This window comes from Salmo salar, chromosome ssa13 (assembly GCF_905237065.1).
Source record: "Salmo salar chromosome ssa13, Ssal_v3.1, whole genome shotgun sequence".
NCBI classification, from domain to species: domain Eukaryota; kingdom Metazoa; phylum Chordata; class Actinopteri; order Salmoniformes; family Salmonidae; genus Salmo; species Salmo salar.
In genome coordinates, this window is record NC_059454.1 from 82,534,449 (window position 1) to 82,678,627 (window position 144,179).

Sequence of the window (144,179 nt, forward strand, 5' to 3'; positions counted from 1 at the left end):
GGAGGAACCCAGGGCCAACCGCACCAGCATATGGTCTCACAAGGGGTCTGAGGATCTCATCTCGGTACCTAATGGCAGTCAGGCTACCTCTGGCGAGCACATGGAGGGCTGTGCGGCCCCCCAAAGAAATGCCACCCCACACCATGACTGACCCACCGCCAAACCGGTCATGCTGGAGGATGTTCTCCAGGCAGCAGAACGTTCTCCACGGCGTCTCCAGACTCTGTCACGTCTGTCACATGTGCTCAGTGTGAACCTGCTTTCATCTGTGAAGAGCATAGGGCGCCAGTGGCGAATTTGCCAATCTTGGTGTTCTCTGGCAAATACCAAACGTCCTGCACGGTGTTGGGCTGTAAGGACAACCCCCACCTGTGGACGTCGGGCCCTCATACCACCCTCATGGAGTCTATTTCTGACCGTTTGAGCAGACACATGCACATTTGTGGCCTGCTGGAGGTCATCTTGCAGGGCTCTGGCAGTGCTTCTCCTGTTGCTCCTTGCACAAAGGCGGAGGTAGCGGTCCTGCTGCTGGGTTGTTTCCCTCCTACGGCCTCCTCCCCGTCTCCTGATGTACTGGCCTGTCTCCTGGTAGTGCCTCCATGCTCTGGACACTACGCTGACAGACACAGCAAACCTTCTTGCCACAGCTCGCATTGATGTGCCATCCTGGATGACCTGCACTACCTGAGCCACTTGTGTGGGTTGTAGACTCCGTCTCATTCTACCACTAGAGTGAAAGCACCGCCAGCATTCAAAAGTGACCAAAACATCAGCCAGGAAGCATAGGAACTGAGAAGTGGTCTGTGGTCCCCACCTGCAGAACCACTCCTTTATTGGGGGTGTCTTGCTAATTGCCTATAATTTCCACCTGTTGTCTATTCCATTTGCACAACAGCATGTGAAATGTTTTGTCAATCAGTGTTGCTTCCTAAGTGGACAGTTTGATTTCACAGAAGTGTGATTGACTTGGGAGTTACATTGTGTTTAACTGTTCCTTTTATTTTTTTGAGCAGTGTATATTTTTTATTTTAGGCCTGATTCAGTCTCCTCTGAACAGTTGATGTTGAGATGTGTCTGTTACTTGAACTCTGTGAAGCATTTATTTGGGCTGCAATCTGAGGTGCAGTTATCTCTAATAAACTTATCTTCTGCAGCTGAGGTAACTCTGGGTCTTCCTTTCCTGTGGCAGTCCTCATGGAGAGCTAGTTTCATCATAGTACTTGGTTTTTGCAACTGCGCTTGAAGTAATGATGGGCTGTCGTTCCTCTTTGCTTATTTGAGCAGTTCTTGCCATAATATGGTCTTTTACCAAATCTTCTGTATACCAACCCTACCCTGTCACAACACACCTGACTGGCTCAAATGCATTAGGGAAAGAAATTCCACAAATTAACCAAAGGCACACCTGTTAATTGACATGCGTTCCAGGTGACTACCTCATGAAGCTGGTTGAGAGAATGCCAAGCTGTCATCAAGGTGGCTACTTTGAAGAATCTTTCATCTTAAATATATTTTGATTTGTTTAACACTTTTTTGGTTACTACATGATTTCATGTGTTATTTCATAGTTGATGTCTTCACTATTATTCTACAACGTAGAAAAATCTTGCTGTTACATGATTGTACAAAACACAGGGCCCTAGATGAGCAATGGCAGACAGCAAGGGCGTGGTAGTATAGTTATCTGCGTTTCATGTGTAGAACATATTGTAATAACAATATTTTATAATGAATGAACTTGGTGTCTTGGTACTGTTTATGAAGTCATATTTTATTTTAACAATATTAAACAAAATAATCCAATAACACTCTGAAAATGTGACTTTTTTTAAATCGGTAAATCAAAAACGTACAAAATAAATTAATTGCTGTTCAAAATGAATAGGCTAATGAAAACAATATACAACAGAAGCATCACTTTAAATACATATTTTCCCCTCAGTTTTGGCTTTATAATTATAGTGTTAAACTGTTGATAAAGATCTACATGTAATACCAACAAAAATACACTATTCATTTCTGTATTGCGCTATCAACTCAGCCAAAGTGTTCTGTATTTCCATTTGACCAGGTATGTGTAGTTAACGAAAATCAACTCTTGATGCCAAACTGTTGTATAAACCTTTCCAGGCGGAATCTGCAGACCTGCTCCTATCTGTACCTGCTCCTATCTGTGACTGCATAATGAACACCCTTTTATGCCAATTAAGAACATTGTGAACAAGCAGTAATAGAAATAGATTATTCTTTACTTATTTTTTGTATTTTACCCTCCTTTCTCCCCAAATTTTGATCTTGTCGTGTCGCTGCAACTCCTCAATGGGCTCAGGAGAGGCGAAGGTGGAGGCATGCGTCCCCCGAAACATGACCCGCCTAATCGCGTTCCTTAACACCTGCCAAATTAAGCCGGAAGCCAGCCGCACCAATGTGTTGGAGGAAAAACGGTTCAACTGGCAACCAGGGTCAGTCCGCAAGCACCCGGCCCACCACAAGGAACCGCTAGAGTGCAATGAGTCCTAACCTGGACTACGCTGGGACAATTGTGCGCCATCCTATGGGACTCCCGGCCATAGCCGGTTGTGGCACAGTCCGGGAATGAACCCGGGTCTGTAGTAACACCTCTAGCACCGCGATGCAGTGCCTTGGCCTCCCTAGTGGCGCAGCAGTCTCAGAAAAGGGTAACTAACCACTAGCCTACCTGCAATAGATGATTCTTACATGATCAGCTTGTGTACATTGTCAATTAAATAATATTAACTTTGATTAGGGTGAACTTAACACAAAAAATTAGTACCATCTTATCATGTTTACAAAATATGTTTGTATGAATGTGTGTACCAAATCCATCCTGATTAGGAATCCAGGGACTGTGAGTGGAGGTGTGGCCATGTATAGGAGGGCCCTGCTTGGAGTAGAGACAGTGCCACTGCCGGGTGGGGTGTGGTGGGAGCAGGTGAGTGGGTCAGCCTGTGCTTCTTGAGCTGGCCTAGCTCCCTGAAACAGCAGCCACACTGGGCACAGCGGTAGGGCCTCTCCCCAGTGTGGATGCGCTGGTGCTTATGCAGACTGTCCAGGTGGCGGAAACGCTTCTCGCAATACCTGCAGGGATATGGCCGCTCACCCGTGTGAATGCGCTGGTGTGTCTTCAGGCAGTAGAAGCGGCGGAATCCCCGGCCACACACGTTGCAACGATGCACCTTATCCGAGCTCTCCCTTCGGACTTCAAAAGCCCCTAGAAGACCAGCGTCCCCTGCAGAGGGTGGGATAAACCCCATGAAGTTACCATCATTGTCACCATCATTATCAATGTGAGCTTGCGTCTGTGAGAGTTGTTGTGATGACTCAGGGAGGTGGGACTCCAGCATACTTGGGATCTCAGGGTCGTTTTCAATTTTAACTGTTCTTTTGACTTCATGCACCTCATCGAGCACCTGGATCAGGCCCAGGTCATTCACATTGCCTGCTGGGTGACTCTGACCCATCTCCAACTCAAAGTTGGTAATATCAGAAGTTCTGTGAGGGTCCTCTGCTGCCACTGTTCCTCCCTCCTGCTCCTGTTGAATTATTCCAGAGTCCTCTCCTCCACTTGCATGGACTTTGTACTCTGAAAGAGATAAATGATATCATGATCAGTGAGCAGGAGACTTTTCATTTGTTGAGTACATGCAAATAGGGTGATCCCACGACAGCATAGCCTGAATATATTTTTGGTATCGCAGATTGTTCTGGCAATTATCACATAGAAATTTAATTGGGAAGATGGATGATTGATATACTTTTTACATTTGTAATCATGATAAAAATAAAAAATAAATTTAAGTGGCAATTTTAGGCCCTTTTTAGACCTATACATGGACCCAATGATCCATGAACCGTACATGATACAAACAGCTTAAAGTCGTTACACTCCTAATAGAGTGCTCTAAAATATGGAGTATCGCTATATTCTAAAATACAATTTTACACATGCATTTATTCAACGTTAAAACAACTAATATTAATATTTCAAAAGTACCCTTTTGATTTGGTAAATTAGACATGGTTTTAAACAATATACAAGTATGTCAAATTTCCTGAGTGGGGACTGTTACTTTTAAAGTTCTGATCAATTTTAGGACCAACACAGTGAATGCGAAAATGGATTCAAGGGGAACTCAGTGGTCCTCTGTACCTCAGTTGGTAGAGCATGACGCTTGTAACGTCAGGATAGTGGGTTAGATTCCTGGGACCACCCACACGTAAAATGTATGCACGCATGACTGCAAGGAGCATTGGATAAAAGCATCTGCCAAATGGCATATATTATAACTCCCTCTGATGGTGATTTGCTGAATCCTACAGGAGGGCAGTGGTTGGTTAATGAACTATAATGTCAATTTCCCACTCTGGAAATGTGATGTGTTTGATGAGTATATTGTTGCAAACAATGTCTAAAAAAATAAGCTAAATCAAAAAGGGCATTTTATGTTGAATACATTTGTGATTTTTTTTCTTAAGAATATAGCCACACTCCATATTTTAGAGCACACTATTAGGAGTATAATGACACCAACATGTCAATCGTGTACGGTTCACAGATCATAGTGTCTTTCAGGAACCATGTGTCATATTTTCTCAAATTGTTTGTGAAAAGGGTAAAATGCATGTTAAACATCCTTTCTCCCAATGAAGTTGTGAGAATTGACTATAAAATCTGAGATACCCAAAATATTTTTGGGCTGAGCTGGAGTGGAACCACCCAGTATAAATGTCTATGTGTAGGGTGTAAGCCTACCTTTCTCCGCAACTCCATCATCTGTAATGTAGAATTGCCCCTCTGTATCCTCCTCAGTGTGATGAGGTGAGTTTCCAACCTCTAATTGTGGCACTTTGGATGTTCTTGAGGGATTGGTAGAAGAGACAATGGAGGAGGATGTCCGTATTCTTCTCAAGTTTTCGCTGCTCCTGGGCCATTCATGCTGCACTGTTGGTAAGCAAAGACCTACACTGGGGAGTGACTTAGAAAACGGTGATCGTGTGGATGAGGCTCGAAACGACTTGGGCCCACGGGTCGTGAGCATGTTGGAAGGACTCCCCGAAGCAGTGGGGGGAAAGAGAAAAGGAGACTCTTCCGAACCAGGACCTAAAGCACCTGATCTAGGCTGGTTGTGATTAAGAAGTAAACACTGTTTGATGTTCTTCTCGGCTGCTGTCATGTAGTACCGTGTTGCTTTGAGTTCACCCTCAGATACGTCAAGTCTCTCTCTCAAACTTTGGTTCTCACGATGAGACTCAGCAGCAGCAGTCCGAGCTGCGGCCAGTTTGATACCAACTACTCTAGCAGTTTCGTTCAAAACGGCTTCTACTGCACACCTCACTGCCTGTTCGATGGTCGATGCAAGTTCATATTTGAGGAAAGAGACACTGGTCTCCATCGTCAAACTCATGGTAGTGATTCGCTTGATGTTATGTTTCCAACAGATCGAAAAAGTTACAAAGCCTCGGGATTCAGTCCTTGTTTGGTAAGCAAGGTAGCTAACCTTTTAACTGGCCACCGTGTTAGCTAGCTAACGTTAGTTCGATAGCAAGCCGTCTAGTTAGCCTCTGGCCAGACAACATACTGACTGTTTGAAATTCTTAAGAAAATAGCTTTTAAATCAAACAAATGAACAGCTAAATGAGTCATCTTGTTTCTCGAAGAATCTCACTGAAAAACGTGCTTTATTTATTTATTTATTTATTTATTTTCGCCAACGCACCTCCCCACGTATCAGTTTTTGAGTGTCGCATAATTATGACGTCACGGTGTATTCTTCTTCTTTGGTGGGGTTTATCAGTGGTTGGCATCCAACGTTAAGGTGTATTACCGCCACCTACTGTACTGGAGTGTGGGCCAGAGACAGGGAGAAACGAAATACTATCTGCCAGCCCCGTTGTTCTTAAAAAAAAGATAACAAAATATTTAAGACTATATCTAAAGACGTTCTACTCAATATACTTTTAAAACTAATTTCCTGTATCCCCTTCTCCCTCATACTAGATCTCAGCCTCTCTTTCCCTCTGATACTGCCCACACTGTAGCAATACATGCTCCACGGTCTGTGTTTCCTGGCAATAATCACACTTTCCTGTTGGATGCTTTCCTATCACATTTAAGGTCTTATTCAACCGGCTGTGTCCCACACTTAATCTTGTAAAAAATAGCCTCCTCTCCTGTCCCTTCCTGCCATCCTCCCCGACTTTCCTCTGTACTTGAAATAAATGCCTGCCCTTAGTATCTCTATTCCACTGCTCCTGCCATCTCTGCACCATCACTGTCCATATCAGGCTTTTTGCCTCTGCCTTGCTCTTTGAAACTACTTTACTTTAGTGGCTTTATTGTCCCCATGGGGAAATTTTGTTGCAGTGTCATGTAGATGTTTAAAGTGGTGTTTAACAACATCAACATCCCCACTATTAAGTGCTTGTGCCCAAGAACACTAAGGTAACCTGCCTAAATGACTACTGACCCGTTGCACTCACATCTGTAGCCATGAAGTGCTTTGAAAGGCTGGTCATGGCTCACATCAACCCATAAACCCTGGACCCACTCCAGTTTACATACCGCACCAACAGATCCACAGATGATGCAATCTCTATTGCACTCCACACTGCCCTTTCCTACCTGGACAAAGGGGTGCGTGCTCAGTCCCCTCCTCTACTCCCTGTTCACTCATGACTGCACGGCCAGGCATGACTCCAACACCATCATTAAGTTTGCTGATGACACAACAGGGGTAGGCCTGATCACCGACAATGTTGAGACAGCCTATAGGGAGGAGGTCAGAGACCTGACCTTGTGGTGCAAGGACAACAACCTCTCCCTCAACGTGATCAAGACAAAGATGATTGTGGACTACAGGAAAAGGAGGACCGAGCTCACCCCCATTCTCATTGACGGGGCTGTAGTGGAGCAGATTGAGAGTTTCAAGTTCCTTGGTGTCCACATCACCAACAAACTAACATGGTCCAAGCACACCAAGACAGTCGTGAAGTGTGCACGACAAACCTATTCCCCCTCAGGAGACTGAAAAGATTTGGCATGCGTCCTCAGATCCTCAAAAGGTTTTATAGCTGCACCACCAAGAGCATCCTGATGGGTTGCATCACTGGCTGGTATGGTAACTGCTCGGTCTCCGACCGCAAGGCACTACAGAGGGTAGTGCGTACGGCCCAGTACATCACCAGGGCCAAGCTTCCTGCCATCCAGGACCTCCATACCAGGTAGTGTCAGAGGAAGGCCCTAAAAATTGTCAAAGACTCCAGCCACTCTAGCCATAGACTGTTCTTGCCATGCTCCCGCATGGCAAGCGGTACCGGAGCGCCAAGTCTAGGTCCAAGAGGCTTCTAAGCAACTTCTACCCCTAAACCATAACACTCCTGAAGAGCTAATCAAATGGCTACCCAGACTATTTGCATAGCCCCCCCACACGCTGCTGCTACTCTGTTATTATCTATGCATAGCCACTATAATAACTCTACCTACATGTATATAATTACCTCAATTACCTCGACACCGGTGCCACCCGCACATTGACTCTGTACCGGTACCCCCGTATATAGCCCCGCTGTTGTTATTTACTCTTGCCTTTTTAATTATTTGTTATTCTTATCTCTTACTTTTTTAGGGATTTTCTTGAAACTGCACTGTTGGTTAAGGGCTTGTAAGTAAGAATTTCACTGTAAGGTCAATATACCTGTTGTATACAGCGCATGTGACAAATTAAATTTGATTTGATTTGTCTTGCCAGTACATCAATTGCCTCGTTCCCCTCCACCCCCACATGGGATGGGTTTGTTGCACCTCATAAAGCAGGTCTTGTCTGCTATGTGAGGTAAAGGACTGGAGACTCAGCAATACTGCACATGAATCAGAGCAAATAACTACTCTGTCTGGCTTGACTTCCTCCATCCACTGCAAGGCCTCACTCCTCCCTATCTGAGATACCTACTGCAGCCCTCATCCTCCACATACAACACCCGTTCTGCCAGTCACATTCTGTTAAAGGTCCCCAAAGCACACACATCCCTGGGTCGCTTCTCTTTTAAGTTCGCTACAGCTAGCGACTGGAACGAGCTGCAAAAAACACTCAAACTGGACCGTTGTCTCTCCATCTCTTCATTCAAAGATTCAAACATGGACACTTACTGAAAATGGTGGCTGCTTCGTGTGATGTATTGTATTGTATTGTCTCTACCTTCTTATGCTTTGTGCTGTTGTCTGTGCCCAAAAATGTTTGTACCATGTTTTGTGCTGCTTCCATGTTGTGCTGCTGCCATGTTGTGTTTCTACCACGTTGTTGTCATGTTGTGTTGCTACCATGCTGTGTTTTTATGTGTTGCTGCCATGGTATGTTGTTGTCTTAGGTTTCTATTTATGTAGTGTTGTGGTGTCTCTCTTGTCGTGATGTGTTTTGTCCTATACTGCAGGATGTCTTTTGCCTTTTGGTAGGCCATCATTGTAAATAATAATTTGTTCTTAACTGACTTGCCTAGTTAAATAAAGGTTAAATAAAATAAAATAAAAGACCAACAGTATGGCCATCAGCTCCGCCGTATATACAGCCAGATGATCTGAAATACGTTTCCTGACTACCACCCCACATTCCTGCACTACAAATGCTGACGCAGTACATCCTGTCCTTGGATCTTGTGAACCATCTGTGTAAATGGCCACTTAATCCTGATACACAGTATCCAGACATCTCTTAAACAAATCAGATGGGTTAACACCCTCCCTATCTTTCTGTAGTCTCTCCAACACTTCTAGATCAACTACTAGCCATGTTGAATTTACAGGAATAGCTCCCGTTGGAATAAACTCCCTTCCATACAGTCCCATCTCCTTCACCTGGGCATTACCCACCCACCCACCCACCCAAAACTTATGTTCTGTCTTCGCTTATGTTCCCAGCATGCCTCTAAAATCCCTTTCACAGGATGAGACACCCCATGTCCCTGTAGGTTGACCCAATAATTCATTGCCAGCTGCTGTCTCCTAATCTGCAATGGCATATCCCCCATCTCCACCTGTAGTGTGTCTCATCACTAAGATGGGCCCACATAACATAGCACACCTCATCTTTCTCAGGTGAAGTTAACCCTGCCTTACCTATTGCCTTTTTCACCTCTGCCATGGTAAATGGTGCATTCAAGGAATCATTTACATTCTCTTTCCTATCCAGCACTCCAGGATGCTCATCTCTCGTTCTCTCTCTCCCCCTCTGCCACAGAGCTATTCACTTGGACAAACGCTTTGGCCATCATCTCTGCCTTCTCCACATCTGTTACTGCCACATCCTTCCCACTCATCAACAGTGGATAATTCCACTCCCTTCTGACCCCACTCATCCTTTTAATCATTAATCTCCCACAGGTGTCGTCCTTCCAATGGTGTCACAGGACCGACGCCAACATGACCTCTTTCCCTGATGGATAGTTCTCACCAGGGCCTGCTTATATTGAATCAGATGTTGGAAGTTATGTGTCCTTTTCAGTACTCCAAATGCCCTGTTCCTACTCCTCACAATATCCCCACACTCCTTCGTCTACCATGGGACTCTTTTCCTCCTCCTCCCTGAACTCATAGGTATAGCCTCAGTAGCTGCCTCCATTAACGCAGTTCTCACCCAGTTATTCATACTATCCACATACACTCGCATATCCACCCGAGCCATCACCTGCTCACTCAGCTCCTGCAACGAGTCCCACTTTGCCTACTCCATCCACTGACACCTCCTCCTCCCTCCGGCCTACTGTGCATACTATGGGGTAATGATCACTGTCGAGGTCAAAGGCAGACTCCCCCCCCAAAGTGTGTTGTATGCATTAAAATCCCCACACCACATTACCGTAATTCTATCCTGGCCCTCCACCCTCTCCAGCACCTCCAGGTCCAATATCTGACATTATAGTAGTTCACTACCACTAGCACCCCTCCTCTCGACCACACCTCCACCATCACATATTCCTGTTCAATAGCATTTGGCAACCAACTTCAAGGTGCCTTACCGCCATCAACTGGACTGGAGACTGGACCAGAGACAGTAAAGGTCTAAATCCTACCCAATATTGTCGTCTCCATAAGGAAACAAAATACGTAATTAAATACTACATCCCCTGAAGATTTACCCAACAGTTCACTTAATCCTGGCTCTTCAACCGCATTACTCCTCAAATATAATAACAATCGCTCCCTTTCCTCGCATATTTCTGGCACTGAACTAGAACAGGTTCCACTGTCTCCATCTTCTCCTCCCAGTCGGATGTTTTCCAACCAATTTCAATGTACTATTGAGCCCTGTGTGTCCCAGTCTTAGCCTTGTGATTACACTTTCCTCCCTTCTCTGTTGGCCTGAGGACATCCTGCCCCCAGCTCTTTCTGGATCTAATACAGATGTCTTCCTTTTCTCTCCCTGTGCCAAAACTCTTGCCATTTGGTTTTAACCACTGTTCTAATTAACCCCTAATCTCTGCAGCACTCTACCAATCAGGCCTTTATGGTAGAGTGGCTAGATGGAAGCCACTCCTCAGTAAAAGGCACATGACAACCCGCTGGATGTTTGCCAAAAGGCACCTGATGGACTTTTAGACTATGAGAAACAAGATTCTCTGGTCTGATGAAACCAAGATTGAACTCTTTGCCTGAATGCCAATCGTCAAGTCTGGAGGAAACCTGGCACCATCACTATGGTGAAGCATGGTGGTGGCAGTATCATGCTGTGGGGATGTTTTTCAGCGGCAGGGACTGGGAGACTAGTCAGGATCGAAGGAAAGATGAACAGAGCAAAGTACAGAGAGATCCTTGATGAAAGCCTGCTCCAGAGCTCTCAGGACCTCATACGGGGGTGAAGGTCCACCTTCCAACAGGACAATAACCCTAAGCACACAGTCAAGACATTGCAGGAGTGGCTTCGGGACAAGTCTCTGAATATCCTTGAGTGACCCAGCCAGAGCCGGGACTTGAACCCGATCAAACATCTCTGGAGAAACCTGGATATAGCTGTGCAGCGACACTCCCAATTCAACCTGACAGAGCTTGAGAGGATCTGCAGAGATGAATGGGAGAAACTCCCCAAATACAGGTGTGCCAAGCTTGTGGAGTCACAACCAAGAAGGCTCGAGCCTGTAATCATTGCCAAAGGTGCTTCAACAAAGTTCTCAGTAAAGGGTCTGAATATTTAAGTAAATGTGATATTTCAATTTATTTATTTTTATAAATAACACTGCTCACTTAACCTGGAAGCCAGCCGCACCAACGTGTCGGAGGAAACATCATACAACTGTCGACCGTGTAAGTGTGCATGCGCCCAGCCTGCCACAGGAGTTGCTAGGGCACGATGGGACAAGATAATCTCGGGCCTACCAAACTGCGATGCAGTGCTTGAAAATTAACACAATAAAGTTAAAATAACGAGGCTATATAAAGGGGGTACCGGTACCGAGTCAATATGCGGGGGTACTGGTTAGTCGAGGTAATTTGTACATGTAGGTAGGGGTAAAGTGACTATGCATAGATAATAAACAGTGAGTAGCAGCAGTGCAAAAACAAACAAATAGTCTGGTTGGCTATTTGATTAATTGGCTTGGGGGTAGAAGCCGTTTAAACCTCTTAGGGCTAGGGGGCAGTGTTCGGAAGTTCGGATGAATGATGTGCCCAAAGTAAACTGCCTGTTACTCAAGCCCAGAAGCTAGGATATGCATATAATTGGCAACATTGGATAGAAAACGCTCTGAAGTTTCTAGAATTGTAACAATAATGTCTGTGAGTATAAGAGAACTGATATCGCAGGCGAAAATCCAAGGAAAATCCATCCGGAAAATGATTTTTTGAGGTCACAGTCCATTTCAATGCCTGTCTATGGGATATACAAATAAATAGCTCCCAGATTGCAGTTCCTATGGCTTCCACTAGATGTCAACAGTCTTTAGAAAGAGTTTCAGGCTTGTTTTTTGAAAATGATTACATAGTTGTAGTTTTTCCAAGGTGTCTCTCATTAGAAATGTAGTCTTGTTGCGCGCGTGAATGAGGTGCGCGCTCTTCGTTATTTATCTTCCCTATTGAACATACTATTCTCCGTCTTAAATTGTATTGTTTATTTAGATATTAGAGTACCTGAGGATCCAAAACTTTTTGGATTTGTTTGTATGCATGTTGAAAGAGTGGATTACTGAATCAAGTGCACCAACTAAACGGACAATTTTGGCATATAAAGAAAGACTTTATCGAACAAAACGGCCATTTGTTGTGTTGCTGGGACCCTTGGGATTGCAAACAAAGGAAGATCCTTAATGGTAAGTGATTTATTTTATCTCTATTTGGGATTTTGTGACGCCTGTGCTGATTTGGAAAAGTATTTTGGTGTGGGGCGCTGTCCTCAGATAATCGCATGGTATGTTATCGCCGTAAAGCCTTTTTGAAATCTGACAATGCGGTTGGATTAACAAGAAGTTAAGCTTTTAAACGTTGTAAGACACTTGTATTTTCATGAATGTTTAATATTACAATTTTGTCATTTGAATTTGGCGCGCTCCAGCTTCACCTGATGTTGTCGATTTTGATCCCGCTAGCGGGATCCGTGCGCTAAGAGGAGCCTTTTGGACCTAGACTTGCTGTGCGGTAGCAGAGAGAACAGTCTATGAATAGGGTGACTGGAGTCTTTGACAATCTTTTGGGCCTTCCTAGTATATACAGTTGAAGTCGGAAGTTTACATAAATCTTAGCCAAATACATTTAAACTCAGTTTTTCACAATTCCTGACATTTTAATCCTAGTAAAAATTCCCTGTCTTAGGTCAGTTAGGATCACCACTTTATTTTAAGAATGTGAAATGTCAGAATAATAGTAGAGAGAATGATTTATTTCAGCTTTTATTTCTTTCATCACATTCCCAGTGGGTCAGAAGTTTATATACACTCAATTAGTATTTGGTAGCATTGCCTTTAAATTGTTTAATTTGAGTCAAACGTCTTGGGTAACCTTCCACAAGCTTCCCAGAATAAGTTGGGTGAATTTTGGCCCATTCCTCCTGACAGAGCTGCTGTAACTGAGTTAGGTTTGTAGGCCTCCTTTTCGCACACACTTTTTCAGTTCTGCCCGCAAATTTTTTATAGGATTGAGGTCAGGGCTTTGTGATGGCCACTCCAATACCTTGACTTTGTTGTCCTTAAGCCATTTTGCCACAACTTTGGAAGTATACTTGGGGTCATTGTCCATTTGGAAGACCCATTTGTGACCAAGCTTTAACTTCCTGACTGATGTCTTGAGATGTTGCTTCAATATATCCACATAATTGTTCTCCCTCATGATGCCATCTGTTTTGTGAAGTGCACCAGTCCCTCCTGCAGCAAAGCACCCCCACAACATGATGCTGCCACCCCCGTGCTTCACGGTTGGGATGGTGTTCTTCGGCTTGCAAGCCTCCCCCTTTTTCCTCCAAACATAACGATGGTCATTATGGCCAAACAGTTCTATTTTTGTTTCATCAGACCAGAGGACATTTCTACAAAAAGTATGATCTTTGTCCCCATGTGCAGTTGCAAACCGTAGTCTGGCTTTTTTACGGTGGTTTAGGAGCAGTGGCTTCTTCCTTGCTGAGCGGACTTTCAGGTTATATTGATATAGGTCTCGCTTTACTGTGGATATAGATACTTTTGTACCTGTTTCCTCCAGCATCTTCACAAGGTCCTTTGCTGTTGTTCTGGGATTGATTTGCACTTTTCGCACCAAAGTACGTTCATCTCTAGGAGACAGTACGCGTCTCCTTCCTGAGCGGTATGACGGCTGCGTGGTCCCATTGTGTTTATACCTGCGTACTATTGTTTGTACAGATGAACGTGGTACCTTCAGGCGTTTGGAAATTGCTCCCAAGGTTGAACCAGACTTGTGGAGGTCTACAATTTTTTTTTCAGAGGCTGATTTATTTTGATTTTCCCATTATGTCAAGCAAAGAGGCACCGAGTTTGAAGGTATGCCTTGAAATACATCCACAGGTACACCTCCAATTGACTCAAATTATGTCAATTAGCCGATCAGAAGCTTCTAAAGCCATGACATCATTTTCTGGAATTTTACAAGCTGTTTAAAGGCACAGTCAAATGAGTGTATGTAAACTTCTGACGCACTGAAATTGTGATACAGTGAATTATAAGTGAAATAATATGTCTGTAAACAATTGTTGGAAAAATTACTTCTGTCATGCACAACATTGATGTCCTAACCGACTTGACAAAACTATAGTTTGTTAACAAGAAATTTGTGGAGTGGTTAAAAAACGAGTTTTAACTAATCCAACCTAAGTGTATGTAAACTTCCGACTTCAACTGTAGGTCCTTGTTGGCAGTAAGCTTGGTCACAGTGATGTACTGGGCCGTACACACTACCCTCTGTAGCGCCATACCATATCACATACACATGGTTAGCAGATGTTAATGCGAGTGTAGTGAAATGCTTGTGTTTCTAGTTCCAACAGTGCTAAAATATAGTATATACATGTGATATGAGTAATGTAAGATATGTAAACATTATTAAAGTGGCATTATTTAGTGTGCATTATATAAAGTATCTAGTGATCCATTTATTAAAGTGGCCAGTGAGTGTGTCTCAATGTAGGCAGCAGCCTCTCTGAGTTAGTGATTGCTGTTTAGCAGACTGATGCAGATAGAAGCTGTTTTTCAGTCTCTCGGTCCCAGCTTTGATGCACCTGTACCGATCTCGCCTTCTGGATGGTAGCAGTGTGAACAAGCAGTGGCTCGGGTGGTTGATGTCCTTGATGATATTTTTGGCCTTCCTGTGACATCGGGTGCTGTAGGTGTCATGGAGGGCAATTAGTTTGCCCCCAGTGATGCGTTGTGCAGACCGCACCACCCTCTGGAGTGCTTTGCGGTTGAGGGCGGTGCAGTTGCCATACCAGGCTGTGATACAGCCCGACAGGATGCTCTTGATTGTGCATCTGTAAAAGTTTGTCAGGGTTTTGGGTGACAAGCCAAATTTCTTCAGCCTCCTGAGGTTGAAGAAGCTCTGTTGTGCCTTCTTCACTACACTGTCTGTGTGGATGGACCATTTCAGTTTGTCTGTGATGTGTATACCGAGGAACTTAAAACTTTCCACCATCTCCACTGCCCTCCCTTCAATGTGGATATGTGGGTGTTCACTCTGCTGTTTCCTGAAGTCCACGATCATCTCCTTTTGATATGTTGACGTTGAGTGAGAGTTTTTTTTTTTACATGACACCACACTCAGAGTGCCCTCACCTCCTCCCTGTAGGCTGTCTCGTCGTTGTTGGTAATCATGCCCACTACTGTTGTGTAGTCTGCAAACTTGATGATTTGAGTTGGAGGCGTGCATTGTCATGCAGTAGTGGGTGAACAGGGAGTACAGGAAGGGGCTGAGCATGCACCCTTGTGGGGCCCCAGTGTTGAGGGTCAGCGAAATGGAGATGTTGTTTCCTACTTTCACCACCTGGGGCGGCCCGTCAGAAAGTCCAGGACCCAATTACACAGGGCGGGGTTGAGACCCAGGGCCTCTAGCTTGATGATGAGCTTGGAGGGTACTATGGTGTTGAATGCTGAGCTTTAGTCAATTAACAGCATTCTTACGTAGGTATTCCTTTTGTCCAGATGGGATAGGGCAGTGTGCAGTGTGATGGCGATTGCATCGTCTTTGGACCTGTTGGGACGGTATACAAACTGAAGTGGGTCTAGGTTGGCCGGTAAGGGGGAGGTGATATGATCCTTGACTAGTCTCTCAAAGCACTTCATGATGACAGAAGTGAGTGCTACGGGAAAGTAGTCATTAAGTTAATTTAGTTTAGTACAGCCCGTCGATGTGAATGGGGGCGTGTTCGGCCCTCCTTTTCCTGTAGCCATGATCACCTCCTTTGTCTTGCTCTCATTGAGGTAGAGGTTGTTGTCCTGGCACCACACTGCCAGGTCTCTGACCTCCTCCCTATAGGATGTCTCATCGCTGTCAGTTATCAGGCCTACCACCATCTTGTCGTCAGCAAACTTAATGATGGTGTTGGAGTCATGCTTGGCCACGCAGTCGTGGGTGAACAGGGACTACAGGAGGGGACTAAGCACGCACCCCTAAGGGGCCCCCGTGTTGCCTACCCTTAGCACCTGGGGGCAGCCTGTCAGGAAGTCTAGGATTCAGTTGCAGATGTTCAGGGTCCTTAGCTTAGTGATGAGCTTTGTGGGCACTATGGTGTTGAACACTGAGCTGTAATCAATGAACAGCATTCTCACATACAGTAGGTCTTCCTTTTGTCCAGGTGGGAAAGGGCAATGTGGAGTGTGATTGAGATTGCGTCATCTGTGGATCTGTTGTGGCCGTATGTGAATTGGAATGGGTCCGGCATGATGGTGTTGATGTGAGCCAAGACCAGCCTTTCAAATTACTTCATGGCTACCGACGTGAATGCTACAGAGCTGCAGTCATTTAGTCAGGTTACCTTCGCTATCTTGGGCACAGGGACTATGGTGGTACTGTATGCTTGAAAAATGTACGTTTTACAGACTCTGTCAGGGTGAGGTTGAAAATATCAGTGAAGACACATTCCAGTTGGTCCATGCATGCTTTGAGTGCACATCCTGGTAATCCTTTTGGCCCCGTGGCCTTGTGAATGTTGACCTGTTTAAAGGTCTTGCTCACATCGGCTACAGAGAGCGTGATCACACAGTCATCGGGAACAGTTGGTGTTCTCATGCATGCTTCAGAGTTGCTTGCCTCGAAGCAAGCATAAAAGACATTTAGCTCACCCTGGTAGGCTTGCGTCACTGGGCAGCTCGCTGCTGGGTTTCCCTTTGTAGTCTGTAATAGTTTGCAAGCCTTGCCACATCCGACGAGCATCAGAGACGGTTTAGCATGATTCAATCTTAGTCCTGTATTGATGATTTGCCTGTTTGATGGTTCGTCTGAGGGCAAGGCAGGATTTCTTATAAGCGTCAGGATTAGTGTCCCGCTCCTTGAAAGCGGTAGCTCTAGCCTTTAGCTCAGTGTGGACATTGCCTGTAATCAATGGCTCTGGTTGGGATATGTATGTACAGTCATTGTGGGGACGACATCGTCAATGCACTTATTGATGAAGCCGGTGACTGAGGTGGTATACTCCTCAATGCCATTGGATGAATCCCGGAACATATTCCAGTCTGTGCTATCAAAACAGTCCTGTAGCGTAGCATCCGTGTCATCTGACCACTTCCGTATTGAGCGAGTCACTGGTACTTCCTGCTTTAGTTTTTGCTTGTAAGCAGGAATCAGTAGGATGGAATTTTGGTCAGATTTGCCAAATGGGGGAGCTTTGTATGCGTCTCTGTGTGTGGAGTAAGGATGGTCTAGAGTTTTTTTTCCTCTGGTTGCACATGTAACATGCTGGTAGAAATTAGGTAAAATGGATTTAAGTTTGCCTGCATTAAAGTCCATGGCCACTTGGAGCGTTCTTTTGGATGAGCATTTTGTTGTTTGCTTATGGCCTTATACATTCTTGTTGAGTGCGGTCTTAGTGCCAGCATTGGTTTGTGGTGGTAAATAGAAGGCTACGAAAAATATAGATGAAAACTCTCTTGGTAGACCATGTGTTCTGCAGCTTATTATGAGGTACTCTACCTCAGGCGAGCAATATTAGACATCGCGCACCAGCTGTTATTGACAAATAGACACATACTCCCACCCCTCGTCTTTCCTGACATAGCTGTTCTGTCCTGCCGATGCACGGAAAACCCAGCCAACTGTATATTATCCTTGTCGTTGTTCAGCCACTACTCGTGAAACAGAAGATATTACCGTTTTTAATAACCCGTTGGTAGTATAGTCTCAAATGGAGATCATCCAGTTTACTCTCCAGTGATTTCACATTGACCAATATTACGGATGGTAGAGGTGGTTTACCCACTCGCCAACGAATTCTCACAAGGCACCCCGATCTCCCACTGCTGTATATCTGTATTTTCTTCACACAAATGATGGGATTTTGGCCTGGTCTCGGAGAAGCAGTATATCCTTCCCGTCGGACTCATTAATGAAAAAATCTTTGTCCAGTTCGAGTTGAGTAATCGCTGTTCTAATATCCAGATGCTCTTTTCAGTCATAAGAGATGGTAGCAGCAACATTATGTACAAAATAAGTTACAAACAATGTGAAAAGACATACAATAGCACAGTTGGTGAGGCAGGAGAACAAAATAAACATAGGTCCTTGAAAGCTTTTCTGAACAGCTCAGTCTTTTGCTGTGCCTTAATATTATATATTAACATTTTGTATCTACTAACCTAACACCGGTAGATGCTGGCCAGTGGAATAGACTAGAGAAATGTCAACAACTTCCTATCTCAGTCTGCCGGTCATTTGTGCCAAAAATGGTTACAAGCGAAAAGGTGGTTACCCCCAACTCAGCCAGCTCACAGAAAAATCTCCCCATACTGTCTGCAATACAACATTTCCCAGTCTCCACCTCCCCACATTCCCCACACTTCCCATCTAGGTCTTTCCAGACTAAAAGTTACCCACTTCCCAATCCACAATGAATCAACCTCATCCTTTTCAACAGAACCCCATCCCTCCTTTCACTCCCCAGGTGCCTATTGACTTCTGAATATTGAAAAACTGCCACCCCCTCTCCTCTATCTCCTACTCACGTTGACACTTCTGGGTCGTCCCCTCCGCTATAATATTCCTGCATTCCATCCCCCCTAACGGGACCACCACATCTCCCTCCTCTCTCTTCAGAGCTTCCTTAGCTACTTAATCCACTGCCTCATTTCTCCCTACCCCCACATGAGCTGGAACCCACAAAAAAACAACCTTTCTTCCCCACCCTATAAAGCACCATCAACAGCTCAAATAACAAGTCTGAACGTGTTCTAGACCTCCCTTATCTAAGCCCGACCAGGGCAGTGGCAGAGTCTGAATCCAAAAGAACCCTTTTACGCCCCACTTCTTCCACACACCCCAATGCCCACACTAGTGCCAACACCTCAGCAGAAAAGACTGAAACTTCATCAGGGCCGCATCAAAGAAGGTGGATACATTAAGATGTCTTATGCAGTCTGTTTAAAGTTGGACAAAATGATCACAGTTCTGATCTGCTGTGGCTCTCCATTAGGCACCAATGTAATAGCTGCTGGGTCTGGTCTGCCAAGTTCAGTGACTGTATAGGAACCAGAAAGAATAAGGGCGTGGGATGTCGACTCTAACACCATTAAGTTTGCTGACGACAAAATGGTGGTAGGCCTGATCACCGATGACGATGAGACAGCCTATAGGGAGGAGATCAGAGACCTGGCAGTATGGTGCCACGACAACAACCTCTCCCTCAAAGTCAACAAGACAAAGGAGGTGATCATGAACTACAGGAAACAAAGGGCCAAAACATGCCCCTATTCACATCAAAAGGGCTGTAGTGGAGCAGGTCGAGAGCTTCAAGTCCCTATGTGCCCACATCACTAAGGATCTATCATGGTCCACACACACCAAGACCGTCATGAAGTGGGCACGACAACGCCTCTTCCCCTTCAGGAGTCTGAAAAGATTTGGCATGGGCCTTCAGATACTCAAAGTTCTACAGCTGCATCATTGAGAGCATCTTGACTGGGTGCATCACTACTTGGTATGGCAACTGCTTGGTATTTCATCACAAGGCACTACAGAGGCTACTGCATATGGCCCAGTACATCACTGGGGCCGAGTTACCTGCCATCCAGGACCTCTATACCAGGCGGTGTCAGAGGAAGGGCCTAAAAATTGTCAAAGACTCCAGCCACCCAATCATAGACTGTTCTCTCTGCTACCGCATGGCAAGCGGTACCGATGCAAGTCTGGAACCAACAGGACCCTAAACAAGACTGACCATCAAGCCATAAGACTTATAAATAATTTGTTAAAAAGTTAACCAAATAGCTACCCGGACTATCTGCATTGACCATTTTTACCCTATCTGTTTCGACTCATCACATAAGCTGCTGCTACTGGTTACGGTTTAATTATTTATCCTTTATTCCTAGATATGTGTGCTGTACATACAGTGCCTTTAGAAAGTATTCATACCCATTGACTTATTCCACATTTTGTTGTGTTAGGGCCTGAATTCAATATTTATTAAATTAACTTGTTTTCTCACCCATCTACACACAATACCCCACAAAACACCAGTCTCAATGTCAACAGTGAAGAGGCGACTTCGCAATTCTGGCCTTCTAGGCAGAGTTGCAAAGAAAAAGCCATATCTCAGACTGGCTAATAAAAATAAAAGATTAAGATGGGCAAAAGAACACAGACACTGGACAGAGGAACTGCCTACAAGGCCAGCATCCCGGAGTCGCCTCTTCAATGTTGACGTTGAGACTGGTGTTTTGCGGGTACTATTTCATGTAAAAGCACTTCTGAATAAACTACCTTCTTATTTGTCATTACTCATCAACATTAGAATTAGAATTCCGAAAACCAGGTCTCAAGCATGGATTACACTTGAGGCCCATGCGATTTCCACAGAGTTGGGTATGGCTGCCTTTTCCTGTTACGCTCCTTGCCTATGGAATAGCCTGCAGACTAAACTTAAACTTGAGACTCTTGTCCCTCTTGCCCATTTTAAACATTTTTTTGGAGGATTTTTATTTTTGTATTGCTTGTAACTGCTTCGGGTAATGCACGTTCTTGTGCTGTTAGGGGAATAACCTATGTGTAAATGTAATAATCTGCTGCTGTATTTTTTTGTGTTATCTGTGGTCGTTTTGTTTGTCTTGTGTAGTTTCTTAGTCATTGTACCTAAACTGTATGTGTAAACATGTATACGCAGGGCCCAGCTGTAAAATAGACCTTGGTCTCAGTCTGTGTTCCTTCTTGAAATAAAGGTATAATAATGGAGCTACCAGTTGAGGACTTGTGAAGTGTCTGTTTCTCAAACTAGTCCTCTTGCTCAGTTGTGCACCGGGGCCTCCCACTCCTCTTTCTATTCTGTTTAGAGCCAGTTTGCACTGTTCTGTGAAGGGAGTAGTACACAGCTTTATACGAGATTTTCAGTTTCTTGGCAATTTCTCACATGGAGCTGAACAAGGCTCACATGGAGCCTTCATTTCTCAGAACAAGAATAGACAGATGAGTTTCAGAAGAAAGTTCTTTGTTTCTGGCCATTTTGAGCCTGTAATTGAACCCACAAATGCTGATGCTCCAGATACTCAACTAGTCTAAAGAAGGCCAGTTTTGTTGCTTCTTTAATCAGAACAACAGTTTTCAGCTGTGCTAACATAATTCCAAAAGGGTTTTCTAATGATCAATTAGACTTTTAAAATGATAAACGTGGATTAGCTAACACAACGTGTCATTGGAACACAGGAGTGCAGGAGTGATGGTTGCTGATAATGGGCTCTGTACGCCTATGTAGATATTCCATAAAATATCTGCCGTTTCCAGCTACAGTAGTTATTTACAACATTAACATTGTCTGCACTGTATTTCTTATCAATTTGATGTTATTTTAATGGACAAAAAATGTGTTTTTCTTTCAAAAGCAAGGAAATTTCTAAGTGACCCCAAACCTTTGAACGATAGTGTATGTCTCTGATAAACTCTCATTTTAACTGTTAGTGTAATTTACTTGCCTGATATGAAGGTTAATCTTTTGCGGGATAATTCACGCCTCTACCTTATTATTCACTGGTCTAGACAATTGGGAGACAGCATTACTAAGCTACAGTGCATTCGGAAGGTATTTAGACCCCTTGACTTTTTCCACATGTTGTTACATTACAGCCTTATTCTAGAATTGATTAAATCCTCATCAATCTACACACAATACCCCATAATGACAAAGCAAAAACAGATTCATAGACATTTTTGCAAATTTTCACATTTACATAAGTATTCAGACCCTTTACTCGGTACGCTGTTGAAGTACCTTTGGCAGCGATTACAGCCTCAAGTCTTCTTGGGTATGACGCTACAAGCATGGTACACCTGTATTTGGGGAGTTTCTCCCATTCATCTCTGCAGATCCTCTCAAGCTCTGTCAGATTGGATGGGGAGCTTCGCTGCAGAGCTTTTTTTAAGGTCTCTCCAGAGATGTTTGATAGGGTTCAAGTCCGTGCTCTGGCTGGGCCACTCAAGGACTTTCAGAGACTTGTCCTGAAGCCACTCCTGCTTTCTCTTGGCTGTATGCCTAGGGTCGTTGTCCTGTTGGAAGGTGAACCTTCTCCCCAGTCTGAGGTCTTGAGCAGGTTTTCATCAAGGATCTCTCTGTACTTTGCTCCGTTCATCTTTCCTTCGATCCTGACTAGTTTCCCTGTCCTTGCCGCTGAAAAGCATCCCCACAGCATGATGCCGCAACCACCATACTTCACCGTAGGGATGGTGCCAGGTTTTCTCCAGATGTGAAGCTTGGCATTCAGGCCAAAGAGTTCCATCTTGGTTTCATCAGACCAGAGAATCTTGTTTTTCATGGTCTGAGAGTCCTTTAGGTCCCTTTTGGCAAACTTCAAGCAGGCTGTCATGTGCCTTTTACTGCGGAGTGGCTTCAGTCTGGCCACTCTACCATAAAGGCCTGATTGGTGGAGTGTTGCAGAGATGGTTGTCCTTCTGGAAACTTCTCTCATCTCCACAGAGGATCTCTGGAGCTCTGTCAGAGTGACCATCAGGTTCTTGGTCACCTCCCTGACCAAGGCCCTTCTCCCCCAATTGCTCAGTTTGTCCAGGCGGACAGCTCTCGGAAGAGTCTTGGTGGTTCCAAACTTCTTCCATTTAAGAATGATGGATGCCACTGTTTTCTTGGGGCCCTCCAATGCTGCAGAAATGTTTTGTTACTCTTCCCCAGATCTGTGCCTTGACACAATCCTGTCTCAGAGCTCTACGGACAATTCCTTCGACCTCATGGCTTGGTTTTCGCTCTCTGACATGCACTGTCAACTGTGGGACCTTATATAGACGGGTGTGTGCCTCTCCAAATCATGTCAAATCAATTCAATTTATCAACTTGTAGAAACATCTCAAGGATGTTTACATTTTTTATATACATTTGCAAAAATTTCTAAAAACCTGTTTTCACTTTTTCATTATGGGCTATTGTGTGTAGATTGAGGAAAAAAATGCATGTAATCAATTTTAGAATAAGGCTGTAATGTAACAAAATATGGAAAAAGGGAAGGGGTCTGAATACTTTCCGAATGCACTGTATATGGAATTGTTTTAAGAAGTTGATTTTGAATTTTAAGACCTCTTGAAGTATAAAATAAATATATACAATAATGATTTGATACATTTATTTGGGCCGTTACTGCTATTAGCCAAAGCAAACACATTGAATAACAGATTCTCTACATTGAACAACAGATATCCCCCCCAAAACAATCTAAAGGAAGTTTCTATCCTATATCTGATAGATATATAAAAAAAGTACATGTATGAAACCCCTTATTTTTGGCACAAAACAGTCTCCATAAACTTCCATATTTTTTTTGACTGGTACCGGGAGACCTTCAGACAAGGGTATGTGTTCGTGAGAGAGTCTCACCTTTACACAGATGGGTCATTTTAGTGTGTAGTAGCCCAAACTGTCCGGACACTACAGGCAGAAGTTGGCAGATCGACTGTACTGACTTCAGACAAGTCCCAAGAGGCTTGTGGGGGTCGTAGACTTTAGAGCTGGTATGTAAAATAGATTTTTTTAAATGCTTGATTATATGCGAAGTTCCATTTCTGAACCATAATCAGTTTTCCTGGTCAATTTCCAAATGTACTGTACTTATGTATTTTTTCTTCTTAGAATTAGTTCTCTCCTCTATAACACGGATGCCACTTCAAGCGGCCAAGAGGTTGAATACAAGTAAGTGAAGCATTATTCATGAAAAAATCCATTGGAGGATGCATTCTCTCCTGCTAAGTACTGAATGAATTTCAGAGGTGAAACAAGCCCCTTTATTGTAATCTATCTTTCAATTAGGACAAGCATCATATTCCCCAGCATCATATTCACCACAGCAGCATGTGGAGGACAGCCATGGAGGTATGTAATACATTCACTTTTCCCAGATGACTTATCCTATCTGTTCTTTTGTGCACAGTATTTAGTTTCAAACAGGGCCTACATTGAGACAGTTCAACGTGCCAAATGATGGTGGTAGACATGAAGGTAAGAACATACCGACTTAAAATATGAACAGTAACTTTTTTGCACCATGTATGAATGGGTGTGTACATTCAGAGGAGACACAAGACCCTTTATCTGTGTAATCTGTCTTTCAATTAGGAGACTGGACAGCCCCAGGATCATATTCACCACAGCAGCATGTGGATGACAGCCATGGAGGTATGTAGTACATTCACTTAGCCAAGATGAGACTATGCTTGTCTGTCCTGTTTTGCACAGTATGTAATTATATTAAAAAGTAACCTGCAATTTTCCACGAGGGTAACTTACTTTTAACCTTTTTCAATTTTGTTGAATTTTTCAGGGTAGAAATGCAAAGACTCCAGAAAGAACACAGAGCCCTTAGGGAAGAAGTTAAGGTGTTAAGGAGTGGGCAATCAGGTGAGAACATAACTTTCACATCTATTTTTGGTGTATAATTGTTTTTAGGGGTGTGACAGTGATTAAGTGCTTATTTTTTTCTATAGGTCCGGGTGGTATCGGACCAATGGGCCAGTGGGTCGGTAGGAGATTTGTCCTTGCCTGATGATTTCAATCTCCCGATGGGGGACCGGCAAGGACTGGAGCTGCTGGAAACCAGGCTGAGCCAGGACACCGAGCTCCAGGAGACACTGTGTGCTCAGAAATGTATATAGACATTGCTTTTTCCCGGGAAGGAGCAAGCGACATTCAACTTTGACCCTGTTGTTGCGACCGTTGTCTCGGATTTACATTTACTATGTTACTTCTACCCCTGAGTCCAGGTTGGAAATGCACGTTTGTGACTGCACTGGGCCATTAAGGGTAGGTTTAGTGTAGCTTAACTTCTTCCAGTGAGAAGTAATTGGTAGCTTGGTAAACTATATTTTCAGAGTAGCTTCACCAACACTGTTCCTATCCTACTCTTGCAGTCAGTGTCCTTAGGAACTGGGCTTCATATTGATGTGACCCAACAACGTATCCAAGGACTTCATGGCCATAGTAGGTGACATTCTCTTAAAATGGGAATACATTGCATTTTATGAAAATGATGGTCTCTGTTTTGTTGAATGTTCACTGCCACCCACTGTTTAAGCAAAGAACTGATCAGCCTCTCTTGCTTGCAAAAAAATGGAGAGCGAAATGCACCATTGTGTTTATCTAAAGGTTTAATCAAAGCTTTGTGGTGAAAAGATAAGAGCGGTCACCTGGTTTTGGAATTTAATCCAGTTAACAATGCTTTTTTAAGTAAAGCATATTAAATGTGGACTTTGCTCTGATTTAGGGGAGCCCCTATTGGAACAAAAACATCTGACCATTTATGCTTATGTGTAGTTAAGTAAGACATTTTTAGTGGCATGTATAATATTTGCATGCATGTGTATTTTCAATCTGTGGATGTATGGCTCCTTGTGTCCATCTCTTTGCTCAAGCCCTTGCTGTTGCTAGGCAAGCTATCCTCATTTACTACAGTCACTTATGGCCTGCAGAGGGACAGGGCAGGTGGGATATACCATTGCCTTACTTTGTGTAGGGGAAGGATGCTTGTCCCTGCCTATAATATTGCAGCCTCGCTGTTTCACTTCCTTGGATGTCCAAGCCCTATCACCCCTTTGTCTGACAGAGTGCACTGCAGCCAGATCCAGAGATGGTAGAGTCTACTGTATTCTGTTGAACTTCAAAGTACACCTTTCGACTTTTCCAATGACCTTTTGGAATACACTGACACACAGAGTGTCAACAAGAGCAAATCATGCATTCTCTTTAGATGTGTGTTGATCATTTACCTATCCACAGACTATGGCAGATCCCGACTCCCATTCAATCAAAACAAGTCACTAGATTTCTGGGGTCAGCCCCCCAAATCAGATTATGTTTGCTGAGAGTAAGCATACTTCTATCAAATTGAAATTGAGTTAGCTTTTTTGACTGATCGAGGGCCTAGGTAACCCCCCACCCTAGGGTCATTATTATAAATTATCATTAATGGTATGTTTGGTTAAACAATGGTCTGCTCTAGTCAAACCATGGGAATATATTTCTCAGGCCCATATGGCCATTTAGTACCAGCTGCTTGGTTCTGGTTTACTCCTGTCTTACAAATGCATTAAAATATAAGAATATAATTATTATGTATATATTGTGTGTGTGTTGTGTGGGTCTCTAAGTTCAATGACAGTTTAAAAATGCATTAGATATAAGAATAATGATTATGCATAATGTATTGTGTGTGTGTGTGTGTGTGTGTGTGTGTGCATGCACAGGCCTCTGACCTTTTTATCACACTGTAACCTTCACACAGTCTTTTGACAGTAAATAAAGAGCAAGGTTTAAAAAAAATCTGGACAGACAGAGGATTTAGAAATGAGCGGATTACTCACTATCATGAATATAAAACCATGGCTTGATAAAACCCCAGCTCTCACCAGTCTATGGCCTTGCTCTCTCACACTCACATCTGCTAATTATAAAATAATCCTTAGGTGTATAGCCTACATCTCCAGGGATAATACAGTGCTTCGGAGTAATTAGTCTACTATGAGGTATTAATTACACAAGTACTTTAATCAAAACGTGAAGGGGACGAAGTAAGAAATCTGCTATGAGTGATGAATTGAGGCGGATTGGAGCCACTTCAACGGTTTTGGTTTTCTAGGTGGGTGGGCTCTTGTAGTAATTTTCCTACAGTGGAAGTAGTTAACGCTATAAGTGCACACTGTACTGAGAGATATAGTCTTAGGCCTAATCAATAACTAAGACACGAAAAGGGTTTTCATAAAGGAGACAAATGCGGCCCTGTGATGTTCAAGATCTGCAGTAGATCGAGGACCATCTGAGAGTCATCCCACCCGTAGCCTATCCAGTAGACATCAGAGGGGGGTTCTAAAATGGTACAGTCTCTCCGAAATGGGTGTGGTTGAATCGTGCTTACGAGATCTAACGTTAGCAAGCGCAGACGGAGTGATTTAATCTGAAACTACGTTATTTTATTATAATACTGCAATTTAGAGCTTTGAATACAAGAACACCTCATGCGAATATGCATTAGGCCTATTGCATGTTTTTTTAATTTGTGTACCAATGGGTGGGTTTCCTGCTCCTCCGGCAAGATAGCCCAGTCGCTTTTAAAATATCATTTACATTTTTCTCTCAAGAGTTTAAGCCTCTGTGTTTGGCAGTTTATTTAATAATTCATTTTTTTGACGAGGAGGCGACGGTCATTACGAAGCGAGGGAGTGAGGGGAGAGAAGGAGGAGGGAGATATCCGCGAACTAGCAGAGGAGGAAGGAAGCGAGGATCACGAAAACCACAATCAAGAGAAAAACCTAGTCATAAAAAAAGCTATTTACTAATTTCATATGGTTCAATGCATTTTCTTTGATGCGTGGACAGATTGCAGTTGTGTTCAACCCGCTCCAACAAAGATGTTTTCGAGTTTATGAAGGTCTCGGGCGTAGAAAGGCAAACCATTCTGAAGAGGAAACGGGAACACAACAGCAGAACTCATCTTTTCAAGGGGTCCAGTCAAACGGAGATATGGTGTCTCTGTACTTCGATCTAATATTTATTTGATGTGTAGCCTACATTGGAGATTCACTGAGCAAAAATCTAGAGAAGACAAGGAGCAGAGAGGATATTGAAAATATCTGCATATTTCTGTCCCTATATTGTTTTCTTTTCTAAGGAAAAAGGGGCCAATAAACATCCCCAGCCTATTTGAAACATTAAATCCAGACTGTATTCGAGAAAGACTACCAACCTCATCGGAAACATTACCTAACAGGTAGCCATCCATTATAAAATGCTGTCAGAATTGTCATGGATGTAAGATGGCTGGATGATGTAGCCTACCAGTGATGGGCCTATTCATGACTAGGCTCATCATTTCGCTGAAATTATATTTCATCTGTATGTTTTGGTAGCCTAAATATAGACATATGGACGAATCTCCCCACTGTACCAAATGCTTTTCTATTTGCATATAGCATAACTTGCTGTACATTCTTGCGATAACCTATATTAACACAGGCAACCCCGTAAAGTGTTTGCATATTTAGCGGCTTGGAAAAATGACACGGTTGCCAGGGTGTCAGTGCCATTAACCGCGAATGCCAGAGGTTTACTGCTCGTGGAATTATGGCCTTAAATTCATCAAGTAGCCTAACAGCTACCTATATTAAGTAGCCTCCATACATTTGTGTGTACTGGGTAGGCTACTGTTGCTTGTAGTGAGGGAGTAGCCTAGCCGTCTGAGCTGCGCCCCAAGGCCGATGTAAGCAACCTATTTGTTGATGAGGGAGGGCTATTCTAGTGTCTATGCTGCAATTTGACCTTAAAGTGGATTTTACATTTTATGCAAGGAATTTATTTAGAATTCTATTATAGAAAATGATGCTGTAATGCACTCAATCCAATAACGCTAATATAATGTGCTTATTACTTTAGCACTCTTGGTTCGCTGTGAAATGTCAACCGAATAGACCAAGTAGGCTATCGTTTACTGTGCATGAACATAAGGGGTGGGGCCACACTGTATTTTGCATTATTTTCCAAATGAGAAGCAAGTCTTTGACCTATAGTTTAGGTAGCTTCTGTCTGTCAGTTGTCATGGGTAATATATTGTCTTGGAGAAAATGCTTAATAAGCTATTGTGGTGACATTGATGGCCACCTATTCAGCACAGGACACGTGCTGAGGTCCACAACCACGTATAGTCAATAAGGATAATTTACATCCAGCCCTGCCCTGTGTTTTGCATCATTTTATACATCTTTCAAAATGATTTTACTAGTGGACAAACACTTCTTGAACCAATTCTACCAGAAATGCTCCCTTAAAATGATGTTCTTGAGGGAGGGTTAGGAACTGGAACGTGTGTCCAGACAACAACGGATTGGGTTGGTGACTGCCTGGCAAGGTGGATTGCATTGCACATACTGTCCAGAAAGCATTGGGGAAAGGAGGAAACCAAAAAAGGGCCATTTGATGATGTCAGTGGGCGATGGTGGATCATCCCATCCCATGATGCCCAGTCCTCTCCTCTCCCACCCTGGTATCTGATGGTGATGCACCACCACCAAGCCCTCAGTGCTTTATTGGCTAAATGAGCAGCTGTGCCAGGAGACTGGGACCCACCAATTTCCCCTGGTCGCCTTCCATTAGTGCTGTGTGATCCATCAGGTTGGAGGTTCCCACCGGGAACAATGACCCAGTTAATTGCTCCTCTCCCTAGCCTAGTAGATGGTGATGATGTGGATGTTCCTGTTTGTTTGTGTATGTGGAGTTGGAGGCTTTTAATAACATGGCACATGTGATGTGAGTGTTAGGTAATGTTAACATTGAGGCACTGGGATTAGAGGAAATATGGAAAATGTATATTACCTGACACTGCTGTATGGGCAGTGTACCTGTCTGTGAATGCATCTTCCTTTTTAATATGCGTGTTTTACAAGTACCGGTACACCGCCACCGAAAGAGGTACAGTATCGACAGTGATGCAAATCGAATGTGCAAAGCAGAGTACAATGGCCAGAGGTATTTCATCAGTGTCGTAACGGATTTGAATAGGCCCACAAACTCATGCAAATACTAGTGGCCATTTTTGAATAGGATTTGAATGTGAAACCTCTCTCTCTCTTCGAATTCCCTGTGCATGTGATCAAAAACACATCTGTAGGGCTAATTATGTTGATATGGAAGTGTATGGTACAGCAAATATTGTTTTGGTGAATTTAAATAATACAAATAGGCCTACCATAGTATTTTCAGTCACATTCAACTGTGACGGTAACAATGGAGGTCTAGCGGGTGAAAAATGTAGTAATTTGGAAATGTTGTTTGTGATAATGCTAGTGTCAGCCGTTTTCAGTAGTGTATTTCACTAGATGATCGAGATCTTGCTGTAAAATAGTTTTCATTTGTTTTGATACTGCAGCTTGAACAATGTCATTTTGTGTCCACTAGAATCGACCATAATCGCGGCAATGTTGAATCATTAACAAGTCATTGTTAAAACATAGTAAGAGCCAGGTAATAACATAGTAATTATGCAAATATCCCACTTGCAAATTCCTTGAATGATAGCTATGCTAAATAGAGATTCAAAACTTTTTTGTTTTATTTATTCAAGTAGGTAAATTAGTTAAGAACAAATTCTTATTTACAATGACGGCCCACCCCGGCCAAACCCGCTGGGCCAATTGTGCGCTGCCCTATGGGACTCCCAATCACATCTGGTTGTGATACAGCCTGGAATCGAACCAGGGTCTGTAGTGACACCTCTAGCACTGAGATACTGTGACCGCTGTGCCACTCAGGAGCCCCCCTTTAGAACACAACACAAACACACATACATTTTGTTCAATGTGCTTGTAATGAATGATAAATGCCTGCCTGCCTGCAGTAATCCTAATCTTGTTTCTGTGCATTAAGTGGTTCATGGATATCAGAGAGAGCCCATTAAATGATGAAGCTCTCTCTCAGATTATACCAGATTACAGATTATTCTCCACAGTTAAACCAGACAAGGCTGTACTACCATAAATATACAGATTACAGAGCTTTACGTATCGTAGATGTGCTATGTTAGTAAACCGTGCACTTAAAATACTGAATTAACTATTATTTTATATGCCCAATTTACTCTGATTCTAGCTGCCGCTCTGCAGCCATGTTTGTGATGGTGTTAAACAACTAGCCTCCAGGTGAAATATGCCAAAATGATTATGATCAGATCAAACCCATTGATCAGGTTGAGACCAGCAGAGGACCACGAGACCTCTGATGTAGTTGGAGTCGATTACTCACCATGATAACACTGCAATCAAATCATGCAATCTGATACGCATGCCATGTACAAACATAGCGCATATTACATTACAAGCAGAAGATTGGTTTGTTCTGACGCAGGCACTGTCCATCATTCTAATTGGACATTTCTGCTCTTAGATGGAGTCCTAATTTTGAACTTGATATCTCAGTCTGGGCGATCTACATGAATGTTTTAAGTTTAAATTCTCATGCTGTTTTTCCATCCTTTGTTCCCACCAGGTGACTGACTGAGTGACAGAGGACTTCGACGAGGCCAGGGACCAATCCAAAATGAGCGAGCTGGAGCAGCTGCGTCAGGAGGCGGAGCAACTTAGGAACCAGATAAGAGTATGTGTGTCAGAGACTGTTACTGATCTGGGCACACATTTACAAAGAGTCCCAGAGGCTAGGCATGCTGATCTAGGATCAGTTTTGCCTTTTAGATTACAGGATATATCCTAGATCAGCAATCTTACTCTGAGACTCTTTATGATCTCAATGAAAGCAGTAAAACCATTGGGTTTAGAAGAGAAGGGGGTTGGTGGAAAAGGGAGTAGGCCTAACACACCATATTGAGAGGTGGGATATTTGCCTGGGTGAGATTGAGAGAGATTGCTAATGCTTGTCTAACCACTCTCTGTTTCTCTGTCTCTTAGGATGCCAGGAAAGCATGTGGGGACTCAACCCTGACACAGGTAAGTATCACACATACCCGCATAAAAGAGAGTATGGCTGTGTTTTGACAGCCAGCCCAATTCTCATCTTTTTTTCACTAATTTGTATTTTGCCCTATCAGATCAGCTCTGTAAAAGATCTGATGTGAAAAGATCTGATGTGCGAAAAAAGATCAGAATACAGGGCATTACATTGACACAGTAACCCTGTGATGAACTTGTCTTCTTTACATTGCTTTTCTGTGTGTTTGTGTGTCAACCAGATAACGTCAGGTCTGGATCCCGTGGGGAGGATTCAGATGCGGACGAGGCGCACTCTCCGTGGCCACCTGGCTAAGATCTATGCCATGCACTGGGGCACAGACTCTAGGTGGGTGTAACGTTATGCCAACCCATTAGGGGGCTTCTCCCTCTCTTCACACTCTCTCACTCATATACCACACATGGCAGTACAAAAGCGGTGCTTTTTTTGATGAGGTATAACACAATGGCTCTACCTTTTTGTCTCCGCAGGCTCCTGGTCAGCGCCTCTCAAGATGGAAAACTGATCATCTGGGACAGCTACACCACTAACAAGGTGAGAGCTGCACCCAAATAACAACATCTCCCCTGGTCTCACCAAGGGGCCTGGAAAGGTTGACTCACTCTCAGCAAACTAGGCAGCCTTCAGGGATTGGAAATGAAATGGGAGCTGACTGTGTGTTTTGACTCATCTCATACTTCTACTTACATCATAACCTACCAGAGTCACTTTGCCATTCAAACATTGTAAATTATATTATGCAATGGCTCCCCCTGAAAAGATCCCACAAATTCAATATAGAGGAAGCACAATGAACTACTATTCTGCTCCTCCTCTGTCTGGACGTGGACTTGGCTCTGGACTCCTGCCTGGCCCCGTTAATGATACTACTCTCTCCTTGTCCATGGCCATGCCTTTATTCTGTGACACACAGTGACCAACTCTTATCCCCCCTCCAGATGCATGCTATCCCCCTGCGCTCCTCCTGGGTGATGACCTGTGCTTATGCCCCGTCTGGTAACTACGTGGCCTGTGGAGGTCTGGACAACATCTGTTCCATCTACTGCTTGAAGACCCGCGAGGGTAACGTCAGGGTCAGCAGGGAATTACCCGGACACACAGGTGAAGAAGCATTACTACACACAAATACCTATGTGACTAAGCTTGAGTCATTTTGTGTTCATTTTTATTGAGGAATCATAGAAGTGTCTTAGCTAGGTTATGTGAGTTTATTTGAACCTCCCTGATTCTAACTTCCCCAGTGACACTACATATGGTTATGTATGCAGTTCACTTGAGTATTCCTACCTGTTCCCTGTCCCACAGGGATCCCCAGGTCCCAAACCCCTAAACAAGGAAGACTTTAATTCACATGGCTAATTAGTCACAGGGCAACACAATTATAACGAGCTGAGACATCAGCCAGAAAACCTAGTGAGTCCCTTAGCTGTGTTACAGCGCTAGCTCACCTGGGGCTTTTAAATTACTCACATTCGGGAGGACGAGTATTGTTGAAATGAAGTCTTACTCCTCGATCACACCTACAGCATCATTTCGTAAAATGGTACGCAGCATCATCTGGATATGTGTGCAACAAAAGTTCAACATTCACCTTCTGCTACCATTTCTGTCAAGTCGTCTACGCATACAGTCTGACGCATACGTTCAAGAAATCCAACGTATGCACAGCACAGAACGCACTGCAACTGCCTCTGCAACGCAGTGCTGCAAGGAAAACGCAGCGTTCCATTGGAAATGAATGTACTTCTGGTGTACCTAAATGTAATGAAGCTGTTGGTGTGATCGAGGCGTTAGTAGGAGCACCATACACCATACTAGATGTTTTTATTTGTGCTACAGGTTACCTGTCCTGTTGCCGTTTCATCGATGACAATCAAATCATCACAAGCTCAGGAGACACTACCTGGTGAGTCCTGATGGATCCGTAACCAAGGCTTATGGAGAATGCAAATATAAATATACTACATTATATTGTCTATACTGTAACTAGCTATGAGCTAGCCTAACCCTACACTCAAAATGATCTGACAGCAGTTGTTAAATCCAGTGGGTCGCTCTTCTGTTCTCTTACCCAGTGCACTGTGGGACATCGAGACAAGCCAGCAGACCACGGTGTTTTCGGGCCACAGCGGTGACGTTATGAGCCTGTCCCTGTCTCCAGACTTCCGCACCTTTGTGTCCGGAGCCTGTGACGCCTCCATTAAGCTGTGGGACATCAGGGACAGCATGTGCCGACAGACGTTCACGGGCCATGAGTCTGACATCAACGCAGTCTGTGTGAGTGTGCTGACCTGCTTTCTGGTTCATGTCATGGCATTAAGCCAGGAAACCATACTCTAAGACATGTCACCGTTCCCAAAGTCCTTCATGTTAGCTGCACTAGCTAATTCTGAATGTCTAATGTACCTAATGCTAGCTGATCTAACCCATGTCTGTCACTCCCTCTCTCTCTCTCTCTCTCCTCTACAGTTCTTTCCCAACGGCAGCGCCTTTGCCACCGGCTCCGACGACGCCACCTGCAGGCTGTTTGACCTGCGCGCCGACCAGGAGCTCAGCCTGTACTCTCACGACAACATCATCTGTGGCATCACCTCCGTGGCCTTCTCCCGCTCCGGACGGCTGCTGCTGGCCGGCTACGACGACTTCAACTGCAACATCTGGGATGCCATGAAGGGAGATCGAGCAGGTCAGTGGGGTGGTGTAGTGGGGTGGAGTAGGAGCAAGCTGCTGTCTTTTAACTGGCAGCCATTGTTGTATAGTTGTGTCTGGCAATGCATCAGACCCGAGACTGAAAACAACTGATAACTTAAAAGGGAATGTTATATCTTCTAATTACATTGAGATGTTAGACTTCAATTCACAAGCTGATCTCGGTCAAATGTAATTCAACCCTCTAAGGGATCCGTGTGTTAACAGTTCAGGGGTATTTGAAGATGGTGGATTGATGAGATAGCTAACCAGGACACCATATGATAACACTTGTTTGTTTGTCCCTCTCCGTGTCAGGAGTGTTAGCCGGCCATGACAATCGCGTGAGCTGTCTAGGTGTGACTGATGATGGCATGGCGGTGGCCACTGGGTCCTGGGACAGCTTCCTCAAGATCTGGAACTGACAAGTTACCTGAGCCATGCACACACACACACACACACACACACACACACACACACACACACACAGAAACACACATTACACACACACACACACACACACACATAGACACATACATACAGAGACACACACACACACATACCCACACGCAAACACAATATTGATCATACAAAGTATTCACATCTCACATTTTGGTACACATAGTTTGCACACTGTATTCACACTGTACGTAAAGATGTACACATACACACATACACATTGAAACATTGTACATAATATATATATATAACGCCAATTAGGTATGAGTTTACACAGACACACAAATGCCACTTGCAATTGTACATGTTACCAATCACATTGTATGCAGGAAGAGTCCACCAGAATTACAAACAAATGCCCACACTACCCACAACAGATATATATGTACACAGTACACACACAGTTATGATACATTTGTAATTGGAACTACCATAAAAGACGTGACCAAATTCAATAAAATCCTGACATATGCTAAACTAAAACACGCATTTGAAATGTCACAAATTACCAGATTTTTCAACACAAATGTGTTCACACACACACACACACACACACACACACACACACACACACACACACACACACACACACACACACACACACACACACACATACTTTAAGTGCATACACACATACATGCACACACAAACATATAAAAATATATACATGCACACACATCTACAGTACATGTTTATTTCTGAGCGAAACTCCAACCCTTGAACTAAATGGGGGAGACAATTCTGTTTTTCGTTTGTTTACTCAAGTCCCAAATATCCTTAAATCTGATTTTCTGTGCTACAGTAGGTTTGTGTGTCTCTGTAACAGGGTGAAAAAAGTCACAGTTGAAGGAATAGAGAGTGATGGGCTGGAAAAGCATGATAATAAGTGAATCCAATAACACTCAAGACACTACAGACAGGGAGATAGATAGATAGAGAGCAGAAAGAATGCCCACAGTGACACTGTTAAAGGAAAATCAAGATAAACCATCAATTCTCTCTAGTTTCTTCTGGCTCAAACAAAATGCTATCATGTAGTTACTGTTTTTATAGATATGTACACCCACATATATAAGTAAATATATGATCGTTTTGATTTTGATGTTTTTGTTGTATTAATTTTTTACGCCTATTTTATTCATGTTTTCCCTGTGTGCCTCAGATACACTTTAAGGATAATTAATAGAGAATAATGATGAAATTAAACTAAATGAAATCAATAAAATGAGAGATTCATAAGGTGAGCGAGATTATCAAGAGACAACTCTCAAATAAGCAGGGGGCAATATTCATACTTTGACTTTGTCAATATATTATGTCAACTTTATGATGGTATACATTGTACATACTATTAATAAATACACGTAGCCTCTCTTGCCAGTTTTGGCCAGTTGTGTGTACTTCTTTTTTAACATTGTAATTTGTGTTTAAAACCATGCATGCTAGTTTTCAAGGGAGATATATGGGGATCCTGTTCAGCACACAACTTGAACATAAACAGTGAATTTTACATGCTTTGATGACCCAATTTAACCTTGATGAAACCTACCTGATGTCCAGATTTGTGCTCTAATTTCGCAACATACTACTTACTATAGACTGATTAATGATATAAATAGTTACTGGTCATTTTTAGAATGGTCAGATAATGTATTCATGTTGCGTTCCGATTCTCTACCCTTTTTCCAGAAGTGTGCACCCGTTCACTCCCCCACATGGGGATTGGATTGGTGCATACCAAGACCAGAGGGAGTTCCCAACAATGGTTTATATATACACTAGATGATAACCTGTTTTGAAGCCACTGTACCTCCATCTTGGCACACCCAACCACTGTAAAACATATTTTGGAAGCTAAAGAAATGCATTTATTTAACGTCTAAATTTGTATTGACAAGTTTATTATATTAGATGCTTTAACGCATACTTATATGTGAGCTAAAGATATTAAAATGTTTTCCTTAAAGTATAATTGTTTAATGTTCTGTTACTGTCCCCACTACAACATTATTTAAATACGTAATTTTGTCCTTGAAACATTTAATTGAAATACTGTAGAATTCCTTTCATTCATTTGGACTGCTTCATCTGGAGTGCCAATATGGCCGACCAGTGGCGTCAAAGCATCTCATTCGCCAATGCATAGCATCAGCAATCCAGGGTTTATATACATCACTGGTTTCCACCATGTTCTTTAAACCAGTCTATTCCTTTTAATTCCACAAGGTGGAGTATAAATCCACACTTCAGGGAAATGGTTGAATATTGGACCGCAAGCCTGGTAAATGTGTCTGTTGGAGTGAAGTCCTGCATGATGGTGGTTGGGAACTGGAGGCCATATATACAACACATGCTTAGCCCATTCTCTCATTGGATTCATTGTTCCTCATGCTTTACACCCAATCTATGAATAAAGAAACTATTATAGACCGTTTAAGATGAGATCAATATAGCTTTATTTTTCAAACAATTCTTCATCAAGACATTTACAGACTCATGAGTTCATTCAACACAATCTTTTAAAATATTAAAGTTCATCAGTCTATTTAATACAATCTGAAGTTAACCCCTCAAAACAGAAACACTAAACAAACATGGTAAAAGACATTTCATTTCTCAAAAACAAGAGATTGAAAAAGAAAAAGTAGAAGAGATTATAGACCCATCCAAAGATATCAGCTTTTTCAGCTTTCAGACTTTCACCTGTACTGATTCCCACAACAAGCACCTATTAAAAATCACAAATCCATTCATACTTTAATCTTATTCTACAAGAACCAAGATTTCGTTGTACAGCAGGGTTTCCCAAACTCGGCCCTGGGGCCCCCCCTGGGTGCACATTTTGGTTTTTGTCCTAGCAGTACAGAGCCGATTCAAATAACCAAATCATCAAGCTTTGACTATTTGAATCAGCTGTGTAGTACTAGGGCAAAAGCCCTGTGGTACAGTATTACTATATAATATATGTGAATGGAGTGTCTGATTAGTGTGTGACTACATTGGGTGGAGCAGGTCATTGCCTCAATAGCAAGAGGCAGGTAATAAAACACTACACAGAAGCAGGAAACCCACCCAACTGTTTATCATGTATTATAATTTATCATTCATTTATTGATCCTCCTCATACTTCATCATAAAGGCAATTACTGGATAAACGCATTAATGCAAAACTAGCATCACAACTGTTAAAGTGATGTTTGTGTATTATGCTGACTGTGGATTACAAGGTATATTTTCTTGGGATTAAGACAAAAAAAAACAGATTAAGCAATATATGGATAGCTCTCAATTATGAGACACAGACAAACAGTCCATCTTACATTCAGTTTGCTAAAGGCCACGATAAACACCCTCCCACCAAAGTCACACAGACAGAGACAGCAGAGAATCCAACTTAACACTCATATTGCTTATGAAGGAGAAGTGTCAACGTTTGATATGGCAAGGACAGCCTTCGTGATATGCCTGTTTTGTGGGGCTGAAAAATTCGATTCATGTAACAAAGCCCATTTTACTGTTACAACTTTGTCGTAACACTACACTTGACTGATACTTTATATTTAGGATGGACAATAGAAATGTTGCTATACAAAAATTAGATGGCTCACTTGATGACAAATTGTTGACCCTCTCCATCCACCCACCTTTCTGTCTCAGCTGGTTACTCCTGCATCGAACAGTACATGTCCTCAATAGACTGGTCACTTCATCTCAACCAACAGTATGACTACTAGTTAGGCTGTATCAAGAGGAATCTGTAATCCACTGGAAATACATGCAGCTCAGCCATCACTCTCATGCATCTGTCACACCCACCAAAACAGTCCAAACATTCAGTCTTAACGTACACACCCACATTCATAGCCTTCCCCTCTCTACTGTAGATTAGAATACATTGTGCTTAGATTAATGAATATACCAGACAGTAAAGTACGTTATAGAAATCTGTTTTACAGATATACATTCATTTATTTAAATCTCTCAATATCATTTACATATCCTTTAATAAAATAGTCCTTTCAGAATATATTAAGTTGGTTACTTTCTCACTGCATCTCACCCAGTCCACACACACTTGACCACCAGCAAAAACCTGCTTCTTTATCTCCATGTTTCTAGCCCCTCTAACACCACATAACAAAACCCAGGTCACTGGCTTCAGTTTCATTTGAACATATGAAATACTATTAAACTATTCGCAACAAATGTGAAGTAGCATATGGCTTTTCTATGGTATTTTGGCCCCTCTCCCACTGTCTAGAGAACCATCATATCAAGAGAGATGCATTTTTATAGGCATATCATTTTCTACATTCCAAATTGGTTTGCTGCCATCAACTGCACATTCTCCCTGTGCCTATATTCTAGTCACATGAATGTGTCATACAAGCAGATTGTATGCATTGAATGAAATGAACGCTGGTTGAAATTCTCTAGAGAATGTTTCCTCCTCCACATGGTGGCAACAGATACAGTCCCTGTAACTGGTGAGTCCATTCAATGTTTAAAGAGCAGTAGTTAAACATTGCAGTTATTATTACAAAATTAAATATAATCATTGACAATGTAAAACATTAAAAGTTGTTGAAACATATTGGGACGTTCTGGTTTCTATTTAAGTGCACTTATTTGGCACAGAACACCATTCTTAACGAGGGATGCAACTATTAATTATTTTGATCCGTCTGTCAGTAACACCTCTTCTTCATGAAGTTCAGAGTTAGAAGATTGAGTGGAGGGTCATATTCACCCCCCCCCCGTTCCCTACTCCAAGGCACTGCTTAAACTGTAAACATGGCAGTTTGGCTAACTAAGATAAGAGGACTTTTTCACAGCTGCCAGAGCTACTCGTTGAGTGTGTGTAAAATGTGACATTTGCGATATCAGTCACAAATGGCACACAGATGATATTGAATGCACTAGCCTAGAGAAAAACTATTCTAAGAATTGATACTGAATTGTGATACAGGATGAATTGCTCAGATATGTGCATGCAAGCATGCTCACATAAGAGTAAAATATAGAAATTGTAACTGTACTAAAAGTGTCAATCAATTATGTTCTTTACTCCCTTATATATTTTAATATATATTTAATGTTATAATATTTACTAAATATATTTATAATATATATAATTCATTTAGCATAAACTACATAACATACCCACAGCTTAAGCATTTCCCCTGATCTCTAAAAGAATCAAAACAGATTCATGTATGTCCAGAGGACAATTGGGAACTTTGGTAGGGAAAACAATAGCAAATACACTATATTCAACAACTTGTTGCCTTACAACTAGTTTAGTAAGATGATAAATGAAAGTGCCCAATGAGTTTGAGTCCTCTGGTTCAGTATTGCAGAGACAAATATGCCACAAAACTGGGCCTGCTAAAGAATCAGTCAGTGGATTTCAACACTGGCTCAAGAATCACACAGCTATTGCTTGGAACCACACTGATCGTTCAGTATTATCCACTGCAGCCCTATCCCTACAAACCAACATCTCCGAGTACAAACATAACAAGATCCATACCAATGAACATAATATACATCGATAACAGAGGTTACAGAGAGAGTAGATCTAGCAAGAGGGAACTATTTTTCACTGGATTACAGCCGCCAGCTGAGAGCCTGAACCCCAGCACTATCCCCCAGGTAAGGATCATGGACACCTGCTGCCATTATAATATTCTAACAAGCACATCACTCGCTCACCCAATTCCTTTGTCCTCTATATTACTGTCACATCAAAAACCTTCATACTTCATCACCCCTCGACCCCCACATCGTAAGTCACCTCACTGCCTAACTCTGGTACATTTTACACATAACAAATTAATTCAACCTAAACTCCCCTTTCTGAACAAGAACTGCACTAGAACAGCATATATATTGCAATATAACGGCAATATAACAGTAGAGAGTAAAAGTAAGAATGCCAGTTAGGCTAATACCAAATACAGAAACAGTACAGATAATATCAATTGTTTGCAGCGATATTGTTTAAATTCTTGACAAGAGAAAAGTTTAATATCTTAAGTCTGTTCGATAGGCTCCTAAAATGGTAAATAGCTCCGTCCCCGATATGAAACACGGGGAGAATAAAGAAATAGAAAGCATGACACTAGAACACAGCATTTTACCAGGACCCGAATGTTACCATGTTCACATAATGGATAGTCGGTCTTCCTAGGTTTTTTAAAACCTCCTTTCAAATTTTTTTTTTTTTTAAAAACATGAAATCGAGTTTTAATCAAATACCAATTTTTCTTTTTGAATGATGAATTTAACAATTAAATCATAGGGAATCTGAAGCTTAGCATTTTGAGTGTTGCAACAATACTTCAGGGTGTGCCAGCGCAGTGTATATATCAGGTCAGTGGCCCACCCTGAATGGAGGCGTTATATACACGTCATGTATATGACTTCAATCTACCCATGTTCTCTTCCATTTAAACATGTTAGATACTAGCTATTTACAATTCAATCTTGACTTATATTGGCTGAATCTTGCTTTCTTTAAAATGTATTTCACCAGGAATTGAATGTTTTTAACATACCCCCAATAAGAAGGAACTAACCACGGTAGTTACAACTAAACACAGGCGCACCAAGTGACTGAGGTACAATAATACAGGACAAGTATATACAGTACAAAGTAGAGATATTACATTAGAAGCCTGTAGTGATGTATCATAGGTAGGTACCATTCCAGAGGGAGATCAATCAGATCAGGGGAGACAGAAGATGGCAGGTGAGATGGACTCTGTCGTGAAGATTTAGGCTGGAATGGATTTACAGTATGCTTGTGTGTTGGCGAGCGCGCGCGTGTGTGTATATATGTGTATGAGTGTTTTGTGTCTGGGACTATGTCGCTTCACCAGTTCATGATGCAGTTCCTGTTCAGGGTCATGAAGTAGACCTGGCTGCTGCCTCCGGAGCGCACCGAGGCAAAGAACACCTGAGACACACATTAACAAGACATTAGGCTTACTACTCATATTCAATGAGACCCCATGTGAACAGCTGTACATACCGGAGGCATAAACATAGATCACTTAAGTGATATTTTGAATACCAATGTGTGTGTGACCCACCTTGTCATTCCTCTCACAGAGAAACTTGAGCCTCTGGGCTCTCTTGTGCATGAAGACTCCGTCCAAATGGCCTGTCTCTACAGCACGGATCTCTATGGCCTTCTCTCCCCAGCCCATGATCTGGTTAGAGCAGATATGTGCTGCACACAGGAGAGAGAGAGAACTCAGAACATGCCAATTTCAAGAGAAAGAAGTGTGTGTGCGCCTGTGACTGCGTGCAGGTACACATGCGCCATACCAACGGAGGTGGGCATCTCGCCCCACTGCAGCACCACATCTTTGATGATGCGTCCGTAGGTGTTGACGTAGACTCCCTCGTCCTCGTAGCACAGCAGCATCTCCATGCCGTCTGAGCTGGGCAGGAACACGATGGCATGGGGCATTATCTGGATCTGGATCTGGGGACACACACCGGGGCGAAGGACTAGAATCTTGTTTTACCTAACACAGTTGATGCACTGATTCTAAGTCGCTCTGAATAAGACTGAAGTGATTAAAATATTAAATGCATGTAAATCTTGAAAGAAAGTGGTAGAATCTGTGAGGAGGTTTTCACATCGATACCTTTCGGGTCTGGGCGTCTAATCAATGAAACTTATGTTATTCATGTTTTATAGATATTTTAGGTGTGAATTAAGTCCAAAGCTTTATTTGATTTGGAAGAATTTGTCTGCGTGCGTCTTGTCCCATGAGGAACTCCTCCACTCACATGCACTGGGATGTAGATGTCATAGTTGTTCCCAGAGTCGACATCGATAGCGTGGAAGCCAGCACTGGAGCCGTAGATGACCTTCAACCTCTGTCCTTCCTCCACTGTGAGGTCAACCAACTGGGGTCTGTGGGGCAGGTCACCAAAGGACTAGAGGAGAGTGACAGAGGCAAAGAGAGAGGAGAACATGGGGTGTTTTGAATGTTGTTCTGGTCGACTGGCTGAGGGGAAATAGAACTCCTGGCATTTAGAACAATGAGGCAGGAAAGGTGAGACCTACCTTGAAGGCCATGAATTTGTGATAAGGCTTGGGAGCCCAGGCGTATACCTCCACCGCGTTCTTCATAGCTATCACCAGGAACTTGATCCTCTCATATTTCACTAGACACATACAAAGCGGGATTAGAGCCATTATGTGACGCTATAAATAAACAGTGCCAAAAAGGAAAAACCAAATGTGTAAATATACATTGTTAGAAAAACTGAATGCATTGATAATAGATACAAGGTTCAATAATGGGTCACATCACTGTTACTCCCGTCTCCTCCCTTCCTTTACTCACCCACTTTGTAGTGGACACATCCCTCCATCTCCCCTACGGTGGTCCAGCCCTGCTTCTTCTCCACCTCCGGGTCATTGTGGAGGATCTTGTTCCTCAGCCAGGCCAGGTAGTACACACGCACCTTGTTCTTCTTACCTGGGATGGACACACACACACACACACACACACACACACACACACACACACACACAGTGGATAAGGGGCTTAGTAGCAACAGGTGGAGTTTGATGCACAGGTCCTTTTCCACAGGTTTATTAACTGAAGTGAAACGTTCAGAACGTCGCAGATAGAAATGCTAAAGTTAGAATCCTGTTAGCTCTATCTGAAGGTTTTGTGACGTTGCACTCTCCTAAACAGAACCCAGGTGAGTGCAGAGCAGTACTAATCAATCACCTGATATGGTGATGAGCAGGTTGAGTCCCTCCAGGACGTCCATCTGTTGGAACCTGCGGGAGTTGATGAGGGAGTAGACCTTCCCCTGACCACTACGGTCCAGCAGCTTCAGACCGTTCTCTGTCCCCACCAGCAGGTTCACACCTGGGGACCACACACACACGCTTAGATACAAATATCCCCCTTAATGCAATCAATCAGGACGTACAATGTGTGAGAAATGTGATACTCAAGCCGGGTGGAACAAAGCGTGTTACATGTGGTCATTGAAATACATATCATTCTATGTTTCATTTGAATTCTGTGGCTCATATGATTAGAGTGTGGGCTATAGCCAAGACCAGTGTGCCGTCTGTCTCACCCCAGAGAGCAGCACAGAGGATCTCAGAGTTGAACCTCTTCTTGTACTTGCGGATCTCGGGGGTGTCGCTGTGGGGGCGTGTGTTGGTGGGGTTCACGTTCACCATGGAGCCTTTCCTCACCTCCATCTTCAGCTGCTCAAACCTGGAGCCCAGGCCTGGACACAGCAGGAGTAGAGTTTAGAGGGAGGAGAGAAACACAAGCCGTAGTTCTCTATGAATGCTAAAACTTCCTTAAGGGAATGATATTGAATCAAGCTACTGTGGGCAACTGCTGCCGTCCTGCATTGTGAGACATTTCCATGACTTAGATTTATCAACAGCAGTAAGTAAGAGATGCTGATGATTGTGAGCAGAGTACTGAAAATAGAGGGAGTAGAATAGGAAACTAGGTATGTGAAGGTATATAGGGGAACCTCATTTAACCCCTTATGATAATGACCAGTTCTATTGTCTGTACTTACTGCCCAGAGAGATGGCATCCACAGGGCCTGGTGGTTGGTACATGCCCAGGTCGACAAAGGTGGTGAAGGAGGACTTGCCACTTGATGCCTTGACTAGACCCCTGGACTGATACTGGGGGAAACAGGAAGGGAGTGAGAAATACCACTGGTAATGGGGTTTATGCCAGAGAAACATGTACATGGAGAGACAGATTGACAGTCAGAGACAGTCTGAGAGACAGTCTGAGACAGTCTGAGACAGACAGACGGTCAGACAGAGGGTCAGACAGACAGGGGTCAGACAGGTGGTCAGACAGGTGGTCAGACAGGTGGTCAGACAGACTTACATCATAGACAGAGTCTTTCCCAGGAGAGGAGTGGGAGGCGGAGTCAGTGGGGGAGTGGGAGGGCTGCACCACATCAGGCAGGTTGGTGTATCCATTGTGGCTCCGCTTCTCTGGTGTCTGCCGGGCAACGGGGACAAACCACAGTCAAACTCCAAACACAACCGCTACATAAGAGTAAGCTGACCACCCACACACCCCCTCATGTCAGTCCTATAGGTGTGTGTTTAATGCAGATTAGTCCAGTAGGCTACTTCCTGAGAGACAGATGACTCACCTTCTGCACCAGCATGGTCTGATCCCCGTAGCCTCCAGCCTGCCCCTCCTCCCCTCCCTCCCCCTCTTCCTCATGAACCACCATGGTGTTGACTGAGTCAGAGTCTGCATCCCGGGGACTAAAGAAAGACAGGAGAGGAAGTCAGGGAGGAAGACGGGAAGGAAACAGAGGAAGGTGACAGAGCAGTGTGCAGTGGAGGATATGGAGTGGACAGGAAAATAAAAAGACAAGGAATGGTCAGGCTGGCGGTAAAAGTGGACAATGGGCTTTCAATAACATTAAGTAGCGATGTCTCTAAAAAGCAGTTCCTGTTTATCTGTGTGCCTCTCCCACCCTGGTACTGACCGGTCTGTGGGGCTGTCCTCCTCCTCATTCCCCTCTCCACTCTCACTCTCCTCACTGCTCTCACTGCCTTCTGAGGATGAAGAGTAGTCGTTGGCCTTCACCGGAGGTCTGGGCTGCTCCTCAGGGCGCTCCTTAGCATACAGCCCATGGTCCTGAACACAAACAGGCACACGCAGACGACACAGACACGCAACAGACATTAGGGAAGCATAGAGCTGGGCGTTTCCTCAATAGTTAACATACTTTGCCAGCATACCAGGACTATGGCAGGCTTGTGTAACTTAACACAGCAGCCTGACATAGTGGAAGCAAAAACATATCACAGCACACACAGAGATACTAACCTCTCCTATTGCTCTCTTGTAACTCTGTGCATTGGAAGAAGCAGTGGACAAACAGGGAAGTGAGTGCAGAGGAAAGGGTGTTATCAACAGGTACAGAAAATAGGATCATAAAAAGAGAGCAACTGTTAGTGCAGGTGTCAATATCCAGTTCTAGGGATTGGGGAGTGAGTACAGATATTACAATAGTGCAGAATAGTCAGTGAAGAGAGCAATATAGATTTCTACAAGTGATAAGCTTAAAATAAGATGAGTCTGAACAGCTGAGAAGAGATAAGGGTGTATAAAGTGTTGTCTGATTATCCATCACGCAGTGTTCAGAGTGGGGGGGGGTTACAGGTGAGGGGTACTTACAGCAGGGCGACTGGGGCGGGACGAGGTGCGAGACTCCCCTGGTTTGTGCCCCTTCATGCGCCCGTCATGGCCTAGTATGGAGGAGTCCATTTTGGAGGAGCCTGAAACCAACACACTAAATATCACATCATTGTTGGGGTTTGCTTTCATTTGGTAAGAGGGATCAAGAGATGGAGAGAGAAGCAGAGTCAGCAACAGTGTGATTTACTCACTGAGTATACGGTGCCTCTCCAGAGAGCCAGTCTGGGGCAGATTGGATACAAGGTGCATGCCATCTCCTCTCTCCCAGCGGTCGTTGCGGCTGAGGTCTGGGTTGCTGTTAAGGAAGACACCAAATCAGTTATCTGGCCTCAGCAGTCAATATCATAACTGTGTCATGATCTACCATCATTCATGTGTCATGATTAGAATCAGAGTAATCTCCCCTGACAGACATTTAAAGGCAAATCTGGGAGACAGGGAGTAAAACAGTTTCTGATGGGTGTGTTGAAACACGGTGAGCTGATTATTTTGATGAATCACGATATCCCAGATGTGTTGCTTAGAGTGGGAACAGGGATTTTAGCCACAACTCTAATAAACACTGCTTACATGTGAAATATTAGTGGAAAACATCAGATACCTCCATGTTGTCAGCATGCAGCAAAACATATTAATAAACACAGGTGGACTTTCTGGAGAAGGAAGGAGGGACTGGGCTTTGGCAGAGGGAGGCACGGACTTTGTTGAGACAGATTGGAAAGTGTTTTCCTCCAGAACCTAAATCAAGTAGTGGGAAATTGTGCGTTCTTGACACCGAGATTAGACAGAGTAGCTCAAATGTGTCCGCCTGAGTTACCTGGCTCTGACTGGATGCCTGATGCCAGACGAGAGGTTGGTGTTGAGAGCTGTGGCAATGGAGGCTGTCCTCTGGGGAATCTGGGAAAGATACAGTGAAATACCACATTAACATATAGATCTATATGCCCTTTAGAGAGCTCCAGACTGCGACCATTTAGTCACATTTTGTGACCCCTCGACTTGGCTGTGCGAGTAAAAAAATTTATTCTACATGGTCGCTTCACTCAAAACGTCTAAAACCATGATTTGGTCAAACAGTAAAGCACATTATCCTTATGATTCCTGTAATTAAAGTGTCTGCCTGCCCCTGTAAACTGGGGCCTGCTGCTGTGTCGAGGGGGGAAAAAAAATGCCACGGGAGAATTCTTTCTGATTGTATAAGATTTCAAAATCCAATTGCGGGGAAAACACAGCTATCCGGTTGTCACGGTCAAAGAGGTGGTTCTCAGCTTTCTGTAGTATAATTTATATTTCTCAACTCTGAGCTCAATAGCAACTATTTTACAACCAAGATAATTCAAATCAAATTTTATTAGTCACATGCGCCGAATACAGTAGGTGTAGACCTTACAGTGAAATGCTTACTTACGAGCCCCTAACCAACAGTGCAGGTTAAAAAAAGTATGAATAAGAACAAGAGATAAAAGTAACAAGTAATTAATGAGCAGCAGTAAAAAATTTGAAAATATACATGTAGGTAGAGTTAATTAAAGTGTCTATGCATAGATCACAACAGAGAGTGGCAGTGGTGTGGAGAGGGGGGGGCAATGCAAATAGTCTGGGTAGCCATTTGACTAGATGTTCAGGAGTCTTATGGCTTGAGGTTAGAAGCTGTTTAGAAGCCTCTTGGATCTAGACTTGGTGCTCTGGTACAGCTTGCCGTGCGGTAGCAGAGATAACAGTCTATGACTTGGGTGACTGGTGTCTGACAATTTTTAGGGCCTTCCTCGGACACCGCCTGGTATAGAGGTCCTGGATGGCAGGAAGCTTGGCCCCAGTGATGTACTGGGCCGTTTGCACTACCCTCTGTAGTGGCTTGCGGTCGGAGATTGAGCAGTTGCCATACCAGGCAGTGATGCAACCAGTCACGATGCTCTCGATGGTGCAGCTGCAGAACCTTTTGAGGATCTGAGGACCCATGCCAAATCTTTTCAGTCTCCTAAGGGGGAATAGGTTTTATCATGCCCGCTTCACGACTGTCATGGTGTGCTTGGACCATGTTAGTTTGTTGGTGATGTGGACACCAAGGAACTTGAAGCTCTCAACCTGCTCCACTGCAGGCCCGTCGATGAGAATGGGGTCGTGCTCAGTCCTCTTTTTCCTGTAGTCCACCATCATCTCCTTTGTCTTGATCACGTTGATGTCCTGGCACCACACAACCAGGTCTCTGACCTCCTCCCTACAGGCTGTCTCGTTGTTGTCGGTGATCAGGCCTACCACTGTTGTGTCATTAGCAAATTTAATGATGGTGTTGGAGTCGTGCCTGGCCGTGCAGTCATGAGTGAACAGGGAGTACAGGAGGGGGCTGAGCACGCACCTCTGAGGGGCCCCTGTGTTGAGGATCAGCGTGGCGGATGTGTTGTTACCTACCCTTACCACCTCCTTAGCTTAGTAATGAGCTTTGACGGCACTATGGTGTTGAACGCTGAGCTGTAGTCAATGAATAGCATTCTCACATAGGTGTTCCTTTTGCCTCTGTGGATCTGTTGGGGCGGTATGTTAATTGGAGTGGGTCTAGGGTTTCTGGGATGATGGTGTTGATGTGAGCCATGACCAGCCTTTCAAAGCACTTCATGGCTACAGACGTGAGTGCTACGGGTCAGTAGTCATTTAGGCAGGTTACCTTAGTGTTCTTGGGCACAGGCACTATGGTGGTCTGCTTAAAACATGTTGGTATTAGACTTGGACAAGGAGAGGTTGAAAATGTCAGTTTAGACACTTGCTAGTAGGTCGGTGCATGCTCGCAGTACACGTCCTGGTAATCCGTCTGGCCCTGCGGCCTTGTGAATGTTGACCTGTTTAAAGGTCTTACATTGGCTGCGGAGAGCGTGATCACACAGTCATCCGGTACAGCTGGTGCTCTCATGCATGTTTTAGTGTTATTTGCCTCGAAGCGAGCATAGAATTAGTTTAACTCATCTGGTAGGCTCGTGTCACTGGGCAGCTCTAGGCTGTGCTTCCCTTTGTAGTCTGTAATGGGTTGCAGGCCCTGCCACATCCGACAAACGTCAGAGCCGGTGTAGTACGACTCGATCTTAGTCCTGTATTGACGCTTTGCCTGTTTGATATGGTTTTGAGATACGGAGCGCACGAGATGCGCATAGGCCACTGCGATTGCACAGGCCTTATGTTTATTGGGACATTAACGTTAGATTATTACGTGGCTACTAGCAGTGGGTATTATATTTCGAGTTAACGATCTAGCTAATGTGTTTTGAGTTTCCACTTACTCAGGCAGTGAACTAGTCCCAAATAAATTAAAATACAGATAATTCTGTAGCCCTGTTTTAACAGTAAAATATAACAATAGCTTAATTGTCAACCCAAAATGCATGACAATCACTGGATTAGGTTGCACATTAAAATATTTTGAATCACAACATGAAAAGATGACGAAACAAAGTAGTTCTTGAATACTGTCTCAGTAGTCTATTACACTTAAATAACGCACTGAGAGTGACTTTATAAGATGATCAAAAGATATATATATATTATTACGTAACGCTGTGAAAAAAATTGGTGTGACCAAATCCTGGGCTGGTGCCACCAACTGAAAAATGTAGTGGCACAAGCGCCACCAGGGAAAACGTTAGTCTGGAGCGCTGTCTTTAGTCAACATCTAAAGACTAAAACCCAGCAGGTGGTCTCTGACCTTGGGCGGCTGCTCCATCTCTGGCAGGCGGATCCAGGGGCCGCGGTCCTCCCTTGTGCGAGGCTGTGGGGCGGGGCTCTCGGAGGTGGGGTCGGAGTTCTGTCGGACCAGCTCCCTGGAGTGGACGGGGCGGGGGGTGGGGGTAGGGGATGGGTCCTGGGTGGGGAAGGCGGACATGGTCTTAGTGGGCTGGTCACACAGGGACTGGGAGCGGGGGACAGGGGCAGCGTAGGGCTTCAGCGGAACCAAGTGGGCCATCTGGAACTGCAGGGGGGCAGTGGTGAGGAAGGAGGGAGGGGAGTGTGAAGGTGGAGGAGCGGGCAGGATAGGGCAGTGAGAGCAGGCAGGGTAGAGTGGGACAGGATGGAGGATTGTGCATGTTTTAAGATGGGGAATAGAGGGATTTTTGCCATTTTATGAAATGGCAATAAAACAATATGAAAGCAATAAGAAGGGAAGAGGATGGGTCCAGGAGGAGAAGGGAGAAAAGGAAGGTAAATAAGATTGGAAATAAATAAAGTTCAAAGAAGCATTATTAGACAGGAGGTAATGCAGCTCAAGAAAGAAAGACATCGCAGTCTCCACTGTGCTAAACCAGTATTTGACCAAAATGTCTGCAATGTTGTAACAAGGGAAAACATACAAATAAAGTACACACTGACTAATACATTCCCAGATGAACACCAACACACCTTGCCCTGTCCCCCCTGAGGTTCAACCGGCCGCTGCATAGGCGGGGTCTGAGTAGCCTGGCCCCCTCCGGATTGGCTGATGGAGTCGGAGCGTGATTGGATGGCAGTGTCAGAGACAGTGGTGCAGATTTTGGGTGAGCCCTGCCTGTTGAGCTTACTGCGCTCCTCCACCTGAGACAAAGGGAGAGAAGGAAAGGGAGGCAAAGACGGGGGACAGGAGATGGTGAGAGGGAGGGAGAGAGCATATCACACAGAGATGTTGATTCAGACTAACTTTCAGGAAAAAAGATGACACCTAAGGTGATACTACATAACTGCTTGTATATGCTAGCTTGTTTACAGGGAAATAGCTAAATGTATTCCACTGGTATTACTCTATATTACTCTAGGTTATAAAACACTATGTAATGAAAGGTGTGGTCCCTAGGGTTATCTAAGGTGAAGTAAGAGCATGTTCCACTGTTCCTGTCTGTGTGGTTATTGTACCTCTCGGGCCCAGGCGGGCTTGTTGTTTGGCTCCAGGTTCTTGCTGTAGTGGTATAGGGGCTGGGGCTTCTTGTCCTGTTGCTGCTGCTGCAGGGACACCAGGTAGGCATGCTCCTGCTGCAGCTGCCTCTGCAGACGCTCAGACTGCCTCTGCTCCTCCAGCTGCTTACGTTTGTACTCCTGCACACACACCATGATATGGTCAAAGCAGACTTACTAACAACTGAGCATGGCTAGTACACAATACACAACGCTTTGACATGCCCCCAAAACAGAGACAATCCCACATACAAAGATGGGGACATCATGCAGGGTATACATAGACAAGGGCTGATTCTCCAGTTCTCTCAAGAAATGTTTTCATCAAGTAAAAAGCAACATACAGAACATGGGGTGTTTGATGCCTCTAGTGGTGAGAGGTGTGAAGTGCAAGAAGGAGGAGGAGGGTGAGCAGTATGCCCTGCAGGCAGAGGTAGGGGTAGACTAGGGCTGAGGAGAGGAGGTGACTGCAGGATAAAGGAAGGAAGAGAGTTACCATGAGCAGTGCCTGCTCCTGAAGCAGCTGCTGCTGAAGGATTTCTAACTGCCGCTGTTCTTCCTCTAACTTATTTCTTATGAACTCCTGAAGAGAGGTGGAGGAGGGGTGAAGAGGGAAAGGAAAGACAATGGAGAAGAGGATAGATATAAATAGACCACGATGTGGGGGGTGGGGGGTGATGACTGTCATACACTAGTTAGTATACAGCCCTAGTGATTTGTCATGGCTTTAAAGTTCCACATTCACACTAAAAGCTAAATGGTATTAGCTTTTTTCTATTGAATATCTACTGTTAAGAGTACAATACAGTTCCATACAGGCATCACGTCTTCTATCAGTCCTAGATGCAGGTTAGTTATCGTGAAGAAACGGGCCATGGTAGGAGAGTTAAAAGGTTGGAGAAAAGAAGACTAGGAGAGTAGATTATAAAACGTAGGTTGACTGTGATATAATGCCAGTCACTGTGTGGTAGAGGTAGAGCGGAAACGGAGCAGCAGAAACTGAGCTCTTGCACAGAAAACACACTAATTTAGATCCCGGCTGCCATGGCAACCAGCGCACGGACATTCCACAGCTAGAATGGCAGTAGGCTGCAGAGTAGGCTACACCCACACCTCTCCCCAATTGGCTGATTGTGCTCCTGTGCTTCTCGTGGTTGGTTACCTGCTCCCTCTCAGCCAGCCTCCTATCCTCCTCCCTCCTTATATCGTCAAGTCTCCGATGGGGGCCCTTTTCTTGCTGTCTCACCATCTCTCGCTCTTTTCTCTGTTGCTGAGAGGGATGACAGGAGAGAGAAATTAGTGTGGAGGCCACTTTTGCACATTAGTTGTGGTTATAATGGATGCCTTGCATAAACCTTTAGTTTTTTTCCCCCTCCACCGCGAGAGGAAATGGAAAGAAAGAGAGAGGAAATGGAGAGAGAGAGCAAAAGTAAAGAGAGCGAGACAGCGAGAGAGCAAAAGAAAAAAAGAGTGAGCGAGCGTGAAAGAGAGAAAGAGCAAGCGAGCGAGATGTTAGTTGTGAGTCACTGCCAGCCCCCGTTACCAACAGCCACTGCAGCCCTGCTGAGACCACACAGCTCCCTGATTCAAACACTCGGCCAGTTGTTCTTTTAATTGCTATCACCCTGAATAGTTTTAAGCCTTCTGAAAAGACACTACAGCCTCCCTATTAAAACAACTCCCTTAAGAGAGGATGCCTCTTAGAATTAAGACGGCACTTGCTAATGACACGTTTTACATTTAAATGCTCGTCTTCTCTTTTGTTGTTGAGAATTAATGATTAACAATCTCGAGAGAATATTGAGCTATCATTTTTACTTCTCTCCCTGACGGTAAGTTGCTTCCTGACCTTGTGATAATCAATTCCCATCTACTGCACACTGTATGCAGGTAATCCAACATTAATTGAGATTTAAATCCAGTGGAAGTATTTTAATTGGCACAGAAATTATGTGCAATTATTCATAATTATCATCATTAATAAAAACATTATTATAGATATCGTCAAACCGTTGGTGTTACCAACTTGCTAAATTAGCAAGCTTCATATCCTGCTGTATTACGGTATCTCCCAAAACAGTGTACAGTGTGTTATGGCAATGTACATAACAGCTTAGTACAATCCCAGTAAACCTGTCTACTGTGAAAGCCTTAAGACTTGGAGTGACATAAATAGCTAGATAAAAGGCTTGTGATGATTCATTCTTTGTAAGGTGGGATGAAGTCAGCTGAACCATGTTGGTCACAGGTTTTACCTCAAAGGGTAAAAACGTGGTTTGCTTAAGCAAGCTAAAGAACACAAGCCGCAGTTGATAAGGTTGTCTGTTTGTGTGTGTGTGTGTGTGTGTGTGTGTGTGTGTGTGTGTGTGTGTGTGTGTGTGTGTGTCAGTGAGTCTGTGTGTATTACCTCTTCCAGGCGGCGGCGCTGTTCTTTCTGCTCCTCGATGCGTTTCTGTCGGTCGTGCAGCAGCTGTCTCTTGTGTTCCTCTGGGTCTCTACGCTGGGCAGCCAGCTGGGCCTGCTGTCTCTTCAGAGCCTCCGAGCGCTCCTTGTTCTCCTGCTGAAGACGCAAGAAGTCCCGCCTCAACGTCGACTCACCCGGGACATTCAGGATGGAGGTACTGGAGGAGAGAGAGGTGGAAGGGTTAGAACGGAGGATTTAGATATGGAGGAATATAGCAGGATGAGGTGATGAGAAATCATAGTAGAGAATCAGGAGATTGTGTCATTAATCTCAGGACACTATAGTATTATATTACGGGGGTAGTAATGTTATATGGGTAGTGTTGAGTTACCTGGACTCCCTGTCTTCCCCACGGTTCTCATCCTCCTCATCACTGCCACTGTATTCATACTCCGTCTCCTCTGAAACAAAGGGAGTGAGAGAAAGAATGAACAGATATGAGAAAGTATATCACATAGTAGTGAAAACATACTAGGTAACTGCCAAAAAGGAAACACATGAGTAAATGAGGGATACAAAGTATATTGAAAGCAGGTGCGTCCACACAGGTGTGGTTCTTGAATTAATTAAGCAATTAAAATCCCATCATGATTAGTCATGTATAAAAAATGCCCAGTTGCCCATTATTTTGGCTACCGTGGCTAGAAGAGATGTCAGTGACTTTGAAAGAAGGGCGTTAAAGGACCACAGGGGGTTTAAAGGGTGTGTGGTTATGTCTCAGTCACCAGATCTCAACCCACATTAACACTTACAGGAGATTTTGGGGGCTGCCTGAGACAGCGTTTTCCAACAAAACACCAAATTATGGAATTTCTTGTGGAAGAATGGCATCACATCCCTCCAATAGAATTGCAGACACTTGTAGAATCTATGCCAAGGTGCATTGAAGCTGTTGTGGCCCAATGACCTATTAAAGACACTATTTTGGTGCTTCCTTTATTTTGGCCGTTATCTATATGTACTTATAATGACAATAATCCACCCAATCCTCTCAGTCAACCTCAACCCTCCAACCATTATGCACATAGACATGTGCAAAACAAAATATCTCATGCCCAACCCAAACCCACAGAGGCGTCAGTCAGGCTCAGGCCGGCCCTTCCCTCGCTCACCCTTCTCGCCCCTCTTCTTGCGTGTGCGGTCGATGTGGTCTTTGAGCTGGATGCGGACCTGGCGCTCCGTGGGCTGGTCCCGGATGAACGAGTGCTTCAGGAGCTGCTCTGTGGTTGGCCGGCTGGTGTACGTCTTCACCAGGCAGCCCTCTATAAAGTCTATAAACTTCTTAGACCTGGAGGAGGTGGGGTGGGTGGGTCAGGTGAGGAAGAGGGAAGTGTTGAGTAACTAAGGTGTTTGGTGGAGAAAGATGGGAGAGCTGGTATGAGTGGGAATTTTAGGAGGCCTGGTATCTCCTGTAGGTCGCATGTATTTGGGAATGAAAACTATTCCAAGATGAGTGTTCAGAAAGAAAGGAGAAGAACAGGGAAGGTCTGTGTGCGTGGGAGTGAAAGAGAGACAGAAAGACAGTCCGAGTATCCATACATTAAATGTACAACAGTGCCTCTTTCGGTAGATTTTTCACTGATATTTTCATTAGGATGTACTTGGTGTATCAATTGCAGTAAAGTTATCCACATGACTTGTCTGGAGGCCAATAGCTATCACTAAGGTATGTTGAGCAACAACTTCATTCAATACATTCTTGTCTTAGTCATTGAATAATTTGTATGAGTAGTTTAAATATGTGATTTGCAGATGACTCACTTGTTTGAAGTCTAAGAATTTCTTCCTACATGCCTGGTTTGTCAGGGGAAAAAAATCATTCAAGTAAAAAACAGGCTACATTAGTTTAAGTTAGGGCTGTTGTGGTGACCGTATTACCGCCGCACCGGCGGTCACAAGTCAGGAAGGCAGTCAAATTCTACATGACCGTTTAGTCGCGGTAATTAGGCTTCTCCAAGTTCTGATGCTGCTGCTGGTCATTAGTAGCTTACCAAACTTGCTAACTGCCTGATAATCAGCACTATATTGTCCCTCTAATTACTCTGATACAAAAAGGTGTAGACATTACCGTGAAATGCTTACCTACAAGCCCCTTAACTCCATTTATTGAACTGCATTTTTGGTTAAGAAAATATTTACTAAATAAAGTACATTTAAATCCAAAAAGTAACAAGAAAATTACATAACGAGCCTATATACAGGCGGTATCGAGCCAATGTGCGGGGGTACAGGTTAGTCGAGGTAATTTATAAAGTAACTATGCATAGATAATAAACAGTGAGTAGCAGCAGTGTAAAAACAAGGGTGGGGGGGGGTGTCAATGAAAATAGTCCAAGTGTCCATTTCATTAATTGTTCAGCAGTCTTATGGCTTGGGGGTAGAAGCTGTTAAGGTCCCAAACTTGGCTCTCCGGTACCGCTTGTAATGCGCTAGCAGAGAGAACAGTCTATGACTGGTGTATTTGACAATTTTTTGGGACTTCCTCAGACACCGCCTTGTATAGAGGTCCTGGATGTCAGGAGGCTTGGCCCCAGTGATGTACTGGGCCAAACGCACTACCCTCTGTAGCGCCTTACGGACAGATGCCGAGCAGTTGCCATAACAGGCAGTGATGCAAACAGTCAGGATGCTCTCAATGGTGCAGCTGTAGAACTTCTTGAGGATCTGGGGATCCATGCCAAATCTTTTCAGTCTCCTGAGGGGGAAAAGGTGTTGTCATGCCCTCTTCACAAGGCGGTATGCAAATTGGAGTGGGTCTAGGATTTTTGGGATAATGGTGTTGTGAGCCATGACCAGCCTTTTAAAGCACTTCATGGCTACAGACGTGAGTGCTACGGGTCAGCAGTCATTTAGGCAGGTTACCTTAGTGTTCTTGGGCACAGGGACTATGGTGGTCTGCTTGAAACATGTTGGTATTACAGACTCAGACAGGGAGAGGTTGAAAATGTCAGTGAAGACACCTGCCAGTTGGTCAGCGCATGCTCGGAGTACACATCCTGGTAATCCGTCTGGCCCTGCGGCCTTGTGAACGTTGACCTGTTTAAAAGGTCTTACATCGGCTGTGGAATGCGTGATCACACAGTCGTGCGGAACAGCTGATGCACTCATGCATGTTTCAGAGTTACTTGCCTCTAAGCGAGCCTGGAAGTAATTTAGCTCGTCTGGTAGGCTCGTGTCACTGGGCAGCTCTCGGTTGTGCTTCCCTTTGTAGTCTGTAATGGTTTGCAAGCCCTGCCACATCCGATGAGCGTCGGAGCCGGTGTAGTACGATTCGATCTTAGTCCTGTATTGATGATTTGCCTGTGATGGTTCGTCGGAGGGCATAACGGAATTTCTTATAAGCTTCCGGGTTAAAGTCCCACACCTTGAAAGCGGCAGCTCTACCCTTTAGCTCAGTGCGGATGTTGCCTGTGATCCATGGCTTCTGGTTGGGTATGAACGTATCGTCACTGTGGGGACGATGTCATCGATGCACTTATTGATGAAGCCAGTGACTGGTGTGGTGTACTCCTCAATGCCATGGGAAGAAACCCTTAACATATTCCAGTCTGTGCTAGCAAAACAGTCCTGTAGTTTAGCACCTGCGTCATCTGACTGCTTTTTTATTGACCGAGTCACTGGTGCTTCCTGCTTAATTTTTGCTTGTAAGCAGGAATCAAGAGGATAGAAATATGGTCAGATTTGCCAAATGGAGGGCGAGGGAGAGCTTTGTATGTGTCTCTGTGTGTGGAGTTAAGGTGGTCGAGAGTTTTTTCCCCTCTGGTTGCACATTTAACATGCTGGTCGAAATTAGGTAAAACGGATTTAAGTTTCCCTGCAATAAACTCCCCGGCCACTAGGAGCGCTGCCTCTGGAAGAGCGTTTTCCTGTTTGCTTGTGGCCGTATACAGCTCGTTGAGTGCGGTATTAGTTCCAGCATCAGTCTGTGGTGGTAAACAGACAGCTACGAAGAATATAGATAAACTCTCTAGGTAGATAGTGTGGTCTACAGCTTATCATGAGATGCTCGCCTGAGGTAGAGCAAAACCTTGAGACTTCCTTAGATATCGTGCACCAGCTGTTGTTTACAAATATACATAGACCGCCACCCCTTGTCTTACCAGAGGCTGATGTTCTATCCTGCCGGTACAGTGTATAACCCTCCAGCTGTATGTTTTTCATGTCATCGTTGAGCCACGACTCGGTGAAACATAAGATTACAGCTTTTAATGTCTAGTTGGTAGGATATAGGTGCTTTTTGTTCGTCCACTTTATTATCCAGCGATTGTATGTTGGCCAATAGTATCGAAACAACTAAAGTTAAAATAATAACTCTAAATTAAGCACAAGTACCTAAACTCAGCAAAAAAAAGAAACATCCTCTGACTGTCAACCGTTTATTTTCAGCAAACTTAACATCTGTAAATATTTGTATGAACATAACAAGATTCAACAACAGACATAAACTGAACAAGTTTCACAGACATGTGACTAACAGAAATGGAATAATGTGTCCCTGAACAAAGGGGGGGGGGGGTCAAAATCAAAAGTAACAGTCAGTATCTGGTGTGGCCACCAGCTGCATTAAGTACTGCAGTGCATCTCCTCCTCATGGACTGCTCCAGATTTGCCAGTTCTTGCTGTGAGATATTACCCCACTCTTCCACCAAGGCACCTGCAAGTTCCCGGACATTTCTGGGGGGAATGGTCCTAGCCCACACCCTCCGATCCAACAGGTTCCAGACGTGGTCAATGGGATTGAGATCCGGGCTCTTCGCTGGCCATGGCAGAACACTGACATTCCTGTCTTGCAGGAAGTCACGCACAGAACGAGCAGTACGGCTGGTGACATTGTCATGCTGGAGGGTCATGTCAGGATGAGCCTGCAGGAAGGGTACCACATGAGTGAGGAGGATGTCTTCACAGCGTTGAGATTGGACTGAGCTTGTCATTGCAGGCAATGATGCTGTGACACACTACCCCAGACCATGACGGACCCTCCACCTCCAAACCGATCCCGCTCCAGAGTACAGGCCTCGGTGTAACGCTCATTCCTTCGACGATCAACACGAATCCGACCATCACCCTGGTGAGACAAAACTGCGACTCGTCAGTGAAGAGCACTTTTTGCCAGTCCTGTCTGGTCCAGCAACGGTGGGTTTGTGCCCATAGGCGACGTTGTTGCCGGTGATGTCTGGTGAGGACCTGCCTTACAACAGGCCTACAAGCCCTCAGTCCAGCCTCTCTCAGCCTATAGCAGACAGTCTGAGCACTGATGGAGGGATTGTGCGTTCCTGGTGTAACTCGGGCAGTTGTTGTTGCCATCCTGTACCTGTCCCGCAGGTGTGATGTTCGGATGTACCAATCCTGTGCAGGTGTTGTTACATGTGGTCTGCCACTGCGAGGACGATCAGCTGCCTGTCCTGTCTCCCTGTAGCGCTGTCTTAGGCGTCTCACAGTACGGACATTGCAATTTATTGCCCTGGCCACATCTGCAGTCCTCATGCGTCCTTGCAGCATGCCTAAGGCACGTTCACGCAGACGAGCAGGGATCCTGAGCATTTTTCTATTGGTGTTTTTCAGAGTCAGTAGAAAGGCCTCTTTAGTGTCCTAAGTTTACATAACTGTGACCTTAATTGCCTACCGTCTGTAAGCTGTTAGTGTCTTAACGACCATTCCACAGGTCCATGTTCATTAATTGTTTATGGTTCATTGAACAAGCATTCTTTTTTTGCTGAGTTTATTTCTTTGATAAAGGCTCAACACAGAATAGTTGCATGTGCACACGCCCTCAAATCATGGAGAAAATATTTATATTTTATTAAACTTTGTTCAATTGTAATCATCATACTATAAAATAATGCCACAGAATTATAAGCAAATATTGTCTGCTAAATGAACTAGTGTAGCCCACAGCTATTTGTCATAGCCACATCAGGACCTAACATGGACAACTCAGAGTATGCTATTCTGAAATAGACTATGTTTTCTTCATATCATGCTTCTTTAGACCTGTCTAAAATAAATAATGGATTTATTGGGAAGGTGTAGGCTATATCACATGGATTTACTATGTGTGGAAACTAGGAGATGCTAAATGTGTTTTTGTTAATTAACTGTCAATTACCTTAAGACCGACAGTTATTTGCTTGACAATCACCAGCTGATGAAATTTCGTAACCACCACAGCCCTAGTGATAACATTTCTGTCATGCCACTGTACCATGGCCAGCTGGTGTAGGATGTAAATAGCTCAGTAAAGCACAGCAGGGCTATGGTAAGGAAGGAATCTTATCATTACAAAGGGAGGGCAATAGAGGGTGGGGAGCCAAGAGAAAATAGCTGTGTCCTAAAATAAAACTGAAGTTTTAGGAAAAACAACTGCAGAAACCAAACCGCACACTCACCACTTCTTGGACTTGAGTTTGGGAGGGGGGTTCCTCGGGATGAGGAACAGAGCTCTCATAGGGTGCATATCACACAGAGCTGGGGGGGGGAGAGAGAGGGAGATAATGATGGATTGGTACAAAGCATTTAAATCAAAAGAGCATTTAAATACTGCTTGTACACTACTATACAGTATAAACATGTAATGATCACAATCCTTATGCATACAACTGTAGTCCCAATCAATATAATGTGCTCTTGATAAACCCGATCCTTATCCTTTCTTTGTTGCCTCACACCTATTGCGCCATTGTCTTGTTTGAGCAACACGTACGTATTGTCTTCCAAGCATAGCTAGCTTAACCTGTCTGGTTAGGTTATCAGCACAACAACAAAATGCCCTTTGTTAGGACAAATACACTAACGTTAGTTCTGATACTGCCCAAGGCATGCAGTGCGTTTCATTTCAGTACTTTCAGTGACTACATGTGGACTTCAGGAAACAGCAGAGGGAGCACCCCCTTATCCACATCAAACGGGACAGTAATGGAGAAGGTGGAAAGTTAAGTTCCTCGGCGTACACATCACGGACAAACTGAAAATGGTCCACCCACACAGACAGCGTGGTGAAGAAGGTGCAACAGCGCCTCTTCAACCTCAGGATGCTGAAGAAATTTGGCTTGTCACCAAAAACACTCACAAACTTCTACAGATGCACAATCGAGAGCATCCTGTCAGGCTGTATCACCACCACAACCGTAAGGCTCTCCAGAGGGTAGTGAGGTCTGCACAACGCATCACCGGGGGCAAACTACCTGCCCTCCAGGACACCTACACCACCCGATGTCACAGGAAGGCCAAAAAGATCACCAAGGACAACAACCACCCGAGCCACTGCCTGTTCCCCCCGCTATCATCCAGAAGGCGAGGTCAGTACAGGTGCATCAAAGCTGGGACCGAGAGACTGAAAAACAGCTTCTATCTCAAGGCCATCAGACTGTTAAACAGCCATCACGAACATTGAGTGGCCGCTGCCAACATACTGACTCAAATCTCTAGCCACTTAATAATTAAAAATCGGATGTAATAAATGTATCACTAGTCACTTTAAACAATGCCACTTTATATAATGTTTACATCTCATATACTGTACTCTATACCATCTACTGCATCTTGCCTATGCCGTAAGGCCATCGCTCATCCATATATTTATATGTACATAATCTTATTCATTCCTTTACACTTGTGTGTATAAGGTAGTTGTGATATTGTTAGATTACTTGTTAGATATTACTGCACGGTCGGAACTAGAAGCACAAGCATTTCGCTACACTCACATTAACATCTGCCAACCATGTGTATGTGACCAATAACATTTGATACATGATGATTACACGACCAGTTTAAGTATGTCATTCTTGACAATGTTTGTGATGTATAAAAACAGTTTATGTGCATCTGTGGGAACTTTTTAATGGTGATACATGTACCAACGTGCACACTTCACCGTTTTGCACATTTAGTCATCACAACAGAATGGATGTCGGTTTGTTCACATGAGTTAAATCAGTCTGATCATGTCAGACCAGAGGGTGGTTTTATCAGGTTTTGAAAAAACAACAGCAATGCTAGCTAACAATGAGCCAGTAGCCTCCCAGTCACCAGTAGAAACTCAGTGTTAGTGAGAATGTGAGAAAGTCCATATTGCATAATTCATTGACAACAGGCATCTGACGACAACAGCCCTCGACTGTCTGGGCTGTGTCACGCATACTGGGTGGGTACAGCAACAGCAGGAGCTCCAGGGAGAGAATCCTTCTCCGGGCAGGCATCCCACTTCAAAGCTGCCTACGGTGGGAGCAGTGTGCAGTGATATGTGCTTGTGTTGTGCTATGCGGTTTGATATAGAGAAGGCTCTCTAACACCACAGATCAATAGCCCCCTCACCTCGTATCTTACATGAGCAGCACAGTGGTGAATGAGCCATCTCAAACACATGGCTTGATTTATGAGCCAGTGACGAGACTGGAGTTTCATAATGTGGGAGATGATTAAATCTCTCCACTGCAGGCTTATGTTATGCAGAATGTGCTTTTGAGAGTTTAGGAGATAAATATCAGCTGTTTGAGTGTGTGGGTGAGTGTGGATAAAAAAGGGTAATAAAGTGGAGATAAATGCGTGTGGGTGGGTGTGGATGAAAAGGGTAATAAAGTGGAGATAGATGTGTGTGGGTGGGTGCACTGAGCTGTACTTACGAGGAGCTCCCTCTGCTGTCTCTATGGCTGTGATCCCCAGGGACCAGATATCGCTCTGTGGAGACACACGTGAGATTTACTACCCACTCTCATACACAGACAGACACGTTAGGATGGAAAGGGGTCATTACCCTGTAGTCATAGGTGGAGTCGGGGTTCTCGTCACAGGCGATGACCTCAGGGGCCATCCAATAAGGTGTGCCGATGAAGGTGTTCCTGCGCCCCACGGTCCTGTCCAGTTGAGCACTCACCCCAAAGTCCACTGCACACAGTGGAGGACAGAGACTCAGTAATACTGGCTACAGTTAAGTCTTGATTAAGTTGTAGATAAAACCATAATACAAATATGTAGTGTGCTTGATGGTGAGACAATTGAGCACTATATTCAGACTTAGGGAAGCTGCTATAAAACACAGACTGGAAGATTACATATGGAAACAAAGAGCAGGATTACATATTCATCACAACCAGGGTTTGGACCCGGTTTGAGGAAAGGTAACAGAACTGGGAACGAAAGTGATCTCTAGTGTTCTGGAACAGAACCGTTATTTTAAAATCTTGAGAACCGATTAATAATGTTCTTTTTTTGTTACAAAAATATTCCTGTCTAGTATATAATCGTGATTTGGTGTAGTTCTAATGCTAGTAATAGCTTAAACACAGTCCAGTTCAAATGACGTCATGATGTTCAGCGCATCAAGCCGAGCCCCCTTCATGTCCACCCCGCTCCCTCTCCCCACCAGTGAAATTTCAATCGCATCTTGCACTTTTCTGACCAATTAAACGTGTAAACAACTAGCTTACGCGTTCCATAGCAAGCTTCTCTATCTGTGCTAATGGGTCGAGGAAATTAATGATCCATTTTGTAAAAACGATGTTGATTTCACAGGCTCAAAAAATAATGAAAATGTACTATGAACAGTCACTTTCTCTTGGTTTGAACCAATTTTGTAAATGTATTTTCTGGCCGGAACACTGGAACGGAAAACATACAAATGTTTGATTACAACAAGCCCACACACTGTACAGAAACACATGTAAACAACAAGCAGCAGCAGAGCAAACACATTAACAGTTTAGAATCAATCATCTCACCGAGTTTGACCTCTGCGTTCTCTGTCAGCAGCACGTTCTGGCCCTTGATGTCTCTGTGGATGACCTTGTGTTGGTGGAGGTGCGAGAGGCCCTGGGTATTAGAGAGGGGTCAGAGTTCAGTCAGAGGTTTGAGGCCCTCTGGAGGGCGTCTGTAATGGCACTTTTCCAATGCAGGGATTTACACTGGTGCTTGGCCTAAAGACTGTTTTGTAACAGTTCTATAACGGGTGCACTGTGTTTCCTCACCCTGAGGATCTCTCTGCAGATGTAAGCGATCCAGTCCTCCTTCAGAGAGTTGCCCTTGGTGTTCTTTACCAGGTCTGTCACTGAGCCAGCCCCACAGAACTCCATCACTAGCTGTACACAGACAGGAAGGAACTTAGCACACATAAATACAATGTTCAGTGTGTCTGTAATAAATAATATATGCTGCATGCAATAACCCTAATCTAGTTTCTGTGCATTATGGGGTTCATGGATATCAGAGAAAGCCCTATAAATGATGAAGCTCTCTCTCAGATTATACCACCAGACAGGGACAGAATCCATCAGACTGACCCAGAGCTGGTCATCATGTCCAGGTGGGCTCTTCTTGACGAAGGCTCCGTAGTAGGTGGCGATATTGCGGTGATGGCTGTACTTCTTCAGCATGTTGATCTCAGCCTTGATCTCTTCCTCTTCCTCCTCAGTCACGTCCATGACCTTGATTGCAGCCAACTGGCCTGTCTTCACGTGACGCCCCTGATTAAAGGCAGAGCAGACTTGATCATCTTAACTGGTCAATCGAAAACGAGAAAATTAAGGGAGTACAACAGATGTCAGCTCTAAAAAAATATATCCTACATTTGAGACAAAAATCTCTAATAGATCAAGAAACTCCTGCCCTGGTTTAATCCGTTTTGAGAGTGATTATGCTGTATGTTTCACCACGTCATTTACTCTTCTTCTCTCCCCTCTACTTTTTAGTTCTCTCCATATTATCTCATTACCACTACCTGTCTCCTGGGGTCCTCAAACTGACAGCCTTAGCGTGGTCCAGCACAGGTGCACTATTCTGGCCTAATCTCAGATTTACTACCACAGCTGGAGTTTGAGACACTCAGGGGAGTAACTCAGACAGCCTCAATCTGAGCTTCAACCAGCTCAGTGGTTCATCTGACTCATCCCCTCAGTGTCTCTCAGCTTCTAAACTGGGTCGCTGGCCCAAACTCATCTTACCTTGTACACCTGTCCATAGGTCCCATTTCCCACCACCTCCACCAGCTCAAAGATCCCTGCTGGGTCCTGGAAGAAAGAGTGATAGATTCATTAAGATTGGTTGCTCTCTGGCAGACTGAGACCAGAACACCAGGCCAGACAGACTGGGAGACAAGATGCAGAGACAGACATGGTACATTTAAATAGACTGGCAAATATATAGGCCTAGAGCACACAAGCATGGAGGCCTGAGCACTATTGAGATGTTTTGAGACACATAGAAGCTCTACACATCCATCCACCACTGAGGTTATAGAAACATTTGCAAGAACATTACTATTTTTCCCTACCATAAGATAAAACCACAGGTGATGTTCATAATGGCTACTTCTAGCTAAATGCTAAAATTAGCCATCGCTTTTTTTCCCTGGATAGGGCAAAAAGGCTCCCAGTTCCACTTTTACAGTGTGATTCATTATGGCCTGTGTAGGATCTGTGGGCGTTGGGGCTGCTTTGGGTTGGAAGCGTACAGCGTGACCATCCTGCTTTCATCTGGTTCCAATAATGGGTCTGTCTCCTGACTTTTTCAAGTGTTTGTCTTTAACAGAGAGAAAGTATATAAGAAGAGGAGAGGGGTGTACAAGAGAATGAGGCAAAGATAGATGTGAGCATTAGGGCTACGGAGGTTGAGAGAGAAATGAAATAAACATAATGGGAATGACAAATCGTCCAATTAGTGCATCTATGCTGTGTGTAAGAGGAGCACAGAGCAGGAGAAGCAGGATCAAACTGACAAAAGGGTTGGAGTAAAAGCGCTGGAGTACAAGTGTACAAAATAGAGAGAAAAAATGAGATGACAGGGGGAAGAGGGAACGATGGCATAGAGGAGGCTAATGCAATTATCCAGAGGGAAGAGAGAGATGGCAGCATCGCCCACGTCCAACGCAGAGAGAGGGAAGGAAGAAAGAGATGAAGGTGGGGGGTTGTGCGGAAGCTAGGGAGTGTGGAGCGCCGTACCAGCAACAAAACTGTCAACATTGATCAGAAAGTGCATTGGAGGAATACACACTGTGGACCTGTTAACGTCACTTCAGTCAACTTAACTTGGGTGCAGAAGTGCAAACTCCACTCATTAATAATGCTGTTGGATCTTTGTCTGTCAGAAGACCCCCCCTAATGTCTGTACTTACCTAAAGAAAAACAGCTTTTCCTCTCTCTCTCGACAAATAGGCCTATCAAATTCACAAATAATTAGGCCTTTAGATTCACTGTCTACTATCAAAAACTAAACTCACAGAAACCATAAAAAAAATGTCATAATCGAGAAAAACAACTGTCTGCAAAGGGGTCGGTCGCTCAAGAAATAGCCTAGAACAGATTTGGAAGTTGGAAGGTAAGCGTTGATTCTTGACACGTCCTACCACCTGACATTTGTTGATGTGGGGACTCAAAGAATTCAAGGCATCCCAACAAAAAAATCCATTACACAAAGCCTGTTCTACTAGCTAACATTTGAGTCTTCCACAGAAAACAGTCATGCACTAGTACTAGCCTAGATTGTACTTGTAGGCTATGTGAGTGTGTATGTGTAGCAGGCAGAGTGGGTGTTATATAGGACAGCCAACAAACAATGAGCTCTAGTGAATCATCCCTCTCAGAGCTCTCTCTCTCATCCCTCTTCTCTCAGAATGAAAAATGAAATAGCATTGCCTGGAGAGGTCTGGCCTGTAACTTGCTGTACTGAAATCGCAAAAGTGTGTAGGTGAGATATACCGGTAGATATTAAATCTCCCTTCCTCAAACTAAAGTGCCTCTACTCTGTTGTTACATGCCACTAGTCTTCGTTTTGATGATATACTGACACTGGATCATGGTATCAGAACAGTCAACCTACATGACGGTCCACATTACAAATAGATAACTTGAATGTCTATGGTCCTGGAGAGTGAGCTCCCAGGTGTGGGTTTGTTAATTATTTCTAACTGATGGTTTTGGAATATGCAAAGCGGGAGTTTCACAATACACTTGTGGACCATTGTGTGCATGTCAGAGAGAGAGTGCAGTGAAAAACTCACCTTTTGAATTCCCCCAAATCTATTTCAATCATGCTTTGATAGCTCTTGGAAGAAATGTTCTTGAGATTACGTTTTTATTACTTCTAATGACACAAAAAATAAAAGCCTAAGAGGAAGTCTTGTAGCACAACACACTGTGGTAAATACGTTTGTCAACACCTGTGTGTTGTGGTCTGTGAAGTTGTATGATAAGACACGGGTAAAAAGTACACAAGATACAGTGCAACTGTTTGATAGATAGAAGTAGATCAATGTGGACTAGTTTTAAAAGGATAAATGCAACGTATATACAGGCCTGTTTTAAAAGCCATCGATCAAACGAATCAGGCCTTCATCCTGCTCACCCATGCACTTATAAAAATGGACTCAGATTGACCAAGGTGATATGGGGGAAAAAAACAAGATAGTGTAGTCAGTAGTGACATCCAATAGACTCAAATCTAGCAACCCTCTCTGTGCGTAACCCACAACTAGCCATTTACCTAAATATAACATTAGGTAGCTAACGTTAGTTAGCTCAAGCAAGCACCAACAACGTACTGCTCTAGTTGTTTCAAGTTTCCAAAAAATGTATTATCAGTGAACTTTTGTCACGAGCATTGTGACAACTGTCTGCAGCTTTGAACTAGCCTAGCTAACGAGATGTACAGTAGCCACTTACCCTCAAAGCTGCGAGGTCTATCTCATCCAAGCTTCGTGTGGTGGCGTTTTCAGACATGCTGGCAAAAGTCGTAGCTAACGTTAGTTAGCTAATAATTTAGCTACAAAATAAAAGCAGCAACCAGTAGAAAATCCAGGTGGCCCAATGTTTAACTTAACTGTGTCCTGAGCTGTCAAGTCCCGCTCAGAACATCAATCCCTGATGAGACTTGACTTGCTAACTTAACTAGCTAACATAAACAAATGGTTGCAAAAATGGCAAGGTAAAAAGCAGTTATCTAGCTAGCATACTAAGTTCAATTGCGTTACAGAGACCCAATCGTGTGCTGCACTCTCTTACTGCGTTCATTTTGGCAATAACGTCACTGCGTAAATGCTGTTTGAAGGTCGTCGACAGATAATTTGAATGCTTCTAACTCAAATACGATGCAATTATAATGTTAATGTTTGTGACATTAACAAGTAGATAGCTAGCTTGCTAAGTTAGCAGGCTAGATAATAACAGCGTAATACAAAGGTGGTCCGCAGCAGAGCTGTCACTTTTCAGTCTGCCACAACATGAACGCTATTAGCTAGCTACCCACGCACAAATCAAAAATAAGATTTATTGTACTTAAACATGGATTTTAACTACTCGTAATTCCCATCCGGCAAATACTTAAAATGTTCCACAAATGAAGTAGCAAATGGCGAGCCGCCCGATCAATGTGGAATGTACGGCTAGCTACGTCAAATGTTCGATATCCGTACACAAACTTTCATTCCTTTCGCGTTGACAGTGATCGCGCCTTGCACTGCCTGTACCGACCGTGAAAAAACAAACAGTTTCTGTGCAGTCCCAATTGACCCTCGATCGATAAGCGTCATGGAGCTGGTTCGTACTTCTAAAATATATACTTTAGCTAGAGTAGTTGGTACCAATGACTAGGCAAGTCATTTTCCGACAAAAATAGTGCATAAACTTATTTCCTCGCCATGTTTCGGTATGGCACATAGGGATAGTCAGAGGACTCAACATTGTATATGTTCTATGGCGTCTGATCGCATGGGCAGCGCCTTCTTCTTCTATGGTATTATGGGGGTCCGTAAACAAATGTTAGAGGTGCATGCCGCGCCAACTGGACGGGGGTGAATAAATACACAAAAGAAAAATAAATTAATTACAGGAATGGAAAAAAACATGAATCACAAAAAAAAAAAATACCCAAAAATGATAATCAACAAAAAGATTCCCACTCCTTCAGATAATTCATTCTTCCGTACTCAGGCTCTGGGGTGGGACTGCTCGAGACAGTACTCCAAGCAGCTCTTCAGATGTAAAATATTTTAATATTTTCTACTAAGCTATATAGTATTGTTTTAAATCATTTTGCTATTTGAGTTGGAATTTTAAGACCCCTTGAAGTTTCCATATATATATATATATATATATATATATATATATATATATATATATATATATATATATATACGTTCAAAAGTTTGGGGTCACTTAGAATTGTCCTTGTTTCTTAAAGAAAAGCAAATTTGTTGTCTGTTAAAATAACATCAAATTGATCAGAAATACATTGTAGACATTGTTAATGTTGTAAATTACTATTGTAGCTGGAAATGGCTGGTTTTTAATGCAATATCTACATAGGCGTACAGAGGCCATTATCAGCAACCATCACTCCTGTGTTCCAATGGCACGTCGTGTTAGCTAATCCAAGTTTATCATTTTAAAAGGCTAATTGATCATTAGAAAACCCTTTTGCAATTATGTTAGCACAGCTGAAAACTGTTGTTCTGATTAAAGAAGCAAAAAACTGGCCTTTAGACTAGATGAGTATCTGGAGCATCAGCATTTGTGGGTTTGATTACAGGCTCAAAATGGCCAGAAACAAAGAACTTTCTTCCGAAACTCGTCAGTCTATTCTTATTCTGAGAAATGAAGGCTATTCCATTCGAGAAATTGCCAAGAAACTGAAGATCTCGTACAACGCTGTGTACTACTACCTTCACAGAACAGAGCAAACTGGCGCTAACCAGAATAGAAATAGGAGTTGGAGGCCCTGGTGCACAACTGAGCAAGAGGACAAGTACATTAGAGTGTCTAGTTTGAGAAACAGATGCCTCACAAGTCCGCAACTGGCAGCTTCATTAAATAGTACCCGCAAAACACTAGTCTCAACGTCAACAGTGAAGAGGCGACTCTGGGATGCTGGCCTTCTAGGCAGAGTTCCTCTAGTGTCTAGTGTCTGTGTTCTTTTGCCCATCTTCATCTTTTCTTTTTATTGGCCAGTCTGAGATATGGCTTTTTCTTTGCAACTCTGCCTGTTGTATTTGGCGCATATGACAAATAAAATTATATTTTATTTGCTGAGCACTTGTTGGCTGCTTTTCCTTCACTCAACTGTCCAACTGATCCCAAACCATCTCAATTGGTCAGGCGATTGAGGAGGCCAGGCCAGCTGATGCAGCACTCCATCACTCTCCTTCTTGGTCAAATAGCCCTTTCATTGTCCTGTTGAAATACCGCAAGGCACTACAGAGGGTAGTGCGTACGGCCCAGTACATCACTGGGGCCAAGCTTCCTGCCATCCAGGACCCCTATACCAGGCGGTGTCAGAGGAAGGCCCTAGTCATTGACTGCTCTCTCTGCTACCGCACGGCAAGCGGTACTGCAGCGCCAAGTCTAGGTACAAAAGGCTTCTTACACGGCTTCTTCCCCCAAGCCATAAGATTCCTGAACAGCTAATCAGTTGGCTTCCCAGACTATTTGCATTGTCTCCCCCCCTCCCTCTTTTACAGTGCTGCTACTCTCTGTTTATTATCTATGCATTGTCACTTTAACTCCACTTACAATTACCTCAACTAACCGGTGCCCCCGCACATTGACTCTGTACCGGTACCCTCTGTATATAGCCTCACTACTGTTATTTTACTGCTGCTCTTTAATTATTTGTTACTTTTATTTTTTACATATCTATTTTTCTTAAAATCGCATTGTTGGTTTGTAAGTAAACACTTCACTGTAAGGTCTACACCTGTTGTATTCGGCGCATGTGACAAATACAATTTGATTTGATTCACACAGGCTCCTCTGAACAGTTGATGTTGAGATGTGTCTGCTACTTGAACTCTGTGAAGCATTTACTTGGGCTGCAAATTCTGAGGCTGGTAACTGAAATCATCCTTTACAGCAGAGGTAACTCTGGGTCTTCCTTTCCTGTGGCGGTCCTCATGAGAGCCAGTTTCATCATAGTGCTTGATGGTTTTTGCGACTGCACTTGATGAAACTTCAAAAGTTCTTGAAATGTTCTGCATTGACTGACCTTCATGTCTTAAAGTAATGATGGACTGTTGTTTCTCTTTGCTTATTTGAGTGTGTTCTTGCCATAATATGGACTTGGTCTTTTACCAAATAGGGCTATCTTCTGTCAACACAACTGATTAGCTCAAACGCATTAAGAAGTAAAGAAATTCCACAAATTAACTTTTAACAAGGCACACCGGTTAATTTATATGTATTCCAGGTGACTACCTCATGAAGCTGATTGAGAGAATGCCAAGTGTGCAAAGCTGTCATCAAGGCAAAGGGTGGCTACTTTAAATAATCTCAAATACAACATACATTTTGATTTGTTTAACACTTTTTTGGTTACTACATGATTCCATATGTATTATTTCATAGTTTTGATGTCTTCACTATTATTTTACAATGTAGAAAACAGTAAAAATAAAGAAAAACCCTTGAATGAGTTGGTGTGTCCAAAATTTTGTCTGGTGTTCGTGTGAGTCTCATCTTTACACATCGGGGTGTAGTCCAAACTGTTTGGACGTTACAGACAGTTGGCAGACCGGCTGTACTGACATCAGATGAGTCCCAAGTCTCTTTTCCCATTCTTTTAGACAATTGCCCATTCCTCCTTGTTTCCACCGCCATAAGATTTATGTTCACCATCCGCTTCTGCCATCTTCCTGCCGTCCATCCACCTCCCATAGTCCTCTACTCCGGAAACCGTCATCCTCCCTCCCCATGGGCAGTGCCAATGAGGCCATCTCCATTTTGAAGTAGTCAATGTTCTTCTTCCACTACTTCTTTGAGTTGGTTAACAATCTGAAAGGGTGCATACTGCCACCTGGAGTGTGTTGTTTGAACAGACATAAAGCCAAGGTTGGCGATTTACTGCTACCTGCAGTTATGGAATGTTTTCTCATGAGTATAATTCACTGGCTGACCCCTCCTGATGACCTGGATGGAATTATGTGATCCTTGCTTAACACAAAGATAGTCAACTGTGTGGGACTATTTCAAAATGGTGAAAGTGCTCAATGGCACTGCCCTGCTCAAACATGCATTTGGGCACAAAAATTCCTCTATCGCTGTTGTACAGCCCTTTTCATCTGTGTTGTCGGCTATTTCATCCCTTTCCAGCAAGTGTGTATACAACACCCTTTCCTTTCAACTCTTTTATTTGTTCTCTCTTCCCACTCCCCTCTGCCTACTGAAGAGTGCTACGGTACACCATCAGGGACAAATTACCTGAGAGGTGATCAGTAATGCATATTAGTGCCTTGGCCTGTAGGCTCGGCTAGCCTACTGTTTACCTGGCTGACTGGGAAAATCAGATTGACATGAGACTTAAAAGTCAAAACCAGAGGCAAGTTAACTAATACTGTTCATACTAAAACTTTAAATGTTTAAATGTTAGGATGTTTATTAAATGTTACAAAGATACATTCTCACACATGATCATTGAAAAAAATAAAAGCAGAGGCTATAACCTAGTTATTATAATAATTAAGTGATACATACATTTGATGCACATTAAAATGTTTTAAAGCATAGTGAAAGTTAGGCCTAAACTGTTTAAAGTTGGCAGACAGGTTTGTGATTAGACAGTACATCTTTAACATTACCATCTATAAATGGGGTTTAGACTCAGCATAAAGTAGTATGGTGAATATAATTACCATTGATAGAGTTGAGAAATTACACATTTTATTTGGTGAAATGAAAATATGAAACCAATGCCAAAATCTAAAACAAAATTAATAGTAGTTGTAGTAGGCATAGTATCATCAAATGAAATCAAATGTTATTGGTCACATAGACATATTTAGCAGATGAAACAATAGTAGTAGTAGGAGGAGGATGAGAAGGAAGAGGAGAAGTAGTAGTGGTGGTGGTGATAGATTAAGTAGTGGTAGAAGTAGTATCACTAAATAAACATTGCCATTTCAGTTAGTCTAAATAACTTGGTAGAATAAATTGGTTAAGCTCAATAATTTGATTATGCTGAGATAGGGACAACATGCTAGAATTCAGCATACACATGAGACTATCAATGGAAACATAAACCTGTTACATGCATATAAAGACTGGCAGAAAAGAGAACATCCCTGCTCCTTGTTCACCTGTCACTTGATTCCTCCCATCCCAGATTAGAAACTGTGCTTTACAAAAACACTATTTCCTTGCTCCCCTATCTCAAAATGAAGTGGAATGTTCTGGACCACTGACAACCGGGTAAGTAATGTAACAATAATGTACTTGGTTGCCATGGTGACAGCAAAAATACGCAACAATTAAAGCACACCAGGTGCACCCCCTGAATATCTTTTTCCTCATTCCCCTCTATTCACTCCTTGACCCTCTTATGGTCCTTTGCCTTCCTCTTTTGTCATGGGCTCTCTCTCACATCCATGTCTTCCATGTCACCTTCAATCTTTTCATAAACCTCTGTTTGATTCAGTCCATCGCTCATCGTACTCTGCCCCTCTGTTTAGCTCTCCTTTCCTCTTTTGGCCACAATCTAGTCAGCTCTTTGTAACCGTCACCATAACAACCACAAATGTTCTGACAGATTTGCTGGTACTGCATTGAGAGGGTAAGAGAGAGGCAGAGACAGAGCGAGAAAGAAAGAGGCAGAGAGAGGCAGAGACAGACAGAGAGGCAGAGAGAGAAAGAGAGAGGCAGAGAGCGAAAGAGGCAGTGAGAGAGAGTGAAAGAGAGAGGAGAGCTATCCACCCACAACCTTGCAACAATACATGTACGCTATGTTCTTCAATCATCTGAGACTCTTGACTTCTGATCTCCATTCCTCCCCCTGCCTATCATACAGTGGCATCCTGTTCCTGTTGTGTTCTATAATGGCAGACCCATACCTAAGCCCTTTGAAAAAATAAATACTCAGGTTCAGTATTATATCAACAAACAAATTTGGTCAGTTGAGTATAGCAATGATCCAACATCATAAAAATGTACTTTTAACATTACAAGAGTGGTAAATCCTTCAAATAACTATGTCTCAAAGTCACTTGAAGCACATACAAGGCTCATAATGCATTAGTATACATTATCATCTGGTGCTGAATTTTTTCTTCTTCCATTTTAACAGAGTTCAAATTCACTCTGTATCATATATGTAAACATCCTAAACGCCTTGCATTTATTTGCATTCTTCAAAGACACATCAGTTAGTGTTTTTTGCTAGGTGAGTTGAGTATACATTTTGTTCCAATCTTTTGATTTACAATGGAGCGGAATCTGGTCATTGCGATACAAATCTATAAAGCGCTCTCCTGCTGGACTGGGCTTTTCCAGTGTCATCTTGGTCCTTGTAGCCTGGTACTCTTATGTCCAGAGTTCTGTTGGAGCCATGCCCTCCTTGCTACCCAGTGGGGGAAGCAGATTCTCCTCAGACAGGAAGTTGAGGGGGAAGTGGACCAGTAGCCCCCTGACGGCCTCCAGCTCCTCTTTAGCCTGCTGGGGGTGTGTGTCACACATGCGTTCCAGGCCTGAATGCTCCTTCAGCTCCCTCATGTTGTGGACAGAGTTGCACGGGAGGCAGCGGAAGACCTGTTCCGGGTAAAGGGAAGGGAAGGAACAGTCCATGGGAAAGGTGAGCAGCAGAGAGGACAGGGAGAAGGGAAAGAGAGAGTGGATGTAATTGGGGATGCACATAAAAAAAGAACAAAAATAGCTTTAATTCTATTCATTTCCATTCATACCTTGTCATAAATCTTAGCATTCAGTTTTGCCGTCGTGTTCCACCCCACAAAGAATAACTGGTCACTGATTGGGTCATCGATATCGATCTGGGGTTCAGAATCGGCTCCTAAAAGCACCCTAGGAAGCACATGCACATAGAGTTGTAAGTCAGTTACTGCCAAACAGCTATGTTAACTGCACATTCAAACTGTTGCTAGAGTGACAGTTCGTAATACAGTATCTGAGTAGAGGTTGGTGAAAAAAATTCATATTTAAAAAAAAAATGTTTTAATGAATTCCTTCATACAGAGAATGATGACTACGCCTGCGCAAAATTGTCGTCTTAGATGGTTCCCTTGGAAACTAGAGGATATACTTGGTAGCTGCTGATTCGAAACGAATAGCTCTGCTGGCATAATAGGCTGCAGACAAGCTCTGTGAGAAGTATGCATATTCTGTCTAGGATCTTTAGGTACAGTTTCATTGCATCACAAATGCCAACAATTGCTAATCAATAGATCCATCCACTAGCAGGGGAGTCAGCGTTATTAGTATGTCAGTGTAGGGACCTTGGTTACGACCTCCCTCGCTAATATAAGGCAGGCTATGTGAGAGTGGTTCATCTCGTGAGAAACCTTTCATGTCCAAACACACCCAGGTTCAACACAGACACACTACATGACCAAAAGTACGTAGACACATGCTTGTTGAACATCTCATTCCAAAATCATGGGCATTAAAATGGATTTTGTCCGCCCCTTTGCTGCTATAACAGCCTCCACTCTTCTGGGAAGGCTTTCCACTAGATGTTGGAGCATTGCTGTGGGGACTTGCTTCCATTCAGCCACAAGAGCATTAGTGAAGTCGGGCACTGATGTTGGGCGATTAGGCCTGGCTCGCAGTCGGCGTTCCAATTCATCCCAAAGGTGTTCGATGGGGTTGAGGTCAGGGTTCTGTGCAGGCCAGTTCTTCAACATCGATCTTAACAAACCATTTCTGTATGGACTTCGCTTTGTGCACAGGAGCATTGTCATGATGAAACAGGAGAGGGCCTTCCCCAAACTGTTGCCACAAAAGTTGAAGCACAGAATCATCTAGAATGTCATTGTATGCTGTAGCATTAAGATTTCCCTTCAATGGAACTAAGGGGCCTAGCCCAAACCATGAAAAACCGCCCCAGAACATTATTCCTCCTCCATCATACGTTACAGTTGGCACTATGCACTGGGACAGGTAGCGTTCTCCTGGCATCCGCCAAACCCAGCTTAGTCCGTCAGGTCTGCCAGATGGTGAAGGGTGTTTCATCACTCCAGAGAACGCGTTTCCACTGTTGCAGAGTCTGAGCCGTTGTTGCTCCTAGACATTTCCACTTCACAATAACAGCACTTACAGTTGACCGGGGCAGCTCTAGCAGGGTAGAAATTTGAGGAACTGACTTGTTGGAAAGGTGGCATCCTATGACAGTGCCACGTTGAAAGTCACTGAGCTCTTCAGTAAGTCTAAAGGCCGGAGAGGGAGTATACGTGACAAAGGCCATTCTACTGCCAATGTTTGTCTATGGAGATCACATGGCTGTGTGCTTGATTTTATATACCTGTCAGCAACAAGTGTGGCTGAAATAAACACATCCACAAATTTGAATGGGTGTCCACATACTTTTGTATATACAGTGGGGAGAACAAGTATTTGATAACCTGCAAAATCAGCAGTGTTTCCTACTTACAAAGCATGTAGAGGTCTGTAATTTTTTATCATAGGTACACTTCAACTGTGAGAGACGGAATCCAGAAAATCACATTGTATGATTTTTAAGTAATTCATTTGCATTTTATTGCATGACATAAGTATTTGATACATCAGAAAAGCAGAACTTAATATTTGGTACAGAAACCTTTGTTTGCAATTACAGAGATCATACGTTTCCTGTAGTTGTTGACCAGGTTTGCACACACTGCAGCAGGGATTTTGGCCCACTCCTCCATACAGACCTTCTCCAGATCCTTCAGGTTTCGGGGCTGTCGCTGGGCAATACAGACTTTCAGCTCCCTCCAAAGATTTTCTATTGGGTTCAGGTCTGGAGACTGGCTAAGCCACTCCAGGACCTTGAGATGCTTCTTACGGAGCCACTCCTTAGTTGCCCTGGCTGTGTGTTTCGGGTCGTTGTCATGCTGGAAGACCCAGCCACGACCCATCTTCAATGCTCTTACTGAGGGAAGGAGGTTGTTGGACAAGATCTCGTGATACATGGCCCCATCCATCCTCCCCTCAATACGGTGCAGTCGTCCTGTCCCCTTTGCAGAAAAGCATCCCCAAAGAATGATGTTTCCACCTCCATGCTTCTTCCTCCAAACACGGTGAGTGGAGTTTAGACCAAAAAGCTCTATTTTTGTCTCATCAGACCACATGACCTTCTCCCATTCCTCCTCTGGATCATCCAGATGGTCATTGGCAAACTTCAGACGGGCCTAGACATGCGCTGGCTTGAGCAGGGGGATCTTGCATGCGCTGCAGGATTTTAATCCGTAGTGTGTTACTAATGGTTTTCTTTAAGACTGTGGTCCCAGCTCTCTTCAGGTCATTGACCAGGTCCTGCCGTGTAATTCTGGGCTGATCCCTCACCTTCCTCATGATCATTGATGCCCCACGAGGTGAGATCTTGCATGGAGCCCCAGACCGAGGGTGATTGACTGTCATCTTGAACTTCTTCCATTTTCTAATAATTGCGCCAACAGTTGTTGCCTTCTCACCAAGCTGCTTGCCTATTGTCCTGTAGCCCATCTCAGCCTTGTGCAGGTCTACAATTTTATCCCTGATGTCCTTACACAGCTCTCTGGTCTTGGCCATTGTGGAGAGGTTGGAGTCTGTTTGATTGAGTGTGTGGACAGGTGTCTTTTATACAGGTAACGAGTTCAAAACAGGTGCAGTTAATACAGCTAATGAGTGGAGAACAGGAGGGCTTCTTAAAGAAAAACTAACAGGTCTGTGAGAGCCGGAATTCTTACTGGTTGGTAGGTGATCAAATACTTATGTCATGCAATAAAATGCAAATTAATTACTTAAAAATCATACAATGTGATTTTCTGGATTTTTGTTTTAGATTCCGTCTCTCACAGTTGAAGTGTACCTATGATAAAAATTACAGACCTCTACAAAATCGGCGGTGTATCAAATACTTGTTCTCCCCACTGTATAGTGTATATCATTCCCATACCACTCAACCTCAGTAAACCTCTCTATCAGTGAACTAATTTAATGTAAAATCACAGACAGTGCAGAAGTGTATGGACTCTTTCCTGAGTCCTAACCTGAAACACTCTTTGCGCAGGGCCAGAGTGAGGGGTCCAGCCTGGTACTCCTCTCCCCCCATAATGGAGGGGATCCTTTCCTCATCCTCCACCAGCACAGCCAGCTCACTGTCCCGGCTTCCCAGCATACTGCGGTCATTGATGTTAGCTGAGCCTGGATGGAGGGAGCACAGAGAGAGTGGAGGGAATAGAAACCAGAGAGAAGAGAAAAAGAGAGACAGAACCAGAGACAGAAAGAGAGAGCAAAGAGAAGCGTGTTGTGACACTAATATCAGTGACGATGGCCATAGATGCTGCAGTGACTTGCTTACAACAAAGTATATGAGTTGGTAGCAGCAAACTTTCTTAATACCAAGACTGGGAAGATAGAAGGTTAACAAAAAACATTGTTTATAAACCCCTTTCCTGTGTCTCAAGGCCTCATCCTTATCTAGCTGACAGAAGCATCATAATTACTGTACCCTACCCAGTCCCAGTGTAATCATAATAATATCATAGCATGGAGCCATGCAACCTCAAGAGTTTCAGTGGGTTGTACCTAAAGGAGGGACATTACACAGTGTGGAGTGCATGTTTTTATATAACGATTCCAATACAATCTACCTCGGGAAAAAATGCATTCATCTTCAATGCGGGTGGTGCCTTTTAAGTTCCCCTTCCCTCCCTCCCCTAAAGTCCAGTATGTTTTTATAACTGAATATTTTATTAGCTCTGCATATCATTCACCTTGTGATTATTATGCAGAGACAGTAATTAGCAGCTTGTGATTGATCCCAGTGATGAGTCACAGTCACAAGCTGCGTCGGAAATGGAACCCTATTGCCTATAGTACACTACTTTTGGCCAGAGCAAAGGTAGTGTACTACAGTATATAGGGAATAGGGGGCCATTTTGGAAACAGCCACAGTGATGCCCCATCCCGTCTCATCTGTAAGTGTGGCTGTGATGACAGTGACTCACCGATGATGTAGCGGCGGTCATCAGCTATGAGGGTCTTGCTGTGTACGTAGATGAGCTCTGTGACCAGGGACTGGGAGAGCTGGGAGTGTGTGCGCAGACCACACAGGGTGATGTACTCACTCCACTGGTCCTCAACTGTGGGTAGGGAGACACTGGTTGGCTGACACACTGGCATAGAGCTAAAGCCAATGAATAAATGAACGCTAACGAAACAGGACCACAATTTAAACATGAGAAGACAGATGGGTGTTATAGGAAAAGAGGATGAAATGATTAAGTATGGGGAGAATGGAGAACTATACTATAGATAATATAGATAGTAAAGTTAGATACCTAGTATGAGCCTTCAGTTAGCGGAGGGTAAGCCAAACACAGGAGAGAAAGAAAAGCAGAAATATTATCAGAGATGAGACAGACAGACGGACAGTAATTCCAGATATTAGGTTGAATTGGAAATAAGTGAACAAAACTCACGTTCTCTCAGTCTCATCAGTATGGAGTACTCTCCACGGCACATGGTCCTGTCGTGAAAAATACATATTACTTACACCATCAAATCAATCTTTAAAGTTGTTTTCTTAAAACACAAAATGTATGTTTTAAAATTATGCAGTATGATACTGTAAGTTATTGTGTGCTACTTTTTACTGTGTGTGTGTGTGTGTGTGTGTGTGTGTGTGTGTGTGTGTGTGTGTGTGTGTGTGTGTGTGTGTGTGTGTGTGTGTGTGTGGGCCCATAAGGGAGGGTTCTGACCTGTAGGTGAAGTGTAATATGGCCTGGATGGCTTTCCCACCCCCCTCGCTGATGTCTCCTTCAAACCCAGGAAGCAGGGGCACCACCACAAACACCCTGTACTTCTTCTGCTCACTGAGGAACAGCAATAGAGTTAGGGAACAGGGTAGAAGAGGAGAGGGGGTTATATATCATTTCATTCAACATTGTTTTCAGGCAATATTCCAAGAGTATGGAAATCAGCTCTTGTGCTGCCACTCCATCAGGGCGGGGAAAGTAGGGATCTTAATCATTATCGGCCCGTTTCAAGGCTTCCATGTCTGGCTAAGATTCTTGAATCCTTGGTAAATGTACAATTTATCTTTTTTTTTTTATCTGCGAAATGTATTTTAAATGTAAACCAAACAGAGTTTAGGCCTGGCACTATTAAAGAAACAGTTTTAGTTGTTAATGATCTTGTCAATGCTTTCGACACTAAAGTGAAATGTGCTACTTTGTTTGTGGATCTGTCAAAAGCTTTTGATACTGTTGCCTGAGCTCTGACGCCTGGTTCATGGTTTCATGATTATCTCAGTGAAAGAACTCAGGCCATCATGATACAATACCAGTCAGAAATTCAGACACACCTACTAATTCCAGGGTTTTTCTATTATTTTTACTATTTTCTACATTGTAGAATAATATAATCAAAACTATGAACAAAAACACAGACGGAATCGTGTCGTAAGCAAGAAAAGTGTGAAGCATTTGTTTATATTTGAGATTCTTCAAAGTAGCCACCCTTTGCCTTGATGACAGCTTTGCACACGCTTGGCATTCTCTCAACCAGCTTCATGAGGTAGTCACCTGGAATACATTTCAATTAACCGGTGTGCCTTGTTAAAAGTTAATTTGTGGAATGTCTTTACTTCTTAATGCGTTTGAGCTAATCAGTTGTGTTGTGACAAGGTAGGGGTGGTATACAGAAGATAGCCCTAATTGGTAAAAGACCAAGTTCATATTTTGCCAGAACTAGCTCAAATAGCAAAGAGAAACGACAGTCCATCATTACTTTAAGACATGAACAGTCAATGCGTAAAATGGCAAGAACTTTGAACGTTTTTTCAAGTGCAGTCGCAAAAACCATCAAGTGCTATGATGAAACTGTCTCTCAGGAGGACCACCACAGGAAAGGAAGACCCAGAGTTACATCTGCTGCAGAGGATAAGTTAATTAGAGTTAACTGCACCTCAGATTGCAGCCCAAATAAATGCTTCACAGAGTTCAAGTAACAGACACATCTCAACATCAACTGTTCAGAGGAGACTGTGTGAATCAGGCCTTCATGGTCGAATTGCTGCAAAGAAACCACTACTAAAGGACACCACTAAGAAGAATAGACTTGCTTGGGCCAAGAAACACGAGCAATGGACATTAGACTGGTGGAAATCTGTCCTTTGGTCTGATGAGTCCAAATTTGAGAATTTTGGTTCCAACCGCCGTGTTTTTGAGAGACACAGAGTAGGTGAACGGATGATCTCCCCATGTGTGATTTATATAGAATTCAAGGCACACTTAACCAGCATGGCTACCACAGCATTCTGCACTGATACGCCATCCCATCTAGTTTGCGCTTAGTGGGACTATCATTTGTTTTTCAACAGGACAATGACCCAAAACACACCTCCAGGCTGTGTAAGGGCTATTTGACCAAGAAGGAGAGAGATGGAGTGCTGCATCAGATGACCTGGTCTCCACAATCACCCGACCTCAACCCAATTGAGATGGTTTGGGATGAGTTGGACTGCAGAGTGAAGGAAAAGCAGCCAACAAGTGCTCAGCATATTTGGGAACTCCTTCAAGACTGTTGGAAAAGCATTCCTCATGAAGCTGGTTGAGAGAATGCCAATAGTGTGCAAAGCTGTCAGCAAGGCAAAGGGTGGCTATTTGAAAAATCACATATAAAATATATTTTGATTTGTTTAACACTTTTTTGGTTACTACATGATTCCATGTGTGTAATTTCATGGTTTTGATGTTATTCTACAATGTGGAAAATTGTAAAAATAAAGAAAAACCCTTGAATGAGTAAATGTGTCCAAACTTTTGACTGGTACTGTACATAAAGGTGAATCTGTTAAAAATGGTAAACTTCATCTACAGTATATATTTATATATATTTTGTGTAGAATGCATATGTTTATATTGTATTATGCAGGGTGCATTTGGAAAAGAGAACTAGGTCTCAATACGTCTTCCCTGTTAAAATAAAGGTTAAATAAAACATCTAAAAAAAACATTGGCAACAATGTGGTATTTGTGACATTAACAATATTGAATCATGATTATTTTACTTGACTTGATACAGACCATCAACTGACAAGCATGTATAAAACATGTATAACCAGGGGTGAAAGTAAGTCGGTAGGGTCTGGTATGGCGTCCCGGCAAAATAAATAGTGCGGGTACGCCATACCGGTAAAACATGAGCCTATCACATTATCCTAGGCCGTCATTGAAAATAAGAATTTGTTCTTAACTGACTTTCCTAGTTAAATAAATAACAGTAAAATAAAAAATAAAAACAAAATGTAAATCAAACTGTAAGCTATTACACCACTTTTTATCATTACCGCATGTCAGAGGCATGAACAATTTGAGAATTGACTTGAAAATGGGTGGTATAGCCTACAGTTCAAAATGCAATGTGGTTAGACGTGAACACTGACATTTTGCCAAGGCAGAGTGGAGTGGCCGACACTGAGATCTACGTGGACAGCAGTGGACTCATAACTTCTGTCCTAATGACAATCGCCGAATGTCATGACACTTTTTGGTGTTTTGTGTAACAGATGTCTCTTTCCATTCACCACTTTGTTTGGAGGCTGGAAATATGTTGTGAGTGGATGAAGGTGCGCAGGTAGCCTAGTGAAGGAGCCCTTTGACGTGACTACTTTGACAATCAGATGAAAACATCATGATCGGTTGTTTATGCCATAACAAAAGGTAATACTTTTTAAAAGTTAAATGACAAGCATTTACGACTAGGCCCACAGAGATGCTATTGAATGAATAGGGATTCTGTATGTAATTCTATGATTGGGCACAAGCACATATAGGAGGTCCCGAACCAGGAAGAAATGAATTCTACTTTCACCCCTGTGTATAACCCAGTGTGATGATCAGTCCAGTAAAATCATGTTATACAGTAAACCCAGCCGTGTGCTGACTGATTAAACCCAGACAGACAGAGCGAGAGACATGGTGGTAGAACCACACCTGTGTGCACGTAGGATCCTCTTCACGATTGCGTCACCGATGCCATTGTGCACGTTCTTCCCATCAGCACAGCTGATGAAGAACTGGTTCTGAGAGCAGAGAGGTAGACATTTGAGAATTTATACCACAACCCATACAACCCATGCATTCAATTGGACTTGATCGGACCATGTGGACTGTGGATGCATAGGGGACTGCCGTTATCGCAACCTTGACCTCCAAGTTGACTTTAGTACAGAGATACAGTCACAAGACAGCATGGGGGAGGCCAGGGCACTGAATTACCATCTTGCATTACAAAAAAACAACCTTGTCTCCTGGTTGATTTCTAGGCTTTTACAGCAATCAAACAGATAGGTAGAGAATATAGATATGGCATAGAATTAGCATGGTTTTGACTCTGGCAAATTGGTGCAATGAGTCTGGTAAGAGTCTGAGACCGAGTCTGGTAAATGGGTGCAATTAATTAATGTGTATGTGTATATAATGTATGTAGTGTGCTGGTAGCAGAGTTACCTCGATGTAGATGTAGTGTTCGCTGTTCTCGATGGTATGGATGTAGGCATTGAGGATAGAGTTCTCACAAGTTCCGGCTGACCAGCGATCCACAGAACGCAACACCTGAGAGAAAGAGAGGAGAAAATTTAAATCAATAAGCAATTGATCATCAAAAAAAGGAGAATGAGAGGCATTTCTGTGAGCTTGTATGTGTCCGAGCGGGTTTGTTCACGCTTATGTATGAGCATGTGTACCTGCACGGAGGCCTTCCCAGAGCCAGGCACAGTGAATGGCAGTGCATCAGCAGTACTGTGAGACTTGGGCAGAAGGCAGGGGAAAAACGTGCTTCTAATGTTCTTGTACTTAAAGATCTGTAGGAAGACAAAACAAAGACAATAAGAGCCAGATGTCTCTCTCACATAACCCTAGTTGTGTCTAGGGTTGTCCTTTGGAACCTAGTTTAGAGGTAGTGTACGTACATCCAAGTAAAGCCATGAAAGAAAGATCCTTAAGAACCTCTCATTTGACCTCTGACCTTGGCAAAGTTCCAGCGCTGGATGAAGTGGCGGGCCACGTCCCTGGCAGCTTTGCCATGGAGGGCAGCAGACAGGTCACGCCACGGCATACGGGGCACCTCAGTGCGGTCAATGTTGTCTGGGAAAACAAAAAACACATTCAAATTAAGGATTATCCCTCCGGTGTGTGTGTGTGTGTGTGTGTGTGTGTGTGTTAGTAAGTGACAGAGAGAGTGGTAGTGGGTGTTATGAATGGGGGTATAATGTGTGTATACTGTACCTTCGAATGGGCGGTCCAGTTGGACCCAGTCCCTCTTGATGAAGTTGCTGTAGTCCTTGCCAAGCCACAGCTGGGTGTTGTTCTTCAGATCCTCAGCATTTACCTCTTCCGGCTCTGGAGGCTTTGGATCCTGGGCTGAGTTGGACCCATCCACCTGGTCACCTGAATCAGCTGCCTAGGAGGCAGAATAGGACAGTCTGGCAATGAAGTCACTGCTTAACACCAGGTAACACTATGAACTATGGATTATCAGTACACAGGAGAAAGAAAGAAGAATCTTGACTTTGTCTTGTGATGCATCACCTCTGGCTTAGAAATTGTAGCCTTTGGCACTTCTTCAGAGATGTGATTGTCTGTCTCCGTGGGAACTGTGTCAGTCAACCGGTACTGGCTGTCGTCCCACCTCCCAAAGGCCAGGTCCAAGCCTCCAACGAAGGCCACTGATTGGTCGATGGCCACCATCTTCTCATGATGGGCCCAGAAAAACACCACAGCGGACATGTGGTTTGGGTGTCGCATCACCTGTTGGAGACATCAGTGAAGCTAAGGACACAAATCTAATTTAAAAAAAATGAATTTTAAATAATGACACAGTATAACACCAGCAATGAAAGCATGATGATGCTATGTGGGTTGGTTTGGGAGGTGTAAAGCACCACCTGATTGCAGAGCAGAGATTAGAGTGTCTTAGACAGACCTTGATGTTGGGGTGCATGTCCATCAGTGTCCTCTTGCTGTGGCCACTGTTTATACCCAGTGCCATCTCTACCTCCTTGTACAGGAGCACACACACTTTGACACCTTGTTCCTACACAGAGAAAAGAAAGGATGGATATACACAAAAGGTGGGAAGGAGGAAAGGACCCAGCTAGAACATTTGGTTCCTTGGATGTTGCGGGAAAGTATATTTTTGGTTTCACATTGGTTGTGGGAACGAAGCCATAAGTTTCCTGACCAGTAAAACTGAACGTTTTTTAAACATTCTGAGAACAGAAGTGAAAATGTAACCTGTTCTGGGATTGTTTATTTTTAAGTTGCAGGGAGGTTTGCAGAAATCTTTACTTGAGTTCATTGAACGTTTTCCTGGGAGGAATTATTAATGTTCGGAGATCTGAAAATATAGGTTATTTGTAGGTAATTAAATAACATTCTGAGAACATTCTCTAAATGTTGTGAAAGTTTTGTTATGGTTATTATTGACTCTAAGAACTACATTTTTAGGTTATTTTTAGGTTTTTGAATAACTTTCACTGAATGTTTCAATAAGACTTTTAATAGCATTGCTCGCTTACTTTGGGTTAACTTTTTTCTTAGAATGATCTCTGAACGTTACGAAAGTTTTCTTGTATTTTTTATGGAAAGTTTTCTTCATGTTCAGTTAACGAAATTTAGAGCTTATTGAGATTAATGGGTACAATTCACTTTTTTGAACAATTCCAGAATATTTCCAAGAACTTGCATAAAAGAGAACCAACCATACATTCTCTGAATGTTCTGGGAACATCACTTAAGTCACATCATTTTTTTGAACATTCCCAGAATGTGGTAAAAATATGACATTAAATAGAACCACATGGGAACTTGTGGTGGAATGATCTGTTAAGTACTGAAATTCCCACAGAAGAATGTTGTTTCTTAAAGTTCTCTGAACAATTTGAGAACATGGCTTTAAAAAGAACCATGAGGAAACCTGTAGGAAACATTATGCCGAAAGTACTGAAATTCCCACAGAATAACATTGTTTCTTGACATTCTCTGAACTATTTGAGAACATTCCCAATGTCAAACCATTTGGAGAAGGTTCCTAGAACATTACCAAAAATGTAATTAAATGTAACCATGTTTGAACTTTTGGAAAACATTCTGTTAAATGAAATACCAAGTAAATAATATATATTTTTTGTGAAGTTCCTTAAATGTGCTGAGAATGTTCCAAAGCCAAGCAATTATCCTGCACCATTCCCATAAAGTTGGGGAAGGTTGTATTCAAAATAACCAATATGATAACTATGCTCACACCAAGCTCTAAGAAACAAATGGTTCTGAGAACATTATGTGCTGGCTGGGAAGGGATTAACCTTCAGTGCTTTCAGGAGAGGAGGGAGGAGGACAGGTATAAGGGAGACTATAAACATATGTTGGCAGGAGAAAGGTGGGAAGTAAATTCGTACTGCTTTGCGTTTGAGGATCTGGTCCAGGCGCCAGTATGTTCCTGTAGCTGGCCTCTTCAGGAAAACCTCTGGGCTGAGCCTTGGAGGGAGGGAAATAAATATTCACCATGCAATATTAACCATGTACATATTTACACTGTGTCCTGCTGTTTACAGACTAATTAGAAACAAACCTAATAAATGTTGGAAAAAGTGGTCTCCGTTGTTATTGAGAGAGTGAAATCAAATATTTGTTTTGTTTGCTGTATGCTCTAATTTAGCTAACGACATAGTAGAGCCATGTATACAGTATACCGTATAGGGCTCTGGATAACCACTCTCTGTAATTACGGAGAGCACTGTGCTTACTGTACATGAAACTTGGAACACAGAGTATTCCTACTAGCCATAAAGATATACTGCATAATAATATAACGTTCTATTCTATTTCAATTGTGCTAGCTCTGCTCCTCACCACCAATCTGTGATGAAGATCTCCTCCTTGGCCTGCTCCAGAGCATCAGCCAGGTCTGCAAAGTAGCCACTGCCATTTACATACCTTTAATACAACCAATTCATAAACAGAGACATTACATTCAAGTTAAGGGAGCACAAAGCTATGGATGTATACAGTATGTACAAATACCACATCATCATCTAATGTGAAGCAACACACACACACACACACACACACACACACACACACACACACACACACATCTGACCATTTAGTGAGTGTGTTCTCCCGTGGTGGGGCAAAGCCCCCAAAGCGTTGGACCTGGAGGAATTCACAAGGCTCAGCCAGCCTGTTGATCTCATGGCTCCACCAGTGAGCCTGTCTGTAGCTGTTACACTTGATGACCAGATTCCTAAAACACACACACACACAACGCTCATGTAAGAACACACATACACATATGAGGCAACAGAGCGAGGCAATAGGGGAGAGTGGGGTATGTTGAACCAAATAATTATTTGAGCCACCCCAATTGTTTCTAGAAAACCATACACAAAATTAATCATGTGGCCAAATATTTAGGAAGAGTTCATCATTTCATAGAGTCTGTGAAGTAAGAAGCCATATGGGGAAAGTGGTAAGCAAGTTAGGTCCAAAAAACTGATTTTCACAAAGTCAAATTAATTTATTATGTTATAGGTTTCATGATGCTTGTATCTAAACCAAAGTAGATAGTTGAAATAATGTTTTATACATCAGTTGAGACTATAAGCTAAGATATGAGGTCCTAAACCTAGCATGAAAGTATGTCCTTGTAGCTGTGTGGACTAACATAGTCAACATATTTGCCTTGGGGTAAATTATGCCAACGGCCATGGGGTAAGTTGAGCCAATGTCCACCATACCCCATACATATTATCATCACATTTAGTCAGTTTCGTGCATAATATGCATAGTATATTTGCAATGTGTCATGTATGAACTCAAGATGCATATTTTATTGTTACATAGTAGACATCTTCATGCCCCCTGTATACAAACATAAAACAAGCAGGGGTCTAGCCCCCCTTGAGATTCTTGAGAGAGCAGCGAAGGGAGAAGTGAGAAAGGAAGAAGTTCATTTGAGCAGCAGCAAGGGATGAAAAAAATAGACTGAATGACACTGAAAAGGTTCAATGACAAAAACCAAAATGAACATGTACCTGTGCGAATGAGGCTATGATAGAGTAGCAGAGGCACACAAGGTCTTATCTGACGACATGGAGTCTGAGCTTCCTAAACATATCAAGAATCTTGCGGACCAGTTTCATGGGCTTTGTAGCCTCAAATGCAGAGAACTTGCCTAATAATTGACACATTGAAACATCCCTGTCCCAGACAACTGGTCAAGAAATGGAAGGGTAAGTGATATTGAACAGAAAGATCTATATCTGAATATAGGCATACGTTTAAGATATACAATACACCACATTAATTAATTAAACGTTGACCTATCAGCACCATTACTTACGGTCACAGGACACCATCAACCACTTACCCCAAGGTCACTCAACTTACCCTGTCCCATTCTCAATTTACCCCAAGTTGTGCCAAGAGACCACTTTTTTTGGACAAGCTATGTTTTCAAAACTGTTATGTTTACATGAATTCCGATTATTTCCAGCGATACACAACATCCTGAAATATATGTATATATATTTTTTTTAGAAATAATACTGTATGTGACATGTTCCAGGAATCTGTGTATGTTGCACATCACTACTACACAGGAGAGGCATTTTAATGTTTAAAATTGTTATTTTTTTATAAAAATAAGTTCTGGGGAAGAAATGCCTTATTGAACATGTGGACTGTCAATTGCCTTAATAACAAACGTGTATGCCATCTGTAAATAAATAAAATAAAAATAATGAATTACAAGCCTAGTTGGTTTAACAACGAAAAAAGACAGGAACCTTCCTGCTAGCCATGATTGGCTGAGATAATGGATGGGCTGGACATGAGTTCGGATTGGTCTGTCATGTAGCATGCTTCTGTTTATAACACGAGTTGCTCATTATGTGTAGATAATCCTTTCTACCAAGGATTTTTTTAAAGATATCATGAAGAACTGAAAAAGTGTTGCTACTGCTGAATTTAACAGGCACTATAGACAAAGATCAGTGGGAAGAAGTTGTGATGTACTACCATTTGCATTGCTAGTTATAGCCTAATGTTAGCTAGTTAGCTAACATTGAACCTAGTTGGTTAGCTTCAGCTACCTGCAGATTCATGCATGGTGCATGGTAGTATGGGTTGGGATTATGGGTCTAAACAAAAGACTCCACTATGCAAGTATCCTTTCACTGTACCGTTTACACCTTCGGTATCCTGTGCATGTGACAAATAAACTTAGATTTTATTTCATTTAGTGTGTGTTTACCAGAGACGGCAACGTGAAGAACAACATGACATGCACCAAAGTCAGAATAGGATATAGGCCAAGGACCAGATAAGGTATATTTTTACTAATACTTTTTTTCTATTACTTTCACCACTTTTAGTCTTAATTTTTGGTTGTTTACAACAATACCTTATTCACTCTGTTAAGTACATGGCCTCACACGTGAATCCTTAATTAATATGGGTGGGGCTAAGGCTTATACAGGTGATAACGATGCTGAATGGGTGTAGAAAAATAAGAGCTCTCCAGTTGGTGAAACACAAAATTTTCTCAAAAGTAGTGTTACAAGTTTATCAACTTTCAAAGCAGAATTACTTTCCCATTGTTCCTCTACTGCAGTGTATGATATACAATTGTATATCTCTGAGTCTCTACTTTTATCCAATGTAAAAAACATAAATTCACATTTTGCTACATAGGAACGAATCAAGGAGGTGGGTCACATATTGTATTCCCCTTGACATAGTGATGCGGAATGTAAAAAAAATCTCAATTTACCCCACACTCCTACCTGCCTGCACGAATACACACACAGCTAGGGATTGACTCATAAATAAACAATTAAGAATACAAATGTGTACTTCCCAAGTGTGATCTATATTTGAGTGTACACTTTTATGGTGTGTCTGCCTACAAATAGATAATAACATTTTGGACACCACTGTGGACTTACCTGGTGAAGTTCTGAATACAGACCCCATACTTGGTATCAGTGTATGCACGGCCCACTTGAACTTTGAACTCTGGGTCAAAGACCAGTACAAAGCAGACGACCCCGTTTTCCCGGTTCATATAGAGCAGGAAGGAGTCCTTGACCACCAGCCAGCGCTTTGACCAGCGGAAGCAGAACTGGTGATGACCAATACAGTTCAGCCCCTGGATACGATGACCTCCTGACCTTTTGAAGATGGAACCCTCCCTGAAATGCAATGACATCACTCACATTGCTCACACGGACATAGAATTAGTCACATTAAAATATACTGAATAACATTCACTCTCACTTTCTCATATACCATCACACACTCTCATAGACTGTTAATATTGCTTACAGGCCTTTGGGTCCAAGATCACTGACAAAAGAGAGAGCACTGACATCAAGGAATTCCAGCTGGAATCAGAACAAGATAGACAGTGATGACAGCACATCCTGACACTGAATGATAATTGGTGTGTGTGTGTGTGTTTCATCTTCACTCACCATGCCGTGGAAGTTCTTACAAAAGGAATTCTCCAAAAGGCCATTTAGATATTCTTCAAGATATTTCTACAACAGAGAAATCAGAAATCAGGACTGATAGCCTACTAGCCCGCAGGGGGTTCTGAGAAGAAAAAAAAGTATATATATACAGTATATACATACAGTTGAAGTCGGAAGTTTACATACACTTTAGCCAAATACATTTAAACTCAGTTTTTCACAATTCCTGACATCAGTCACGTGATCGGGTCTTTCTCACAGGCTACAAGTGAAGACAGACACATTGGGGATGCAACTGCACGCGTTCTTATCCAATTCCGAGGTGCATATTGAAGACATTGGAAGAACTGTCTACATTTACTTTTTGTCAGCCAACAAGATGAGTAGGCCTAACGAACAGCAAAAGCACTAGCCTATGTCAATCTACTATCCCCCATAGTACAAAAGTTTACCTATTCTATGCGAGAATTAAATATTCCATAGTCTGAGAGAACACCGTTATCCAAAGTGACCACAAATGTGATTATGCATGCATGTAATGCTTTTATTATAAAGGTGCATTTTTATGCTGAAAATTATCTTCCCCAAACTTGAACCTCACGCGTTGCGTATGTATGCCAGTTAGGCTTTACACCCGTTATAAAGCGGATTAATGTGCTTAAATTTGAAGAAGTTATTTGGTCACTTTATTTGTGATACAAACCTCATGAAAACATATAGTCCAATGTGCTAGGCTACATTAGATGTGTGACTATGATTTGAAAAAGTCACAAAACAAAGTGATCATATACAATTCCCAAGTGATAGGCTAATATTGTCACCCATCACACTATTCTTGATTTAATCTTGTCTTTACATATACTCAATAATAAATGTGTGAAATTTGTTTTGATTTAGAATGGACCATTATCATGCAGCTATCTCAAAACAGGGGCACCGGGGGAAAAAATACGTCAGCTACGCACTTAAATAGCGAATGGAGGACGCTTTTCCAGTGGTTAATTTTCATGCCAGCCAGGTAGAATATACTGCTGTTTTAAAGAGAAGCAATGTGCTCAATATTAGGAAGGCTGAGAAATAAATATACTAGACCTAGCCTGTAGAAAGCTGATGGTATCCTCCTCTTTTTAATAGAGGCCATCACTCTGTTTTGTCACGCAATTGCATAGCCTATAGAAATGTTGCACAACATGAGCTCATGGGCTCTCATGAAGTGTTTGATTAGATTTTCGATTACATTTGCATTGACGTCACAGTGATTAGAGGGGCAATAAAGTACAGAGTACCAGGAAGTTAGCAAGTTTGGTAGGCTACTAATGACCATCAGCAGCATCCGAGCTTGGAGAAGCCTAATTACCGTAAATGGTCACATGGAATTTGACTGCCATCAGGACTCGTGACCGCCGGTGTGGCGGTAATATGGTCAGGGTAACAGCCCTATGAGCGATCTCTTAATAACTAAATAGATTCCCTGTTGCTATTGACGTCATTCCAAAGGGTCAGTTTAACAGAGCAAAATAAAATTTAACCATACTTTATAAGTCATATATCATCAATATTTAGGCCTATATAGCATTTGCAAAGTCATCGACAACTATTTTTTTCAATTCAACTCAGGGTTCAACTAAAAATATACAAACCATTATAGGCCTAGGGTTTCACGCTTTGGTTGTTTTTAAATTTAATCGTCAAGTTGTTAATAAATATGTTGGATTCATGTCTCCATCTCAACCAAAAATCTATGTTAAAGAATAGGACTAAATCAAATCAAACTTTAAATGCACTTTAATTAAAGTTTGATTTGATTTAGTCCTATTCTTTAACTTTGATTTTTGGTTGAGATGGAGACGTGAATACAAAATATAAATTGTTAATTTGTAGACAAACTGGAATTAAAGCCAGACTAAGTCAGTGGAACAAAAGATAAACTAATGTAACAGTTTTTATTCAACCTTAAAATGAGTAACACACCCATGGCCACATTTTGAGATTACTGTAACTATAAATGTCTTATCATAAAAGGTGTGCATTATGCATGTTCAAGATATCATACAAAATTTGCAGGTCTGTGGAGATATTCACAATAATCTGTCCAGATTCTTGCACTACAGATGTAGGATCACAATGTTTCTGCACAGTAGGAAATGCAAACTTGTAGCATATTCAAGGTTTAAAAAGGCTTTAAAGGTATGTAATTTCCACTTTAAAATGACAGACTTGATTTGCCCTACTGAAAAATGTATCAACCCCTACAAAAAAATTCCATTAATTATAATCCACATAATAATTCACATTGCCTGTTGCTGCAAGATTATTTTCCTGCTGTAGCAAACTGGCTCAAATTAAGATCCTAAATCTGTATGTACTTTTTATGTAATCTCAACTGCAATCCAGGTCATTTAGTTGTGCTATTATATGAAGCACATTTTATTCCCATTTGAACTTTGTGCTTTTCAACGGTTGAAAGCAAAGTTATAACACATTGGGAATTCAACAAACTTCTGTCTGTCTTGAGTGGGTGCATAAAGGTGGAAATCTCATTGATCAACATCTCAACCAAATATTACCCACATTTCCATGTTGTATTTCCACCATTGACATGGTGTGCCCAGTGGAGTGAGCCTTTATGTGAGACTGAGTTATGTGTGGGTCTCTGTCTGCGTGTGTACCATGGTGTTTATCAGAGTCTGTCTTTGTGCATACTGTATACAGTTTGGGTGGGTCAATGAATGTAAGAGTGATACCGGTTTACTGGAGGTTTGTCTCATCCTCTCAGTGCCGTGTAGACTTGGCATCTCCTCTGTCATAGCCCTCAGCTGTGCTCTCTGGGCTGCAAATCTAAAAAGAGATATTTGAATATTCTAAAAATGTTCCTTCTTAAACTCATACAGAAATCACAACAGGTCTTCACTCTGATTTGAATTGCATCCCCTCTAAACAAATTACTCTCCACTCAGATGATGGGTTGCTTTGCATGTCTGAGCTTTAATTGGTGCTCTGAGTCTGACCTTCCCAGAGGCAGGAACTGAGCCATCATCTTGTGCTTGTAGAGGTCACGATGCAGCTCCTGGAAGTGCTTGTACTTCCTCTTGACCGTCCAGGTGAACTTGCCATGGGTCAGCTTCACAGTGTACAGAGAGCACACACTGACCTGGTAGAGAATACAGTACATGTCATACACCTACAGTTGAAGTCGGAAGTTTACATACACTTAGGTTGGAGTCATTAAAACTCGTTTATCAACCACTCCACAAATTTCTTATTAACAAACTATAGTTTTGGCAAGTCGGTTAGGACATCTACTTTGTGCATGACACAAGTCATTTTTCCAACAATTGTTTACAGACAGATTATTTCACTTATCATTCACTGTGTCACAATTCCAGTGGGTCAGAAGTTTACATACACTAAGTTGACTGTGCCTTTAAACAGCTTGAATAAATTCCAGAAAATGATGTCATGGCTTTAGAAGCTTCTGATAGGCTAATTGACATCATTTGAGTCAAGTGGAGATATTTCAAGGCCTACCTTCAAACTCAGTGCCTCTTTGCTTGACATCATGGGGAAATCAAAAGAAATCAGTCAAAAAATTGAAGACCTCCACAAGTCTGGTTCATCCTTGGGAGCAATTTCCAAACGCCTGAAGGTACCACATTCATCTCTACAAACAATAGTACGCAAGTATAAACACCATGGGACCACGCAGCCGTCATACCGCTCAGGAAGGAGACACGTTCTGTCTCCTAGAGATGAACGTACTTTGGTACGAAAAGTGCAAATCAATCCCTGAACAACAGCAAAGGACCTTGTGAAGATGCTGGAGGAAACAGGTACAAAAGTATCTATATCCACAGTAGAACAAGTCCTATATCGACATAACCTGAAAGGCCGCTCAGCAAGGAAGTGCTGAGCACTGCTCCAAAAGCACTGCTCCAAAATCACCATAAAAAAAGCCAGACTACGTTTTGCAACTGCACATGGGGACAAAGATCGTAATTTTTGTAGAAATGTCCTCTGGTCTGATGAAACAAAAATATAACTGTTTGGCCATAATGACCATCATTATGTTTGGAGAAAAAAGGGGGAGGCTTGCAAGCCGAAGAACACCATCCCAACCGTGAAGCACGGGGGTGGCAGCATCATGTTGTGGGGGTGCTTTGCGGCAGGAGGGACTGGTGCACTACACATAATAGATGGCATCATGAGGCAGGAAAATTATGTGGATATATTGAAGCAACATCTCAAGACGTCAGTCAGGAAGTTAAAGCTTGGTCACAAATGGGTCTTCCAAATGGACGACCCCAAGCATACTTCCAAAGTTGTGGCAAAATGGCTTAAGGACAACAAAGTCAAGGTATTGGAGAGGCCATCACAAAGCCCTGACCTCAATCCTATAGAACATTTGTGGGCAGAACTGAAAAAGCGTGTGCGAGCAAGGAGGCCTACAAACCTGACTCAGTTACACTAGCTCTGTCAGACGGAATGGGCCAAAATTCACCCAACTTATTGTGGGAAGCTTGTGGAAGGCTACCTGAAACGTTTGACCCAAGTTAAACAATTTAAAGGCAATGCTACCAAATACTAATTGAGTGTATTCTGACCCACTGGGAATGTGATGAAAGAAATAACAGCTGAAATAAATCACTCTCTCTACTATTATTCTGACATTTCACATTCTTAAAATAAAGTGTTGATCCTAACTGACCAAAGACAGGGAATGTTTTACTAGGATTAATTGTCAGGAATTGTGAAAAACTGAGTTTAAATGCATTTGGCTAAGGTGTATGTAAACGTCCAACTTCAACTGTATATACACATTTACAGTTCTCACACACACACACAAGCATGCAGCAATGCATATTATATACAGACACACAAATAAACAGTATGCATATGTACATACTGTACACAGACAAAAAAGGAATGCACACACACACACACACACACACACACACACACACACACACACACACACACACACACACACACACACACACACACACCTTGGAGCGTGTGGTGTATCTCTCAGTGCTGTCCACTCTGCAGATGACCTGGGTCCCAGGCAATAATACCGGCACACCTGCCTCTTTTACGTCCAGCAGATGATGGACCACCAGGAAGGGACGCTCTTCTTCTGTGCGGGGGCAATCCATCATCACAGATTAATAAAACACCACAACTGGAGTCTCTCATCAGTCTGATGTGATGTAAAGCTATTTGGATGGAGGGAATAAAAAAATGTATAGGCTATATAAACAACTTATGTCTGTGTTTCCTCACCTCCTTCCTTCATGAGACCATCTAGCTCTTCCTTGCTTAGCTCATAGTTGTCCGTGATGAAGCGCTTTGTCTTTTGGGTCTCCGCCGCTCCCCCCTCTGGACTGGAAGGGGTTTTGCAGCATGCTGGTGCTGGACTGGCCATTGTGGTCTATCCCTTTTATTACACAGAAAAGGAGCACTAAATATGAATCACAGTCCACCATCATAATCTTCAAGACATCTAGCTATGGTGTCCAAAAAGTTAAAAGCACTGGCGTCTCAACAAAAGTGTTGTTGAAGTTTGACTAAGTTAGGACTGCTACTGCCAAAATATTTCTTCAGAGGCTACACTGTTTGCAAGATTAGTTGGAGTATTGTTTTTCTCTATGAGAGAGAGGAACGCAAACATGGTTAAATAACTGAGAAACTCTCAAATCTAGCTGGAGTCCCACTACAGGCCAATAGTGGGACTCTACAACACTATGACAGAGTCATTTAGACTAATTTCAGGCCTGTGCCAATAAGGCAGAGAACAATTTTTCACACACGTTATGTAGGAAGTACAGTACCGTAAAGGATACATAACACAGCTAAGTAATAAATAGTGGGAAAATTGATCTATGAACTAGGAGAAACTGGGGCTTCAAGTGTGTCTAAATATAATCCTGGGACCTCTCAAGTGCCTCAGACACCGCAGTAAAACAGGCAGTTCACACCGATCACACCACAGCAGCAAGCAGGTGTAGAGGGACTAGTGTCAACAGCTAAATATCATGTGTGCACAATGACATTTGGGTGGGTACTGAGGAGCTGAAGAGGAAAAAAATAAGAGATAACAGCTTTAAACAGCAAATACAGAGAGCCATCACCGCAATCATGTGTTGGTGGTGTTTACCTGGTTTATCATCGACAGTGTGATACATAAGAAGCCTGGGACACAATGAGAGAGAAGAAGGGTGTGTGCAAATGCATGTGGGTTGAGGGATCCGATTGGCTGACAAGATTTGTTTCTAGGGCAACCAGGTGGAACACAATCCAGAGAGAGAGAGAGAGAGAAAGCATTGTCAAAATGTGCACCACCGTCTCCTACAAGTCTCTTACTATGCAGAGTATCATTTCTAAAGAAAATATGTACTTTTTACCCCCATATATTTTCCCTGACACCTAAAAGTACTAGTTACAATTAGAATGCTCAGGCAGGACAGCAAATGGTCCAATTCACACACACCTATCAATATAACGCGTTGTCATCCCTACTGCCACTGATCTGGCAGACTCACTAAACACAAATACTGCATTTGTAAATGATGTCTGAGTGTTGGAGTGTGCCCCTGACCATAAATAAATAAAAACAAGAAAATGTTGCTGTCTGGTTTGCTTAATATAAGGTGTTTGATCTATAGCATTTACTTCTACTTTTTACTTTTACTCAAGTAGAGATTGAGAGATTGAAAACCAGATAGGACTACTTTTAGACTTTTACTCAAGTAGTATTTTACTGGGTGACTTTCACTTGAGTCATTTTCTATTAAGGTACTGTATCTTTACTTTTACTCAAGTATGACAATTGAGTACTTCACACACAACTGGTGGCTCCATAATTATTGTAAAACAACCAGTACTCCCATGGAACCAAAATCTATGATCAGCCAGTTAGTTGCTTAATTTATTACACCATAATCAACACTTTCTTAAAAAGGTTCTATATTCTAGCTAGTTTGTCATTAAAATGACTGACTAGCTAGAAGATTTCCCCGCTTAATCCACAATTCTTCATAGCACCTTTATAGCCGATGGAAAGTTTTTGTCATAGCCTCCACCCATCCCAGTTTCACCATTGCAGTTACAGAGTTCCAAAACACTCCAGGGAAAAAACTCAAATCTTGGCATACGAGCGTAGGAGAAGATTTGGCAATGTGAAACAATAATGAAGGGTCCCGTTGAAATGTCGCATCGGCCCTTATTAGCAGGCCTATTTACGTGTTGTTTAAAACAATTTCTAAATCACGGTAGTTCCCTTTAAATAGTTAGAGGGGGTAATTTGGCAGAGGCGTATGCTACTTACTAAAGCGTCACACAGAAAACATCTGAAAGACGATGGTCAAATTCCAAATAATTCCGTATTGTTGAATCAAAAAATCTGTTAACTTCTACCGTTTTTCATTCCAGTTCCTCCGTCCTAGTACACTTAACAGTAGTTTTTTTTAAGTAAAAGAGAAGCGTGAGACACGCCCGATACCGTACTCACTCTAAATGATGCACGCATAAATGTTTCTTCCGGCTGCATGGAATGTTCATGCATTATTCATGAAATCATTCACCGAGACTAGATACTACTATAGCATAATTAATCATATAGGAGTTTCAATATGATACAGTAGCGCGCGATTAGTTGTCCGCATAAACATTGCATTTCTGTATCAACAATGTATACATTTTCCTTACATATGACCTATCCATGATCATAGAAAATGTTGCATTGTGGCTGGCATAGGAGACAGCAGCGCTCCTGGCTACAAGCCAGGTTGTCGGTGGTTGTCAGCATTAGCCTGCATTGCGATTCTTCTATTAAAGGTCCAATGCAGCCGTTCTTATCTCAATATCAAATTGTTTATTGTGATTGTTTTCTATTAAAATGCTAAAAAAATAAACAACAACAAAAAAAGACTTCTTAGCAAAGAGCAATTTACCAAGCAATCATTTTTCTAGGACTATCTGGAAGTGGTCTGAGTGGGGAGGGGAAAACTGAAAACTAGCTGTTATTGGCAGAGAGATATGGAATTTGGAACTCTCTTTATTATTGGACTATTAGCAAATTTACCGCCTGGTGATGTCACCAGGCAGGCAAAAACTCCACCCCACCAAAACAGCTCTTTTTAAAAAGCTCCTACACTAAAAGTGCATTATCATAATTGTTTTACAATTTCGCAGTATTATTCCAACCTCATAGTGTGGAAATATATATAAACACAGGGAAATAACGTTTTTGACTGAACTAGGCCTTTAACATTTTGAAGTAACAACTACTTTTTTTTTTTTTTTTACTACTTTTTGCATAAAATCTTTGGGTGGAGACTGCAAATTTGGATGAACCAGCAGAAATTGTCCAGCCATAGTGCTCACATGATGGTCAGTCATTCAAGGTCAGACGGACTGAGCACACCCTGTACACTCAGTGGAAGTAGCAAATAAAATGTGTTCAACCTGAATATATTTTTTATCTCAGATTACATTGTTTTAATATTGGAAATACAAAAAAAAAATTATATCTAAATAATATGAAGATCAAAAAGCTTTTTTTTAAAACACATTATTTTTTGCCCAAAGAAACATCAAAACATGGTCTTAAAGGTGTGTAGCCTATTCTTATGTAACTCAAAAGTTGGTCAAAAGTTGGTGAGGGTAGGTAACAACATCTCCACCCCGCTGATCCTCAACACTGGGGCCCCACAAGGGTGTGTTCTCAGCCCTCTCCTGTACTCCCTGTTCACCCATGACTGCGTGGCCATGCACGCCTCCAACTCAATCATCAAGTTTGCAGACGACACTACAGTGGTAGGCTTGATTACCAACAGCGACGAGACGGCCTACAGGGAGGAGGTGAGGGCCCTCGGAGTGTGGTGTCAGGAAAATAACCTCACACTCAATGTCAACAAAACAAAAGAGATGATCGTGGACTTCAGGAAACAGCAGAGGGAGCAGCCCCCTATCTACATCGGCGGGACAGTAGTGGAGAAGGTGGAAAGTTTTAAGTTCCTCGGCGTACACATCACGGACAAACTGAAATGGTCCACCCACACAGACAGCATGGTGAAGAAGGCGCAGCAGCGCCTCTTCAACCTCAGGAGGCTGAAGAAATTTGACTTGTCACCAAAAACACTCACAAACTTTTACAGATGCACAATCGAGAGCATCCTGTCGGGCTGTATCACCACCACAACCGTAAGGCTCTCCAGAGGGTAGTGAGGTCTGCACAACGCATCACCGGGGGCAAACTACCTGCCCTCCAGGACACCTACACCACCCGATGTCACAGGAAGGCCAAAAATATCATCAAGGATAACAACCACCCGAGCCACTGCCTGTTCCCCCCGCTATTATCCAGAAGGCGAGGTCAGTACAGGTGCATCAAAGCGGGGACCGAGAGACTGAAAAACAGCTTCTATCTCAAGGCCATCAGACTGTTAAACAGCCATCACTAACATTGAGTGGCTGCTGCCAACATACTGAACTCAACTCCAGCCACTTCAATAATGGACAAATATATGTAATAAATGTATCACTATACCATCTACTGCATCTTGCTTATGCCGTTCGGCCATCACTCATTCATATATTTTTATGTACATATTGTTATTCATTCCTTTACACTTGTGTATATAAGGTAGTTGTTGTGAAATTGTTAGGTTAGATTACTTGTTAGATATTACTGCATGGTCGGAACTAGAAGCACAAGCATTTCGCTACACTTGTATTAACATCTGCTAACCATGTGTATGTGACAAATATAATTTGATTTGATTTGGTTGTGCTTGGATTCCCATATGATTATAATCAAGACTTGGACTCAGGCAAGCAGTGTTTTGGAGGTGGTCTGGAGCTACCTCAGTCTTCAACATGGTCTGATATTTAAAAACCATCTCAAACTGCCATTTCAAGGTTGAATAGCCACATATTGTATGTGCACCCTCTCTACAATGATCCCAACAGTCTTTCGATAAAACATTTATTAGATTTAATTATTACAGTATTAATAACATAAAATACTAATAACACTCATTATACAGTATTTTTGTGTTGTCTAAAACAAGTACAACATAGTACTTTCAAGTAATGGTTTGAATCTCAAAAGTTTGTACTGACTCTATGTACCATCCAACACATCCTCTTAATACTAAAACTCAACATATTCAATGTCCATAATGTAAAACCAGGCTGTATCGCAACCGGCCGTGATTGGGAGTCCCATAGGGTGGCGCACAATTTGCCCAGCGTTGTCCGGGTTTGGCCGGTGTAGACCGTCATTGTAAATAAGAATTTGTTCTTAACTGACTTGCCTAGTCAAATAAAGGTTCAATTTAAAACATTTAAAAAAAAATAAAAAAATACACAAATTGTTGTATGAATTGTTGTTCATGATGATTGCATAGATTTGATTTGTGTATGCTAACATCAGCAGCACAGGGATTTTAATTGTGTAGGATTGTAATTGTATACAAAAAAGTAACATATTTATATAACATTTTAAAAATGAGGCACAAATTGGACAGAAATGAAGGCCTCAGTTTATAACTTTTAATTAAGTCTCTGTGTCATTGTGTCATTCTTAGAAATCAAACAGAACAATTCACTTAACCATGTAAATGTATTGTGTGTAAATTAAAGTAACTAGTTAAATCAAATATTCTTATAGTATATGGTCTTCTTACATTGCATTGTATCCATCAGTAAAAACCCGTGTCACATATACTCTGAGTATACCAAACATTAGGAACACTTTCCTAATATTGAGTTGAACACCCCCCCTTTTGCACTCAGAACCGCCTCAATTCGTCAGGGCATGGACTCTACAAGGTGTCGAAAGCGTTCCACAGGGATCCTGGCCCATACTGACTCAAATGGTTGCCACAGTTCTGTCAAGTTGTCTGGATGTCCTTTGGGTGGTAGACCATTCTTGATTTCTTGATACACATGGGAAACCGTTGAGCATGAAAAACCCAGCAGTGTTGCAGTTCTTGACACAAACCAATGTGCCTGACACCTATTACCATACTCTGTTCAAAGTCACTTACATTTTTTTTCAAAATTCACCTTCTGAATGGTACACATACACAATCCGTGTCTCAATTGTCTCAAGGCAAAAAAATACTTATTTAACCTGTCTCCTCCCCTTCATCTACACTGATTGAAGTGGATTAACAATTGACATCAATAAGGGATCATAGCTTTCACCTGGATTCACCTGATCAGTCTATGTCATGGAAAGAGCAGGTGTTTTGTATGCTCAGTGTACCATACAGTGAGATAGAAGAAAGACAAGAATTGTGCAGGGTATAGGTGATCTGCAGCGTCCTCCTACGGTGGTGTGTAAAGACTAACGTATGAATAAGGTTGAAGGCTAAAACAGAGATCTAACTTCTTCATTTTGTTCTAACATAACAAAGCCCACAAAAGCCCACAGCAGACTTGTTGAATTCATTTCACAACTGCTTCGCCACAAACTGTTCGAGGTTTGTGGCATTTTCATGTCACAGGCCTTATAAAAAATAAAATGCACACATGTAAATCACACAACAATAAATGGTTAAGCTAAAACTCAAAACACAGTATGAAATATTTATAAAAAAGGATGACGTCATATCAAGACGATACCATTTTCAGTCATCTACTGCTAAAAAGACAAATAAATAAGATAAGTAAGAGTAAGAAGTGAATAAATCTTATCTCTCAATAATATGAAGATGATGATGATGTGTCCTATAACCTGTGACCAGGTTAGGGGGGGGGGCTTGCCTTGCCCCCCTAACTGGGGAGGTATCGTTTGTTTTCCCCAGGGAATGGAAAATCTGGGACGGAGTTGAAATGTCCCGTGAGGAAGATGGCGACCGTTCCGATGGAGAAGAGGGCCATGGCCACCCAGAAACAAACCTTGTCAATCATCTTCCCAATCAATACCCAGCTCTCCATTTCCTATGGGACAGTTAACGTGAGTCAGAAGGGGGTAGAAGTGGGGAGATAATAACCCACAATGTTCTATCAGGATTTCTCAACTCTCAGCTCATCATGGGCCAGTATTCACAAAGTGTCTCAGAGTAGGCCTTTTAATCATAATTATTTATTTTATCACAAATAAATCTGGATCAGCACTCTTTGTGAATACGGCCTTGAACTGGCTGAATTCAGATGAAATTGACCTCTGATCCCCAGAGTAAAAGCAATACTTACTGATCCAATGTCATTTGCTTGCTTTGTGCTCTCAGTGATAAAGTTACAAGCATCCACACATTCCTTGATCTCAGGAGCAGCTTGGGCGAGGCTCTTGTACAGGCTGGCTGTGGCGCTCACATCAATACCATCCACTAGAGGGTAGCAGAGACACATCAATACCATCCACTAGAGGGTAGCAGAGACACATCAATACCATCCACTAGTGTAGCAGAGACACATCAATACCATCCACTAGTGTAGCAGAGACACATCAATACCATCCACTAGAGGGTAGCAGAGACACATCAATACCATCCACTAGAGGGTAGCAGAGACACATCAATACCATCCACTAGAGGGTAGCAGAGACACATCAATACCATCCACTAGAGGGTAGCAGAGACACATCAATACCATCCACTAGAGAGCAGCAGAGACACATCAATACCATCCACTAGAGGGTAGCAGAGACACATCAATACCATCCACTAGAGGGTAGCAGAGACACATCAATACCATCCACTAGAGGGTAGCAGAGACACATCAATACCATCCACTAGAGGGTAGCAGAGACACATCAATACCATCCACTAGAGGGTAGCAGAGACACATCAATACCATCCACTAGAGGGTAGCAGAGACACATCAATACCATCCACTAGAGGGTAGCAGAGACACATCAATACCATCCACTAGAGGGTAGCAGAGACACATCAATACCATCCACTAGTGTAGCAGAGACACATCAATACCATCCACTAGTGTAGCAGAGACACATCAATACCATCCACTAGAGGGTAGCAGAGACACATCAATACCATCCACTAGAGGGTAGCAGAGACACATCAATACCATCCACTAGAGGGTAGCAGAGACAAATCAATACCATCCACTAGTGTAGCAGAGACACATCAATACCATCCACTAGTGTAGCAGAGACACATCAATACCATCCACTAGAGAGCAGCAGAGACACATCAATACCATCCACTAGAGGGTAGCAGAGACACATCAATACCATCCACTAGTGTAGCAGAGACACATCAATACCATCCACTAGAGGGTAGCAGAGACACATCAATACCATCCACTAGTGTAGCAGAGACACATCAATACCATCCACTAGAGGGTAGCAGAGACACATCAATACCATCCACTAGAGGGTAGCAGAGACACATCAATACCATCCACTAGAGAGCAGCAGAGACACATCAATACCATCCACTAGAGGGTAGCAGAGACACATCAATACCATCCACTAGAGGGTAGCAGAGACACATCAATACCATCCACTAGAGGGTAGCAGAGACACATCAATACCATCCACTAGAGGGTAGCAGAGACACATCAATACCATCCACTAGTGTAGCAGAGACACATCAATACCTTCCACTAGTGTAGCAGAGACACATCAATACCATCCACTAGTGTAGCAGAGACACATCAATACCATCCACTAGAGGGTAGCAGAGACACATCAATACCATCCACTAGAGGGTAGCAGAGACACATCAATACCATCCACTAGTGTAGCAGAGACACATCAATACCATCCACTAGAGGGTAGAAGAGACACATCAATACCATCCACTAGTGTAGCAGAGACACATCAATACCATCCACTAGAGGGTAGCAGAGACAAATCAATACCATCCACTAGTGTAGCAGAGACAAATCAATACCATCCACTAGAGGGTAGCAGAGACAAATCAATACCATCAGAAAAGTGGCTTGCTGGATAATGCACATACATTCCACTCCGTATTTATTTGGATAGTGAGGCTAAAACGTTTAATTTAGTTCTACTCCAGAATTTTGGATTTGAGATCAAATGTTTCATATGAGGCGATAGTACAGAACGTTACTTTTTATTTGAGGGTATTTTCATACATATCTGTTTTACTGTTTAGAAATGAAAGCACTTTAAGTATTTAGTCCCCCCATTTGAAGGTGTCATATTTGGACAAAGTAATTCATAGTATATTAAAGTAGTCAAAAGTTTAGTATTTGTTCTCATATTCCTAGCACACAATGACTACATCAAGTTTGTGACTCTACAAACTTGTTGGATGCATTTGCAATTTTTTTAGTTTCTGTTTAGGATTATCTTGTGCCCAATATAAATGAATGGTATATAATGTATTGTGTTATTGTGGAGTCACTTTATTGTAAATAAGAATATAATATGTTTCTAAACACTTTTAGAATAATGTGGGTCCTACCTTGATTACAGATAATCATTCATGAATCATGAATAATGATAAATGTGAAAGATTTACAGATGCACAAAGATCATACCCCCAAAACATGCTGACCTCTCACCATTACCAATAACAGGGGAGGTTAGCATTTTATATCATACCCCCAAAACATGCTGACCTCTCACCATTACCAATAACAGGGGAGGTTAGCATTTTATATCATACCCCCAAAACATGCTTACCTCTCACCATTACCAATAACAGGGGAGGTTAGCATTTTATATCATACCCCCAAAACATGCTTACCTCTCACCATTACCAATAACAGGGGAGGTTAGCATTTTGGGGGGGGGTATGATATTTATGCTTCTGTAACTTACTCACTCATCACATTATTCACGATTCAACATAATCCAAAACAAAATAAACTGCAAATACATCCAACAAGTTTGTAGAGTCACATGCTTGATGTAGTCATTGCATGCTAGGAATATGGGACCAAATACTAAACTTTTTACTACTTTAATTAACACACTATAAGTGCATTTCTCCAAATACTTATGACACCTTCAGATGGGGTTACTAGAAATGTGTTCATTTCTAAATGGTAAAACAGATACACTATGTATGAAAATACCCAAAAATAAAAGGTGACATTCTGTACTGTCGCCTCAAATAAACATTCCCCCATGTGCTACCCTTCGCTCCCTACTAGTATCTCTTTCCTTAATCTTACCAAAGGATCGTGTGAGGCCATGCCTCTCTCTCTGTTTGTCAAACATCATCTCGCTGCGTGGTTGTTTTAGCACATACTCCTCCGCTCTCTGCATCAGGCCGAACGAGCTACGCCGTCGCTCCCTCACTCCATTCACCTCCGCCTCCGCCTCTCCATCGTCCACCAGAGGGTCCATGCCCAGGAATCGAGGGACAAGCTCCAGGAAGACCTGAACAGAGGAAAGGTGGAATAGGTATTAGTTTGGCAAAGAAAAGGTTGAATATTCGTTCTGATAAAGTAGCATTTTATCATATTGTATTGTTTCTTAATACAGATGACATTTATTTTGTCTATTCTACGTTTGTTTGGGCTAGTGTCACAGGAACCTTGATTTTGATTTCGAATTTCTACCATGTTATTACACAGTTACTGCATACATACGTGTTTGATAGTGTGAGACATGGTGTGGGTATTTGGACTGCGGAGGGAGATGTTGAGCACCACGATTTGGTTGGTGGCGATGAGCGTTGTCACAGACATGACAAAGATCAGGTACCTGGGAAGAGAAGAACAGACAGATGTGGATGGAGAGGGATTTGGGCTCTCTTATGGAGTTACAGAAATACTGTATATGGAGGAAGGCAGTAAGCAAGAGACTGGAGAAATTCTTACTCACTTGCCAATGAGAGGGACATTGAGAGATGTCTCAGGGACCTTCTGAGCAATAAGAAAGAGGAAGACAGTCTGAGCCAGCAGGACAGAGATGGCCACAGTCAACTTCTGTCCCCCAGCTGTGAAGGGGACAATGGAGAGTCAGATGGGTACAGAAGGGAGTGCAGTGCTTTTCCCATCATCATCCTCATAGATGACAACAGGCATACTATATTGTACTCTAGCAATTCCAGACATAACATGAGAGTGTTCAAGTGTTTCCAAATGCTTCCAAGTGCTTTAGTTGGGATGCAGGAACCTATTGACATTCTATTGCACAGGCAAACCGAGTCCAACTAAAGTCCAACAACATACAGTGCATTGTATAGTTTGAAACTCAAAACCATTAAATCTATGTTGGAGCATTTCTTAAATATAAATAATTTGAAATAATAGTCAATATACAAAGCAACACTAGTAACTCTAGCGGACAACTGCTAACTTCAGTTGGTGATGGCATACTGCATCATCTTCCCGTTTCACTAACCCTAAGTTACACCCTTACACCACTGACCAATCAGCACCAACGTTGCCACTGACCCTGTGCAGGTAGGAAGTAGGCCAGGACGACCAGGGAGGAGATGAGTGAGCAGGGCAGAATGATGTTGATGATGTAGAACAGAGGTTTCCTCTGGATGACCAGGTTGAAGGAGATCTCCTGGTACTCCAGGTCATCAGGACTGTAGCGTGAGTTGATCAGCTTCCTGGCTGGCCGGTGCTTTATGGCCCACTCACCATTCTCTAACAGGTTGGAAACAAAGACACTGGGATGAGTAGAAGCCATTTCATTAGGATTTGACCAGTTGACGGGTTGTGTCAGTTGTTTGCAGATAGGTGTAGAACTACAGATTGATTTTGAGGAACTACAAAGTTTCATATACTGTATTTGGGTCACACATGCAGAACCAGAGTAGTAGTGGAAAACTATTAAGGGGGGGGGGGTAGTAGGTTTTGAAATAGAATTTATTCAAATCCATAAAAACAAAACATTGCAACATTAGTGTGTGTATACCAGTGAAGGCCTCAGGATCAATGTCCACCCACTCAATGGGCTGTTCAGTCTCCGTGTCAACAGCCAGGATGATTTCCAACTCATTTGCACTGTATGTCTGGGACCTGAAGACTAAAGTGCAGTTCTGGTAGTCAAAGGGGAAGTAGGTGATTTCTATGGCACATGTGCTGCGGTAGATAGCTGGAGGCAGCCAGTACATGTAGCCACTGGAGTAGATTAACACATTGGCATAGTAGGCCACGTCAAACTTGCCATCAATGCTGCAGAGGAGGGGGGAGAGAGGAGAGGGAACAGAGGAGGGAAAGAGAGGAGGTGGAAGGAAAGGGTAGAGAGAGCGATGAAAAGAGTTCAAGAGTCTATTGGTCAAAACATAACAGTGCCACAGAAGGAGGGAAATCATGAATGAGGAAAAAAGCCAAAGGAAAAAGAAGTTGAAAGCCCTCCTCTACTGACTCACTTGTTCTCAAGGACAATGTCAGGAAGCCACACTGTGTTGTAAGGCACACGGATAACCTCGATGCCAAAATACTCAGAGGTGTTCCAGGCCAGGCGAATATCATTCCATTGCTGTGGGATGGAGCAGAGGGTGAAGGCAGAGTAGAGAGCGGGAGAGGATCAGAGGGAAATAAAAGACACACAGCTAGAAATCAGGTAAAAGTAGGAGAAAATAAAAAAACATAAATAATCTAGTCAAAGACGTATGCAGGAAACACATGATAAACTAATTGAGAAGATACAATATCAAAAAAAATTGGTAAACAATGAGAGATGCACTCACAATCTCAATCCAGACATTAGTCGTGAGAGTCTCTTCCTTTTCGTTCTGTAACAGAGGAGATATATTATGGTCTGATGCAGACATTTGTCTATTTTATTTGGGTAGCCTACATAACTTTACAGGAATAAATGTGGAGGTGCAGTGAGATTGTGAAAGGGTATTTGGTAACTGTGGCAACTCTATGGGATTATGCTGGGCAGTTTGATGTGATAGTACTGTACTGTACCTAGGGCTGTTGTGGCCACACTGCTGCCACCACACCAGCGGTCACAAGTCATGAAGGCAGTCAAATTCCACATTACCATTTACTCATGGTAATTAGGCTTCTCCAAGCTCTGATGCTGCTGCTGGTCATTAGTAGCCTACCAAACTTGCTAACTGCCTGGTACTCAGCACTCTATTGTCCCTCTAATCACTCTGACATCCATTCAAATGTATTCGAAAATCTAATCAAACACTGAGAGCCCATGAGCTCATGTTGGGCAACATTTATATAGGCTATGCAATTGCAGGAGAAAACACAGTGACCACTAATAAAAAGGATGCCATCAGCTTTCTATAGGCTCCGCCTACCATATTTATTTGTCAACTTTTCAACTACAGATGGCGCCGGGGAGGATGGCTGCCGCTTCATGGGCTCTTAACCAACCGTGCTTTTCTGTTAGTTTTTCGCATTTTTTGTCATTTATTTTGTATATAATGCTGCTGCTACCGTCTGCTATGACGAAAAGAGATTCTGGAACAGCGATTACTCACCTTGAACTGTACGAAGAATTTCTCTTTAAAAAGTCAGATGAAAGGGATTTACTCCAGACACCCGAACAGGCCTTCATCCCCGTCATTCGCAGGAGAAAGAGACTGAAACGATATCGCGGAAAGAGATTGGGGTACCATGTGAGGATCCGCCAACGAGTGGCTAATCTGCCCTTGCCATCCGTACTACCGGCCAACGTACAACTGCTGGAAAATAAATTGGACGAACTAAAAGCACAGATATCCTATTAACAACTGTAATATCTTATGTTTCACCAAGTCGTGGCAGAACGACGACATGAATAACATACTGCTGGCATTAAAGTGGCCGGGGACTTTAATGCAGGGAAACTTTAAATCCGTTTTACCTAATTTATATCAGCATGTTAAATGTGCAACCAGAGGGGAAAAAACTCTAGACCACCTTTACTCCACATACAGAGACGCGTACAAAGCTCTCCCTCACCCTCCATTTGGCAAATCTGCCCATAATTCTATCCTCCTGATTCCTGCTTACAAGCAAAAATTAAAACAGGAAGCACCAGTGACTCGGTCAGTAAAAAAGCGGTCAGATGAAGCAGATGCTAAGCTATAGAACTGTTTTTCTAGCACAGATTAGAATATGTTCCGGGATTCTTTCGATGGCATTGAGGAGTACACCACATCAGTCACTTGCTTCATCAATAAGTGCATCGATGACGTCGTCCCCACAGCAACTGTACGAACATACCCCAACGAGAAGCCATGGATTACAGGAAACATCCGCACTGAGCTAAAGGGTAGAGCTGCCGCTTTCAAGGAGCGGGACTATAACCCGGAAGCTTATCAGAAATCCCGCTATAACCTCCGACGAACCATCAAACAAGATCTTTTCAAATCATCATTAGAGTCACATCATGCAGCCTTACAATGTATTAAAAATCAAAACATATAGCCCAATGTTTGTAGAACAACTAAAGAAACATTAATAACTCTAAATTATGCATATAAGAGTACCTATTTCTTTGTTAACCGCTCAACACAGAATAGCCGCATAAGCACACTCCCTCAAATCGTTTGGAGAAAATATCCTTTCTATTTTATTCAGCTTTGTTCAATTGTGTTCTTCATACTATAAAATAATGCCACAGAATTCTGAGCAAATCTTGTTTGCTAAATGAACTAGTGTAACCCACAGCCATTTGTCATAGCCACATCAGGACCTAACATAAGGACAACTCAGAGTATGCTATTCTGTTCTTCTGAAATAGACTACATTTTCTTCATATCATGCTTCTTTAGACCTGTCTAAAAAACAAAAAAATGATTTATTGTGAAGGTGTAGGCTATATTACATGGATTCATTAGACTTTTTTAAATGTAGACATTCCAACGGTCTGTGTGTGGAAGCCAGGAGATGCTAAATGTGTTTTTGTTAATTAACGGTCAATTACCGTGAGGCCGACAGTTATTTGCTTGACAATCACTGGCTGATGAAATTTCGTGACCACCACAGCCCTAAGTGCACCCAGCACGGTTGAAGCACAGGACTGTTTGGTAATGCGTATGGAATGTTGTTGGGTTGCAGCAGGTGTGTAAAATGTGTGTGTAATATGTTTGGTATGTGTTGTGTGTTGTTATATGGCATTGTTATGTTGCAGCAGTAAGTCAAGTCAAGTTTATTTGCAAATGCACAGCAGAGGAGGCTGGTGGAAGGAGCTATAGGAGGACAGGCTCATCGTAATGGCTGGAATGGAATAAATGGAACAGAGTCAAACATGTGCTTTCAATATGTTTGATGCATTCCATTTATTCCATTCTAGCCTTTGCAATGTGCCCCTCCTATAGCTCCTAACACCAGCCTGCACAGGATACACGAGGTAAACAGGACAATGAAATGCCTGCTTCAATGGAATTCTTATTGAAATGCGTAATGTGTTTAATGTATGTGTGTACTGTGTGTTGTTGGCGTTATACTGTCTCTCACCAGGGAGATGAGGTTGGTGAGGATCAGCTTGACCTGCACCTCCACCTTGTCAGTGGGGTGTGCCGCTGGACGGATGTTCTTGTTGTAGCCTCTGAACAGGTCCCCAATCAGCTTAGACTCCTCATTACAACTCACTGCACAAGGCAGAGAGAGAGAGAGAGAGAGAGAGAGAGAGAGAACACAGTAGAGTGCCATGGCAATATATGATGAGATATGGGTGGAGTAAAACCCATAGGGACTACAACACATAACACTTACCATTTCAAACGACCCATAACACATAAAATACCAAATGACCTTAAATGGTCAGTGACAGATTGCTTTGCTAAAATCAGCCATTGAACCCTTTTCAATTTACATGTTTGACATTTAGGCATGTCAACCCTAACACCAAAAGTTGTAACAATGTTTGTGAAAGTTTTCACAGTGCCTATAAAAACATGAACATGACATCTGCCTCACAGGAACAATAATAACAAACCCATAGAAACATCAAAACAACAGTCTCAGACACATTTGGCATGGAGACGGAAATTAATAGTCAAAACACCGAGAGGTGCCATTGCCAAGAGCCTTGATCTTGGCCATGAGAAAAAACAATCAATATACGCACTTACCTGGTATTGTCACACCCCAGAGTAGGCCTGCAGTTGCAATCAAACACGTCCAAAAGGAGTGCGTTGCCATCGCAAAGTTCTCTGCTCTTTACGCACAGTTCCAGATTTGAGTGAAGTACAAATTCAAAGAAAGAGAAAGCGAGAGGTTATTTCTGAATGGCTCGTCGTCTCCCTTATCCCGCTGCCCCTCGTCTCGCTTCTCCAGCTGTCGCTACCCTTGGCTCGGGTTACACACCAACCGGGAAGCGCTAAAATCGGTCTTAAAGTCACACTCGGGTCGTTCATAAAAATAATCATTATCATTATTCTATGGGCTAGTTATGACAATACTCTGATTATGAAGGGGACGTTTTCTGCTTGATATGTCAGCGGGTTTCAAACTAGTAATAGCCCACAACGTTCTGAATGTAGTCTGGAATGGTATAGTGTCCATTTACAAAGTAACCTTATCTGTTTTACAAATATTGCATCTATAGGCCCAATATGCCGAAACCACAGCTGACCACTTCGAAAACGTGTGTGTGTGTCGACGCTACTGGTGGGCAAGGTGAACAGGTGACAGGGATCCAGTGTGGAAGCCGCTCCATTGCACTGCCCCCACTCTCTACCCGGGGAGGGTATAAATAAATAGTGTCTATGCTGCGCTCCTTGCAGTTTGCACTGCGGGGCTCCGGTGAAACGGGAACAATCTCTGGGGGATTGGGGTGGGGTGGGGTGGGAGGATTTTGTCACGATGACGGCTGGTTATAGACGACAGATAGGATGGGGTACCGTGAAGATGAATTATGTACCAGGGCATGTGTATGTATGTGTGTGTGTTCAGATTGGAGACGCCGGATGCGCCTGTTACATTTCGTTGAGTGACCAAACACCAGCCAGTGGCAGCAGAGCAAGCGCTGCAGTGACTATGTGCGCAAAATGCCGTGTACCCTGAGCATGCGCTGACCAAGTGTCTTCACTGACATTTTCAACCTCTCCCTGTCTGCGTCTGTAACACCAACATGTTTCAAGCAGACCACCATAGTCCCTGTGCCCAAGAACACTAAGGTAACCTGCCTAAATGACTACCGACCCGTAGCACTCACGTCTGTAGCCATGAAGTCTTTGAAAGGCTGGCCATGGCTCACATCAACACCATTATTTCAAAAACCCTAGACCCACTCCAACAGATCCACAGATGATGCAATCTCTATTGCACTCCACACTGCCCTTTCCCACCTGGACAAAAGGAAAACCTATGTGAGAATGCTATTCCTTGACTACAGCTCAGTGTTCAACACCATAGTGCCCTCAAAGCTCATCAATAAGCTAAGGACCCTGAGACTAAACACCTCCCTCTGCAACTGGATCCTAGACTTCCTGACGGGCCGCCCCCTGGTGGTAAGTGTAGGTAACAACACATCCGCCACGCTGATCCTCAACACGGGGGCCCCTCAGTGGTGCATGCTCAGTCCCCTCCTGTACGCATGACTCCAACACCATCATTAAGTTTGCTGATGACACAACAGTGGTAGGCCTGGTCACCGACAATGATGAGACAGCCTGACCGTGTGGTGCAAGGACAACCTGTCCCTCAACGTGATCAAGACAAAGGAGATGATTGTGGACTACAGAGAATGGAGGACCGAGCATGCCCCCATTCCCATCGATGGGGCTGTAGTGGAGCAGGTTGAGAGCTTCAAGTTCCTTGGTGTCCACATCAACAACAAACTAACATGGTCCAAGCACATCAAGACAGTTGTGAAGAGGGCACGATAAAACCTATTCCCCCTCTGGGGACTGAAAAGATTTGGCATGGGTCCTGAGATCCTCAAAAGGTTTTTCAGCTGCAACATTGAGAGTATCCTGACTGGTTGCATCACTGCCTGGTACGGCAAATGCTCGGCCTCTGACCGCAAGGCACTACAGAGATTAGTGCGTACGGCCCAGTACATGACTGGGGCTAAGCTGCCTGCCATCCAGGACCTCTACACCAGGCGGTGTCAGAAGAAGGCCCTAAAAATTGTCAAAGACCCCAGCCACCTCAGCCATAGATTGTTCTCTCTACTACCGCATGCCAAGCGGTACCGGAGTGACAAGTCTAGGACAAAAAGGCTTCTCAAAAGTTTTTACCCCCAAGCCATAAGACTCCTGAACAGGTAATCAAATGGCTTACCTGGACTATTTGCATTGTGTGCCCCCCCCCCCTCAACCCCCAACCCATCTTTTTACGCTGCTGCTACTCTCTGTTTATCATATATGCATAGTCACTTTAACTATACATTCATGTACATACTAGCTCAATTGGGCCGACCAACCAGTGCTCCCGCACATTGGCTAACCGGGCTATCTGCATTGTGTCCCGCCATCCACCACCCACCAACCCCTCTTTTACGCTACTGCTACTCTCTGTTCATCATCTATGCATAGTCGCTTTAACCATATCTACATGTACATACTACCTCAATCAGCCTGACTAACCGGTGTCTGTATGTAGCCTCGCTACTTTTATACCCTCGCTGCTGTATATAGCCTGTCTTTTTACTGTTTTATTTCTTTACTTACCTATTGTTCACCTAACACATTTTTTGCACTATTGGTTAGACCCTGTAAGTAAGCATTTCACTGTAAGGTCTACACCTGTTGTATTCGGCGCACGTGACAAATAAACTTTGATTTGATTTGATTTGAGAAGTATACAGAATGGTGTCATCTGCGTAAAGGTGGATCAGAGAATCACCAGCAGCAAGGGCGACATCATTGATGTATAGAAGAGAAGAGAGTCGGCCCGAGAATTGAACCCTGTGGCACCCCCATGAGACTGCCAGAAGTCCGGACAACAGGCCCTCCGATTTGACACACTGAACTCTATCAGAGAAGTAGTTGGTGAACCAGGCAAGGCAGTCATTTGAGAAACCAAGGCTGTTGAGTCTGCCGATAAGAATGTGGTGATTGACAGAGTCGAAAGCCTTGGGCAGGTCGATGAATACGGCTGCACAATATTGTCTTTTATCGATGGCGGTTATGATATCGTTTAGGACCTTGAGCTTGGCTGAGGTGCACCCATGACCAGCTCTGAAACCAGATTGCATAGCGGAGAAGGTACGGTGGGATTCTAAATGGTCGGTGATCTGTTTGTTAACTTGGCTTTCGAAGACCTTAGAAAGGCAGAGTAGGATAGATATACTCTAGGTCTGTAGCAGTTTGGGTCTGGAGTGTCTCCCCCTTTGAAGGGGGGGATGACCGCGGCAGCTTTCCAATCTTTGGGAATCTCAGACGATACGAAAGAGAGGCTGAACAGGCTAGTAATAGGGGTTGCAACAATTTCAGCAGATAATTTTAGAAAGAGAGGGTCCAGATTGTCTAGCCCGGCTGATTTGTAGTGGTCCAGATTTTGCAGCTCTTTCAGAACATCAGCTATCTGGATTTGGGTGAAGGAGAAATGGGGGAGGCTTGGGCGAGTTGCAGTGGGGGGTGCAGGGCTGTTGACCGGGGTAGGGGTAGCCAGGTGGAAAGCATGGCCAGCTGTAGAAAAATGCTTATTGAAATTCTCAATTATAGTGGATTTATCCGTGGTGACAGTGTTTGCTAGCCTCAGAGCAGTGGACAGCTGGGAGGAGGTGCTCTTATTCTCCATGGACTTTACAGTATCCCAGAACTTTTTGGAGTTTGTGCTAAGGCCTGCTCGCTAAAGTGTTTTAAGGAGCGTTTGACAGTGATGAGGGTTGGTCGTTTGACCGCAGACCCATTACGGATGCAGGCAATGAGGCAGGGATCGCTGAGATCTTGGTTGAAGACAGCAGAGGTGTATTTGGAGGGCAAGTTGGTTAGGATGATATCTATGAGGGTGCCCGTGTTTACGGATTTGGGGTTGTACCTGATAAGTTCATTGATAATTTGTGTGAGATTGAGGGCATCAAGCTTAGATTGTAGGATTGCCGGGGTGTTAAGCATGTCCTACTTTAGGTCACCTAGCAGCACGAACTCTGAAGATAGATTGGGGGCAATCAATTCACATATGGTGTCCAGGGCACAGCTGGGGGCAGAGGGTGGTCTATAGCAAGCGGCAACGGTGAGAGACTTGTTTCTGGAAAGGTAGATTTTTAAAAGTAGAAGCTCGAATTGTTTGGATACTGACCGGGATGGTAAGACAGAACTCTGCAGTCTATCTCTGCAGTAGATTGCAACACCACCCCCTTTGGCAGGGATGGAAATTTCAGGGTTTTTGATGGTCTTCCTAAGCCAGCATTCAGACACAGCTAGGACATCCGAGTAGGCAGAGTGTGCTAAAGCAGTGAATAAAAAAACTTAGGGAGGAGGCTTCTAATGTTAACATTCATGAAATCAAGGCTTTTACGGTCACCGGAAGAACAGAGGAGGAGTAGGATAAGGGTACGGATAAAGGCTATAAGAACTGGTCGTCTAGTACGTTCGGAACAGAGAGTAAAAGGAGCAGGTTTCTGGGCGCGATAGAATAGATTCAAGGCATAATGTACAGACAAAGGTATGCGTAGCCGAGTGATCATAGGGGTACAGTGAGTAGTTAGGCTGGCTAGAGACACGGCGATTCAGACAGCTAGCGGGCCGGGGCTAGCAAGCTAGCAGAAGGGCCTTAGAGGGACGTCACCTACAACACCCGATGTCACAGGAACGACAAAAAGATCATCAAGGACAACAACCACCCGAGCCACTGCCTGTTCACCCCGCTATTATCCAGAAGGCGAGGTCAGTACAGGTGCATCAAAGCTGGGACCGAGAGACTGAAAAACAGCTTCTATCTCAAGGCCATCAGACTGTTAAACAGCCATCACTAACATTGAGTGGCTGCTGCCAACATATTGACTCAAATCTCTAGCCACTTCAATAATAAGAAATTGGATGTAATAAATGTATCACTAGTCACTTTAAACAATGCCACTTTATATCATGTTTACATACCCTACATTACTCATCTCATATGTATATACTGTACTCTATACCATCTACTGCATCTTGCCTATCCCGTTCGGCCATCGCTCATCCATATATGTATATGTACATATTCTTATTAGTTCCTTTACACTTGTGTGTATAAGGTAGTTGTTGTGAAATTGTTAGATTACTTGTTAGATATTACTGCACGGTCGGAACTAGAAGCACAAGCATTTCGCTACACTCGCATTAACATCTGCCAACCATGTGTATGTGTCCAATAAAATTTGATTTGATTTGATAGGCAATCGTGTCGGGAAAGAGCTTTTTGAATGTCTTTCTATCTTTTTTAAAATACTGCCTCTGTTTCAACTGTTGGTGGCTTAGCTCCTTCTAAATGTTTCTTTCAGAAGCTCTCTTTGTGAGGACCAGATTGAGCTCTTCCATAAATTGAGATTTCTTTGCTTCCCATTGACATAATCAATTCAAATCAAATCAAATTATATTGGTCACATACATATAGTTAGCAGATGTTATTGCGAGTGTGTAACGGCTGTCTAGAAATGACCAGCGCGCAGTATGTAATACTCATCTTTAATTAAAATAAAGGAGTAGAGCCAGCAGTATTTAACAGGTAATATCTAACAATTCCACAACAAAACCTAATACACACAATCGGGTAAAGGAATGGGATAAGAATATATAAGTATAAAATATATGGATGAGCAGTGACAGAGAGGTTAAGATGCAATAGATAGTAAAGAATAGATAGTGAAAAATACAGTATACATTATATACATATGAGATGATTAATGCGAGATATTTAAACATTCTTAAAGTGGCATTATTAAAGTGACTAGTGTTCCATTTATTAAAGTAGCCAATGATATCAAGTCTGTAGGTAGGCAGCCGCCTCTCTGTGCTGGTGGTGGCTGTATAACAATCTGATGGCCTTGAGATAGAAGCTGTTTTTCAATCTCTCTGTCCCAGCTTTGATGCACCTGTACTGACCTCGCCTTCTGGATGGAAATTAGGTGAACAGGCAGTGGCTCAATTGGTTATTATCTTTTTTTGCCTTCCTGTGACATCGGGTGTTGTAGGTGTCCAGTGATGCATTGTGCAGACCTCACTACCCTCTGGAGAGCCTTGCGGTTGTGGGCGGTGCAGTTGCCATACCAGGCGGTCATACAGCCCGACAGGATGCTCTCAATTGTGCACCTGTAAAAGTTAGTGAGGGTTTTCGGTGACAAGCCACATTTTTTCAGCCTCCTGAGGTTGAAGATGCGCTGTTGTGCCTTCTTCACCACACTGTCTGTGTGCGTGTACCATTTCAGTTTGTCGGTGATATGAACACAGAGGAACTTAAAAATGTCCACCTTCTCCACTGCTGTCCCTTCGATGTGGATAGGGGGGTGCTCCCTTTGCTGTTTCCTGAAGTCCACGATCATCTCTTTTGTTTTGCTGACATTGAGTGAGAGGTTGTTTTCCTGACACTACACTGTGAGGGCCCTCACCTCGTACCTGTAGGCTGTCTCATCATTGTTGGTCAATCAAGCCTACCACTGTTGTGTCGTCTGCAGACTTGATGATTGAGTTGGAGGCGTGCAGGCCACGCGGTCGTGGGTGAACAGGGAGTACAGGAGGGGGCTGAGAACGCACCCTTGTGGGGCCCCAGTGTTGAGGATCAGCGGGGTGGAGATGTTGTTTCCTACCTTCACCACCTGGGGGCGGCCCTTCAGGATGTCTAGGACCCAGTTGCACAGGGCAGGGTCGAGACCCAGGGTCTTAAGCTTAATGATAAGTTTGGAGGGTACTATGGTGTTGAATGCTGAGCTGTAGTCAATGAACAGCATTCTTACAATAGGAATTCCTCTTGTCCAGATGGGATAGGGCAGTGTGCAGTGTGATGGCGATTGCATCGTCTGTGGATATATTGGGGCGGTAAGCAAATTGTAGTGGGTCTAGGATGACAGGTCGGGTGGAGGTGATATGATCCTTGACTAGTCTCTTAAAGCACTACATTATGACAGAAGTGAGTGCTACGGGGGCAATAGTCATTTAGTTCAGTTACCTTAGCTTTCTTGCGAACAGGAACAATGGTGGCCATCTTGAAGCATGTGGGGACAGCAGACTGGGATAGGGATTGATTGAATAAAATCAATAAAAGGGCAGGGCAGACTTTGTGGAGTTATTGATTGACAAACTCATTTGGCAAACTCATTGACAAATTCTGCAATTTCATCAATTGCAGGAAAATATCCGATGACAAATCTCCTTTGTTGTGTGTGGGTTTATACATGATTAACATCACCATGACAGCAAAAAACATCTAAGTGAACACGCTGCTTTCTTTTATCTGCAATTGATTGGTCTTGGCGCATATATTTGGGAACCCAAAACATTGAGTTCAGTAGTATGTAGATGACCATGAGACTCGGTAGTGCACTCTGAGTGTGTGGACTGTGTTGACCTACCGTTGGATCAATAGTGGAATTTTAATAGTATGGAGGGCATGATAACATTGTCAGAGTACAGAGTCCACATTGAATGATAAACAAGCAACAGACAGGAACAAAAAACAGCGTATTTACATAGAGTATAACCTGCCCTTTATTTACTGAACTGTGACTTCTGTGGTCAATTTGTTCTCTTACACTACCTCCCCTCTAATATATAAACATGCTGTTAGACATTGGGTAAGCCTGGATGTAGGACTGTGTTTTTACAGGGACATGCTGTTAGACATTGGGTAAACCTGGATGTAGGACTGTGTTTTTACAGGGGGGTGATTACAGAAAAGTCTTGGTTGTGTCAGCTGGTGTGGAGAATGGATATCGCTTTGGTGGAACAGACCACACTTGCTTAATCAGCTAGCGGCTGATTGACTCAGATTATTTCTGGACCCTTCCATTGATCAACAAAGCTAAAGACTGACACAGAGAGATCAACAGTTTGGCAAATAAAGAGGGAGCCAGGAAAGGAGAAGGACAGAGCATAGAGAAAGAGAGCAGGATCAGGATGGTTTTTGAAACAGAGAAAAAGGAGAAGTTAGGGTGACAGATTTAGGAAGACAAGTGGGGGTCAGAGGTAAAGGGGCCAATAGAGAGACAGAAACAGAATCTGAGTGGGGAGATCAGAGAACTCACTCACATGAGGAAGAGGCAGCGGTATGGATAGATAGAGGCTGGCAGGCGTAGTAGCATATTCAGGGAGAGAGGGGTGAGAGAGAGGGCCAGGCTGACTCACACACAGCCGTGTGGGAGCATGGGAGTAAAGGGCAAGGCAGCTGTGGCCACCGGGGTTCTAATGCTCTTCCTCAGCTCCATGTGGCAAGGGCACGAAAGCCAAAAGGGCACGAAAGCCAAAAGGGCACGAAAGCCAAAAGGGCACGAAAGCCAAAATTAACATATTTGTCTCAAGCCAACACTGAGGGGAGGCTGTATGTGTGGCTGAGCATGTGTCCGGTATAGTAAACATTCCATGTGTTAGCCAGACTATGTAATGTAGCTTTATTGATTTACACATGCCTCACTTGTTTGCAATGTATAGAATAATATTACATGGTGCCTGCTGTCACGTTGGTATGAAGAGATTCAGGAGACAGACGCAGGAATGCGCAATAGTTTTTTAAATTAAGCCCCAAATTACGGTGTGCCGTGTAAAGGCACGGAGACGAAGATCAAACAAACACGTAACAAAAACACAGGGTTGAAACCCAAACAAAAGAGCGAGGAGTACCTAGACTAAATAACACTGGCGCACAATGATTTTCATCTGCGCAATCCACAAGGGCACTAAAGTCAAAACACACAGCACAGGTACTCACACGCACTAACGGACATTGTAACAATAATCGACAGCCCAATTGAAACCAAAGGGCACACTTATACTAACCAGTGGGAATAGGGGACAGGTGTCCGTAATGAAAGTTCCAGAGGGATCCATGATCCCTGCTAACCTAGGAATCTCTAGAAGTTTGGATTTCCTCCTGTGGTGGTTAGGTTTCTGGTTAGGCTGGGTTAACACCACACACCACCACATCCTGCTACTCTACACAATAATCAGGGCAAGCTTTGCCTCTATTCTAACTTCATCCAGCACCGTAACTTTAGTTGCAGTGAGGAAAACATATACTTAACAAAGGTATTAGAATAGAGAAGGAGATAGGAGTGAAGCACAAAGAAATATTCGATTTACAAGCAGTTAACTTCAGTTCATGATGCAAGGATATGTGCTATACACAAGTTTGCAATATGAGACAGAACGTATGAGTGATCTAATAAGCCTTTATTACCCCCCATCAAGTACACATTGTCCCTGAGGTCATGAAAGTGTGTGACAGCTTGGTAGAATGGTCAGAAAGAAGGACATAATCTAATAACTTTGTGATTATAAATGATGTCTGTCTGTCTAACAGAGTGAGGTTTCGTCACTATTCTGAAGGATTAGATGTTTTGGTTGCACTTTGTTTTACAGTTCAGAAATGAACAGGTATCAATTTAGAAATGACATGATTCATTGTAATTACCGTGTAATAACCAGAGTGATAATTATATCGTGACATTCGAGCGGGCTTCTTTTCTTTTCACTGGATTGCCTCTTTGTGCACACGCTTTTAACAGTAAAAATGTATTAACTTTTTTTGGCTGTCCCCATAGGAGAACCCTTATTGGTTCCAAGTTGAACTTGTTTTGGTTCCAGGTAAAACCCTTTTGGGTTCCATGTAGAACCCTCTTTAGAAAGGGTTCTACATGGAAACCTAAATGGTCCTACTTGGAATCAAAAGGTTTCTACCTGCAACCAAAAAGGGTTATTCAAAGGGTTCTCCCATTGAGACAGCCGAAGAACCCTTTAAAGGTTCTAGATAGCACCTTTTTATCTAAGAGTATACGCAGTCATTAGATATTGGAATGTTGTTATTTGGTTGGGTTGTCAGCTAAACACAGTTTGTTACTTTTGTAATAAAGTAAATAGCCTGAAGTTAAGTCACCTGAAACCCCACTTCTTTAAGGAATACCTGGGATAGGATATAGTAGGATATAGTAGGTGAATGCACCAATTTGTAAGACGCTCAATCCAAGCGCGGCCCACGCTTGGATTGCGTCCTACCTGACAGGTCGCTCCTACCAGGTGGCGTGGCGAGAATCTGTCTCCGCACCACGTGCTCTCACCACTGGTGTCCCCCAGGGCTCTTTTCTAGGCCCTCTCCTATTCTCGCTATACACCAAGTCACTTGGCTCTGTCATATCCTCACATGGTCTCTCATATCATTGCTATGCAGATGACACACAATTAATCTTCTCCTTTCCCCCTTCTGACAACCAGGTGGGGAATCGCATCTCTGCATGTCTGGCAGACATATCAGTGTGGATGACGGATCACCACCTCAAGCTGAACCTCGGCAAGACGGAGCTGCTCTTCCTCCCGGGGAAGGACTGCCCGTTCCATGATCTCGCCATCACGGTTGACAACTCCTTTGTGTCCTCCTCCCAGAGTGCTAAGAGCCTCGGCGTGACCCTGGACAACACCCTGTCGTTCTCCACTAACATCAAGGCGGTGACCCGATCCTGTAGGTTCATGCTCTACAACATTCGCAGAGTACGACCCTGTCTCACACAGGAAGCGGCGCAGGTCCTAATCCAGGCACTTGTCATCTCCCGTCTGGATTACTGCAACTCGTTGTTGGCTGGGCTCCCTGCCTGTGCCATTAAACCCCTACAACTCATCCAGAACGCCGCAGCCCGTCTGGTGTTCAACCTTCCCAAGTTCTCTCACGTCACCCCGCTCCGCTCTCTCCACTGGCTTCCAGTCGAAGCTCGCATCCGCTACAAGACCATGGTGCTTGCCTATGGAGCTGTGAGGGGAACGGCACCTCCGTACCTTCAGGCTCTGATCAGGCCCTACACCCAAACAAGGGCACTGCGTTCATCCACCTCTGGCCTGCTCGCCTCCCTACCTCTGAGGAAGCACAGTTCCCGCTCAGCCCAGTCAAAACTGTTCGCTGCTCTGGCACCCTAATGGTGGAACAAGCTCCCTCACGACGCCAGGACAGCGGAGTCAATCACCACCTTCCGGAGTCACCTGAAACCCCACCTCTTTAAGGAATACCTGGGATAGGATAAAGTAATCCTTCTAACCCCCCCTTAAAGATTTAGATGCACTATTGTAAAGTGGTTGTTCCACTGGATATTATAAGGTGAATGCACCAATTTGTAAGTCGCTCTGGATAAGAGCGTCTGCTAAATGACTTAAAATGTAAAAATGTAAGTCTATCTTACAAACTAATGTAACAGTATTCAACCTTAAAATGAGTACCACATCCATGGCCACATTTTGAGTTAGTCTAGAGTAACTATAAATTATTATGTATTCATAGACAGCATGCATGTTCAAGATAGCATGCACAGGTCGCAGGTCTGTGGAGATCTTCACAATTGCTGTAATAATCTGCACAGAATCTTGAACAGCATTGATCACTTGCACCATGTACTTTTAATGTAATCTCAACTGCAATCCAGGCCATTTGGTTGTGCTATTAGATGAAGCACAGTGATAACACAGTAGCCCTTGCCTGCAGTCAAATGGGTGGAATGTTATTTATATTTTTCATAATTTCCTAATTAATAAACATAATTATTTTTTAAACGCCAAAGATATGGTTTTGTTATATTTCAGTCATTTGTGATGTGTATAAAGTGTAATATTGGGATGCAAACTCAACATTTTATACATTTCAACTCTATATCTGACATTGTGTCACATCCTGACCATAGTAAGTTGTTATTTTCTATGGTAGAGTGGTCAGGGCGTGACAGGGGGTGTTTATCTGTTTTTGTATGTCTATGTTCAGTTCTAATTTTTGTATTTCTATGTTGGTCGTTGTTTGGCATGACCTCCAATTAGAGGCAGCTGGTTGTTGTTGTCTCTAATTGAAGGCCATATTTAAGTTGATGTTTGTCCTACATGTCCTTCTGGGTGATTTTATTTTGAGTAGTGTGTTTTTTTTCCCTCTCTGCATCACGGTTTGTTGTTTTTGTAATTCAAGTTTATTTATGTATGGCATTTAGTTTCACGGTCAATAAATATGTGGAACTACGAAAACGCTGCATCTTGGTCCTCTCCTTATCACAGCCGTGACACATGGTATAGGTGTCTTCTTTTTTTAAGCCCATAACCATGTGTGTGGGGTGTATACTTGTGTTTCAAAGTAGATTTGTTTAAGACTACCAAGAAACACTGTGTGACCCTGATTTAGCCCACTGCAGTAAAAGATTTTAAGTTGTTGTATAAATACAAAATATCAGATATTGTATTACCATTTGAACATTGTTGTGCTTTCAAATGGTTGAAAGTGCAGTGATAACACATTTAGATGACAACTAAACCAAAAATCAGACATTGTTTTTCCATTAGAATTTGGTTGTGCTATGAGATGGGTGAAAGCATAGTGATAACAATATTGAAAATTCAACATACTTCTGGCTGTCTTTTTGAGTGGGTGAATAAAGTTTGAAATCTCATTGATTACCATCTCAACCAAATATTACCCTCATTTCAACGTTGAAATGACGTGGCGTGCCCATTGGGGAGTAAAAACATTTTTCCCTCAACTTTGAGAACATTGTATCTTACTCTTAGCAGTCTTCTTTCTCTTTACAGATGGATATTTGGATTACCAATGGGATTTTTGTCGTACATGTTAAAATTAGTTAAACAGGGTAAATCAACGAGAGAGAGAAGTATTGTCAAATACAATTAAAACAATTCTAAACTTACTTGTACAGCTGGATTTTATATGAATGGACTCAATATGGATAACCAAATTTACTCAAATTAATCTATTACTCTTTTTCTCCCTTTCCCCCTCCCTCTCAATCTTTCTCCCTCCTCTCTCTCCCCCCCCTCCCCCTCCCTCCTATCCGTGACCTGGCCCTGCGGAAGGCAACTAGCAGCCGGAAGGCAACTGGACTTCCAGCAGACGACAGACTCCGGGTGTCGTACTCTGCTCTGGCTGCACCGGGCCCTGCTGTGGCTGCAGGGCTTCCTGGAGAAGCCAGCTGTGGAGCCCCTCTGAGCTCTGGCGGGAAGCCTATCAGCACACCCTGGGCCACCACCACTCCTGGTTCGTACGCAAGAAAGCAGATATAGCCTTCATCGCCATGCCTGAGCGGGGATTATTCTACAGCCTGGTGTGTGTGATGAACCAGGAGATGGCCACCAGAATGGGGCTGAACAGGGTGGTCCGGGCCATCGGAGAGGTGTATGACAGAACTCAGGGGGCCCTGGAGGAGCATGGCATGCTAGACCTGCCGTAGGAGAAGGGGGGGTTCTGTTCCTGACAGACCAGCCACACCTGGATATTACAGTAATACTCTTTTCACACTACTGAGTGGAACTGTACCAAGCCAAGCTGAGCTGTACTGCGCTGGCCTGGTTACACATCCGCCACTGGTGCCTTGTTTCATATGCTGTACTATCAACACACCATCTACTATCAGGCTAAAGTTCACTAGCAAGAACAATGAGCTGCTCAAGTAGTCATGAGTGAGTGCTCCCAACAGAGTTAACCAGATTGTATTAAGGGCCATATGACCACGGTGGCCATATGACCAATGTGCAGGTGAAAGCAATCAACTGAATCTAAACTTCTTCTTCGTTGTACAACTGATAAGTCATTGTCATATCACTGTTTGTGTGAGATCATGTAATGGACTTTTTATACTGTTGGAAGACCGGAGACCATATGAATTCTGTCTGGTTGAAAAACAAGTCTAATTTATTAAGTATTGTTGTAAATTAGGATGATGCTGCCAATTTATTTCCATAGGTCAGTGATTGTTGTGAGTGACTGATATGTTTATGCGTAATTTGGCATTGCCGTCGTTGAATCAAAGGCCAATCCCAAGGCAAAGGACTTTATCCATGCCCCACACTTTCATTATGTCATTTGTAAATATTTTCTAGGACTGCTGTACACATCAGATGGACATTATTCATGGTAATCAAAACCACATTTACAATGCAGTGATTCACTAGGATCTTTGCTACTGTTGTTGTCATGGTTTAAGCATTCCTACACATTTTACACTGTACAAATAATATTTTTGATATGTTTACATTATCTAAATGAATCTCTGACTTGAAAAAATGAAGCAATCACACAATGATATGCAGTGGTGTAATGTACTTAGGTAAAAATACTTTAAAGTACTACTTAAGTAGTTTTGGGGGTATCTGTAGTGTACTCCACTATTTATGTTTCACTACTTTTACTTTTACTTCACTACATCGCTTAAGAAAATAATGTACTTTTTACTCCATACATTCTCCCTGACACCCAAAAGTTCTCGTTACATTTTTAATGCTTAGCGGGACAGGAAAATGGTCCAGTTCACACACTTACCAAGAGAACATCTCCAGTCATCTCTACTGCCTCTGATCTGCCAGACTCACTAAACACAAATGCTTTGTTTGTAAATGATTGTTTAGTGTTGGAGTGTGCCCCTGGCTATCCGTAAAAAAAAAAAACATGCCTTCTGGAATTTGAAATTATTTATACTTTGACTTTATTCTTTTACTTTTGATACTTAAGTATATTAAAAACTCAATACTTTTAGACTTTTACTCAAGTAGTAAAAGTACTGGTTGACTTTAACTTTTACATGAGTAATTTTCTATTAAGGTATCTTTTCTTTTACTCAAATATGACAATTAGTTACTTTTTGATCTCCTGTTGCAGTACTCGACTATCTCCTCTAGAGGTCATAGTGCCATACTACAGAAGCACATCACTCTCACCCAACCCTGAAGTGAGTAACAAAGTCATTTAAATGGCATTTGTGACATAATCCCTTCTACCTCACAAGCACTCACCACTCACTTGGACACATGCTGTGAATGGCATAATACCACCATTGAAGAGATTTTTGAATGTAAGCTACAATGACTTTTTGACCTCAGAATATATTTTGGGGAATTAACTGTAACCAAAAAAACTATTAATAACCTGTACTGTGACGGTTAGAAAAAATGAAAAATGCTCTTGAGATTGATAATGGAGACAGAAATATTGCTTTAGGTTGTTAATGGAAAGAGTCAACATAAATCACTGTATATCTGTGAGTCTCTGTGTGTGTGTGTGTGTGTGTGTGTGTGTCTGTGTGTGCGCGTGCGTGTGTTTGCGCGTGTGTGTGAGAGAGAGTGAGAGAGCTGTTGCATGCACAGTATATCAGCCACCTGCGTTACACTTGATCACACTATTTTAAACCCACAAATACCTCTAATGCTATGTAATCCTTGCTCTCTCTCCCTGTCGTCCTCCACTGGATCTCATTCCCAGAAAGGATGAACGGAAAGAGAGAGGCAAGGAGAGAGCCAAAGGGCATAGCGCAGAGGAGGAAGTGAGGTAGAGAGAGTGTGAGAGAGAGAAAGAGAGAGAGAGACAGAGAGAGAGAGAATGTGCAGGGTGGTGAGAGTTGAGGCGAAGGTCAAAGACTGGGTGTCAAGTTCTGTTATAAACTTGTAAAGTGGTCAGTGCAGGGTAGACAAGTCAAAGCTGTGGCTCAGTTGGTAGAGCATGGTGTTTGCAACACCAGGTATGGTGTGTGCAACGCCAGGGTTGTGGGTTCGATTCCCACGGGGGGCCAGTACAAAAAAAAAATGCATGAAATGAAATGTATGCATTCACTACTGTAAGTCGCTCTGGATAAGAGTGTCTGCTAACTGACTAAAATGTAAAACCACTAAGACATTTTAACATCATGAAGCACTGTCCAATCTGAGAACAGAGTCCAAGTCTGACAGTCAGACTCTAACACATTCACTTATCTTGCATCTTTTATGAAGAAAGTGCTAAAATGTAGTGGTTTTAGTTCAATTGTTTCGAGGTTCAAATTATACATTGTAATTTAGGTGATCTACAGTATACAGATCTACAATGTCTCCCATGAAAGGTATTTAAAGCAAATGTTATTTGTCACATGCGCCGATGTAACGCCCTGGCCATAGAGAGGGGTTTTTTGTTCTTTATTTTGGTCAGGCCAGGGTGTTACATTGGGTGGGCGTTCTATGTTCCTTTCTCTATGTTTTTGTATTTCTTTGTTTTGGGCCGTGTGTGGCTCCCAATCAGGCACAGCTAAAGCTCGTTGTTGCTGATTGGGAGTCACACATAAGGAGCATGTTTTTCCTTTGGGTTTTGTGGGTAATTGTTTCTGTTAGTGTTTTGCACCTGACAGGACTGTTTGGCTGTCGGTTTTCTTATTTTTGTGTAGTGTTCTCTTTTGTTCTAATTGGTCTACTCTCTCTCCCGACGGCCGTTACAGCCGAATACAACAGGTGTAGACCTTACCGTGAAATGCTTGCTTACAAGCCCTTAACCAACAATGAAGTTTTAAGAAAAATAAGAGTTCAGAAAAAAATATTTACTAAATAAACTAAAGTAAAAAATAAAAGAGCAATGATAAAATAACAATAATGAGGCTATATACATATGGTACCAAGTCAATGTGCGAGGGCACCGATTAGACAAGGTAATTGAGGTAATATGTACATGTAGGTAGGGGTAAAGTGAATATGCATAGATAATAAACAGCGAGTAACAGCAGTGTAAAAAAAAAGGGGGGGGGGGTCAATGCAAATAGTCCGGGTAGCCATTTGGTTAGCTGTTCAGCAGTCTTATGGCATGTGGGTAGAAGCTGTTCAAAAGCCTTTTGGACCTAGACTTGGCGCTCCGGTACTGCTTGCCGTGCGGTAGCAGAGAGAACAGTCTATGACTAGGGTGGTTGAGTTTTTGGCCATTTTTAGGGCCTTCCTGGTATAGAAGTCCTGGATGGCAGGAATATATGCTCTGGGTACTTGGCTAGATGCCTTGTCCTGATGTCAGGCTAGGTAAGTGGCCATCATCTGCCAGAGGAGAGCAGAGAATAGGATACATGAGTGTTGGAGGAGCTGCATAGGGATTATCATGGTGAATGAGATTACATTAGATTACATCCATCTGCCTGACGCTACCTTTTGACTCCCTTGGTACCTTACTTCCCCTTTTCCCACTAGGTTGAAAATATCATGTACATTTTCAAGCTAGTTTCCCCAGAGGTTCAGTATTGGGTAGCTTCGTCTTTATACAAAATCAGTTTGGATCATCAAATAGTTTTGTTAGATTACTGTTGACTTTACAGAACTCATTGTTGAAATATTTGACAATTGACTTGTGAATGATTCTGTTACAGCTCACATGAACAAATACTATAATATACCATGGTATAAACACTATTTTACAGACTTTACTGTAGTATTTAATGTAGTATACTGTAGTTTACTGAAGTATTAACAGTTAGTAAAAGAAAACTGTCGTATATACTATAATAATTAACATAGTGTTTTTGCAGATTGTAGTATACTATTGTATTTACTGTAGTGTTTTTAGGACTGTACTATGCTGTACTATTTACTGTAGTGTTTTTGCGGACTGTGGTAATTACTGTAGAGACTTTGCAGACTTTACTGTAGTATTTACTATAGTGTTTTGTTTTATTATCTTTGTCATAGAAGTGGAGGCTTCCTCCTTCAGGAAACCTACTAGAGAAATACTGGGGTCTGGATGGATAGTACAGCACTTCTGCTCTTTTCTATAACCTGTAGGGAACACAATATGGTCTATACTTGGCATGCAGGTTTCTCACTTATGAGTGGCACAAATTGCGAATTGGGTAAGAGGAATGGGCAGGGTATACAGTGCCTTGCAAAAGTATTCATTCCCCTTAACGTTTTTCTTATTTTGTTGCATTACAACCTGTAATTTAAATAATTTTTATTTGGATTTCATGTAATGGACATACACAAAATAGTCCAAATTGGTGAAGTGAAATGAAAAAAAATTACTTGTTTAAAAAAATTCTACTAAATTAAAAACGGAAAAGTGGTGCGTGCAGATGTATTCACCCCCTTTGCTATGAAGCCCCTAAATAAGATCTGGTGCAACCAATTACCTTCAGAAGTCACATAATTAGTTAAATAAAGTCCACCTGTTTGCAATCTGTGTCACATGATAAATCACATGATCTCAGTATATATACACCTGTTCTGAAAGGCCCCAGAGTCTGCAACACCACTAAGCAAGGGGCACCACCAAGAAAGTGGCACGGAGCACCATTAAATCCATTATAAAAAAAATGGAAGAATATGGCACCACAACAAACCTGCCAAGAGAGGGCCGCCCACCAAAACACACGAACCAGGCAAGGAGGGCATTAATCAGAGAGGCAACATAGAAACCAAAGATAACCCTGAAGGAGTTGCAAAGCTCCACAGCGGAGATTGGAGTATCTATCCATAGGACCACTTTAAGCTGTACACTCCACAGAGCTGGGCTTTACGGAAGAGTGGCCAGCAAAAAAGCCAATGCTTAAAGAAAAAAATAAGCAAACATGTTTGGTGTTCGCCAAAAGGCATGTGGGAAATTCCCCAAACATATGGAAGAATGTACTCTGGTCAGGTGAGACTAAAATTGAGCTTTTTGACCATCAAGGAAAACGCTATGTCTGGCGCAAACCCAACACCTCTCATCACCCCGAGAATACCATCCCCACAGTGAAGCATGGTGGTGGCAGCATCATGCTGTGGGGATGTTTTTCATCGGCAGGGACTGGGAAACTGGTCAGAATAGATGGAATGATGGATGGCGATAAATACAGGGAAATTCTTGAGGGAAACCTGTTTCAGTCTTCCAGAGATTTGAGACTGGGACGGAGGTTCACCTTCCAGCAGGACACTGACCCTAAGCATACTGCTAAAGCCACACTCGAGTGGTTTAAGGGGAAACATTTACATGTCTTGGAATGGCCTAGTCAAAGCCCAGAACTCAATCCAATTGAGAATCTGTGGTATGACTTAAAGATTGCTGTACACCATCGGAACCCATCCAACTTGAAGGAGCTGGAGCAGTTTTGCCTTGAAGAATTGCAAAAATCCCAGTGGCTAGATGTGCCAAGCATATAGAGACATACCCCAAAATATTTGCAGCTGTAATTGCTGCAAAAGGTGGCTCTACAAAGTATTGCCTTTGGGGAGGGGGTGGGGGGTGAAGAGTTATGCACGCTCAAGTTTTCAGTTTTTTTGTCTTGTTTCTTGTTTGTTTCTCAATAAAAAATATTTTGCATCTTCAAAGTGGTAGGCATGTTGTGCAAATCAAATGATAAAAACCCTACCAAAAATCTATTTTAATTCCAGGTTGTAAGGCAACAAAATTGTAAAAATGCCAAGGGGGGTGAATACTTTCACAAGCCACTGTATGCTAATTAAATACTGTAGTATTTACTATAGTTAAAAAAGTATTGTGTTTTTGCAGACTGTAGGGTTTTTTACAGACTTTACTGTAGTATTTACTGTAGTATTCTACAGTATTCTACACCATTCTATAGTAAGTACTACACATTATCGAGAGATACTACAGTGTGTAGTGTAGTATTCTACAGTATACAACACTTTACTACAGAATTCTATAGTAAGTACTGTAGTATTTGATAGTAAACTGTAAAAAAAAAGTGATGTGGGAGATGTCTGCTTTTACTCTGTCAAGTCTTAGAATAGAGTTATTTTTATGTCAGTGTTATATTATCCTGGGTATTCTATGTCTGACTGACTGACTGTGTGACTGAAGGAGGGATGAGGATAGACAGACACACTGAACTGAGATAATACAATTATATAAAATGACGAAAGGGAACAAAACAGACAGTCCGGTTGTGTTTCTTTCAATCACGTTTATTGATTTCTCTATCATTTTTTACAACGAACATGAGCAAAAAATATATATAAATACAATAACAGCAAAAAAAGATCCAAAGAGAATAGAATTATCAGCCATTTTCATTTTTGGGTGAGACTATCCCAATGTGTTTCAAAGGATTTCTGCCTTAGATCATTTTGAATGATCTGTCTGATTCAAGATAGTCTTAAATCAGGGATACGTTTGCTGTTCTTTTCAGGGTGGACCTTCGTGAAAAGCTGTGACTTGCTGCTTCAGAAGTGAGTTTGAAACAACTAGGTAGTTCACACTAGTTTGCCACATGCAGTGGTCACAGGCGAGTATTGTGCTGTTTGAGGATAAATCCATTGCAGTTACTGTAAATATGCATCTTTCTGTTGAATCAGTGTAACTGATCAAACCAAGATGATACCCTCCTTCATCTCATCATACTGTGGCCCATATAAAGACATGCACTGTTCATCTGAAAGAGTATTCAGTAGACAATGACTGAGAAAGAGTGGAGCGCTCATCATTGCAAACATTCAATACTGTAAGGTTGAAAACAAAATAGAGAAAGAAGGTAACCAAAAAAAAAACATGTTCTACATTCAACCATACTTGGTATGTGTTCAACCAGAGTCAAGAGTTTACAGGTCAAACACCTACCAGGTAGCACCCCTGTCTTATTACAATCCAAAGCTAATACATAATCTCCTCTTTACAACAAAATAACAATAAAAATACTTTATCTCTTTTGAAAACAAAACTTTTAAGTGTTTCTATTGTTCAATCTTGAAGATGTGCATTGGCAGACTTATAACTGTATATCTATTTGTGAACATAATATTTACATGTTCTTCCTGTCTTCTTCCTCACTCTCTTGATGATTAAAGTTACTATAAATTTGTTACAGCCATTCCAAGAATAAAAACATCATCAGCAACACAGGAAATAAATATATTGCTTTTTAAAGACATCTCCAAATGATCATATAAAAACGGATATAAGGAGATAACATTAAATAACATTCGGCGATATTGGGGAACAACACATCTGTCCACCCACCAGGAGGCACTGTTGTTATTTAGTGAAACCTGCTCCTTCTGTGCGTAGCGTTTATATAAGAATAGGACTTCCTTCATCCTTCATAAATTAAACCCTTTCTCTTAGAGATCTGTGGTTTGTAGTTGCAGCACGATTATTTCATACTGTTAAAATGATCATGAATATCTTTGGTTGGAGGGAATGTGGCAGGACTACTTTTTTGTAGGCAGAAAAGAAAAGCATTCATTTTACAATTGGAATATATCCACATATATGTATTTGTGTGGCTACACACACCATGGATACACACCATGGATACACATTTACTTGTAGATTGAATTGTGAATGGAATGGGCTCATGGGACAAAACATCTTGTGATACAACATGGCAATACATGGGTCACATGGATAAAACCATGATAATAATAATATAGACCTTAAAGTAACTGTGGAACCAAGCACATACCATAGTCATTCCTCACCTGACATCTTTTAACAGAAAGGGTGGATGATTCTCTCTGTGTGTGTGTGTGTGTGTGTGTGTGTGTGTGTGTGTGTGTGTGTGTGTGTGTGTGTGTGTGTGTGTGTGTGTGTGTGTGTGTGTGTGTGTGTGTGTGTGTGTGTGTGTGTGTGTGTGTGGACAAAAGAGAGAAGGGGGGGGTTGACACAAGAAGGAGGAACTACAAAGAGAGGATAAAGTACCTGCTCTAGATTATCAAACCAGATTAAGAGATTACAGTGAAATCTCAGCATGCGAAACAGACTGAGTGGAGCAGGAATGCTAACGAGGAAGTAGCCCTGTTCACTCCATTGTCTCACAATGTCAAAAACAAGGACTATTGGTAGGCCACACGCAACATGGATGTTTAGCATGGAGTCAATTGACTTTGTTCAGTCAATCCTCAACGTGTATTATACAGCTATCAAACAAAACAGATTATTTATATACTGATTATTATTATTATACTGTCAAGTCTTCATGATGATGATATTACTGAGGTGCAACTTCAACCAAAATGAAGGAAAATGGATTGATATACACCTTATACTAACTGAGCGAAGAAAGGTCCTAAAAGTCAACCCAACCTTTAAGCTGAGTGAACAGATGCTAGGGTTCTAAAAGTGTCGCTATGACGTTGAAGCAGGATCAGAGTCACATTGCCACAATGTCACAGCCAGTGTTCCGCAGCACTCGCTCAGATCCATAGATTCCTCAACTGGTTTTTCTCATTATGTGTACCGAGTCAAGGGCTGGATTCAATCTGTATGCCGAAGTTTAGCGTTATGGATTGAATCCAGCCCCAAGTCAGCAGCACATCCAGGGCATCTGTGCGCCAGCACATTGACCATTATTCTAGAGCAAGTTCATAAACGCTCTTGCACATGCTCAACTGTAGGTGCTTTTAGTTATAGTACAGCCTCCAACTACAAGGTTGGTTGGTCTGTTGCACCCTTTTCAAAGCAAAGTAATGGTAGAGAATCCTACCAAAATAAAAATAAATCAAACAGGTTACCGTTATCACCAAACCAGCCTTACAGACATTCTGGCCGATGTAATCAGATGTTGGACACAGCCTTCAAACTGAGATGCACTATTACAGCAGTAACAAGTCATGTACAACTGAATACATTGGTACGACATGTTTGAATATACATTTAAACAAACGTAGAAACAAAACAAACGCTCTATTTTTCCTTCTCCAAAGAACCATAAGCATCTCGTCTTCATAGAAAAACACAAACCAGTGCAAATCAATACAAAATAGAAGAACAGCATCTCTTTCTGATATTTGTTGGAACAATAGATGCGATGTACATGCAAAAAACTATGAACAAACAAACTAGCCCTAAGCCTTGAGCTGTAGGAACACAGATGTGAACATAAACCATGTAAGAACAATGTAGTGTATATTCATGTTATGGAAGCCTAATCCGATTTATGACCATGTGCAATTCAAGTGTTTATGACAAAAGAGTCCTGTTTAATGTGTAGAATGTGCATGATGTGTCACTCTTAATTAATATTGCACATTGCATATGCAACTTCCCGACCTACAGTATGCATTCTGTCTTGCAAAATGGAATTTGGTCATACAAACAAACGTACAGTACATACTCACACACCTACAAACATACGCACACACATACACAGACTCAAAGGTCTTGACCTCTGTAACTCCCCATGTTGGAGATGCTATCTTCTTATGGGTTAAATTGGATGATCACTGCAGAGTGCAGCGTGGTCCCTCCTGGTGGCCAGCAGTTTAACATAGCCTTGTTTATAATTCCCACATAGCAGAGCAGAAAGCTGAGACATGGGGCCTCGCGCCTTCTTAGGGCTCTAAAGACAATACACACATGCAAAATGTCTCCATCTCTCCATTCATCCACAAAAATATGTTTTTTCATCATATGTTTTAGCTGTTGGATTATTTTTAAGCGCAACAAAATAGACATACTGATATAAGGTTATGATATATAAATAGATATACACGTTTTGTATTGTATTTTGTGTATATTTGTATATAGAGGGGCACTCTATAGGGAGGCAGCGATGAAGGAGCAACAGTAAACTGGTAAGAGGCGTTGCTTCTCCTTGCAAACTTTGAAATCATACATGTTTATGTCCACTATATCCCCTAGTTAGTCATGCAGTATAAATAGACTTCACCTCAAACTAATTTACAGAAAAGAATCAAAGCCCACACACAGAAACAGAGACAGAACTACCACCCGTTTAACTCCACCATTCTGACATCATCACTCCACTGGACACACAATGCCCGACATCTAGGGTAAACTGAAGTTGTAAACATATTCTATTCGACAAACGTAGGGTGTTAATTCTGTTATCTGTCCCTGTGTGTGTGTGTGTGTGTGTGTGTGTGTGTGTGTGTGTGTGTGTGTGTGTGTGTGTGTGTGTGTGTGTGTGTGTGTGTGTGTGTGTGTGTGTGTGTGTGTGTGTGTGTACCTGTGTACAGAATGTAGAGGTGGGTGGACATGTTAGTGAGAGAAAGAGAATGTACATCTAGCCTTTAGTGTTGATCCTCAGTTTGAAAGACACTTTCCCCGCAAACTTGTCTCTTAGAGTCCCAGGAGGAATGTTGTTGGAGATGATCCTGCACTCGATATTGATGTCTTCGTTGAGGGTGATGTTGAGGAACTTGATGGCAACCAGTGGCTGGGAGTAGTTCACCTGGGAGTAGTTAACAATTTTGAAGATATTGTTACATAAGCTTTAAGCATTCTGTTTCAGCAACATTTGATCTATAACATGTTGAAAGCACAGTCAAAATAATGCGTAATGACATTGGAACAAAAGATGAGTTAATCTAACCATAAAACAAAGATTTATAAGTGATGATTTCTGAGTGTTGCCAGGTTGGTATTGGGGGATTTTTACCTGAGCTTTCTTGCCATAGTAAGGGTAGTACATGAGGTTGAAGGTGCCATTTTCAGGGTAGTATTCCACCTCTCCAATCTTATCAGAATCTTCTTTCTGCAGGGGCAGAAGATCAAGGCCATTAGTTAGAGCATGATCTGTCGGAAGTGTGTGGGCGAGCAGGGAAAGACTGCCCAATCTGAAGGACTGGATGTGCTTTGAAAGGACACCATGACAATTAGAGTAGACTATTTATTTACATTTACTTTAGGCATTGTGTCTACCTGTATATGCTATGCAATAAAGCTGCTGAACCTCTATATCTTGGAATATAAAATGACGAGGGTGCTAGTGTAGCACTAGCAACTATACACCACATATCTACTTCTCTATTTGTCACTAAGATCACTACAGTGGCACCCTTACCCATTCATCTTTGCCAACTTTGTACCTCTGAGAGTGGAAGGACAAAATGGACGGTAACAGAAAAGAAGAGAACAACAATAACAACATACACATAGGGTTTGAAATTAGGAAATGACATTGGGTCATGCAACACAGACGAGCAAAGAAAGACACAGACATGAAGGATGGTAATGGGGGACATAGATGAGAACAAGAGACATGATGGGTTCATTCTGAGAGAGAGAGAGAGAGAGAGAGAGAGAGAGAGAGAGAGAGAGAGAGAGAGAGAGAGAGAGAGAGAGAACTGAAAGAGAGAGAGGCTCACCTTTGCTCCACAGGTGACAAATGGAGCCTGGCCATCCTTTCCTGGCAACATACCAATGACCTAGAATACAGACAGACCAACAGACAGACATGCGTTAACCTGGGAGTTCCACCACCATCCCCACTTCATCCCTCCTGAAAGCGGATCCAGTCAACTGATCATTGTTGCGATTGTCGATAAAACAATTCAAAAAATGGCCAACATTGTTTGTACTTAATTGGTATGATCTCTTCCAGGTTCCCAACCATTCACATGACTGCTCCATCCCCCTCTCCCGTACGTCTCCTAGCAACATGCCAAGTTCTTCCCTCCCCAGCCCTTCTCTGCTCTCTGCTTCTCCCATACCCGGTTCAGCTTGATGATGATGCATGGTTTGCCAGCCTGGTATCCATAGGTATGGTCATCGAGGCCAGAGCATTTCTCTAGAATGGTGCGGTTGAACTGGCAGGAGCGCTTGGGGTTGTTCTTCACATCACCACTGTCTGCCTGAACAAAGTACTGGTCCGGTGTGCACTCTTCATTCTTCTCAGCCTGCAGAGAGTTGTTGTAGGCTGGATGGGAGAGAAATACATTTTCACCCTGATGTTTTCCACAATAGAAATGTAATTACGTGGGACAGACACACAGCGAGGCAGAGACAAGCTGACAGACAGACAGACTCACAGGAGAGGAAGTTGTCCAGTGTCTTGATGTACATGTCCCAGGTCTCAGTGTTGGTGGTGTTGTAGGTGATCTCCATCGCCTTTCCCCTGGGTCTGATCATCATGCCTGCAGAACAGAGAAGAGAGAAGATGGGGAGGGCTTTTAGCCAACATCACATGTATACTATACTATGTGTGATTGTCCGGGCTGTTACTGACTATACAGTAGCAGTTGTAAAGAGACTTGCCAAAATGTTAGCTTGGATTCTGAGGTTTTAGTGTATCAAAACCTCTTAGAATGTGGTATTGGTGTGTTGGTGTATTAGTTCATCCTACCTGGTGTGCCAAGCCTGTCCTGCCAGGTGGGTTTGTAGTCATCCAAGGTCTGCAGCATGACGTACATGGTGAGGCAGAACATGCCTGCTAGGAAGATGTAGAACACTAGGTAGAAGAGCAGGATGAGGCCTGGGAGGGAGACAACCAGCAAACAGATACAGTATTAACATCACACAAGATCAAAGGAAATGGAACATTCAACAAAATATGGCTTTTCCCAAAATGGCACTCTATTACCTATACAGTGGGGCTATTTCAGATGATGGCCATTCCATATTCCCCAATTATACAGAATAGGGTGCCATTTATTATTTGCCCTGTGTTATAACAAAGCCTTAAATGCTGACAAGTGAAAATGTCATGTAGAGTAGGTGTTATGTTGTCTATGATCCAAGTCTTTTTTTGGACACTTTGGACACACAACCTGCACATAAAGACACACGCCCTTCCCCCAGTCTTAAACAAGGCAGATTAATCCAGGATTGAATGTCTGGTCTTTGTCCTAATTCATTATTAAGTAACACTAACAATGGGGGAGAGAGCCGAGATGAGGGGGAGGGTAAAAGAGAGGGAGGGAGGAGTGGTGACAGAAGTAGAAAGGGGAGGAGGAGAGAAGACCCCTGGAGATTAGGGCAGGGGGTCAGGGGATTAGCTGCCATGTACAGTATTCCACTAACACAAACCGTATGGAGACCAAACCAACACGGTAACATATCAGCATTGGGCCCAAAGGGAACGGGTGGCTACTGAACCATTCTGTTGGGTTGATAAGATAAAATCACCAGAGCTGCTAAATATTATATGGTCATACAGGATGTGAGATATACAATTAGTGTAAAATATAATGAATAAAACAGGTGAGTTGACTGAGCCTATCAGTAGCCCTCCTTCCCTTCCATCTGCCATCTCAGCATTGTCACCTGAGACCAGTCCTGGGGTGTAGGCCTGCTGTGTCTCTGCTAGATGGCCCCCAATGTGGAGCTCCACACCTGGGCCCTGTCAAAGAACAGCATGAGGGCTCCCTCTGTCAGCAGGCCTAGAGCTGTGTGGAGCCGTGGGCCTCACAGCGCAGCCAGGCTTACAGGGATCCATAACCAAATAGCAAGGGGAAGCTCCTCCATGGGATAAAGTTACAGACACTGGAGCTTCTTGGTGAGTGAGAGGGAATGTGTAAGTGTGTCTGTCTGCCAGTCCCCAGGGTGAGGGGATCTACATAGATATGTAACCTTATAGAGAGGATCGTAAGCGGAGAGGAGAGCAGAGCGGCATCCTGTGGGGTGAGATGTGGTGAAGAGAGATAGGGATGGAGCGGGAGCTGTGGTACTTAGTGTGTTGGAAGGACAAACCCTGCTGTACAGGCCCTGGGTCTAGCCCTGGCTCTGGAACAACCAATGCTGAGAGGGACTACCATCAGGGAGGGGAACCTGACGTTATTTATCTGATCTAACATTATGGGGCGTTATGGTGACCACAGATACCACCCATCCCTGTGGGGAGACAGACTGGGTGTTGTGTGCAAACCCAGAGAGAGGGTCACCTTCCCCCTGACCACACCAGGAGGGTGTCCAGTTCACTGGCTGTTCTGCCTGACCTCTCATCACCATGCCCCGGCCGATGATGGACACCGTGCCCTCTCTCTTTCACTCTTACACCGCCTCTCTCTTTTCATCCCCCCATCACCGGGAGAGTTGAAAGCAAAGAACAAAATGGCGGGGCTGAATAGGGCGGTAGCATCCTGTGCTTTCCCTCCTACAATGGCAACATGGACGCCTTTTAAAAGGTGTCTCTTTTCTTTTTGTTTGTTTGATTAGTGTTCAAACGCGGTGGACGCTGTTTTGAAGCTGGGTTATGAAACAAGAGGCTTTGAATGGAAAATGTGGTAAGGATAAAAGAATATGCATGTGATATGGCTGTTTTAATATTCATGTACTTTTGAAATTGCCGATGGATCTAAGAACTATTTCCATAATTGTGAAACACACGCACACACACACACACACACACACACACACACACACACACACACACACACACACACACACACACACACACACACACACACACACACACACACACACACACACACACACACTTGCATTTCCACAATGAACAGTAGTGCCACCATGATTGGGATGGTTTTCTACACCATCTTATCTGAGCAGTGTGCACTATTAGTGGAAAAGGTGGCCATTACACTCGCTAGAGTTCTGTGTGCATAAGATTGGTGTGGTTCGTCTATAAGTCTCCATCTTTGTTATGTGGGCTGTGGAGGAGGTCAGAGCTGATTAAAAGACAGATACATGTAGACTAGCACCTGGATACATGGATCACCTAGGCCCAGACAGGTAATAAGGATGTACTAAGTTCAGGGACCATGTATAGGCTATAAACGTTTAGGCTCACTACAGAAATAGCCTAATTAACAAGCCTTAGAGAGTGCAGCTTAACCAGGCCACCCGTCCTCAAAGCATATGGGACACACTGAGCTGGATGAAGGAGTGCATTCTGGGAGAATTACTTCAAAGGAAACTACAGTCAGTGAACACAGCACTCAGTAGACCTATGACTTACATTTCTCTCCATTCATCAATATCATAGCAAGGGCACGGTTTCTGGTGGAAATGTGAAATGCAAGGTGTGTGTGAGTATGTGTGTGTGCGTGTGTGACATCTCAAATCATTGCATTCACATTAAAGACAGATTACATCCGAAACCATTCTGATTAGATGTACAATCAATTAAAGGGAATGTTCTGAAATTGATACAGTTTGATTTGACAGCTACAATTGATACTCCGCTGGCCAGCCAATGAAGTCATTAGATTAGGCTTAAATCCTGCACAGATTTACTCACACTAAGAGAGGAGAGGGCTGGGGGGTTGGAGGTGATACAAATAGAATGTGGCCCTCAGCTTTACCCAGATTAAAACGCCTCAATGTCATTAGAAAAGAGCGATTTGAAATAGTTGCAGGCTATTAAGGACGTTGAAAGAGCGCACAAGTTATAAAGTTGTGGTCATCGCTTAAAATCTCGGATGCTAGACTACATTACCTATTTTATTTCAGATCTTGTCAGTGCAGATTATTGTTCTGATCTTGACACTAAGCAGACGATACAACTTTAATCTTATACATTTGATTCTTCATTGAAACAAAACGTACATTGTAAAATTGATTGCAAATACCCTATAGTTGAAGTAAATACCGCAAACCCACTTCATTTGCGTTTGGTAAAGCCTATTCAACTAACTTAATAACAGGTCAGGCTAATATATTCTGAAGCTATTTGAAGTAACAACTGGCCCTCACATCTCAGGAAGGGGTGCTCTGCGCCAGAAGATAGTTTAAGTAAAAACAGTTACATCTAAAGAGGCCTACTGTCGCCTTTAAAAAGTAGGCTACAGCAGAGAATAGTATTTAAATGGTGTGCACTGGCATATTCATTTCATAAAAAATATTGGCACTGCCTCCACCCTTATGTCCAGACGCATTGCGCAGGAAAACTCAGTGGCATAAATTAATAAATGAAAAAGAAAGATGCAGATAACATTTTGCCCGCTCCCACAAGAGCAATACACACATAATGCCGCATTTGAATTTCAGCACCGCCTTGCACTGGAAAGCGACCAATCTCATTAAGCGATCGCTCGGGTGAGGCAGCGGTTTGAAATTGCGCATTGAACGCTACACACATTTTACATTTCTGCCTGGTCACATTATTTGACTCTTTACGCATTCATAAGTATTCAAACAGCACAAATAAAGGGTGCTCACGACATCATTGTGAAGCCTGCAGCCAACTAGAAGGTGCTGCGGACCTGCTATTATGTTAGAGCAGGGATGGGCAACTCCATTCCTCCGGGGCCTGATTGGTGTCACACTTTTGCCCCAGCCCCAGCTATCACACCTGACTCCAATAAAAACGAATCATATTCAGTTTAGAATGCAATTCATTTCATCAGCTGTGTTTGCTAGGGATGGGGGAAAAGTGTGACACCACTCCGGTCCCCGAGGATGGAGTTGCCCATCCCTGTGTTAGATGTAGTGGGGCCATCTGTGCTGCATTGCTGCAGGCGACCATTACTAGGTAGAAGACTCACCCCAGCTGCTCCCTGTCCTGCCACAAAATTCTCGGGTCCTGGAGTTCCATATGAAGTCCTTCCAAGTGCTCTTCTCAGCATCCTTTGCCATTTTGCTAAATTTGTTTAATCCACGGACTGTTACCGGGAGTTATAACCTAATGTAATAGGCGTTTTGGTGAGATGTGAAATATTTTAGTCAGATAGGCTGCAGAAAGTCGTTAGCGAGCGCACAAATGACGAGCTGTTTGAAAGAAAAGGATGAACTATCCGGCGGCTCCGTGTTACTGTATCTAATTACAGTCAATCTATACTAAACGACGGTGGTGTTGACACTACACTCAGCACAAACCCGGTATCTGCCCTCCCCCAGATCTAGTTAGCATGCCGCAGAGTTTTGATGAGTGATGCAGAAATGTAGTGATACTGCGGTAAAGCGTTCTCTCTCTCTCTCTCTCTCTCTCTCTCTACCAGCCTCTGTCTCGCTCAACCTCACTTACCCCTCAAGCATCACCCCCTCCCCTACCCATCACTCCAACCCCTCGGAGGAGGAAGCTACAATCATCCTCCTCCCCTCTCACCAGAGAACACCAGCAGCCAACCAGCTTGCCTCTCTAACCAATCATATGCCCTCTACAACCTGTGTTGCTCGCTTAATGGCAGAGCAAGGATTTGAGTGAAAAGCAGTCCAGCAAATGATATAAGCTCTTGGGATTCCTCATGCAGCTCGTGCATGTGTGTGAAGACAGTGGTGCTGCTCATAGATTGGGCTCTTGAACATAGCTCATATAGTAACATCCATCTAAACAAAATGTCTCCCCCTCAGCATCCCCTCCCTGAAACCCACACTGTTGAATAATGCAGATTCCTCTGAGGATTTATTCATTATGTTGCGGTTAATTCCCATGCAGTCCTCTAAACCCGGCTGTCATGAGGGAAGGAGAGGAGGAGGGAGGACCATATGGTGCTGCCTCACACAATATCAATATGATGCCTATTTGCACACAACTGGCAACTGACGTCTATGATATAGGGAATGTAGCTCACTGCTTATTTTCGAGGGAGTTGCCTTAGCTAAATTGATGCATTGTGTGTCAGGGGCGTCTGGTCTGCCAGTCAGTCTCACAGCAGTGCAGAGGTCAAGTCTAAAGGCTGATGGATTACTCTGCAGTACTTCTGGTGCCATAGGATGTGGCCAGTGTGTGTGTGTGTGTGTGTGTGTGTGTGTGTACATATACTGAATTGATAGGTTCATGAATCTCAGAGAGAGAATGGTAACTGGTACAGTGGATGTGAATGGTGCCCTCACTTGGAGATCTAAGACATTGCAACACGTCTGCGTCTGGGTGGTGTCACTGGGTTCATAGCCTTGCAGCAGAATCCTGTTAGAGTGCATTCTGTCTGTCTGCAATGGTTTTAACCAGAGACAATGTTCTACATTCACCACTACTTATCTTACCAATGATATTAAACGTGATACATAAGAGATGTGAAGAGATAAAGCAAATAGATCATATTTGTACGCTTCTGTTTGTCATGAAATGAAACAAAGACATGCAAAAAATCCTGTTCATTATATAAAACTGATTTAATGACAATATCAATGTGAATATAGCACTACAGTGATTTCCAAGATACACCGTATCTTACCATATCAATATACTATGGCACTCATATAATGGCCACTGTTTTAGGCGACACGCAAAGCTCACAGCTTCTGTAAACTAGTTTGTAAATGATGCCTAATTTATCAATTGTTGTAATAAATGTTTAAAAAGATGACTACTTGGTATATCTGAAATACAATTGGGCACACTTATCAATGGGTTTGGGATATAATCCAAACTCTGACATGTTTTCAATGTAAGGAATGCATTGCACTTCCCCTCTCTCCCTCAACATGGTCCTCATCTCTGTTTGTTTAGTTGCAATTATAGTCAAATGGGTGATGATAACCTTGAGTAGCAACAAGTGAAGCAGTATCTTGGTAACATTGGTGCAATGTCACTTGAACATTTTGGATACTTTTTCACGGAGTGGCACTGGAGCTGTACAGGTTGGTGCTAACTAGTAAAACAACGACATCAACCAGGAGACATTCAAGTGCCAGAATACAAGTACAGAGAGATTGACTCTTTACAGTACAAACTTCATCTCACATGGTTTTCAGTAAATCAATTAAAAGTATGTAACAATAAGCACAAGAGTAGTAATGTTAGATATGGTCACAAATGCCATTGTAATTCAATAAACAACAACAGTAGCTAGTAGTAGTTTGAGATAGCAGCAAAGTATTTCAGAAAATGTCCAAACAATGGTCAAACTGAGTTGTTCAAACCTGTACATAAATTCAATGTATGTAGAAAAGGGCATAAATACCACAACTGTATGTACTGCTTAAAGGGAATCTTGCATAAATATGATACAACAATTGTGAGACCGCCTTTGTCTTGAGGGCTTGTCATGTATTGGTAAATCCGTACAGTAATGTCTGTGTGGACCAGTTGCAACAGATAAAGTACCCAATAAAAAAAAGTAAAAAAAAAATATATATGAACAAATACATTTATACATTATATGCTACATTAGATTTATTGATTACAAGTATGAAAGTGGAAATAATTGCTACATTTTCAATACAGCTATACATATCTATTTACATATTATATAGGGGTTTTCTGTGTTTTTGGGCAGGTTCTTCCAGCATTCTGTTTGAGGTGTGTGTGTGTGATGATGTTGCACTGCCTTATCAACTGCAGCATCTCCTACTATCTGTGTTGATATCATTGTTTTGTGGGATGGGACACTCATCAATAAGTTACTGTGAGTCCGCATGACCGGTGGTGTTTGTTTTATACAATTTTGTCCGTTTGTATTTAATTTGAGTGTACAGTATGATTTGAGTGCAGATTTTTTAGCCCGCGCTACAGACGGCTTTATCAGTCTAATAATACAAATCTAGTAAAGGCCCAGTGCACTACTTTTGTTATTAATAACAAAATATTAAACCCTCAGCATGCCTACTATGTTTGAGTGTACAGTATGTGCCATCTGCCATTATATTAACTTTTTGAAAAGATTTCCCCAGCAACGCATGAATCTTTTTTACACAACCACAACATAACCTTTCAGCAGGACTTTTCATGGTGTATGTAGTGATATAATGGCATCTTCAAGATCTATGTGAAAATCGGACAATCTCACATGACCGTCTCCACACGATAACTTGTAGTCGATTCATTGATATGGTTTTATACAGTACTTTATGTCTGTTCAATGACATGCATGATATGACATGTTAACTATGACTTTGAGTTCATGTCCGAGATATGTTTTGGCCGGCTGACATGTTTTAATATTAATGTTACGCCCACATTGGGAATATATTGCTGTAAAATTGCAGGAATGCTGAGAAAGTCTGTATATCTACATTACAAAAATGCAAACAGTTAGGTAGTATTTTCCTCCACTTCATAATAATAACAATCTACTGATACCCAGACCACAAGGCAAACCAAACCATCTCATATGCATTCAACATGTTTCAATGTTTCTTTAATAATAAGAA

General features: G+C 42.8%; 6 protein-coding genes across 16 annotated transcripts; 1 reads left to right on the forward strand and 5 right to left on the reverse strand.

Annotated features, from left to right (window-relative positions):
- Positions 1-1,750: 1,750 nt before the first annotated feature.
- LOC106567880 (Krueppel-like factor 6) lies at positions 1,751-5,772 on the reverse strand. Its single transcript, XM_014137729.2, has 2 exons — positions 4,775-5,772; positions 1,751-3,604 (listed from the first exon to the last, which is right to left on the reverse strand). Exons 1-2 carry the CDS (start codon positions 5,424-5,426, stop codon positions 2,853-2,855), a joined length of 1,404 nt encoding a protein of 467 aa, XP_013993204.2. The 5' UTR covers positions 5,427-5,772; the 3' UTR covers positions 1,751-2,852.
- A 21,235-nt stretch (positions 5,773-27,007) lies between these two features.
- On the forward strand, positions 27,008-36,161 carry LOC106567879 (guanine nucleotide-binding protein G(I)/G(S)/G(T) subunit beta-2). Its single transcript, XM_045692262.1, has 10 exons — positions 27,008-27,891; positions 31,158-31,265; positions 31,574-31,612; positions 31,855-31,961; positions 32,105-32,168; positions 32,573-32,735; positions 33,474-33,540; positions 33,710-33,911; positions 34,104-34,320; positions 34,641-36,161. The coding sequence occupies exons 2-10, from the start codon at positions 31,209-31,211 to the stop codon at positions 34,745-34,747; spliced, it is 1,023 nt and encodes a 340-aa protein (XP_045548218.1). The 5' UTR covers positions 27,008-27,891; positions 31,158-31,208; the 3' UTR covers positions 34,748-36,161.
- A 1,052-nt stretch (positions 36,162-37,213) lies between these two features.
- Positions 37,214-68,104, reverse strand: LOC106567878 (misshapen-like kinase 1). 6 transcript variants are annotated; one of them, XM_014137725.2, is made up of 32 exons: positions 67,049-68,104; positions 64,334-64,399; positions 63,674-63,856; positions 63,362-63,472; positions 63,116-63,206; positions 62,152-62,282; positions 62,021-62,075; positions 59,786-59,864; positions 54,512-54,687; positions 53,731-53,800; positions 53,343-53,556; positions 52,098-52,205; positions 51,432-51,518; positions 50,897-51,076; positions 50,411-50,581; positions 49,719-49,874; positions 46,845-46,924; positions 46,219-46,322; positions 46,007-46,107; positions 45,656-45,679; positions 45,312-45,463; positions 44,967-45,084; positions 44,693-44,809; positions 44,367-44,478; positions 43,905-44,060; positions 43,544-43,687; positions 43,151-43,285; positions 42,868-42,968; positions 42,588-42,737; positions 42,117-42,276; positions 41,879-42,018; positions 37,214-41,742 (listed from the first exon to the last, which is right to left on the reverse strand). In XM_014137725.2, the coding sequence occupies exons 1-32, from the start codon at positions 67,103-67,105 to the stop codon at positions 41,659-41,661; spliced, it is 3,813 nt and encodes a 1,270-aa protein (XP_013993200.2). In that variant the 5' UTR covers positions 67,106-68,104; the 3' UTR covers positions 37,214-41,658. The 6 variants fall into 6 exon arrangements, with proteins under 6 accessions (XP_013993200.2, XP_013993197.2, XP_013993199.2 ...); XM_014137722.2 differs by having other exon boundaries at positions 49,719-49,982; XM_014137724.2 differs by lacking the exon at positions 51,432-51,518 and having other exon boundaries at positions 49,719-49,982.
- A 3,628-nt stretch (positions 68,105-71,732) lies between these two features.
- Positions 71,733-97,344, reverse strand: LOC106567877 (phospholipase D2). Of its 4 annotated transcripts, none has more exons than XM_014137719.2 (25): positions 97,150-97,334; positions 95,980-96,094; positions 95,106-95,259; positions 94,829-94,959; positions 92,834-92,976; positions 92,570-92,663; positions 89,826-89,891; positions 89,677-89,735; positions 89,298-89,543; positions 86,450-86,593; positions 86,200-86,283; positions 85,746-85,824; positions 84,272-84,382; positions 83,878-84,096; positions 83,575-83,749; positions 83,315-83,433; positions 83,034-83,150; positions 82,798-82,902; positions 82,282-82,370; positions 79,045-79,158; positions 78,766-78,812; positions 78,292-78,426; positions 77,332-77,485; positions 74,047-74,164; positions 71,733-73,894 (listed from the first exon to the last, which is right to left on the reverse strand). In XM_014137719.2, exons 3-25 carry the CDS (start codon positions 95,245-95,247, stop codon positions 73,670-73,672), a joined length of 2,916 nt encoding a protein of 971 aa, XP_013993194.1. In that variant the 5' UTR covers positions 95,248-95,259; positions 95,980-96,094; positions 97,150-97,334; the 3' UTR covers positions 71,733-73,669. The 4 variants fall into 4 exon arrangements, with proteins under 4 accessions (XP_013993194.1, XP_013993195.1, XP_013993193.1 ...); XM_014137720.2 differs by lacking the exon at positions 97,150-97,334 and adding an exon at positions 96,867-97,127; XM_014137718.2 differs by lacking the exon at positions 95,980-96,094 and having other exon boundaries at positions 97,150-97,344.
- A 2,452-nt stretch (positions 97,345-99,796) lies between these two features.
- LOC106567876 (acetylcholine receptor subunit gamma) lies at positions 99,797-111,001 on the reverse strand. 2 transcript variants are annotated; one of them, XM_045692263.1, is made up of 11 exons: positions 110,765-111,001; positions 110,148-110,281; positions 107,429-107,473; positions 107,108-107,217; positions 106,651-106,910; positions 106,179-106,379; positions 105,604-105,718; positions 105,369-105,483; positions 104,949-105,156; positions 102,030-102,163; positions 99,797-101,774 (listed from the first exon to the last, which is right to left on the reverse strand). In XM_045692263.1, the coding sequence occupies exons 1-11, from the start codon at positions 110,832-110,834 to the stop codon at positions 101,607-101,609; spliced, it is 1,560 nt and encodes a 519-aa protein (XP_045548219.1). In that variant the 5' UTR covers positions 110,835-111,001; the 3' UTR covers positions 99,797-101,606. The 2 variants fall into 2 exon arrangements, with proteins under 2 accessions (XP_045548219.1, XP_045548220.1); XM_045692264.1 differs by lacking the exons at positions 99,797-101,774; positions 102,030-102,163 and adding an exon at positions 103,587-103,633.
- Positions 111,002-130,393: 19,392 nt separating this feature from the next.
- On the reverse strand, positions 130,394-141,094 carry LOC106567875 (sodium/potassium-transporting ATPase subunit beta-2). 2 transcript variants are annotated; one of them, XM_045692265.1, is made up of 8 exons: positions 140,633-141,094; positions 136,534-136,662; positions 136,220-136,324; positions 135,902-136,107; positions 135,557-135,616; positions 135,253-135,279; positions 134,848-134,943; positions 130,394-134,640 (listed from the first exon to the last, which is right to left on the reverse strand). In XM_045692265.1, the coding sequence occupies exons 1-8, from the start codon at positions 140,721-140,723 to the stop codon at positions 134,473-134,475; spliced, it is 882 nt and encodes a 293-aa protein (XP_045548221.1). In that variant the 5' UTR covers positions 140,724-141,094; the 3' UTR covers positions 130,394-134,472. The 2 variants fall into 2 exon arrangements, with proteins under 2 accessions (XP_045548221.1, XP_013993191.1); XM_014137716.2 differs by lacking the exon at positions 135,253-135,279 and having other exon boundaries at positions 140,633-141,092.
- Positions 141,095-144,179: the final 3,085 nt, after the last annotated feature.

Excerpts from the sequence above, each read along its gene's own strand:
- LOC106567880 (XM_014137729.2), bottom strand. The coding sequence starts at position 5,426 with ATGAGTTTGACGATGGAGACCAGTGTCTCTTTCCTCAAATATGAACTT. Across the intron at positions 3,605-4,774 it reads TGATGGAGTTGCGGAGAAAG|AGTACAAAGTCCATGCAAGT; the intron begins GTAGGCTTACAC and ends TATCTCTTTCAG.
- LOC106567879 (XM_045692262.1), top strand. The coding sequence starts at position 31,209 with ATGAGCGAGCTGGAGCAGCTGCGTCAGGAGGCGGAGCAACTTAGGAAC. Across the intron at positions 31,962-32,104 it reads CACTGGGGCACAGACTCTAG|GCTCCTGGTCAGCGCCTCTC; the intron begins GTGGGTGTAACG and ends TTGTCTCCGCAG. Across the intron at positions 33,541-33,709 it reads AGCTCAGGAGACACTACCTG|TGCACTGTGGGACATCGAGA; the intron begins GTGAGTCCTGAT and ends TCTCTTACCCAG.
- LOC106567878 (XM_014137722.2), bottom strand. The coding sequence starts at position 67,105 with ATGTCTGAAAACGCCACCACACGAAGCTTGGATGAGATAGACCTCGCA. Across the intron at positions 53,801-54,511 it reads CAAGAAGAGGGGCGAGAAGG|AGGAGACGGAGTATGAATAC; the intron begins GTGAGCGAGGGA and ends CCTTTGTTTCAG. Across the intron at positions 44,810-44,966 it reads AGACCATGCTGGTGCAGAAG|ACACCAGAGAAGCGGAGCCA; the intron begins GTGAGTCATCTG and ends GTTGCCCGGCAG.
- LOC106567877 (XM_014137718.2), bottom strand. The coding sequence starts at position 95,247 with ATGGCCAGTCCAGCACCAGCATGCTGCAAAACCCCTTCCAGTCCAGAG. Across the intron at positions 83,750-83,877 it reads CTACAATTTCTAAGCCAGAG|GCAGCTGATTCAGGTGACCA; the intron begins GTGATGCATCAC and ends TCTGCCTCCTAG. Across the intron at positions 79,159-82,281 it reads AGGATCCTACGTGCACACAG|TGAGCAGAAGAAGTACAGGG; the intron begins GTGTGGTTCTAC and ends GCTGTTCCTCAG.
- LOC106567876 (XM_045692263.1), bottom strand. The coding sequence starts at position 110,834 with ATGGCAACGCACTCCTTTTGGACGTGTTTGATTGCAACTGCAGGCCTA. Across the intron at positions 107,218-107,428 it reads CTAATGTCTGGATTGAGATT|CAATGGAATGATATTCGCCT; the intron begins GTGAGTGCATCT and ends TCCATCCCACAG. Across the intron at positions 106,911-107,107 it reads GACATTGTCCTTGAGAACAA|CATTGATGGCAAGTTTGACG; the intron begins GTGAGTCAGTAG and ends CCTCCTCTGCAG.
- LOC106567875 (XM_045692265.1), bottom strand. The coding sequence starts at position 140,723 with ATGGCAAAGGATGCTGAGAAGAGCACTTGGAAGGACTTCATATGGAAC. Across the intron at positions 134,944-135,252 it reads AAGTTGGCAAAGATGAATGG|AAAGAAGATTCTGATAAGAT; the intron begins GTAAGGGTGCCA and ends CTGCCCCTGCAG. Across the intron at positions 134,641-134,847 it reads ACTATGGCAAGAAAGCTCAG|GTGAACTACTCCCAGCCACT; the intron begins GTAAAAATCCCC and ends AACTACTCCCAG.